Here is a 144,179-nt window from a genome sequence, read left to right as displayed (position 1 = left end):
GAGACACAGAAGAAGAGAAAGGAGCAGGCAGAGAGGAGGAGGAAACACAAATTCTCTGAGAAGGAGTTGAAGGACCTAATTGAGGAGGTGGTAAAGGACCACGACCAGTTGTTTGGCAAGAACTCATTGCATGTTCTGGAATCGCAGAAACAGAAGATATGGCTCGTAATACCAGCAAAAATTAATACCAATTACACGAAAAGCTAGTAGTGTCCCAAATTGGGAAATCCGCACAACCAAAAAGAATAACAAATATCCTTAGAAACCAGTCAATGGCGTGATAAGTAAACAGTTGCTGTATATACAGCGGGGTGCTAGGAAAGCTGGAAGAACTCTCTACCCAGAAGTGCCGTTAGCAAGTTGAAAAATCAGCCTGCATATACAATTGACAAGAAAATCAGCTAATGCAGCACACCAATAATCAGTGTAAATATGTCCTAAACACAACACAATATATAAGGACCAATGTTGATGACAATTCAATAAGCAATTTCAAAAAGTCTTTAGGTAACATAGGGCATTCCAAAATTCCACAGGATAAGATGAACAGTCCACGAAACTTCAGTATAAAACATTCCTTTTATTATTCTTCAGACCCATATCCAATATAAAGAACAGCCAAACGTATCTTTATATTGGAAATGTGTCTGAAGATTAATAAAAGGAACGTTTTACACTGAAGTTGGTTACTTTCACCACTGCTTTGGAAGAGCTCCAGACAACACACATTGCTGCCACAGGGTTTGGAATGGTGGTGAAAGTGAGGAGGTAACAATCCACAGCAGCATCACTCCACCAATACCAGAGTCAAGGAGGTGCAGTGCAAAGCCCGGTCCAGTAGCAGGACAGTCATCTGGTGAGGGCAGTGTGCAGGGCGAGCAGAGCAGTGCTGTGCGTGGGCGCAGGAAGTGAAGCCATGCTTCAGCTGACTTTGGATGATGGGTGAGGTAACCCATGTGTCCAAATTATGATGGATGATAATGAGCATGCAGTGTATCTATGCCATGCTGAGATTGTTGAGGGACTGAGGGGCCAATATGGTGATGCGGTGGGAATTCTTATTGCCTGATGTAAGGTCAATAAAACACGGTTACACATTTGAAATTACTCGCTTTGTCTCATTACTTACTCGGACATAGTTGCATGTGATCTCAACCCGTCTGTATCTCCCATCTGGCGCTGCTGCAACACCTGCTGCGCGGTGCAGTGGCTGTGGACATTCCTCATCATCATCCACTGATTCAGTGAGTTCCACTGGTGTTCTCTTTTGTGTGGCCAGGTTATGTAGCATGGCACATGTTGCTATTTTCTTGCAGCAGATCAGAGGGCGGTACTGCCGTGCGCCTCCCCTTTTGTGGAGGCAGCAGAACCTGCTTTTCAGGAGTCCAAATGTACGCTCCACCACATTCCGCGTTGATTTATGCACCACATTGAATCTCCTCTCACTTGCGGAAGAAACATCATTCATAGTCAGCAACAGATACATTCAAGGTATACATCAGGGTGTGTCACATTGATTTACCTAGCTGGTATCCTGCTCCAAATTCACCCCCAGCAAGACGTGTATAGATCCCACTGTTCCTGAAGATGTAGGAGTCATGACCTGTATGTTGATTGAAATGTGTTGATTAGCTGTTCCGATATATGTACTCAGTAGCAGAGGGGGTGGCAGATTGGTATATTTGTCCCATCGATACACCCTTTGGCATGTGGGAACTGGGCCTTCTGATAAAAATCCGTCTTTGTCTTATGCAGTCTGTCTGTGTGCTGGGGAACCGGATGTAATGGTGCATTCTTTGCATCATGGCATCCAGGAATGAGATGAAGAAACGTGACAGGCTACTTTGTGAGACACCACCAGCCACAGCTATGACCCCCTGGTAACAATCTGATGCAAGTAGGTGCAAGAAACAAAGTACCTGTACATGTGGTGGTATAGCGTGCACCCTTGGTGTCTGGTGCTCCAGGATTGGGTCCAGGTCAAGTATCAGGTCTAGGAGGGTAGTGGGGTGAAGCCTGTACCTCCCATGGATTTCTACCTCTGTGAGTTGGAATAGTGTGATGCACAATCTGTATACGCGTTCCTGTTGTCTCCAGATCCTCATTGCTGTAGCTTGCATCCGCCTTCCAATGACATAGAGGGCTGCCATTGTGTTCACGCAGATGCATTCTGGGGCTGTTTATATGCAGTGCACCTGGTTACCACCTGCTTTGAGTCAGTGTTAATTTGCAACTCAAAATTAGCGATTTTTCAAAAAAACGGTATTTGCGATTTTATGTACATTAGTTTGCGACTTGATTTTGCAATTTCTTATTTAGCGACTCGCAAAATAGTGAGTCGGTGTGGCATATTCGCTAAGTAAAGAATCGATAACTTTTTTCCTTTATTTTTATCGATTCTTTATTTAGTGATTCGGTCTTTCCGGCTCTACATTTCACATGGGTTTTTTGCGATCGCAAACGTGGAAATTCTTTGAAGTTCTGCGTTTACGATCGCTATTTGTCTACCTACATCTGGCCCTAAGAATGAACTCTGAAGTCTAATTTGCCAGAAGTTAACACAAATTATTTGTAAGCATTGCAGTCTCTTAACTAATATGCTGAAACATTAAATATGCAAAAAACACAAATAAAGCAATAAATGTTTATAGTGTTTTCCCTCTCCTGGAGCCTAGTCTCTTCACCATCCTGTTGATTGGATGACTTGTACTCCTCCACTGTTCACAAGTAAGTATTTATTTATTTTTCTTTAATCGCTCCAAGAGAGTGCTTGTGTTTTTAGGATCTATGACCGGTGTGCATCTTCCTTCTCACCAAATCCTCGCACCGGCCCACTGAGTGCTTCACATTGCTCTCTCCTCCCCCACTGTTCTCTCACTTGTGTGCCGCTTCCATCCCATCAAATCCCTGCACCTTCTTGCAAGACGCTCTCTGTTGCTTGTTCTTCCCTCCTCCCTGTGTATTGCTTCCTCTTCCATGGCCCTTTTATATTGCTTTATAATTTGATCTTCTCTCATCTGTTTCTCCCCCTGCCCTTTGCTTTCCCACCCTCTCTCTCTTTTTTATGGAGGGCTACACAACTGCTATTTGTCGGCAGGCCACAACACTTTTAATAGGAAGCTTTAGGACTGATAAATGGAAAAAGTTAAGAAAATGGTGCCCATGTCAAACAAGTAGGCATGTGCAAGCGTGGTGATGCATAGACATTGATATGCCATTCATGCATGTGCGTCCTGAGTGACAAAGCACTGATAGCATCATGATGTTTACTCACTATATGGGCATCAATATACATTTTTCTTTTCTGCACAGCCTCAGAATTTTTTTTTTTTTAGCTTTTTCTGATACTGTAAGCGTCACCAAAAAGCATTGGCAAAACCAATATGTCACATGGGAGACAGGTATTGTCTTTGTAAGTGCTTGTTTGCTTACAGCCGATCCCTGATTCAAGTTCAGTGAAACGTGTATTGCCGATCTTTTGATTGCTGTTTCACAGTTTTGTTCCCTGGTGTTATCCTGATAGGAAGGGGCTAGTTACATCTAGGGGTGAATGGCAAACTCCGCTTTGCTGGTGTAGTTCACAAAGCTTTTGACACTTCGTGCTCCACTTGGAGTGCACAGTTTGTCAAAACTCAACCAACCACCATCAGAGCAGAGGTTACTGGTGAGCTCACCCCTGGCTGCTGTATCCCAGGATGTGCGATGGTCTGACAATTGCCTGGCTCAGTCAATCTGGTGCAGGCGTTGTGTTGTGTAGCTGCATTCTCAGCCAATCCTGTGCAGCCAGTGCATGATTGCAGCTGGCTGCTCAGCCAATCCAGTGCAGCTGGTGTGTGGTTGAGGCAGCTGCCTTCTCAGCCAATCCAGTGAAGCTGGTGCGTGGTTTAACTGCCTTCTCAGCTACTTCAGTGTAGTCGGTGCATGGGGCGTGGTTGTAGCTGGTTCCTCCTTCAGCCAATCCAGTGCTCCCCCCTTGTCCAGGTGACGTGACATCTCCCTCGGCCTCAGCCCCAGGATGTCCCTGGGCTCTGGCCTCATTGGTGCTCTCCGTGCAGAGAGACCTCAGGGAGGCTCTGCCACGACCCTCACCCCACCTGCTCTCCCACTGCACAGTCCCGCAGACAGAGACCCCAGAAGCCTTGGTGTGAGTTGTGTTCTAGCACTGACCCAGCCTTCAAGGAGCTACTGTGGACTCAGCACTGGGAGGAACATAGTTCCTCCCAGTGAAGAAGCGCTACTTCCGTTACAGCAGTTGATTGAAAACACTGCCTTCCAGTGGTTGCCTGAGAACCATAAAATAGGGTGCAGGGATAAAAGTGTGGGGCATCACTTTACCCCTGGTAATGTTGTGCCATCTTGCATGTTTAGGTCTGATGATGAGGGTACTGTGTTCAATATTGAGGGCTTATGATGGGCGATGAGGATTCCAGAGATGTCATTTGGGGTGCTTCGCCTAACATATGGGGCTGTATGAAATGACCAGTAGGGGTGTTTGCTGTTTGCCATGTAGAATCACGATTGAATCCCAAAAGAAAATCCCTCCACGCAAGAAGGTGGCTCTGGGTAGCCGCTGGTCGTTTTCAGAGAAACCTGTCAGATTATTTTATACATTTGCCCTATTGCTGAGGGTAAAAGTACCCCAATAAATTACACTCTAATAGCTGCAGTAATACATTTCAGAATCATTGCCTAATTTTCCTGTTTGGGATAATCTAGCATCGAGAATCGGTGCTTCAGGGCTAAATCGCGGCTATGTCACGGCGAGAGTCCACGTCTTGAACGGGGTGGTATGGCTGGGTACCGAGTGCAAGTTGCACTTCTGCATTGCATCTGTGTAGTGATAACACCGGGAGCCATGATGCAAAGGGGTGAAAAGTGTGTTTATTTCTCTTTCTCACTCTCTCTCACTGCTCTGTGCCTGCTTCATGAGATAATGGCCAGAATGTGAATGTTAAAATACGGAAATACAGCACTTTAAATAAAAGATTAATGTGAGGTATGCAAGTGAAGTGAAGTAAGACCATTTAAAATATTCTTTATTGTTTTAGGTTGAGGATGGGCAGATTTTATCTAGGGTATCTTAATAGGTCTGACTACTGTGTATGTTGAGTAGTTGTATTTTCTAATGTTCTCGAGTTGTCTTTTTAAAGGCATTGAAAATGACCCCAAATAAAGAAATAAATATCCATGCAGTTCCTATCCCAACATACTTGACCATTTGCTCTAATTTCCAGTCTCACCTGTATATTTTTCTTCAAAGATGCAGAAGTTTCAAGTTGCATCTTTACTATAGTAGAAAAAAATGTATTCAAGTCTAGCTTGAAAGCCTTTACAGTTAATATACAAAGAGTCGATTTGGTGTCACCCCTCTTCATGAAGTGGCTAGGTTGTGTCCTGACCCTTCAGCCATTGTGCTGTCAGTATCAATCACATTAGCTCAGTCAAATGGTCAAACTTTTGGTGTGTTATCCTGCATCCTACAGAGAGCATTCTTAGCAATGCATACATTGTTTTGTTTTCAGAATCTGGCAGGGATTAATTGGTGAAACAAGAAGCCACCTTGAAAGGGTGACATTTTCTGCCAAAAACAACACATTTTGCCTGATAGCAACATGCTTGATAATACTGAATCCTAAATATAATGCGATTGATGGAACAGGAGAAGCATTATTCCCTTTCTCTTCTTCCTCTATCTTGCTTTTGCTTCTTGTCTATACCAACTTGTAAGATCTTCATCACAGATCATCTTTCTCCAAAACAGCAAGCACTGTGTAGGGTCCTGCAGCAGTATTTTTACTAAATGAGAAACCAAAGGACAAAGAATGCAGGAAGGCGAGAAGAATTGCTGCTCTGTGCAAGTGGTATGCAATTGACAAAATTACATTAAGTCAAATCACCTGTGGTGCGTGATCTGACTTTACTGTTGTGTGATGTTCTGAATACATAAAGTCAGCTCTGGTGAGCACAGTTTCTTCTACCATGCACCCCTATTATGGTACCAGCTACCTTTACATCTATGACTGAAGGTTGTGTGATGGAACAACACATGCCTCAACAACTCATGCCTTAACCACAACCGTGTCATTAACATGCATGCCTTTACCACCCATGCCTTTGCCACGCAATTTCGTGGTAAAGACATGATTGGTAGAAGGATGTGTGTGGTAAAGATCACAATCCTCCATCTCTGCCCTGAGCCCTCAAATTCGGCCCTCCTGCAGTCTATGCTACTTGCCCCAACCCTGTAAACTACCCCGAACCCCTACCCTGATCCTTAAAAGCCAAACCCCTAGCCTCAAAAAACTACTCTGAGCCCAGGCCGCCTCTCTGAGCCATAAACCCAGCCCCCATTCCCTAAAACCTCCCTCCAGTTCCCTCTTGCCACAGCCCGACTGCCCGCTTGGCCTGACAACTGCCCCTTTCCTGTTCTCTGCCATGAGCCCTAAATCTCAGCCCCCTAAAAACGTCTCCGACTTTATATCCCTCCCTGAGCCCTAAAACTAGTCCCCATCCGCTAAACCCCCCCATACCTTCCCCATGCCCTAGCCCAACTGCCCTCTTAGCCTGAAAACTACCCATTTCCTGTCCCCTGCCCTGAGCCCTAAAATGCCCAACCCCAACCCTGAAAACTACCCAGACCCCCAGCACTGAAAAGTACCCCAACCCATACAAACTACCCCCACCTCTCCTAAAACCCTACTTACCTCACTGCGTCACGTTCTCTCGCGAACCTTCCTCTTCCTGCTTCCACCAGCCAGCCAACAACTAGGATTTGCCTTAAACACGCACGTGGGTGGCTAAGGCAAGCATGGTTAGGCTTGCGATGTCAGAACACGCGTGGCTGAGCCCGCAGGGTTCTGACTGTTTCCCATAAATACACCATCTCTTATGAAGTTTAACGTGGCCTTAAAACCTATCTGTTATGTCAAGCTTTTTCTCATCCCTAGTGTACAGTATCTCTTACTTACACACCTAGAGACCCATTGTGATTGTGTATGCTATAAGTGTCAAAAACGAATAAATACTTATGAAAAAGGGGAGATAACTTGCCAGGATACAGAATAGTTGGGGAGAATTCAGTGGCCATTTTGCACTAGCAAACATTTATGAAAATATAGCGTCTCTGCTTTGCACACTGGCATATTCAACAAATACGCTGGTGTGTTCAATGCTCTCTCTGTATCAATAGACATGAGTTTGTCACCTCTGTCTTGGGTTCAAACTGGTACATATTTGCTCAGCACAGTCTTTCCTTCGAATTTAGAGTTAATACACACTCTGGCCCCACTAATGTCAGGCTCACTGTGTATAACTGAGACTAATCAGGGAAACATTTTCATATCGTTAGTACCAATGTGTTCCTGTGTACTCTGAATATTGAAATCAACAGCTGAAAGTGAATATGTAACATTTGCAACGTGTTTGCCATATGTAACTTTAAAACCTTTTGAACTAGTTGAGCTATAAACTTTTATGATGTTGAAATCTGCAAATTACGCAGTGAAAGGTGGATTGCATTGCATCGTCAATGCTAAACATTTCTAATTACTCCAAAAATAAAATGTCCATAAAATCTTATCATTTATGTGGCACAGAATATAGCTCGGTGATATAGTAATACATCTGCTGCACATCTGTGCTCAACAAATAGATCACAAATTCCAATTCGAGTAGGAAAGGCCAGTGGAGTTATATATCTCCTAGATTATAAAAAACAACAAGGGCACCCAATCGAGTCAGCACAGGACCTCGGGGAACATATGAGAAAAGACAACAGGGGTCCTATGCAAGGAGGGATATAGTCAATAGGTAAATATAGACACAATGGAAACTATATTGTAAATTGACTTGCCCAGCCGGGCAGAGGTCTAATATTTAATTTAGAACCACAATATTAGGAGATACCTTCAACAATTTCTTGGAGATGGGCACAAGCCTGTGCCCAGACGTTTACAAATTGTTATGGTTAGCGGAGTGGATAGAAGGTAGAGAAAGGTTTTTAGGCAAAAGCTATTGTTTTCTGTGCATATAGCAATAACAGAATTCACATTTACACCATTACTTGAAATATAGTAACAGATACACAACAGAGTATATGGTGTAGAAGTTGTCGACGGCGTTTCGATCCCATGACATAGTTACAGGGATCATCATCAGGACTGAGTAAAGCCTAATCATTCCTAGCCATGATAGCCTAAAGGAAAGGGGGGAGAAAAATAAGGACGTTTGTCCAAGAGAGGACACATTTTAGTTATCGCTACACACTTACATTTGCAATTTAAACATAAGTGACATTCAGTGTTGCCTTAAGGGCCTATAACAAAGCTTTGTGTACGAGAAGTGAAGTAAAAGAATTTAAAAACTTTGCTTTAAAGCTAATGCATTCATTCAACGTCCGTGTTTTTTATTGTGCCTGACAGAGAATAATGACCTTCATACTGCCGTGTGCCTAGTTGGTGCCCAGGCCGTGTGCTAAACACCAGAGTTTTGGCGAGATCCTGCAGTAGTGATGGGTGCGTGTCCTAAGGCGTGCATAACATGCATGTGACGCATAGGGACTTCTACTTCAGCGAAGAAAGAGCGGCACGTACTCGGTACTAAAGAAGTAACTAGGTTATCGGTGAGAAGTGAGGGGTCGCGATCGCCTACCAAGCAATCTACAAGCTTACCGCATTGGGCGAGGTGCACACAGTGGGTGCCGGCCGGTGGCAGGGAGTAGGGGGCAGGGGTATATGCCATCTTGTGCCCATGCAATTTGATCTACGTAGGACAGACCAAGCAAAAGATTAAACTGAGAATTTCGCAACATCGCAGTAGGATCAGATTCAAAACTGAAAAAGCCCCTCTCGTTGAACATTTTATTGACAAAGGACACACTGAGAATGATTTAAGATGGACTGTGATCAGCCAAATCATTCTTCCACCCAGAGGGGGAGATTTGTCTAAGCTTCTCAACAAGGAAGAACTAAAATGGATTTTAAGGACTAATAGCTTGAATTCCGGACTCAATCAGCAGGAGGATTGGACTAACCTTGCATAGATTGTGCTAGTTGGGCTCTGAATAATGAATTGCTAAGTCGAATATGTGGAACTTTGAACTGTGCATGTTTAAATTGTCCTTCACTGGTTTTAGCGTCACGTTATGCTATCACACTCTCACTTTATTCACTTTCACTGTAATCCTAGGAACCCTTCTCTCACCCTTTATGGCCGCCTCCATGTCCTTCTTTTATTTCTATTTTGACCATGTGACTGCCCTTCCCAATCAGTGTGCATCCACTATCGCCACTCCCATCATGTGACCGTTCCCTCCAATCACCAAGGTATAAATTTACTTCCTGGTTGCTCGCCTGTGCACCGGCCAGGGAAGCACTTGCAGTCGTCTGTCAAGGTAAGCGCATGGCTACCCTCCACCCCCCTCTCCAATCCCTTGAGGCATTTTGTACCCCTTTGCTTACTAAGCCTAAATTCCCCCTTGTTTGATTCCCTCAGGCTCGTGAGGAATCAGCCCATTGTTGGCGCCTCAACCACTCCACGGGGTAGGCTCTTTTCTTACCCGCTTCACCACGAACGACCTGGACTCTCATTTCCTTGTTAATGTTCCATCTCGTAATTTTAGGAGATTGATCTCCATGGCTTACCTGCCTGAAACCCAACCCTGCCAGAAGCGTAATCACTGTTTAAGCTGCCCGTTTAAACTGGGACTATCCGGTTCCTCCGCGGGTGAGTTATTTAGCCAGCGCCCAATTTTTGATTCCTGTTTTCAGTACTAATTGATTACTTATAGACCCTCCGGTCCCTTTGCAGATAACGACTGCCCCCTACTCCCTGCCACCGGCCGGCACCCACTGTGTGCGCCTCGCCCAATGCGGTAAGCTTGTAGATTGCTTGGTAGGCGATCGCGACCCCTCACCGATAACCTAGTTACTTCTTTAGTACCGAGTATGTGCCGCTCTTTCTTCGCCGAAGTAAAAGTCCCTGTGCGTCACATGCATGTTATGCACGCCTTAGGACACGCACCCATCACTACTGCAGGATCTCGCCAAAACTCTGGTGTTTAGCACACGGCCTGGGCACCAACTAGGCACACGGCAGTATGAAGGTCATTATTCTCTGTCAGGCACAATAAAAAACACGGACGTTGAATGAATGCATTAGCTTTAAAGCAAAGTTTTTAAATTGTTTTACTTCACTTCTTGTACACAAAGCCTTGTTATAGGCCCTTAAGGCAACACTGAATGTCACTTATTTTTAAATTGCAAATGTAAGTGTGTAGCGATAACTAAAATGTGTCCTCTCTTGGACAAACTCCCTTATTTTTCTCCCCCCTTTCCTTTAGGCTATCATGGCTAGGAATGATTAGGCTTTACTCAGTCCTGATGATGATCCCTGTAACTATGTAATGGGATCGAAACGCCGTCAACAACTTCTACACCATATACTCTGTTGTGTATCTGTTACTATATTTCAAGTAATGGTGTAAATGTGAATTCTGTTATTGCTATATGCACCGAAAACAATAGCTTTTGCCTAAAAACCTTTCTCTACCTTCGATCCACTCCGCTAACCATGACAATTTGTATATGTCTGGGCACAGGCTTGTGCCCATCTCCAAGAAATTGTTGAAGGTATCTCCTAATATTGTGGTTCTAAATTAAATATTAGACCTCTGCCCGGCTGGGCAAGTCAATTTACAATATAGTTTCCATTGTGTCTATATTTACCTATTGACTATATCCCTCCTTGCATAGGACCGCTGTTGTCTTTTCTCATATATCTCCTAGAGCCACAGCTTCCAGTCCCAGGGACATAGCTCAGTGCTTTGATTTATACAGCCAACAGGTCATATCTTTCAATCTAAGTAAGATCGTTTAGTGGATTCAAACATCAGCAGAGGAGTTCTTTGTTCAACATCTAACCAGCAGTTTCCAACACCAGTCAGACATCTCAGTAGGTTAATGGTTCTGCTGCAGAGCTCTGTCTGAAACCTGCAGTACAAAGCTTCCATTCTATGTAGGATAGCTCAATGGATAATTTATCTGCTTCAGAGCTCCATTTGCAATCTGCAGACCACAGCTTATAGTAGAGCATGATAATTAAATAACTCTTGTGGCACGAGAAGGATTTAATCTTGCCCAGAGGGGTTTCTTTTGGTCTACTTGCTCGCTCGTTTTTGCCTAAATGTGTTTAAAATTATTGTGCATGCATGTTTGCTTGAGAGGGTTGTATTTCGGGCATGTGTGTGAGAGGCAACTTGTATGTGTTTAAAATGTATCCATGTGTGAAAGAATGTGTACCTTTTTTGTGCTTGGTGTTGCGAGTACTGGCTGTGTGTGAATGAGAAAATATGAGCTGCATGCCTCTGTTTATGTGAGATAAGTGCATTTGAGAAATTCTCCTGAATTAACATACACATAACTTATAAAAAATAATGATTGAAAATGTGCACAAGTAATCAAGGTGAAATACAATCAATTCAAATACAAGATCATAGTTAATTGTAAAGGGCATTAAGTAGAGGCTTGAGGAACATAGAACTGATATTCTCCTTGAACCCAGTAAGTGGAACCCCTTTCAACTAACTTTCTGCAAACCCTCCCTTTATATCCTCAAACACTTTAAGTTTCTGGTCTGTTGTGTTTATGCTGAAGCCAGCAGGAATGTTGGCTGTGCCATTGGTGGCCATGCTCTGGTGGAATGCTGAGACTGGCATTTGGAAAGTCGCCGTCAGCTTTAACAGACTTTCTGAACTTTCTAGGATAAAGCTTAAGAATAAAGCAGGTTATTCTACTACATTTGTCCGGAAAATACTTAACAATTTTGGCGATGACCGGAGAACGGATCTACTATGCGTGTAGTTATGGATTTATCCTGTGGTCTACTTTGCTTTATATTTGGGACCTTTCACTGTGAATTGTGAAGAATTGAACTAGAGGAACTGTGAGAATCACCCATGCTGGTCTTTCAGGAGGTCAACACATAGGGTGTTTGTCCTGCTGCCAGTGCTCATTGGATTGGAGGTGTAGGTGCCTTAGCAAGTATTCGTCATGTAGTGCGTGGAGTTTTGACTGCTAGCGTGCCATTCACAGTGTGACATTTTTATTTGTTACCTATTTGTTTGGATAGCAATTCACGCGTATTTCAGTCAACTCTCTGGATGAGCATGAGAAGCTGTTGTGTTGCAGGGTGAATAAAGTAAAGCACAATCTAGGCAGTGACAGGCACACATTTACAGTGTGATTATTCTATTTATTAAGCCTGCTTGTTACAATTTACAGTGACAAGCACACATTGCCATATTGTATGTCAGACTATAATTGTTTACGGTGACAGGCACACCTTCAACAAAGTTTGGTGAGTTATTTTACGGTGACATGCACACCAAAGTAGCTGCTTGTCATTGCTTTCAGCGCACACTTATTTTTTTATGCAAGTTGAGGCTGTTATTATGTGTGCTTTTCAAACATTCTCCTTGCCACCTGTCGTGCCCAGATGGTGGGCATTAGGACCCTGGGGTCAGTAGTGTGGGAAGGGGGACACCGGACACCACATCTGGTCAGGGGAGCAGGGGCGGAACAGAACTGGATGAAGAGGGCAAGGGGACGGCGCAACGAGAAGCTGTGTCCAAGATATACAATAAAGGTACCTTACATCAAACTAACGTGTTGCGTGGTCTTTGGGGCTCCTCGACACCACAACTGGCGACGAAGGCGACGAGCACACGTGTGTCGAGCAGGAATACAGAAGTGAGACCAGGATCCCACCCTGGGTCGCGTCGAGTGCCAAGCGAGACCAGGAGCCCACCCGGGTTCACGAATAACTGAAGAGAAGCGGCGCGGGAGCCCACCCCGACCGCTGCAGAGGAAAGGAAGAAACAGCGCTACTCACCGGTAAGCCCCGACTGAATAAACGGTGTGAGCGCGAACATTGAAATTTAAGTGCGAGCTCTCGGAGAATGAGAGCGGCCATTTTGAGGTCAGGCAGACTGGCCAATCAGCGCAAGAGAAGATCGGGTGGCAATTTTGAAGTCAGGCAACGCTCGGATTGGTCCAGAAGTCTCGCGAGAGTCTCGGCGGCCATTTTGAAGTCAGACAAAACAAACCAATCAGGAAGCAGAAAAGACCGGTGGCCATTTTGAGGCCAGCCGAAATAGAAAAGCCACGAGAGTGCCAAGAAGAGCACCAAAGAGGGCGAATGAAGAAGCACAAGGCAGTGTAAATGAAGAAATAAGTGACAGAAGTAGAAAATAAAAAGAGGAAAAGGGCTAACGGGATGAAATAAAAGAGAGAAAGCTAATGAAAAAAATATCACAGAAGAATAGTGCAAATATGTGCAGAAACAAGAAAGCACAAGTGCCACCAAGAGCACAAAGAACCAAAAGATGGCAGAACAAAAGGGGGAAAGGCAGAGCGCCCAGTATCGCAGACCTCTCCAGTTCAACCTTTCAGAACCACAAGTGGGAAGAAGATGGGAGCGATGAGTGAGGAGATTTGAGAGGTACACGGAGGCCACAGATGTGACAGATGCCAAACAACTGGGTCTGTTCCTCAATCTAGTGGGTGATGAAGTAGAGTCTAAATGGCTTTCCTGTCTTGGTAGGAGTGGGAGGTGGGGCGGACACACAAGGCACACTCTTCACCAAAGCTGCATCAGGTGCAGCCGGTGGCCCTCCCTCTGGGGACATGCTGGATCCAGCAGTACGCTTGGCCGGGCCTTGCCTTTGCCCCTCCATCCCCTGTTTACCAGGTGTACTCCCTACAGTTCCCTCCTTTCCCTACTTCACAGGGGAGTGGATGGGAGTTGAGGTTGTAGGTGAATCTGCCTTGAAGCTCTTTTTATGTGGACTCCTAGCAGGCACCAGCTTCTCAGCAGGCACGGCAACTGTCTGCTTGTCTTTGCAAGACACTTTTGGGAAAGAAGAGTCCTTGGCTGGGGATGCCTCTAAGGCATGTGAGCCTGAAGCCTGCTTCTTGGCTTTATGCCCCTGGGTGTCGCCTGAAGGGCCTTTGCCTTTGCGCTCTGGGGTAGCATTGTTTTTTTGGGGGGATGGTGTCTGCGCTCTGGCCTGCTTGGGCTGCTGCTGTTGTGTGCGTGCATGTGCTGTATCTTGAGCCTGAGGTCTTTGGTGTATGGTCACTATCATCAGATGTAACCACTGGCAGAGGGCGTGGCCAAAGGGACTGGAGCTGGCCTCTGAGACTGTGCCAGTTGAATGGCTGCCGTCACTGCAGAGGACAAAGACAGGACAATCCGGTGTAGCCCATCCATGTCTGAATGAATGCCCTCCATGAAAGCAACGACCTGTGCCAACTTTTTGTGATGGTCTAGGAAGGCGTTGATGAGAGTTGTCTGGACCACACACAGCTTGCGCAAAAGGTCCACAGACTCAATACTGATGGGAGCAGGGGAGACAGGGGCAGTGTCAGTAGTGTATGGGGTGAAGGACACTCTTCTCTTCTTACTGGAGCGAACACGGGCAATACTAGTGGAAGTAAGTGGGAGGGTGGGCACTGGACGCAGTGTGGTGGAAGAGGAGGCAGAGTTCCCACTCCCTGTGCCTGCCAACATAGATGTGTCACATCTGGCGTCAGATGACGTTGAGGTTGGCGTCTCTGGCTGTGATTCTTCAAGCAGACTCCTGTCCCCCTCTGAGGCGCTGGTCACATCAGTGTCACTGTACTCATGTGTAGCAGTTGTGCTTGATGTTTCACCACTTGTGTCCATCCCTTGTCCTTCTGTGCCCACGATAGATGCTGCATGAGACAGAGATGTAGGGTCATGTCAGTGGCATTAACACAAACATCATGTGCAAGCAAAGCACGAAAAAAGATGATGATATCCCCATGTTTCACACCACCCTGTGCAGTAACATTGTGCAACCTCAATTCTAAACTTGTTTTTTGTGTGTTATCATGCAAACTTGACATAAATGACCCATGTGATGACCACACAGCCAAATAGCCTGCCCGTAGCTCTGGGAAACCAGACCCACAGATCTCTCTGAGAACACCTAGGGCACTGAGGGGGGAAAAGCTGTACCTCCCAACATGTTGCCACTGTCACATCTGGAGGCAGCAGAAGTGGACAACACAGATACAGACTCCAACATATCAGTCCAGAATGGCCATGAGCTCATGCTATACACCATGTCATACTTTGGGGCACAACTACAGTTGCAAATTGGTGTCAGATGTGTAGTCCTCACAATTCTGACGTCAGGCAATGCACACATTAATGAAAGCACACTCAGATGATGCCGTTCCCTTCCATGGGATGTCCCTGACTACCCCAATGCAGATGATGCCAGAAGGCCACAACTCAGAATGCAATGTCAAGGGCCATTACTCCAATGACATGAGAAAGTACAGGTAGGGAAAAAGCATGACAGCTGCACCCAACACAGTGGCAACTTACAAGCCATTGCATCACACTAGCAACATCACAGAGCCCAGCGCTGGTCCAGGCTTGTAACACATGCAGCCGCTTACAACCAAAGTCACCCGTCCCAGGATACTCACCCCCAGCTTGCTGCTGATGCTCCTTCAAACGTGCATCTAGCTCAGGCTATGTCACAGCTAAGATGTGGGCCATTAGTGGTGTCATGCTACTGCACGTCAACCTGCCAGTCCGAGGGAGCAGCCCCAGCGTCATCTCTGCCACATTTTTGCCCAGCCGGCAGATGTCATCCCAGTGGAGTGGTGTGGCTCACTGGTTAGAGGCGGCAGACCCAGGAGCAGAGGACGGCCCGGGACCAGGGTTCAATTCCTGACACGGCAGGGTCGTGGACCAGGGTCAGCGGACTCGATAATTCTCACCTCGGTGCCTACTCTAACTAGGGATCACACTCGGCAACTCTGGGCATTAGCTTGCCTCATCTCCACAACGGCCCTCCACATACGCCGGGGATGCCTGGTTTCACCTTGGAGATACCCAATAGGGACCATCTCACAGGGAAAGCCAGGACGGGTTCCCCAGCGGTCTATTGCGCAGAGATACTCCTTCGGGAGCCGATTCTAGCGCGTTAGAAACCCGCAATTAAATTAATCTCTTGTGACAGTGTGTGCACCGTTGGTTGGAGACACCCAGAGCCTGCACCTTGCGTGCAACGGACCTCCACATGGCCTTACGCTGGTGGCATGGGAGACAAGAGGGGGAAAAATCAGTTACACAGTGTTATGTACCACTATCTCTCAGTACAGGAGCATGATACTAACTCAGCACAACTTCACAAATACATCTAGCAGAGACAATACAGCATCTCACATTGTACATTAGCAGGGGAGAATCACACAAAAATGCATGCAGGTATGATGGTGGACACAGTACCTGCCCATCTCATACACATGCAGGATGCCAGCCCAGAAAGCCATGGGTAGGCTGCCCGCATCTACTATCCAGTTTGTGGGTGAGCAAGACATACATTACATTTGAAAATATGTTTAGGGGCAGACTCACTGTGTCCAACACTGCACAGCCCTCAATGTCCTTGACCTGTGAATGGCTCACTGTGTCATGGAGGTCCTATTTAGGGATATGATCTTACAATCTCACACCTTTCTCACAAGGCCTGTCATGCGCAATCTACAGGGCTGTGATGGCTCTTTGATGGATAGTCTAGCAAACAACCCATATGTTTCACTCTGTACATTCAGTGATGCGTCCTTGTCAGATTGGGCAGTGACTGTGTAGGCCAGGTGGGCTCACACTGAGGTCCAAAGTGGGGCATCAGAAATGTCACATGAAGGGACAAATTGAGAGCGCAAACACTGCCTACAGATGTGAGTCAGTACACATGCTGGTGGAAATGGAAGGGGCTCTCTACAAAAGTACAACAATCTGCTGTGTCATAGGTAAATTACCACCAAGTGTGTCACCTTCTGGTATAAAGTCCTAAGCATAGTGCTGACCTATACATGATGCCAATTTTGAGTCAGACACACTTCCATCAGTACCCTCTGGACGTAGACCCTTGCTAAGGCCACAGATGAGCCTGTGAAGAACATCAGGGACCCACACTTCCATTCACACAGGCAATTTCTTAAGGGACACCTAAGCCAACGCTTGACCAGCCCCACAGTGGAGCCCATGCTGAAGGTCCTCAAGGCAAAACTAATCCCGGCCATCAACTATGGTCATCCGGCATTCCCAGGCGATTTAGACAAACTCATATCAGCAGCGCTGGTCAAAGCCCATAAAATCGTCCTGCAAACACCCAGGTATGCAAGGAGCATCAGGCTACGGCTGGAATTGGGGCTCAGCAGACCCGAACTGGCCCTCCAGGTGGACCTAATTAAGTATTATATCAGAGTCCTGAAAGCACCCAGGAAGGAAAGGAAGGAAATGTAATCTTTATTGTTCAGTTAATTAAAACCATAACAATTTGATTTACATCACACAATTATTAAAATATTTAAGATTCTCATTAAAAAAAGAAGAAAGAAAAACAATTTATAAAAACAGGGGTTTTAAACTAGATTATTATCCTTCTAATCAATATCAACACTCAGGCAAAGAGAAGTTCATTAACAGTTAAAATCTTCCAGTTTCATTTTTTGTTTAGAGGTTTCTCGAATGCCTGCAAAAATTTTACCAACTTGCAATGTATTTGAGGGTCAGTCGTATTCAGACCTCCAATAATGGCAGATCTGCATGTTCGTAGTTTCTCAGTCCGGAAAATGTGCTTTAAAAAGTATATCCATTCCTTAGTCATCATCCTGCAATGACAAATTATGTGTATTAGATACAAATTATGTGTATTAGAAAGCACCCTATGACTCTCTTAAACATCAATTGGTAACAATTTTTAGAGAAGAGGACTCCACCTGGTACATCAAGCTGGGCACAGCAATGGAGACCCTCAACATTAAACCACAAAGTCTGCACCTAACAGACATCCCCACAAGACCTGGTCAAACATCATAGATGGCAGGTCCGCTCCATATCGTACGAACGGGATCTAATCGCACTTCGCCATAACACCCTCACCAAGGCATTGAATGAATCTTACAATATGGGGAAAGCTCAACCATACCTAAATGAAGCATTAGACGCCCAGGTCCGCAGGAAAATCCTTTTATGAGACTAGTGGCCCTAAGAACTCCGGACTTCAATCCAAAATGGGCACGCGCAGATGGTGCTACCTCTTGCCATCTATGCAACTACCAAAAGGAATCCTGGCTCCACTTACTATGTTGCTGCCCCAAACTAACCAGTGAGCGACAAAGGATGCTCCGCCCCATCTTAAGAGACCATTGCATCAGAACATGCAGGGAGGCATCAGATTGGTGCTTCTCGGAAACAATAACCCACTTCCTCGCAAGAGCGGCAAAATTTACCCACCATATTAGACTGGCCTTAGACGCAAGCGCTCTACTATAAGCACGTAAAACACAGAGACTGATAACAGGCAAACAATGTGCTTCAGTAACAATTTATGGTCAATGAAGAGCCAGCCCGATTAAACCATTGCCGAAGCACATTTAAGTTCCCGGACTTGACGGCAAAAGGGACTTTGCAACACAGGATTTGACTGTCGGAAACAGGGCTCTAAAGACTCCCAGTTCGGCGGGGGAGGGGTGCGGCAGGGGTGGGCGAGAAGGGGAGATGGGATTCAATTTTAGCTTCCTTTTTTTTGTAAATTATTTTTTTATTTTTTTATTTTATGTTTTACTGTAATGATTTTAAATATTGGAACGGTCAACAATAAAAACCTACAAAACCTTTCCTGACTCTTGCATAACCAACTTGCACTGTCACTGTATGGCTGACAAAACAATGCATGTCCCTCCAATTTTGATGTGCAGACAGGGAAATATGTGAAATAGGCTACACACCCCTTTTCCCTGGAGACAGCATGCTAGGCAGTGCATGACACAACCCACCCTCTCAGGCACATACTGCAGCAGATCAACTTCATGTGTGCACTCCCTGCCCTCTCACTTCCACTCTGAAACACTTACCATGACATCTGGAGCACCATTTAGCCTCACATACTGCGTGAGTACCTCGTCCACCAGGACCTCCAGCTCCTCGGTGGTGAAGGGACTGTCCTGGATCTTCTCAGACGTCAACATCAATGGTTCTAGGAGACAGGAGCAGCAGCAGTTGGTGGTGAGGGATGTCAGGCAGCAGGCTCTGGAGACAGAAGCAGCAGGAGTTGGTAGTGAGGGGTGTCAGGCAGCAAGCTCTGGTGACAGGAGCAGCAGCAGTTTGTGGTGAAGGGTGTCAGGTAGCAGGCTCTGGAGACAGGAACAGCAGCAGTTCGTGGTGAGGAGTGTTAGGCAGTATGCTCTGGAGACAGGAGCAGCAGCAGTTGGTGGTTAGGAGTGTCAGGCAGCAGCCTCTGGAAGCAGTAGAAATGTGAGGCTCTCTCCCACACGTATATAGCCCCCTGGGGTAGTTTCAGTGGTTCTGAGCTGCAGCAATTGGTGCTCCAGGCCAGCTTTTTTCAGATGCATCCAATGACCTGCCCTGTGGCGGGGGAGCACACTGACCTCGATTTTCAAAATTGGATTAGGCTACTACAATTGCAGTTCCCATTGGCTGTAAGGGTTTGGGAATTAGCGGTGAAACGCCGCAGGGGCCAGGCGGTCGCTAACGTGATCATGCATCTTTCAATTGCATCCAATGACCGGCCTGCAGTGGCAGAGCAGGCCTGCCGCAATTTTCAAAATTGCATTAGTCCACCACGATTGTTGTTTCCATTGGCTGTAAGGGCTTGGGCATTGGCGATGACACACTGCAGGGGCCAGGCGGTAGCAACCACAATGTGGCTGCCATACATTTGAGCAAGTGTCTGTGATTTGGGTGGCAGAGCATGCCAACCGCCATTTGGCAATACACATATAATTATCACTACAGCGAGCGTGGCTTTGGCATTGCAGTGACCCACCTCAGGGGCCAAGCAGTAGCTACCGCAATATGGCTGCCATACTTTTGAGCCCTGTCGCGGGTTACTTCATGAATTTAAACTTTTTTTAATATCCATTGTGGTAAGAAGAAGTAATCATTCCAGGTACTTTGTAATCGTTTCAGAATATTTTAATCCGTAAAACACAATTAATCTCGGTATTACAATAATTATGTGACTGTCCTTCAGAGTTCCAATACATTCCAATACATTTCGGGCGTGTACCGTTTGTTGGGTAATAGGGGTGTAATTTATTGAAAAAATGTAATACTATGAGGAGACTTTTCTTAATGAAAACCTGCAATGATCTGTACATTGCTTCATGTGCAGTTCATGCTAACTTGGACACGAAATGGTGCTCATATTAGATGTGGTTGTTGAGTTGTTAACACTAGGGTATGGTGAAATCATGCTCTATTAAAAGGTTAAAGGTGGGTTATATTGGTGCAGGGGTGTTTAATGGTGATATGCAGTTGTGTTGGGAACAAGATTGCCGATGATGCTGTAAGTGTAGCGCCGGTGCATGACAGCCATTCCTGCTGGAGGTGTATGTGCACTTGTGTCTGTAAAAAAATCATATTATTGGGAGGTGAGCGGGGAAGATAAACAAATGCCACACAATGCATTATCAATATTGTGGGTGATTACAAGCATTATGGTGCCACTGCTTAATGGAGGATGATATCATGCTTTATAAATCTGTGGTTAGTTATTAGCCGTAAAACTAAGTTAATGCCCCGCGATGCGTTAATCTAATTCCTAAATGCACTCAAGTATGATTCCCAAGGTTTACTTGTGGAGAGTCTGGGTAATAGCATGTGCTGACGAAGTAATGGCCAAAACATGCAGAAGCTCACTTACAAGTATGAGTCGCTCTGTGCAATTCTAACCAGTCCAGTGCTGTGTTAGTTAAGTCACTGCGTAAAGATGATTGACATGAAAATAGGACTGCTCCAGTTCAAGAAAGTTGGCGGCCATATTATAACGGGGTTTAAGCCTGCAGTGTTACATAAAACGGGTGAAATACATCATAAAAAAGTCAAAGAGAGATAACCTAGCTAAGATACTGAATGCTAAGAGGAAAAAATGATGAATAAACAGTGCAATATACGGTTGTGTGTGTACAAAATTCAATTAGTTTGCCATAAATTTGAGCCAGTGACCGTGAGGAGCATGCCAACTGCCATTAGGCAGTACACATATCACTATCACTACTGCGAGTGTGGCTTTGCCATTGGCAGTGACACACCGCAGGGGCCAGGAGGTAGCTACCGCAATGTGGCTGCCATAGTTTTGAGCCAGTGACCGTGATTTGGTTGGCGGAGCATGCCAACCACCATTTGGCAATACACATATCACTATCACTACCGCAAGTGTGGCTTTGCCATTGGCAGTGACACACTGCAGGGGCCAGGCAGGAGCTACTGCGATATGGCTGCCATACATTTGAGCCAGGGACCGTGATTTGGGTGGCGGAGCATGCCAACCGCCATTTGGCAATACACATATCATTATCACTACTGCAAGTGTGGCTTTGCCATTGGCAGTGACACACCGCCGGGGCCAGGTGGTAGCTACCGCGATATGGCTGCCATACATTTGAGCCAGTGACCGTGCTTTGTGTTGTAGGTCTTTTTGACAGCACCGATGGACATGTCATGATGTGTGAATGGCCAATGGCCAGTCCTCAACAGTGCAGAGTAGACACATGATTCATGTCACAAGATTGTTCACACAATGCTAATGTAAAATTTAACCCTCTGCTGACTACACATGCCATATTGTTGTATATGATTGAAAACATTGACATGTACTCCCTCAGATGTCACTCTGGCTATTGCTGGGCATGTACACAAAGCAGTGTTGTGATGGACTCGCCAATGGGTACACATGTTAATGTGTTAAAGGGCAGAGCAACTCACAGTGATGAATGTCTGACTACCCAATGTGCATATTTGACTGTCTACTTTTCGTGGCTCATGCACAGACATGTTGTTTACGCAGACTGGGCTCATTGTGTGATTTATGTGTGCCCAGTTTGACTTATGCAAGATGGTGTGGCAGGTACAGCAGCTAAGTAGGAGACAGTAGTGTTGCTGTTTCACACGTATGCTGTCTGAACTACTCTCAGGGCTGCTCATGCAAGATGTGGACATATCCCTTTGGGCATTCACATAGTCAGATATTGTTTGGGAGCGGAAGGTGTCCCTATATTTAAGTTGGGCTGTGAGCTTAACTGTGGTGACAGCCATTGTTGGTGTTGTGTCAGTCAAAACGTAAGATGTCGGACACATCTCCTGGTGGATTGCATCAACATTTGTACTCTTTCATCTCACCTAGGAGGAGGTTGAATGTGCATCGTCCCTACACAGTGCTGGCAGGCATGGAGGATGAGGAGGTCATACGGAAATTCCATCTGGGTCGACCCACCCTTCAAGACCTATGTGCTATGTTATAGCCCCACCTGCAGCCTCGCAGGACATACCCGAGTGCTTTCACAACAACGTCTAAGGTGATGGCGGCCCTGTATTTTTTTTATTCTGGATCATTCCAGTACACGGTGTCCAGCGCAGGTGGGATGTTGCAACCTATGTTCAACATGGTGCTACGTGATGTCCTGTCAGCTATGATGATCTACAAGGACAGATATATCCATTTCCCCAGGAGGCATGAATTGGTGGCTGAGAAGCGAGAAGGGTATGCACTTGGGCACATCCCCAATGTTGTTGGTGCCAATGACTGCACACATGTTGGCCTGGTTCCACCACAGGCACATGAGCACATCTACAGGAACAGGAAGCATTTCCGTTCCATTAATGTGCAAGTGGTGTGCCAGGCGGACATGATCATCTCACAGGTCTGTGTCAAATTACCTGGCTCAGCCCATGACTCGTACATCATGCATAACCGCATTGTGCCTCAGCGGATGGATAGTCAGCTTCCAGAGCACGCATGGATTGTGGGTGTGTACGAAGAGTCAGGTAGCGTGCTGTGTGTGTGACATGCTGTCCTCTGCCACAATCATTTACAAAGTTGGGCTGTGTATCTCACACCTAGGTGATTCTGTATATCTCTACCATCCTTGGTTGCTGACCCCAATGCAGAATCCCAGGACCCCGGCTGAAATCCGCTACAATGATGCCCTAACCTGGCCTTGCGCAAGATCACCCAGCTGCTGGATGCTGATGAGAAGCCAAGGCAAACCAACTCATGTCCAGTGACGAGGATAGTGGAGTGGAGGAAGGTGTCGACCTGCGTCAACAGCTCATCAACCGCTACTTCACTTGAAGGTGCCATTGTCTACTTCTGTCGTTGTTGGTGGAAAGGTGTGTGTGAGCTTTGTGACTGCAGCCTGTTGTTGACTCAGTGCTGGCTGACAATGTTTCTGGGACTGGATAGTTTGGCACAGATACAGGATGTTTGTCGGTACTGTTGCTCATTGTAATGTTTGCAGATTGGAGTATCCTGATGACAAGTGTTGTGTGATGGCTGTGATGCCACCACCTGACCAGTGAATATTGTTTGGTTGTGTTTTCCTTGGTCCCTTCAGCCTCTCCTTGCCTACAAACAATCCGAACTCCAGGTACATTGTAATCATGGTGAAGAATTCACATCCTGTAATACACACGGAGCAGACACAATGACATAGATGTGTAAGAGTGTTTATTTTCAATGGGTACATGTGACAGGGGAGTGAATATTTACAAATAGGTGAATAGTGATGCAATGAGTTGTCAGTGATGGTAGATGAGATAATTGAGCAGTCACCACATTGATGTGGTGACCCAGACCAACAGACGGATGCCATTGACAAGGCAGTGAGGGGAAGAACAGTCAACAAAATCAATGGCAAGGTGAAAGGGTTGACATCATGGCTGGCTCCTTGACTGGAGTTTGGTAGGTGCTTTGCTATGGGATCCTCCCGGGAATTTCTTTGGACGGCCCCTTGGTCATTTTGTAGGGGGGCCTCTGTTGAGGGCCAGTGGGGTCTGAGGAGTCCTCCTTCTCCTTGGCCACAGGGGAGGATGTGTCACTGACATCCTGCGGCCCACCAGAGGGAGGTGGAGGTGTTGTTTGTGCCGCATGTCTGTCCCTCAGAACCACCACTAGCTGGCCCAAGAGGTCCACGATTTGGCCTATGTGGGTGTCGATGGACCTCAGCAGCAGGTGGAGCTCACGGGCCAGGCTGAGGAATCTTCCTCAGCCTGGCCCGTTCATCCCTGAGCCCATTCATAGGCCTCAAGGACTCTGTTGATGTTGTCCAGGGCTTCGGTCCTAGTGTCCTGTTGGCTTCGACTCCCCCTTGCTCCCACCTGCCCTGCTGTCATGAACCTGTTGCCTTACCACTGTAGGTACCCGCCTCCTCTCCCTGCCCTCCTCAGTTGGTGGGGTGGGGTGGTCATCCTCTGGGGCAGGGAGAGTGTTGCAGGCAGCACTGGTGGTGATGGAGGCCACACAAGTCGTTCCAGCAGGGGTCAGTGTAGTTGTTGTTGTTGCTGCTGAGGTGGTGGTGGGGACAGTGAGGTCCTGGGACCTATTGTGCCGTGGCACACCAGATGGGCCGACTTCGAGCTCCGCATCCTCGAAATCCAGGGAGTACTCATCCGAGAGTCCATCTTCCGGGGGTGGAGAAAGGCTTTGCAGGTTGATGTTGTCGTCCTCTGCAGTCAGTTGTTGGTCACCTGTGGGACAGAGAAGATATGGTCATTGATGTACACCCTTCAAGCTTTGTGTTCGATGTATCTTATTTAGTGGTTATGGAACACACAGTTAACTATTTCACACATTGTATGTCAGCACAGTAATGTGCATCATGATATGTTAGAGGTATATACATTAAATTTCCATGGTGTTACATGTCACTGGACACCATGCCCTACGTGTAGATTCTGTGATTCCGAGAAAAGGTTGTCATCTGACAACCCGAGGCAATACAACTTGATGTGAAGCATCTTTGCTGATGACTCTGCCTGCCATCTGCGCATGTACTAGGCAGTGTCATCTCATCCATACCTTTGTCATGTCCTGGGCTTAGATATATTTCTTTGACAGACCATGCTTGTTTTGTTTTCATATGGTCCTTCAAGTTCAGCCCCCATGTAACTTACAGATAGAATTCATTGCTGTGCATGTTTGTGCCCTGATTTTCTTTTTTTCATGGGATTTAGTGAGTCGCACTTCTGTTTCTGTGACAGTTACATATGCTTAGCTGTCTGCACACTGTAATTTGTTATTGTATCTGTGTCCATTTTGGTGAGATGTAAGGGCTGGTGTTGTCATATGGCTCCATGCATTTTGAGTGGAATGGTGGGGTACATGCACTGTCTCCTTATCTGTTCTGTTCATGCATTGGAGTGGACTTTCAGACACATCTCTCTGGGTGTGTGTTTAAGTGGTCCATCCTGCTCAGGGGTGGCACAGGGGTGCCTGGTTGGAGTTGTAGTGCAGGCCTCCCACCCCCAGACGGCCCAACCTGGGAAGATGGCTACCTACCTGTTAGATGAGGGGGAGCAATACAATTGCTGACACATGCTTCTGGGTGTGGTGGAGTGTTCCATCCAGCTCAGCTGTGGGACAAGGAGGCATGGTGGGAGTTGTAGGGCAGCCTGCCACACCCAAACAGCCCTCCCTGTAAAGATGGCTACCTACCTGTAAGTTTGTTTGTTATAATCCAATGGCTGACACATGCTTCAGGGTGGGGGGAGTGCTCCATCCAGCTCAAGCGTGGGACAGGGGTGCCTGAGGGTAGTTGTAGTGCAGGCCTCCTACCCCCAAACAGTCCTTCCTATAAAGATGTCTACCTACCTGTAAGTTTGTTTGTTGTAATCCAATGGCTGACACATGTTTCTGGGTGTCGTGGAATGTTCTACCTTGCTCAGCTGTGGAACAAGGGGGCATGGTGGGATAGTAGTACAGCCTATCACCCCCAAACAGCCCTCCCTGGGAAGATGGCTACCTACCTGTTGAATGAAGGTGAACAATGCAATGTCTGACACATGCTTTCATGGTGGGGTGTGGGGTGTGCTCCATCCTGCTCAGGGGTGGCACAGGGCTGCCTGGTGGGAGTTGTAGTGCAGGCCTACCACACCCAGACAGCCAAACCTGGGAAGATGGCTACCTACCTGTTAGATGAGGGTGAGCGATGCAATGGCTGACACATGCTTCTGGGTGTGATGGAGTGCTCCATCTTGCTCATCTATGGGACAAGGGGGCATGGTGGGAGTAGTAGTTCAGGCCTCCCACCCCGATATCCCTCCCTGGGAAGATGGATACCTACCTGTTGGATAAAGGTAAACAATTCAATGGCTGCCACATGCTTCTGGGTGGGTTTGAGTGCTAAGTCCTGCTCAGGGGTAGGACAGGGGTGCCTGTTGTGAGTTGTAGTGCAGGCCTCCCACCCCCAAACAGCCCTCCATGTAAAGATGGCCACCTACCTGTGAGTTTGTTTGTTGTAATCCAATGGCTGGCACATGTCACGAGTGGTGTGGCTCACTGGTTAGAGGCGGCAGACCCGAGAGCAGAGAACGGCCCGGGACCAGGGTACGATTCCCGACGCGGCAGGGTCTTGGACCAGGATCAGCAGACTCGATAATTCTCGCATCGGTGCCTACTCCAACCAGAGATCACACTCGGCAACTCTGGGCATTAGCTTGCCTCATCTCCACAACGGCCCCTCACAAACGCCGGGATGCCTGGTTTCACCTTGGAGACTCCCAGGAGGGACTATCTCACAGGGAAAGCCAGGACGGGTTCCCCAGCGGTCTATAGCGCTACGAGGCCTGCGGTGCGGGTAGAAGTGCGCTTTACAAGACACACACAATTTCAATTGCTTCTGGGTGGGGGCAGTGCTCCATCCTGCTCAGGGGTGGGGCAGGTGTGACTGGGGGAGTTGTAGTGCTGGCTGCCTGTACACATGCAAACCTGGAAATGTTGCAGGCAACCTTTGGGGTAATTTAGATTGAATGGATCTTACATCTGTGAGACGTGTTGGGTATTGTGGTGCATATGAATGGAATTGAGCCTAGGAGGTATATCTTTGAAGTAGTGCAAGACAGTACATGGCAGTGTAATGGTTTACATTTGTTTGTCCTTACCAGCCTGCACTCACCCGGCTATTCCTGTGGGACTCTCTGGATGCAGTATGGCAGGCATCTTCTCCTCCCATGCAGTGAATGTTTTTGGTGGGATGGCAGGGTCATCACCAGTCCTCTGAGCCAGCTCAGGGTTCTTGTTCCTCTTTTTTTGCCACAACCCTCTTCAGGTCATGCCACCGCTACATGATTTCATTTCTGGGGCACGAGGTATTCCCTACTGCATTGACCTTGTCAACTATCCTTACCCATATGTGTTCTCTTGTAGCTAATGGTGCCTGTTGGACCAGGATACCAAATACTTATGGTTCTACTCTGATTATCTCATCTAACATGACTGACAACTCACTCTCTGTGAATTTGGGCATTTCCTGTGGTGCCATGGTGTGTGTTGTGCTAATGTTTTGAGTTGCAGTTGTGAGGGTGGTGGTGTGTGTGTGTGTTGTGCTGTTGAGATGTGTGGTGTTTTTCCTATCCAATGTGCTACAGGGTTTGGTTCCTTCAGTGCTCGAGTAGTGCAAAAGATTCTGGTCAGGGAAGGGGTTGGTTTTATACTCAGCTATGTGGGTGGGTCAAAATGTATTGCTGTCAGATAAGTTGTGTGGGTTGTCCTGGGATTTGTATTTTTGAAGTTGCCATGGGGATGTGTCATTGGGGTGTGTTAGGTGGTATTGGGGGCAGGGCTAGTTTGCTGTGTGCACTTAGTGGCCTTGTTGTGAGTTTTTTTGTCGACCACCATACTTGTCACGGAGAGTCCGCAGCGATTATACTGACTTTTGCCGGCTTTCCCATTTATCACTGTTTTAGACAGCGGCGGTCGGAAACAGCAGAACGTCCCGCTGTCACATCGGGGGAATGCTAATTTTCCGTGCTGTCTCTCCACTGGCCTGGTGGTGGTTTAGTGTGTTTCTGCTGCAAATCGGACCACCGTGGACCGACTTTCACCAGCTACGCCCGCTGCGGGCGGTCTTTCGTGGCCTAGTTCCGCCTCGGCCTCATGTTTCGGGCGGGTAATCCTAATCAGACCGCCGGTTTTGCCACGGTACCGGCGACGGTTGATTTACGCTACCATGGCGGTCGTGGGTGGTTTTCCGATCGCCATCCTAATAGGGCCCTAAGTGCAGAACTAAAGCACTGTTGGGAGGTGCGTAAATGAATTACCTGTGATGGAGGATATTGAATTAAGAGTTGAGAGAGTTGTTTTTCCCAAGCGTCTTTGAGAGAAGTTAATAAACTTATGTCATGAGCAAAAGGAGAGTGAAAGAAGTTTATTGGTGGCCGGGGTTGTATGTTGAGTTAGAGAGGGTTGTGAGACATTGCAATTTGTGTTTGAATGCTGACAAATCACAGTCATCTGTTAATCCCCCTATTTCACCTGTTCCGTGTCCTGATATGGCGTGGGAAACTTTGGGCTTTGGTATAATGGGTTCCATTATTGATCAGCAGGAGAATTGGTTAATTTGGTAGCATTTGCCTATTTTTCTAAATGACCCGAAGTTACATTTGTGGAGAGATCTGACTCTGAAAGTGTTATTTTATTCATGCATGATTTGCTCCAAAGGGAAGGGTTACCTAAAAAGGTTATTACTGACAATGGTGTTCAGTGTAAGAGTAATAGTATGGATCAATTTTCTAAATGAAATGGGATTGAACACCAGGTGGCATCAGTTTATCATCCCAGTGGCAATGGTGAAGTGGAACGCTTTAATCATGTGAATAAATATTTGTTGCAGTTAGCCGAACTTAAAAATCTGAATTGGAAACTAGTAATTTTTATAAATAGTGTGGATTGATTGCACTACACCCACTGTGACAGGTTACTGCCCGTTTACCATAATGAGGGATAGAGTTCCCTTTAAAAAGATTACCAGTGTTGGTTGAAAAAATCCAAACTTAGGCCCCATTATGATGCCGGCGGACTTTGTCCGACCCGCCACTGTAACGGAAAAAGGGACCAACCGACAGAGGTGCAGCGGTACCATGGGGCCAATTAGAATGTGACTGCCACCCTGGCGGTCGCATCCCACATCTTTTACACTGCGGCAGGCGGTGCTTTATGAGGCACCCACCGCAATGTAAAAGTAGCATGTTGTTCATTGATATGCACAACATGACAGGCACCACACAGTGCCTGCCACCTTGTGCATGCCAATAGATGGGGGTACCATGGGTAGCCCTCAAGTGCATCCCACACTCCCAACACCCTGGGGGCCTAAAATGGACCCCCAAAGCCAAAGAATGCATGCCTTTCCATGGCGGCATCACCGCCATTGAAAGGCCTAAACCTGCACACATCATAATAACGCAGGCGGTACCTGCTAGGCACCTCCACCATATTATGGCCCAGGTCCGCACAGCAGGGAATCATAACAATTGCCTGCGAAAAAGTGGCAGATGCACTTTATATCCACCACGATACCCCCGCCATTATAATATGGCGGGGGTAAATCAGGTTGGGATGGCGGGCGGATTGTCACCACCGGGCCAGTGGTGAATGACCCCCCTAGTCTTGTTTTCAGTTTGTCCAAGTTGGAGGAGGAAAGCATTCCACAGTTATAGAGTAGACTTAAGAAATATCTTCCAGTAATGTGCATTTTTCGAAAGTGTCAAGTTTTAGGTCAAGCCTGGGCAGCTCATGTGATTCTCTGTGAGTCATGCTACATTGTAGTATGTACTTGAAGCCCCGTCCACTCTCCACTCATATTTGTCAATGGCTTGTGCCATTGTACTTCGTAAATGCTAGCTTCTGATTCTTATTAGGCTTGTTAGTACCTCCTTAGTATCGCCTTGTCTTCATTTGTAACCTCCTATGAGGACTGGCCCTTTTACTTAGGTTGCTACATGGTACGTCTTCTTTAGTCTGTAAGCAGTATTTTCTTTAATGAGTTTCTCTTACTGCAGGAGGGTCTCTTGTGCGCAGTTGTGTCCATCGGCTTGTTCATTTAACTCATAGGAAACAGGGAGCTCTTCAGTGGCCATGGAAGACAGAAGGGGGCAACTCAGCAATGCCTTCAGCATTTGGAATGCAATAGGTCTCGCATTTGCAAGAGTTTACGCTATTGGCATTGTAAATGAAAATGCCTTTTAGTTATGTTTTAAAAACTAAAACATAAATATAAGGCATTGTCATTTACAATATCAATAGCTCAAACTCGCTTAAATGTGAGACCTACAGCATTGTAAATGCTTGTTTATAGCAGGGCATCAAATATCTTGTGACAAGACATGTGTATTTGTACATGAAGGGGGGTGTGTGCTTACAGAATGTCTCATGAGCCATAGTTAGAATTTTAACCTCAATCCGCGTAGCCACTAGAAACTATTAAAAAGCTCGAAAGGCAGCTATCTCATGGTTCTGTTTTTATGAAAGGCCAGTGGTTCTCGTTGGTATCATTCTGTATGCTTTTGGAATATGCTGGCACAAGTTTCAGTTCACAATTATGTTAGAGGTGGAATATGACCGTTACTCCTCTCTGTCAGAGAATTATACTTTATCATGTCTTACAGCAGTAATTACAAACACACACAAATGTTAAGTGCAGTGGACCACAAGTGAGCAAACTAAACCTATAACATAACATAATACAAACAGTGAAAGATTTAGACTGTGTTTTTACAACAAACAACTGTCAATGTAAGTTAAGTCATAGGCAATGTATATCTGTGCCTGATATTAAACTCAGGTCGCGTTAATTTGTTTTTTGATACTATGTCAACGGCGTTTCAACCCTTCCTTTTAATAGTAGGGTCTCATCAGGACTGGAGGGAATGAAGTGAAGTATTGACATTGATAAATGTTTCTGTTAATGGCAAACCCAGTTTAGCAAATATTTGAAAGTAATGGTGCTGATCCTATAAGTATAGGGCTAATCACACAAAGGTGTACAACATGTGGAAACAACATAGTTTTCACTACTCATTCTGAGGCAAATGTACCTGTAGGCGAATCATGGAAAATATTATACATGAAAAGTGTTGGACTTATGCCTTTCAACAGTCATCCCAGATGTTTGATTTTCTCTCCCTTCATTTTAATGAATTAGTTTTTGTTGACATTTAGGACTCTGTGCACTTTTCTCTGCTAAGCAGTGGTACAGTGTGTGTGCTCTTTCCTTAAAATGAAGTAAATTTGGCTTGCACTCAATTGGTACATTTAATTTACTCATATGACCCTTCTGAATGGTACTGCATGTATCCATGGTGAGTACAATAAATGCTACTGATGGGCTACAACACTCATTGTGCCACCTGCTAAAGTAGCCTTTTAAAATCTGTCTCAGTCCTGCTACCATAGCCTGTAGTGCAGTTTTAAACTGCCATTTCGAAATGGCAAAATAAACCTCTTGCCAGCCCTAAATCTTACTTTCTAAAACTTTACCCCTAAGGTAGTCTCTAACCCCCCTGAAAGGCAGAGTGCATGTTATATAAAAAAAGGGTGTATTTGTTTAAGTTTTACTTGATCTTATAGGGAACAATTCCTAAAGTCGTTTTTCACTGTTGTAAGACGAGTTTCTCCCATATAACACTGGAGTACTGTAACAAAGTACAGGTGTAGGCAGTAGATATGTTAGAAGATGAAGTTTATTCTGAGGAGGTAGATATCACCCTATCCAGCTCCTTAAGCTTCATCTAACAATCTCCTTTACAAACACCAACATTCTCAGAACTTTCAGGTCCAATAAAGAGAATACTGTCCAGCTGAATAGAATTCCATGCACATGTGTAGAATCCCACACCAAGATAACACACACCTTCCCTTCTGTTCTTAACACCAACACAATCAATTTGTAGTAAAATATTTCAGGTAAGTAGGTATGACGACTGATCCTAAACTCCTCCTCCATCCATCATTGACTCCCACACTCTTCGGATTTATGAGACACTTCTCTTGTTTAAAGTCCTCACTCTCCATGTGAGTCTTGAGATATGGCACCCCTCTATTCAAGTTCCACACCCTGTGGTTCTCCGTTTTGACAGCATTCCTGAACATGTTAATCACTCTCATAGGTTTGAAAAATTTGGATGCTCCTGATGGATCACTGATACAACATCGACTCTCATAACATCGAACTACAGAATTAACGAGTCAACAATACTGTTAACAAAAATATTAACACACAATACACAAAATAAAAATAACACTAATATCGCTAAAAAAATATAATTGAAGTAAATCTCGATTACAAAAACATCAGTGACAAAAATAAAGAACAAAAAAATATTGATAACATTAAAATAAAATGAAACAAATATCGATACAAACAGTCTCTGCAACACAAACATTGATAACATACATATTAAATATATCGAAAAAACAATGAATCTAAATAAAGAGTAACATTAATTATGAATTAACCACATTAATGTAAACAAATACATTAAATATTCAAAATCAAATTAATAAACAAACAATATAACATACAAATGCATCAAAAACAACAAAAATAAACAAAGATATGTATGTAAAATATATAAAACATTAATAAACATATAAAATTAAATAACAGCAATAAACAAAATAAAACCAAACAATAAATAAACAGAACAAACATTATAAAAATTACAAGGTAACAGCAAAAATGTTTTTTAAAAAAAGCTATCTACATTTAAAACACACAATACAAACCAATAGAAAACTCTAACTAATTTAACAAACACTATAAAAAATCTAATTATTAACATAAAATTTAGCGTATAACAGATGACCAAGGAGGAAGAGCAAACGTTTGAGAGAGAGAAAACAAAACAAAAAACAACTACACCAAAAACTATTCAAAACATCCCGCAATAAAGGTAAGCACAAAACTTTATAACTAAATAAATTTAAAAAACTTGTAAAATATTATAACATAATTTCCTTAATATATAACAGATTGATTATCACTAAAATTGCTTCTTCAATATTCAACAAAAAGATTTGCGCACACAACAAGAATAAAGTATAACAACAAGTAAGTATATGAGTTCACCTGCAACTAACATAAATTATTTAAAATAACTAAACTGAATAAAATAGCAAAACATAGCTAACAAATGTTCTTTTATTTTTAACAGCTGCTACAAAAATCGACAAAACCAGAACATCTACCAAGGACACTCCATCAACTAAAAAGAGTAAGTATATTTATTTAATCACAAATAAATAAAAATAAACACTCAATAATATAAATACTCAAATTAACCTAAATCACAACAAAGGGGCCGATTCTGATCTCGCTGGGGAAAGGCTCCGAACGCAATCCGGCTGGAAAAAGTAAGAGCCGTATGCGTGTTTTCCAACTGTCTCGTACAGCTGTACGAGCGAGCAAGTACGATGCGAGAAACGCAAAATCGCCGACTGAATCATTTCCGAGTCCGAACCACTCCGTATGTCTCGTCCATAAGGAAACCGCCGTGCAATGGAGGCGATTTCCGAACAAGCCAGTACGATGCACAAGTTGCAAAGCCAGATCGAGTTGGAGCCTCCGACACATAAAGGCTCCGGGAAGCGGACTTTGGGGGTCTGCGCCAGACCCCACTTTACCCGTAGTCATACGAGTCGATCTTAGAGGGAGCCAAGGGTACCCCCCTTACACATGCATGTATAGTGCGAGTGGCACAGACACATCCCCACTACAGTGTAGGCCCTTGTGCGCAACGTACCCTTTTCATCAATGGGAGCCTATGTACGTGTCATACAACAGGCTCCCATTGACTTCAATGGTTCTCCGAGCGACCCGTGTCTGTCAGCGCTTGTTCGCATCATACTCAGGCGCTCAGAGCTCTGGAGCACGAGTCGGTCGGAAAGCCCTCTGAATCCGAGTCAGATGGAGCCTTCACCCAGCGAGATCGGAATCGGCTCTAATAATGTTTTATTTTTCACAGATTAGGATTCACAACTCCACCTAAAAACCCCAAATCAAACATTACGTTTGAAAAAAATACTTTCCTCTTAAAAGCTTGTATAAAATTCAACAAAAAACAACATCAATGAAAGAAACTTCACCAACTGCATTCAGTAAGTATTTTTATTTCTTCAATAAAATAAATAGACTAAAAAAGTGAAACAAACAAATAAACTAAAACTATAACCTTCTATTTTATATTTTACAGATTACACTTCAATAAAAGTCTACCATAAAACAAATAAGCAAGAATTAACTTTGAAAACAGAGACAAAAGCAACATTATCCAAAAAGATAAAATTAAGTAAGTATATAAATTAACCAACAAGTACCACAAACTAATTTACAAAATTAAATCAATTAAATAACTAACAAATATTTTTCTCTTTCCATCTTCTACAAATTACAACCTACAACAAAATCATGGAAAGAAATATCAACAATGAAAAATAGTAAGTATTTTTGTTTCTCAACTAAACAAAAATAGAAGTCAAATAAATAAAATACCACAATAAATTGTACCACTTTAAAAACAATAACATTTTGCTTTTATGCCAACAGAAAAGAAAACAAGTGGATAAACATCAACAATAGAAACAAAGTCCATCAAGAAAATAAAAACATAGTACATGTAAGTTTCTTTCAAACATATTAACTATATAAAATGTCTATTTTTTAAAAATAGTATAATATATATATATATATATATATATATATTAGTCCAAAGATTACCTCAATGGGGCATCCATCGTCTCATGGGGGTGGCGCGCTGCCGGTGAGGTATCCGGTATTCAATATGAAGTGCAAAACGGCGTCCCAAGCGCGCACTCAGGCACAGCAATAACCACACCAGAAATCAGGTCTGCCAAACAGGTAGGGTTTATTCACGCCATAAGCCCTACGTGACGCGTTTCGCACTCCGTGAGTGCTTGTTCACACAATAGTCCTCATGACATTTGCTGTATTTACCGTGTGTACATACTAAACATCAAAGATGGACTCACACGGCTTACCTTAGTGTTAAAGGCGCCATCTTTCAGTGGGTCTGCCTGAATAGTATTCACGACAATTATACAGATTCTCACTTGTATTCATAACATAAAACAATTGCCTGATATATGTAACTAAATTAATATACATGTGCAAAAATTCACATTATAATGTCGTCTACCATTACGATATTGTTCACGAGTAAATATACATTGGCCTGGACTTATATTATAACTTATGCATATAGTCCATATTTACGAGGGGTATATTACAAACAGTACAAATATTGAGCCCACTCGTGCTGGCAAAGAATGCGGGCCCTGTGATTGGGTCATCCAATCACGTGCTTATTCTGTTAGCGCGTGATTGGCCAATGGAACACCCTGTGGTTCCCTTGGTGACTGACTCGCTTGACTGTAAACAATACTAATGTAAAATACATTGTAGCCCCGTAGGTTCACTGGGCCACCTGGGTGAAATCTCACAGATATCTAAATATCCCCTGATTAGTGGGTATGTGAGAACAATTGTAGAAGTCTAGTCAAGATCCGTACTTCCAGTTCCCTTGTTAGTGGGGATGCCACCGGACACCAATAGTCTAGAGTGTCCTGGTCAAAAAGGACTGGCACAATGTATGAGTGTACACACAAAAACAGCAGAATTGAGAACTACGTTGAGGATCTGCATTGAAAAAACCCAGTTCCAACTACCAAAAAGTGATAAAGTGCACTGTGATTCAACAAAATAGGAAACATACTTGAACTGAAGAATGGAGAAGGCCAGCGTTGAAAGGACTGGGGTGCTGATTTCATGGACCTGAGACATAGTCCCACCCTTTCAACCTGTAGAAGGAAGCATTGAGGACTAATGTACTATTGAAGTCAAATCATCACAATAACCATAACAATCAATCATTCAGCCACGCGTCCCATACTTTTACTGTATTCCAAAAATACATAAAAACATAACCAAACCACCAGGAAGACCGATTGTATCGGGTATTGGTTCCATATTAGAACCACTATCCAAGTTCGCTGATGCCTTTTTACGCCCTCTAGTACAAGCCACAAGCACGTACCTGAAGGACACAAAGGCGGTCCTACAACTGTTGCAAGAGACAACCTTCGACCCACAAACACAACTTCTGATGTCCCTTGATGTGGAAAGCCTATATACCAGCCTTCCCCATGATGAAACATTGATGATCATAGAGGAAGTCCTTTTCTCGACACCTTGGAGATACCAAACGCCACGTGGGTTGGTAATGGAATGCATCTCTTTGGCCTTACAAAGAAATTTTTTCCAATACAAAACAACGCTGTACCAACAATGCCATGGGACTAGCATGGGGAGCACCTTTGCTCCGAGCCTAGCAGGTCTCTATGTACACCATCTCGAGACTAACAAGATCCTCCATGATCAAAACCCATATAGGGCCAACATAAAATGCTGGAGGAGGTACATAGATGACATCCTAGTCATCTGGGAAGGTGATCAACAGTCAGCAACTAACTTTCTGGAATGGCTCAATAACCAAAACACCTTTCTGAAATTCACGAGCACAGTTTCCAATAAAACATTGGTTTTCCTTGATTTGAACATTTATGCTGAGTCGGGAATATTAAAGACCACCACTCACTTCAAACCTACGTCCCGGAATTGCCTGTTGAGATTTGACAGTTTTCACCCGAGACATCTCCGAGAAAATCTGCCATATGGACAGTTTTTACGCCTTAGGCGCAACTGCACAGATCTCTCTGAATTCAGACAACAAGCAAACGATCTGAAAAAGAAACTCAAACAACGAGAGTACCCTGAAAAAATCATTAACAAGGCTATGAAAAGGGCAAAAAACAATAACAGAGAGGCCTTACTCGAGGAAAAAGTAAAAGAACCTACAGAAAACAAACGGCCAATCTGTGTGACAACATTTAATGCTTTGTCAAATGATGTATCTAAGATTGTAAACAAACACTGGCGCATACTAACTTGTGGCGAACTGAGCTTTGAGAAACCAATGTTTGCACATCGCAGGGGACGTAATCTTAGAGACATATTGGTACACACAAGGCCGAAACCAACTACAACAGCCCTCCAACCCACAATTGGCATCCAGGGCCATTTCCCTTGCGGCAATTGCAGCAGCTGCCACCTGACCGAAAAAAGCACAAGACTTATTTTTCGTAATGGCTCGACATGGGAACAAAGGAGATTCACAAATTGCAACTCAAAAAACGTCATCTACATGATCAAATGCCCATGCAATCTGGAATATGTGGGAATGACCACAAGAGCCATAAAAACACGCATGAGTGAACATAAAAGTAATGTGAGATGCAAAAAGAGCACGACCAAAATGGCTACTCATTTTTTGACCCAACAACACTGTGTCACTGATTTAAAGTGGACGGTTATAGAACAACTGCCCTCTGAGACCGGCCTCTTTCAGAAGGAACAGCGTTGGGTGTTCAGATTGGGGACCCATCTGAACGGACTTAATGATGATGTACCCTGGAGTCAATTATCATCATAAGGAACCAACAGTTCTGAGTAACAACAATGTGTGATTTTTTGGACACGACGCATGCGCCGAAAACACTCACTACCGTCAGGCATGTACACATGTGTTAACCCAACTGCACATGCGCCGTCGACATTGGATCCCTGATGTAACGCCAATTTCGGGCCGTCACCGGCCATAATAGACACATGAGCCCTGTTTGGTTAGAAAGCGGATGCTCCATACATGGGCATACTTTCAGTGGTAGGTAACACCCTCATTCAACACACCCTTACGAGCACCAATCAAGATGGGAAGGTATAAATACTCTGAACCGCACCTAAACTCCACAACAGCGGAGCAGCGTGCGGGGTAAGACGGTGACGAAGGAGTCCTGTGCTTGTGAGTATGATACGGAACATACGACCTATAGAAAATCGTCCACGAACGTAAGTGTGTTAGACTGAATGGTTACAGCTATATTATTACCTACCACAGATAGCCATTGAAGCAACACCCCGGCGTCCTGACTATGCTCATGAAGCCCACAAGAAAGCTTCACAAGTAGGACAACCTCTTACAGTACATCCTAGTACTATGTGTGTTATATGTTGTATATGTTGTGAGTCCATTTTTTTACAGCTTATAAAATAAGCATATGGTACGGTTCCTGGTGACTGCACCAGTTTGAACTACCCGCTACATGGGTAACCATTAGTTGTAAGTATTTTTCTTTTGTCTTTCTACAGGTCATTGTGCTTGTAGCAGACCGCTGTAGGCACACTTAGCCTTAAATTAATTTTTTCACTTTTTTGTAAATACACAATTTTTTAAAAATAGACGTGAGTAGGGAGGGGAGGTTGTGCCCCCGTCCTGAGGAAGGAGCTTGTCTCCGAAACATGTCGACAACAATGCACACCAGAGGTCTTGTTCATTATACAACTTAGACCTCAACCTGCACTTCTTTTTAACAGTACCAGCCAGAGCCCAGAATAAATTTTTCTTTCACACTCTAGTGCCAGGTACTTTTTAATATTTTTTTTCACTACACACCCCCCACTCACTCTGTATATACCCCACACACTGGACACCACACATAGCCAACATTGCAAGTGCTCCCGCGTAGTCGTAGGTCGCAGCACGCCGCATCCCGATAGAGGGGTGCGAAGACCCCGATGATGAAGCATGACACCAAGGGGCCTTTTGGTGTGTGAGGGGTATTTTTCAACACTCTGAGTGGTTATTGCTGTGCCTGAGTGCGCGCTTGGGACGCCGTTTTGCACTTCATATATATATATATATATATATATATATATATATATATATATATATCCTACTGGCGGTCGCCAGTAGGTGGTTATAGTTAGGACCTACTTTCCATAGGAAATCCACAACATTCTATTCGGGATAACTTTGGCGCCGGTGGACAAATCTTCACGAATTTCTCCAAGAAAATGACCTGCTCGGTTCCGCTACTTCCCTGTAAGTTTGGGAGTGATTTGTCAAGTGGGGGCCGAGAAAAAAGGGGGTCCCAAAATGTGTTTTCCCCATTCAATTTTCCATAGGGACCTTTAGCCAGGGCTACAGCCCGAACGGCTGAATGTAATTGCACCAAATTTGGCAGAGAGGTAGAGTTCGATTCGTAGATTGTGCTTTTTGTTAAATGGTCTATATCCGTTCAGTAGTTTCTGAGAAAATTATAAGTAAAATCATAGCGATATCTAGAGACAGATTTCTACATGCGGACGGAGATCCGTTCAAGTACGAGCGTGAGCTGCATGCTGATTGGCTGTGAACTGTCTGTCAACACTCGAAACCAGGAAGAGTTGGCAGCCATCTTGTGCCTCGGTAGAACCAAGTCACAAGAAAATAGTAAAACAAAGTTGAGAAATAAGGAAAGGGGGCAGGATAGAAACATTCTGACCCTTTAGGCTTGCTCAGGGGGTCGTACATAGATGTTTAGACTCTATTTAAAATTAAAAAAAAGTGGCGTTCGAGTACCGAAATTCGTACAATTATGAGCTGCATGCTGATTGGCTGTCAACACTCCAAACCAGGAAGTGTTGGAAGCCATCTTATAATAAGGAAAGGGGCAGGGTAGAAACAACCTGACCCTATAGGCTTGCTCAGGGGGTGGTACATGGATCGTTAGGCTCAATTTCTATTTTTGTATTAAATAAAAAATTGCGGGGTACTCATGTGGTACTCGTACGTGGTGGAAAAGGTGAAAAAAAAATAGAAGTCTGTTTTATTCATTAGGTCCCGGGGGGGGGGGGTAAATTACGGAGTGAATTTTTTTCCATAACGGGGGGCTTGTAAGATGCCCCGAGTACTGGGGAACGCCCCTCCTCTGGTTTTATTTTGAAGTATGCAGGGGGTTTACGGTCCTCCTCCCTGCAGTCTCTGGGAGCGGCACCCCTCGGGGCTTTTAAAAAAAATATATGTTTTGAGCTCTCCCTCCCTCTCTCCCTGTACACGTCACAGGGAATGCCAACTTTCTGGGACAGTAATATATAAAATGACCTTCCAGCTCCGGGTACCTGCACTGTCTGGGTTTTTTTTATTAATGTTGGGAGGGCATTGCGCGGCCCCCTTAGTGGAACCATTGATGGTCCTGGGGAGCACCATTTCCCAGGGCCGGCTCTTGCAGTGTGTCGGGGAGCGTACTCCGGGGGACACTGCTGTTTGCTATGGTAGGGCGGTACCGTCGCCACGATGCCACTCCCAGTTTACCATAGCAAACCGTTTTTTTCTATGTGAAAGAGAAAGCAAGTTAATCTGTTCTCTCTTTGAAGTAGGAAAGCAGATTGGTAGGGCGCGGGGAGCCACCTGGGATCGTGGGGGCATTGGGGCTAAAAGAAAAAAACAGAGTTCTTTTTGAGAACCAGGGGGCATATTATCAAGGACCGGTGATAAAATTATCGCTGTTTTATCGGCATGAAACTGCAGATAAAACGGCGATAATGGGCTTGATAATACACCCTTGTTAATTCCCACGGAAGCCGATGTTCTGGTGTTAACATGGGCTTCTATGGGAAATAACAAGGCTGTCACTTTCCCCATGTTAAAAGTGACACAAAAGTGGCATAATAAGCTTGTAGATCTGTTTGTCAGACTGCTGTAACATATCTGTTGTCACTGCTCGGAGGAAATTATTGATTTTACACAGAGAAGCTGCTGCACACTACGCATTCTCTCCTTTCAGAAATAAAGGAAACACTACGGTTTTACGAGTGCAGTGTGCCTGGTACATTTCAATTGTTATAGTGGCGCGTTCAAGTGGTGTCTATATGGAAGTGCCAACTGCGTTACTGATGTAAAAGCGGCACAACGGGATTGTAAATATGCCGACTTATTTCTAATGGTTTGCAATGAAGGCTTTGTAGATCTAGGCCTCTGTGCTTACCGTTGTGTAAACACTGCGGCCAAACACTACAGACAGTTGAATTCACAACTTCTTTTCAACAATTCTTCTACACATCCAAGCAGATAGCAGTGTCTATAAGTTTAAGAGAGAAAGAGAAATTATGTCACAGAGAGTGAGATAGAGAAAGAGAGAGAAAACAACATTAAAACTGTCTTGCAGAGTCTGGAGTTGAGATTTTTTCTTGAAAAGTCAGACGTAGATTTACAAGCTCCTTGCGTCACTTTCCCCATGTTAAAAGTTACACAAAAGTGGCGTAATAAGCTTGCAGAGCTGTTTGTCCGACTGTTGTAACCTATCTGTTGTCACTGCTCGGAGGAAATTATTGATTTTACACAGAGAAGCTGCTGCACACTACGCATTCTCTCCTTTCAGAAATAAAGGTAACACTACGGTTTTACAAGTGCAGTGTGCCTGGTACATTCCACTTGTTATAGTGGCGCATTCAAGTGGTGTCTATATGGAAGTGCCAACTGCATTACTGACGCAAAAGTGTCACAACGGGATTGTAAATATGCCGACTTATTTCTAATGATTTGCAATGAAGGCTTTGTAGATCTAGGCCTCTGTGCTTACCGTTGTATAAACACTGCGGCCAAACACTTCAGATAGTTGAGTTCACAACTTTAGTTTGGCTGATCTTCTACACGTCCAAGCAGACAGCAGTGTCTATAAGTTTAAGAGAGAAAGAGAAATGATGTGACAGAGAGTGAGAGAGAGAAAATAACATTAAAACTGTCTCGCAGAGTCTGGAGTTGAGATTTTTTCATGAAAGTCAGACGTAGATTTACAAGCCTCTTGCGTCACTTTCCCCCTTGTTAAAAGTGACACAAAAGTGGCGTAATAAGCTTGTAGATCTGTTTTTCAGACTGTTGTAACATATCTGTTGTCACTGCTCCGAGGAAATTATTGATTTTACACAGAGATGCTGCTGCACACTGCGCATTCTCCCCTTTCAGAAATAAAGGTAACACTACAGTTTTACGAGTGCAGTGTGCCTGGTACATTTCACTTGTTATAGTGGCGCGTTCAAGTGGTGTCTATATGGAAGTGCCTACTGTGTTACTGACGCAAAAGTGGCACAACAGGATTGTAAAGATGCAGACTTATTCCTAATGGTTTGCAATGAAGGCATTGTATATGTAGGCTTCTGTGCTTACCTTGTATAAACAGTGCGGCCATCGCAGTTCACTACTTGACTTCAACTCTGCTTCTATATGTCAAAGTATATTGAATACGTTGCAGACAATTCCTTTGCTGTTGCTCGATAGGCCGTGATTGCTTCTGAAGGATGTTTGGTAAAGGAAACAAAAGGACATTTTGATTAATCATCGTAAACTGAGTTGGGAAACTAATGTCAAAAGTGAATTTTAATGTGGGTTCTTAATATTCTGTACTTAGACTGTTGCAGCCCATTGAGTCGCAGAGTTTGGAGTTGAGAGTTTTTCTTGAAAAGTCAGACGCAGTTTTACAAGCTCTTTGCGTCACTTTCCCCATGTTAAAAGTGACAGAAAAGTGGCGTAATAAGCTTGTAGATCTGTTTGTCAGACTGTTGTAACCTATCTATTCTCAGTGCTCAGAGGTAATTATACATTTCTACACAGTGAAGGTGCTGCAGACTACCTAGTCTCTCCTTTCACAAATAATTTGTTGTTGTTTTGGAAACAAAAGGGCATATTATCAAGGACCGGTGATAGAATTATTGCCGTTTTATGAGCAGGAAACGGACGATAAAACTGCGACAATGAGCTTGATAATACGCCCTTGTTAATTCCCATAGAAGCCCATGTTCTTGTGTTAAAATGGTGTTCTATTGGAATTAACAAGGGCGAATTATCAAGCCCATTATCGCCGTTTTATCGGCAGTTTCCTGCTGATAAAACGGCGATAATTTTAACACCGGTCCTTGATAATGTGCCCCAAAATTCTTTGTCACCTAGTGCCTTTGGGGTGATTGAAAAATGGGTCTCTACGTGTGGAAGAAGCCTTCACTGTAATCAAGACAGTTAACTACTTCAATTCAGATAAGGGTGTGTACAGCAGAGTGGAGATAGTAGCATCCAAAACTTTAAAAAAGAAAGAGAAACGATGTGAGAGAGTAAGAAAGAGAAAAAAGGACATTAAAACGTGGGAGACATACACAACAGGGCGGTGGTTACTTGAAGGCAGACGCGCAACCACATTCAAAATTATTTTGGTTGGAGGGGTTTAAAGTTCAATGAAAAAGAAGAGTGGAGCCTCAGGGGCTGTAAGCGGGGTGGGGGGGACATCAAAGCCTCATTAATAAGCAAAATGTCTTTAAAAGACTTGTGACGTACTCGGGTGCTGCTGTGTGTGGGTGCAGGAAGGTGTGTCATCTTAGCTGAAGCCTCGTTAGGCCAATGTGTGTTTTGCGTGCCTGCTGCCTACTATAGATTGTCTCCTTTTACAGATAACTTGTCGTTGTTTTAGGGACAAGGTTCTTTGCTCACCTTGTGCTATTGCCGTCGACCTTGTTACATAATCCATCGTAAAGTTGTACATCTAAAAGAAATTAAAAGAAAGATGTTATGATTTGTAATTGTTGCTATATTAATTTGCAGTTAGATAACATCGCACTTTTATAGTCGTTCATTGTCATATTTCTACGAACCAGGGGGCATATTATAAAGGACCGGTGATGAAATATTCGTCGTTTTGTCTGCATGAAAGTGCCGATAAAGCGGCAAAAATGGGCTTGATAATACGTCCTTGTTAATTCGCATAGAAGCCCATGTTATGGTGTTAACATGGGCTTCTATGGGAAATAACAAGGCTGTATTATCAAGTCCATTCTCAATGTTTTATCAGCAGTTTCCTGCCAAAAAAGCGGTGATAATTTTAACAGTGGTCTTTGATAATATGTCCCTGTTTGTATTGTGAATATATTCTGGACATTTCAGCGATTATAAAAACGTTACTGCTATTGGGAAAAAAATTAAACATGTAAATGAATACATTATATTGGAGTGTGTTCGTCTAAAATATTAAGTCGCATTTTTGTATGTAGTCAGCTTTAACCCTTTGACTCCTTCTGATGCGTACTCAAGTCTCACTGCTCACCTTTTGTGGAAACAACACTTTCTTGATGATATAGTCACGATCTCCAACAAAGAAGTCTCATATAGGGTGCCGAGTCATAATATATGTATGGCTAACGATATACTTGTGCTCCCATCATCATCATCAATGCAGGTTCTTCACCCTCTCAGTGCTTTGGGCACCACTAACTCAGTGACCAAAGAGGCCACGCATGTAGAAATGGGCCCCTTGTTCGGTTGTTTGGGAACAACTCTAAAATGGCGTACACCACGTGCGCGCCGTCTTTTTTTTAGATAGGGTCACGTGTGTAGTGATGGATGCGCTGAATGGGTGTGGTGTGGGTGTATACCAGCTATGAGGGAGTGTGTGTGTCGATCTGACAACTAGACCTGCAACTAAGAAATCACTACAAATGGAAATGTGGGCTATATACTGTTGTGTTTTCCTGGTAGTGTAAGAGTGGCTTTCTTTTTTCTATGTGACGTTACGACAGCCGCAGGCCGTGGAGGGAGTTGCAGTGGGACAGGCAGTCGGGGAGGGGGAGGGGCAGGGTGGGGGGTGATAAACAACGGAATATGGATGATTGCAGGTAAGTAAACAATTCAATTAATAAAACAAATTTCGAAGCGCGCCCTGCATCGCAAAATGCGATGCAGGGCACGGAACAAAATTTGTTTTATTAATGTAATTGTTTACTTACCTGCAATCTTCCAGATTCCGTTGTTTATCACCCCCCACCCAGCCCCTCTCCTCCCCGCCTGCTTGTCCCACTGCAACTCCCTCCACGGGCCGCGGCTGCGTTACTATAGAGTCACCATGTATGTAGCCTATTTTGTGACGCATTTTATTGTACAATACGTTTCAAAAACTAGTTGTGGTAGGGTGCTTTTAAATTAAACTGTGTACTCTGCTTACGAGTTTGTTGAGTGTAGAGGTATATATATTTTTTTCTATTTTCTATTCTATCATAATTATGCTGACTTTTCTGCTTTAGCATGTAGTGCTGTTTTATTTTATAAAATGTATAACTGTTGGAATCATGTTTGAAAGTAGAATGGAAGCATGTAAGCTGCTCTCTGTGAGGAATAGCAATGCCGGCTCCCGCAGGAAGCGGGGAGCCGACTGGGACCGTGGAGGACTTGGGGCTGTTCCCACGGTCCGGAACGTTAGATTTGACCCCCGGGGGATGGGGTCCTCGGGGATTATAGAAAATGAGTGATAAAGGCTATTTTTTTTCATGGTATATTTATCGTACGCGTACCAAGCATGTATGGACGACGTACAGCTGGAAGATTGGAAATCGTCCCTTAAGCGTAGCTAAGCACAAGAGATTAAAATAATTTTCGATATTTATGAATTGTATTTGTTTATGTGTTGTGTGGCTCTTAAAAGAGTCCTTGTGTTTATTGGGAGATTTTAGTACCTACAAGTAAGTACCGATGCAGAGTCTTAAGTTTATAAGGAAGACTCTGGGGCATATTACCAACAACTAGCGATAATTTTTGTCTCTAACTTGTTTAGAGACAAAAATTATCGCCGCACATCGGCGATTTTTATCGCAGATAAACCTTGCTATTAACAAGGTTTATCGCAAATGCGATAAAAAACGGCCGAAATGCATGAATATCTCTGAAAAGTCAGCGATATTCATGCATTATCGAGCAAATGCTCTTAGCCATGTTATCCACCTCCCATTGGATAACATGGCTAAGAACTGCTCAGGGCAGGTGTTAGCTTTTGGAGATATTCCCGCTTAGCGCGAATATCTCCAAAAGTTGGTAATAGGAGATAGCGATGTTAGCGACTGTTTTCAGTCTCTAACATCTTGGCACGCCCACTTTGCATCTCATTAGTGATAAATATCACTGACATGCAAAGTGGGGCCCAAGATGGTCGCTATCTCCTACTAGCTGTCGCTAACTGGTGTTAGCGACAGCTTGGTAATAGGGAGATAATTTTATCTCCGCTTTCTTGGCTTTTAAAGCCAAAAAAGCGGAGATAAACCCCCTTGATAATATGCCCCTCTGTTCCCTTCATCTGTAAAATGAACACCATCTCTCCTATAGATGCCATGCATATTGAAATGCAGATTGTTGTTGTAAATGGAGCCCATTCTATAGTCTAGTTTCCTAGCTTTTTCAATCTGTTGACAATAGTGGTTGGGCCAGTTCCATTTCTGCCTTTGGCATATATTAGAATAGACAAAGGCAGTTTAGGGGAGAAGTGCCATCAATTCTCTAAAGGTGTCCTTCATAAGCATTTCCAGACCTACTCCTGTCAAAGTGCCTAGGTCATTGCCACCACAGTGCACAATTATGACGTCAGGGTGTTGGAGATGCAAAAATGATTGATTAGTTGTTCGAAAACATTCTGCAGTAAGCTAGGATGAATGTTTCTGTGTTTTAAAAGGCTGATTTTTATTGGTTATGAAAAAGTGATAGAAAAGAACGTTCCATAAGATGAGCTGGTATATTCTGGACTCAAGCACACTTGCTGTTTTAATTTGCAATAATGTATGATGAACTTTTCACCTTTGTGCTGAGTTAGGTGTTCTGTGAAGTGTTTCTACGGTAACTGGCAGATTGTGAAATGGGGGAACGGCTGAAACTTTTGTCAGTTGGAAAGGGTACAAAAGTTCAAGCAATATGAAAGTGTGTTTCGTTTTGATTTAATGTGGGAAAAAATTAGATTTTTTTATTTATGTATTACCTATTGGTAGTCGCCAGTAGGAAGTTATAGTTAGGACCTAGTTTCCATAGGAAATCCACAACATTCTGTTTGGAAGAACTTTGACGCCGGTGGACGAATCTTTGCGAATTTCTCCAAGAAAATGGGCTGCTCGGTTCCGCTGCTTCCCTGAAAGTTTGGGGGTGATTTGTCAAGTGGGGGCCAAGAAAAAAGGGGGGGTCCCAAAACGTGTTTTCCCCATGCAATTTTCCATAGGGACTTTTAGTCAGGGCTACAGCCCGAACGGCTGAACGGAATTACACTAAATTTGTCAGAGAGGTAGAGTTCAGTTCACAGATTGTGCTTTTTGTTAAATGGTGTAAATACGTTCAGTAGTTTCTGAGAAATTTACAAGTAAAATCATAGTGATATCTAAAGACAGAGTTCTACACATATACGGAGATCGGTTCAATTACGAGCGCGACCTGCATGCTGATTGGCTATCAACTGTCTCTGAACACTGCAAACCAGGAAGTGTAGGCAGCCATTTTGTTCATCGCTAGAAGTGAGTCACAAGAAAACAGTAAAACAAAGTTGAGAAATAAGGAAAGGGGGCGGGGTAGAAACATTCTAACACTATAGGCCTGCTTAGGGGGTCGTACATGGATTTTTAGGGGCAATTTTTTTTTTTTAAATAAAAAATTGCGACGTATGGGACTCGTACGCGGTGGAAAAGGGAAAAAAAAACTGGAAGTCCATTTTATTTATTAGCTCTCGGGGGGCAAATTCCAGGGGCAATTTTTAGAGCTATATTTCTATGACAGTATGTAAAACTTTCCGCTTTTTTTTCCTGCATCAGTTGTACTCTCTACGCATGCGCAGCCTTGTTTGCAAGTGCACTTTTTTTCTTTTTCTTCAAGTTCTCCAAGCAAACCTCTCCTGATTTTAGGTATTAAATTTGCCACTTTCTTTTCCCGGGTCGTGTGTGTCATCCGGTGCTATACTTTTGTAATATATTATTAAACTTATTGTATGTATATTTATTTGAAATGTAGTGTCGAGGTGCCAAACGCTGATTACATACTCCATTCAACCGCCATTTTAGTAGTTTTCCTCCATTATTTTTTTTATACCTGTTACTTTCATTTTATCCTGCGCATATTTTCTCTGTGATCGATGAGATTTCCTGCCGCAGACACCATGGTGTTTGTCCTTGGCCTCGATCTTATCAGACTTGGTCACACATATACCTAGAAACTAATTTGAAGGACGTAAGGCGCAGCCATTAGAACTCGTGTTCGTCAAGAAAAAAATATTATTAAGATTATGCGTTTATTATGCGTGGTAAATGCATACTAGTTGTAAAAGCATGTGTGGTAAAACGATATGCGTAGTAATGGTTTTGTGGTGACGATCACGCGTGCTTATGAACCAGGACTGGGCGTGGTGGAGTCTAGGGCAGCAGGCGGAGGGCCACGCAGCTCCAGTCATACAATATAGAAGTAATATAGGATTTTTAAAAGTAAATGATTTCATAATTATCCTAGATTAGGTCTTTTGGTAGGATGTTCATTAAATACATAAATATATTTTTTTAAACCATTAAAAACATTTGCATGTTTTGCGTACGGGGCGCCGTACAAGACGTCACACGGAAACTTTGACGCGACGCGTAACGTCAAACCGTATTCGTAGTGTATGCTGAGAATGATTAGCAGTACAAACTATGGTACAATCAATCACTCTCTCACTGTCAAATCAGAGCACAGGGCGTGCTATGAGAATGGTTAGAAGTGGTCAGTCATTGGAGATCCAATTCAAGTGTGTGGCTTATCCACAGTATCATAACGTTATTTTTTAACCTGTTTAAGTTTGAGGTTTGCATGAAATACTATGCTATAGGCAGATTTGGATGTTTAGGCAGCTCTTATGTCCATGAAGCTTGGTAATTACCATTCACATATAGGTGCCTGACGGAGGGAAAAGAAGTCTATGTGAATGGCGAGGATTGCGCAATAGTGCCAGATCACTCCTTAATTTGTAGACACATACAATTGCATTGCTCTTGTAAACAAGATGCGCCTAATTTGGACTGAGTTTTGAAAGGTAGTCTGACAACTGCTATCATAACAACGTTCAGTTTACTGGAAACAGGAGTTATTTACTTTGAAATAATGTAGATTGTTGTGCAATGTTAGCATGCAACGCTTACATGATTAAGGTAACTGAGCGTGTGGTTTGATAAAAAAAAGTTGTGTTAACTCCTCTGCATGGGAAGCTGGATGTTTCCATCTGGCTGTTGATTTCGACCTTGAAAGCAGAGTCAACCAAATGAGTCGTATAAGAGCGCTATTGTCTCAAAAAGAGGTCGCTCTTATATCTGCTACAGAAACATTTGTCCTTCATGTAGCAAACACCCGCACAGAAGTGTATGCTTTATTAAATACAGATGTGCTCTTGAATTTTGGGGAGTTAATTTAGAGTACCTTTAATGTGTCCTTGACTACGGGGTTACCTTACTTTTTTAAAGTTAGAAGCAGTGGCCTTGTGACTTCTGTATAAAATATATTTGGTGTCTTTTCGGGATTTTTTTCATTCGATTTTTTTCCAGTATCTTTGTTGGATTGTGCTTAATACGCGCATTAGTTGCTGGTGTGCTTTTATTAATTTCTTTACATAAATATGGATGCACATCCTGTAGCAGACGAGAATATGTCCCGGCTGTTGATGGTTCGCAACCGAATGATAAGTTATTACGGAGCGCTGCCTCTGGCTACATTGAGTGCAGCTTAAGGATTATTGTTTCGATTCTCCTTTTTCACATGCGTTCAACCTGTGTTCCATTGCCTGAGCTGCAATTTCAACTGGGCCCTGGATTTGGGTCTCTGCAGTACGTGTCTCCTAACGCGGATTATGACCAGCTGATGAGCCCCTTAGTGGTTCATGACTTGCTCTGTTCTGGCGGCGGGATTATGGCAGTAGCAGCGATACATGTAGTAATGGGACATTGGAATGTTTTTACAGCGGTGCATGACTTCTTGGCATGCAGTTACATTGAAGATAACCCGAGGTTTCCTCTGATGGTGATAGAGGCTCCGGTTGTTGAGGAACATGTATGTTCATTCCCACTATTGAATTTGATGGCTGAAATGTTTTCAGATGAGAACAATGACTTCCTGTTGGAGGCTGTTGGATTAAGACTCTTTGGGGGCATATTATCAAGGGATTTATCTCCGCTTTTTTGGCTTTAAAAGCCAAGAAAGCAGAGATAAAATTATCTCCCTATCAGCAACAGGGTGCTAACACGCAAATTAGCATGTTAGCACCCTTCTTCTCTACGCTTCCCCTTGCATCTCTAATGAGATGCAAAGGGGGCGTTCCAGAGAAAAATAATAGGAGAAATGTTGTTAAGCGACATTTCTCCTATTATCAAGGATTTCACTAACCCTGTTAGTGATAAACAAAGCAGCGCTAACCGCGTTTAGCACTGCTTGTTTTACACCTGGTATTTTCCTGACTTAGCCGTGATATCCTATGGAAGGTGGATATCATGGCTAAGTTTGTGAGCCCCTATCATCAAGCTAACGTCAAACTTCGAGAGATGATCGTTGGTTTTCCAGCGATAATCTCTCAATTGGCAGTTAGCGTGAGGATTTGTATCACTTCTGAGATAAACCTTGCTAATAGCAAGTTATCTCTGCGATAATTTCCGGCAATGCTTAGCGTTAAAAAATTCGTTGCTAAGCATCGTTAGCGGTAAATATAGCTAAACGTTGGTAATATGCCCCCTAGATTTTTCTACGTATTCTTTATTATTTAGCTACTGCTTTCTATCAAAGAGCGAATTACTTTTTTTGGGAATTGTGAACTTGACTCTGCTTTTTAGGCTTGGACTCTGCCTTCCTAATTCGCCCACGCTTATATCACGTGCTTCGATCAAGGAAGGGTGCCGCGAGGCTGAGCCTTGCACTCACACCCTGTTAAGTTAGCATGGGTTTATTAGAAGCTAACACGCTATTTTTGCTTTCCTGCTCTGCTTTGCACACGACACGTACTTGTGATATTGTTTAGAGAATGCTGAGTATTTTGGTTTATATGAGAATAATTTGGATGCTAGATTTGTAAACTGCCTCACTAGTTTTGTGTGTATAGTGAGAGTATGGAACATCAAGGTTATCTTGAATACTGTGTCTGTTATTCAGAATGATCCTCGCACGTTCGAGCCGTAACACATATACAGCTGTGGCCACCTCTGATAGTGGCGCGTTTCATAATGTATTGTGGAGGCAAAGTTACACACAGTTGGAGAACATTCGTATCTTGTCAGTTTGTGGAGCACTGAATGTGATCCACTACTGCTGACTACCAGAGGTATGGGTCTGCCCATGTAATCCTATGAGACTTTTTTGTAGTTCTAAACTAATCTGCTAGGTAGGGAGGGTGAAATGTAGGTATATTTTAAATTTGTTTACCTTTAACATTATAGGACGCTTTTTCCGTTTGTATTTGATAGAATAGTAACAATGCTGACAACCTTGTTTCTGATAATATGTTTGGTTGTATAATATAAAGTACTGTGCATGAGATTATGGCATTAGAAATAAACATTTCAAAGTTGCAAGTGTCTTTATTTACATCTTGTTTTGGACTGGTGTAAGACTATAATGAAAGAGTGCTCTTGTTATCCACTTTACTTCATGTAATTTAAGTTGCATGTTCTGAGTTGACTAGTCATTGGTGTTTTTGCTCTAGGGCGAAGAACCAATGAGTCACTGATTGCTAATCTGGTAGGGGGATTGTGTAGTAAGGTGGGTTTTGGTACACCGTAATTCACTGAGGTCCTAAGTCTTTATGCATAGTTCTGTGTATGAGCAGAATTCCTGGAACAGTAGTTACAACAAAAAGGCTCGATAAAGGGCTTGCACTTTGAATATGAGTATAAAATAGAAGAACAGTTGATAATCACAGATAAGGAATGTAGCAATTAGATGTGTGTATGTGTGGATGATGTGTAGATTGAGTGGAAGATGAAAAATGTGAAAAATAAGAAAGGCTGGAGAGACGCAAACTACCCACTGCATTGTCAGTGAAGAGAATCTTTGGATTTCCAACTCATTACACAGATAGGGTCTTGGATTCCGCAGTGGCAGCAAGAGAAACTAGTACCACATCTAAGGAATAAAGCTATTGCATAAAGTACACACAGTTCGGTAGATCTACAAGCTCGTGGGAAAAATGATGCAAAAGTGGGGCAAGGGGCTTGTAAACCTGCCCCAGTGTGTGGTAGAAAAGACGCAAGAAAGGACGGAAGTGTGCAAATTACTCACTGCTATTCATGGGTAGTAGTTACCAAGAAGGCTGAATAAAGGGCCTGCACTTTGAATTTGAATTAAAGAAGAATAATTGATAAGCTCAGTCAAGAATGATAGCAAGTAGGTGTGTGTATGTGTGGTTGTTGTGTTAATTGAGCGGAAGATGACTATGGTGAAAAATTAGAGAGGTTGCAGAGATGCAAACTTTCCATTTCTTTGTAAAGGAAGTGGGTGTTTAGTTTTTCAGTGCATTTATATATTTACTGAAAAAACCATAGGTTTATTGCCACGTTATAGTTAGGAATTAGTATTTAAAAAACCTTGGAAATTCACTAAAAAAACATAGGTTTCATACATGTTATAGTTAACTGGACATTTCACTCATACAAAACCTTTGAAATTCCCCCGTTATAGTTAGTTCAGCTAACTATAACTTGCGTGCCTACAATGCACTGCTGATGACGTCACATATAACATCACTCATGACATGGTCAGTGACGTCACTCATGACATCTCAAATGACATCACTGATGACATCATCCTTGTGAAAGAGTGGCAGACCTCCTCTCAGCGTAATATAACCTTTGATACACCCATTCAAAAATAGAAACTAAAAATGTTTTAAAAACGGAGATACCGATACCACTTACCAACAAGCTATTCAGTAATTCCACCATCTACATACACATCCACTCATTCACCAACAGTTCTATATAGACACTTATACATGTATTCACTCATATGTACTCATACACTTATACATCCTGTTACGCACCGACACTCATCCATAGACTTACTCACACACATACTCAGAATGCAAATAAACTATCAAACATCCATTTATTTGCATATACAGCATATACATACAGCACTACACTTACTTTTACAGAAACGTACATATACTTACTCTGTTAAACAATCACTTACAGAAACACATACTTATTTATACAGGAACTCTTCCAATCTCTCACTCTCACATATAATCACTTATATACATCAATACTCATATATAGTAGATTAAAACATATGTAGTTACTCATAAAGATACTATTGAGACAGTGAATCTCTCCCTAACACACCCATACACACACTCATACACCCATACAGTCCTGCATATATGCTGTCTTCAAAACACATACATACAGTGAGTCACTAATTCATGCATCTATGCGCTAAGTAATACTCCCACCAAACAATACAGACACTCATACTGATACTCAAAAATCCAACTAAACTTATATAGACACTCATGCAGCTACTCACCAACCCATGCAGCCAATAATAGACAAAGTGAGACACTGATACAGATATTTACATATTTAAACATTACTCGCTAATACATGTATTCACTAAGATACACTTAATAAGTCAGTTATGCAATCATTTTTACAAAAAAAATCCATTGAGACATTTATTTATCTATTTATTCTTCCATCGACCTTGTGATACACATATAGAAAACATATTTAAATTTCAGAAAATAATCATTCACTGGATGATGTCATCAGTTATGTCATCAGTGATGTCATTTAAGATGTCATGAGTGATGTCATGAGTGATGTCACTGACCACATCCTGAGTGATGTTATATGTGACGTCATCAGCAGTGCATCGTAGGCACGCAAGTTATAGTTAGCTGAACTAACTATAACGGGGGAATTTCAAAGGTATTGTATGAGTGAAATGTCCAGCTAACTATAACATGTATGAAACCTATGTTTTTTTCAGTGAATTTCCTAGGTTTTTTAAATGCTAATTCCTAACTATAAAGTGTGTGAAACCTATGGTTTTTTTAGTAAATATATATATATATATATATTCACAGATTAACCAAAAAATGGCAGAGGGAGCAAATGTCATTACTTCACAAAAGGGAAAACTATTTCTCTGCTACATGTGAAACACATACCCAAGAGAAAATGAGTGGAAACAAAACACATTGGAAATGCAGTAAATATTACTCTAACTCTTGTTATGGTAGAGCCACTGCAATAGAAACCAATGTACAATATGTCAAAGAACATAACCATACCCCAATGTAACTGAAATTGAGGATAGAGATGTTCTCGAGGCAATAAGAGAAGCAAGTACTAGCTCACAACAAACAAGCACCCAAATACCTCAAAATGCATTAACTAGGGTACCTGAGCATGTTACAGGACAACTACCTTCCATCCCTACTCTGAAGAGAATAATTTACCTAACTAAAAGAGCTACAGCTCATACACCACCCAGCCCTCAAACTTTTGCTGAAATACAAATATTACCTGCATATACCATCAATCACAAGATGGAAAATTCTTTCCCCGTGATAATGAAAGTCAATGAAAACGAATTCTCATCTTTGCAACAAAGAACTACTTACATGAACTTAAAAACTGCGAAACAAGGATGATGGATGGCACATTCAAAGTTTGCCCCAAGGCTTTTTATCAATTATACACAATCAAAATGAATATGAAGATACTAACATATACGCAATACTCCCTAATAAACAGAAACCACATACATAGAGCTCCTAGCAATACTAAAACAATACTCCGACAACAACATTTTGCAAAAAATCATCATTGATTTTGAACAAGCAACGATTTAATCAATTTAAAAATTATACCCGCACACTGCAATACAAGGTTGTGACTACCACTTTAATTAATGGGACCCATTAGGATGGCGGGCGGATTGCCCCAGCCAGGCCAGCGGTGGTCACCGTCGACCTGGCGGGGGCAATCCTCCACCATCCGCTCTGGAATGACCCCCCGCCATATTAGTATGGCTGGGGGGTCTCCGCTTTTCCACCCCAGTTGCTTTGCGATGGGGACGCAAAAGGGTTTATATGGTGGCGGTGTCTATCAGACACCGCCAGCCATATTAGCATGGGCTTTAAACAATCAGCCACAGAAAGGCATGCGGAGACTCCCTTCAGGGGCCCGTTGCGGGTCCCCAGGGACTCCGGGGGTTGGGGGTGCACATGGGGGGTACCTATGGTACCCCCCAGCAGATCCATGCACAGCATGGGAGGCACCGCGCTGTGCCTGCCATGCTGTGCATGGAAGTGCACAGCAGGCCTTCCTGCGATTCTACCGCCCTCCACAATGGTAGGAATGCAGTATGCGCCCACCACTGTGGCGGGCGCATCCTAATGCTTCCCACTGGACCCTCCCCCCATTATGGCGGGCTGTCCCTTTCACCGGCAGGATGGTGGGCGGGCAAAGTCCAGCCGCCATCCTAATGGGCCCCTAAGTATCTGGCGGCACCTACAAAAATCTACTTTAAATATAGATTATGCCACCAATAGCAACTTACCCTATCAAATAAAAAAATTAATAGCCCTGGCCTATGTACCAACAACTGAAGTAGCAAACCATTAAAACATACTTCTTAAAAGCCTCTTCTATTAGGCCAAAGAAACAAAACTAACTCCCTTCCTAGACTACTTTGAAGATACTTGGGTGGGCAGGTTACATAGGTCAGGGCACCTAAGGCAAACCAATACCTTGGTGGAACGTATATGACAGTACTCTAGCTCAAAGAAGCAAAAATAAACAATGCAGTGGAAGGATGGCCCAATGCCTTCCAAGCCACAATTTTGAGGACAACCAACCCGACATAAACTTATAGAAGCTACTAAGAAAAGAACAAAGCTATCATAAGCTCAGCCTAGAGCAATCGTTAACAAAAATTGGCCCTAAACTAAGTAAACAAACTTAAATGATGTATGAATATCTACATCATAAAACTAGACTATTTGCAAACACCAAAGGTCTAGAACAGTGGTTCCCAAACATTTGACTCCTGAGGAACCCCATTGAGTCACCACTGGAAGCCGGGGACCCCCAAGCAATTTGTATGAGTTAAATTTCAAAATTAAACAGTAATTCGAAAAAAATACACAGGTGTGCACACAAAACAAATACTCAAAGTAGTAAGGATTTTGGGGCCAGATGTACGACCATTTAATTTAGCGCCTCGCAATTGGCGACACATTGGGCTAAGTTTGCGCACGACAAGACTCCTTTCATTTCATTTCATTCATTGCGAGTCGCAAATTGAAGTGTACAACAGTGTGTTTAACACTGTTTGGGATTCCCAATGGGGTCGCAAATTGCGAGGTTCATTAATATTAATGAGCCTCTCGCAATTTTCAAACCCATTGGGAATGCCAGCTCTCCCAGGGATGGTGGCCGGCTGGGCTCAGCAGGCCACCACGTCTCGGACTGCTTTCAAATAAAGCAGTTTAAAAAAAAATGCAGCCTGTTTACCATGCATTTAAAAAACAAAAAAAATGAAACATTTTAGTTTCATTTTCTAAGGGCAGGCAGAGGTCCCTGGGACCACTGCCTGCCCTTGAAAAATTATTTTGCATGCATTTGCAAAGGGGAAGGGATCCCCTGGGGACCCCTTCCCATTTGCGAATGCATTACCATCTACTTGAACTAGGTGGTAATTGCGACTGGTTTGCGACCGCAAAACATTTGTACATGGTTTTGAGACTCCCTAATTGAAAGGGAATGCCCCTTAAATTTAGCAAGTTGAGGTAATAGAAATTTTCAGGTAGCTAATGTATCCCCCACTCACACCCCATCCAAACACACGTGTCCCATGTATGTCATGTAATTCCTTTTCCATGCCTGCTAGAAAGACGCATATGCATTTGCGTCCAACGTTAACATGTCAGTTATACAGTCCCCCAAGAAAATCCCGTTAATAAGGCTTCTAGACCTATGGTGCCAACGTCTTTACATGGTACACTTTTGAATAAAACACACGTTTTCTCCATGTTTCCTGGCCCAGTCGAGCCAAGCCCTTAATCGAGGCTCCAAGTTCTTCTTTGTCTCCGAAAGCTACAGTTTAGGTATGCATCCCTGACCTCTACCTTACATCCTGCCCAGATGAGCGGTGCCCGGCTCGGCCTGGCCTGCCTGCCAAGACAATATTTTGCCTACAGTTATCTGCTCAGCCTCCGCGAAAACACATTCCAGTCTAGTGAAATAGGTAAACATATTCCCGGCTGCAGAGCAAAGGGCCCTGCCTCCCTGCCTTCCTGTCTCCATGCAAGTAATTTACTGCACCCATTACCATGGTAGGCCCATGGCCCCCGCACTTTACATGAAGATACATATGCACGCACTAGCATTCAGTGATGAACGACCTCTGCCCGAGAGACCTTTTACTTCAGACACTACATCCTCCAAACACGAGATACCAGATATGCTATAGGTGCAGGTCGTTCTGACATCCCAGACATTAGTCTCCTCTACTAGTGCTAAAGTCAAAGCCCCCAGCTCTCCCCAGTTGCGCGCCATGCTCAGTTGCGCACGCATCTAAACCAAAGGTTTCTGCTGATTCTGCAAACTTTTCCTAAGCATCCACCCACTTGTGATGTTTCTTGTGACGTTTCTCTGACATGCCCAGTACACGCCTACGTGTACGCCTTCTTACACGCCTCCTGTTACGCACATGTGTTCTTATCTCTCTCTTTTCACCTGTTACGCCTACTGTATTTGATTCAAGTTTATGCTTTTACTATATATATTGTGTGATGTTAATAAAATGTTGAATGTCCCTTCCTGAACCTTAGTGGTGATGGAACCCGATGTCCCATGCCTCGAGGCATTTCATTAAAGCCCGTATGACTCAGATACCACGGACTCTGCCTCTCATTTGTTTGAGCTATCCTTATTGTCATTTAATGTATAGGAAAATAGTCCGGTAATTTTATTTACCACATAAACTGGTGCCCGAATATGGACTCCCCCCCTTCCCCACTCGCCGGCGATGTACCGCAGGCCTTGACCCCTACTACAGCCGTGACGGACTCCTGGGCACACCTGCGGGTTTTCCTGCTATCTCCCTCAGGCCCACGGAGGAGACGGAGACTGCGACCCGGCATCCAGACGAGGCGGTGAGGAATACGGAGGATCCCGACCAGAGCCCCAAGTCGAGAGAGCAAGATCCGAGGTATCCGGAGGCCCACCTGTTCCGAAGCGCATGCGTAGGAGAAACCGTAGCCCGACGCAGTCCAGTCCAGTCCAGTTTCCGAGGCCTTCAGTTTCTGCTTCCCGGTGAGTACCGTTGTTGGGAACGCATCTAGACGGGTTCATTGATTTGTGCCCGGTCAAGACAGGTCTGGGTACACAGACCTGGTCCAGACGTGTTCACTTAGGTGAATACGGTATGACGTGTCTCTTTATGGGACCGGTATGTCTGTACTGTTCTAGCAGTGCATCAAGTAATCCAGTATTCTAGATCACGAGAATTTTCCAGAATTGTGTTTTAATGTACTAGGTAACATCTGTTCGAAAATGTTTTAATGTCTTAATGTGTTTCATGTCGTGGTATGAGTGATTGTTTGCAATTCATTACTGTGTTTAATGTGTTCACGTTCAAGTCAGTCCAAATATGCCACTGTTCTCGAAATTACGTCAGATAGGAACCAGGAAAGGGATACTCGAAGAAGCAGTTCCCGTCCCACCTAGGGACACTCCCGGACATTTTATGTACCATAAACATGGCTTAGATGCCATACTGTACCTAGATTTGTGGGTGGATTACACAAAAGATCTGGAAGAAAAGTTTAGATGGCCTGTCTCAGGGACATGGGATGCTGATTGCATCATGAGAGTAGAAGAAGCATTATGGAAAAAGAAAGCCAGAAAGATGCCATAGAATTATGGCGTAAAGAAGCGCATAGAAGAACAGAGAAAGAAATCAGGAAAGCAGAGAGAAGTAGAGAAGAATCCGAAAAAGCTAGAGAAAAAGAGTTACTAGAAGAAGGAGAACGAGTCAGAATAGAACAACAAGACAGACAAAGAAATGCCCTTATTACAGGTCTGTATCCTGTTCTTGCCGAGGGCCTGCCCAAGGCGACCCCGGAAGTAACCCGTAACTTGCCACCACCATTGGTCCCGACTAAACTCCGTCATAAACAGACCGCAGCGGACATTTTCCTTTCTTCCTATTTAGATGATGTAGCTCCAGAATATACTAATGTACGCGTACCACCACCTGCTAATAATATACATCAGCCTATTCAGTCTATTCATGACACGACTTCCCCACCTCCTCAAGACTCGACTCCCGCACCCATTGTCACTTCCCCTCCTGTCACTACTACTGCTACTGTCCCTCCTGCTATTGGTCCTACCAATCCTTTTTCTACAGCTGCAGCCCAGAGTCTGCCTACATTACCTACACCTACTTTTCAAGCTATGACACCAGTAGTTACAACACAGCCAGTTGATGGTTACGCTTCCGCTTCAGGAGGCGCAGTAGGAGGTCAGCCTGTCACCCCGCCTCAAGTAAAACAGATGACGCTTAGAGAGGTAGCGTTACAACGTACACCCAAAGCTGCGACATTCGCAGCCCTTAAACAGTACCTTACAGATTGCAGATATGACCCAGTACCAGGCGAAGACGAGATGATGCTATACTCAATACGTTTACGACGAGTTACAAACTATTTGACTATTCTACCAAATATGAGACATCATTTAGATAACATATATGATTTCATTAGAACAGGGGAGAGACCAGAATGCATTCACGAAGCCATGGCACTCAATAAGGTTGAGACACAAAGAATGATCTTACTGTTTTTGATAAATTGTTTGATAAGGGAACGAGATCGGCCAGGTACAAGCAAAGAAGAAATGGATATCCTGATAAATTGGAGTAACAATATAGCTGATGGTAAACATAATAAACAAGGTTGTATAGAATCCATGTACAGAAAGATCCGTAAAGAAATTGTAGTAATACAAGAAAAAGAAAAAGCAGCTAGGGAAGCCGAGAAAGAGGAGAATGAAACTACAGAGGATGACGATATAGATGATACAGAAGACCCAGATAGAATAGCGTACGTAGGTAGAGCAAGACCCTTTGACAGACCCATTCGCCTAGAAAACAAGAAACGTTTTCTTTCTCCCATACCAGAACAATGTTCTCTTGAGCATTTATTCCAAGCCACTGATAAAGTACTGAAACAACGAATAGGTTACAGTGAACTTAGTACCATGCATGAACAAGAACTAGCACGATCAGCAGTGCAGTGGGCTGGAATTAACAGTGTATACAAAGATGATTCAGTAGCACAAACATTTTTTAATCTTTCCCCAAACGAACAACGATTAGCTGGTATGTACATGATCCAGCATCTCATTACACTATATGAGAGTCAGCATTCTGATCCAGGTCCCCTATATAATATATTGGAAGAATTACTCCTAAAAAGATGGAGAGGCCTAGGTACTGATTTGATTAATGTCATCCTAGAACAACGACACAAATACAGAACTTTCCTGACTCCACATTTCGTTCTTGTTCCACACCCGGTAAGGAAAACATTTTACATTGACAGACAGAATCCTTTACGAGAAGTTCATCCCGTCCAGACAACAGGGGGTGAGCTTCAACGAGTATTCGTATACACACCCTTGACTAAAATGGAATTATTGGAAATGAAAAAGTTAGTACCCTGTCATGATAAAGATCCAGCAGGGTTCCACCGTGAATTAAAGGACATGCTCTTAATGGGGGATTATACATATCCCGATATTCTTAAAATGTTAAAGGTATTGTTGCCCGCCGGCATTTACGAAAAACTTAAAGAAAAAGAATGGGAGGTGGGAGATAAAAAGATTATCTGGACTGAATTAGAAAACGAAGAAAATACACGATTTCTAGGTACTGGTCTTGGGGACAAAGTTAAAGCATTACCAGAATTATTAGTACAGGTCTTGCCGAGGTTATTAGCAATTAAAAAGGAAGACTGGGATGCAATCTCAGCCTGCAAACAGAAACAAGACGAAGACACTAGTGATTTTTATTCCAGATTCGAGAAATGTTTCATTATTAATAGCGGCCTGAAAACAAATAGTGAAGCATATCAACATCTATTTGTGACCAAATTAGTCGAGAATTCCTTACCACAGGTCAAAAATAGAGTTCTGAAAGCCGAGAGTACATGGAAAGCAAATACCCCTTCTCAAATGTTACAAATGTTACAGTACCACCAGAACAGAATTAGAGAGGAACATGATCATGAACAGAGGCGTATGAAAGATACGAAAATGAAAGTACTAGTAGCTCAGTCTGTTCCAGCAGACGGTCAGAAAAAGGGTACAGCACCGCCAGGTCATTCTGCAGCTCCCGTTAAAGGGAATTGCAACTATTGTAAACAGCCAGGTCACTATATCAACGAATGTACTGTTCTGAAATACAATATTGCTACAGGCAGGACGAAAGAAAGACCGCGTCCTCCTAGACAAGAACATGTTCCACAGCATATTCCACAGAATACGCGACCACCACAGAATACACAACAGACAGTAGCTGTGCCCCAACCCCAACCCATCGCTGCCACGCAACATGTCACGCAACAAATGTACCAGTATGCACAGTCAGATTATCCCGATTACCAGCAGTACTCATGAAACAGCCTAGAGAGGGAGGTTGGCTTGCCTCTTATTGAGGTTCCTGTAGATCAAGAGGGTCCCTATGTACATAGTCAGGTATTAGGGAAAGACAGAAAATTTTTGATTGACACAGGGGCGAGCAGAACTACCATCAGTCATGACGAGGTTCCAGGGGCACCCCTCTCAGGCTCACAGAATGTTTCCCTGGGTTTTTCAGGAAAGCCTATTGTTAACGAAGTGTCAAAGCCAGTTTCCCTAGAAGTTGGTCCATTGTCTCGTACCACAGACTTGTTACTTACGAAAGCATGTCCTGAAAATCTACTTGGTATTAAAACATTGAAAGCACTAGGAGCAGTAATATGTTGTTCTCCGGAAGGAGTGAGATTGTTTTTACGCGATTTTAAGGGTCATTATGTGTTGAGAGATTTTGATCCAAGATTGCAAAATGTACCACAGCATTTATGGGCACAAGGTCCAACTGATGTAGGTTGTATGCACATTACACCATATCGTGTTACACTCAAGCAAGGAGTTGTACTACCCAGAATCCGACAATACAAATTGCCCCCCGAGGCTGTAGCAGCCTTACTGAAAATTATTGACGAACTGATTGCCCAAGGAGTAGTTATTGAAACTGACTCCAATGTATGTAATTCTCCAATCATTCCGATTCTTAAACGAACTGACCCAAATGCACCACCAGTCTACAGATTGGTGATCGACCTTCGAGAATTAAATAAATGCATCATTCCCCAGTACCCAGTAGTGCCAGACATATCTTCCTTATTGACTGCTATTGATTCCGAAGCAGCGTTCTTTACTGTAATCGATCTCAAGAACGCCTTCTTTAGTGTCCCCATTCATCCGGAAAGCCAGTATCTCTTCGGATTCTCTTTAAATGGCCGAAGCTTCAAATTTGCACGTGCACCTCAAGGGTTCACGGAAAGTCCTAGTATTTACAGTCAAGCCCTGAAACGACAACTAGACTGTATTCACATACCTGCTGACACTGCTCTGCTCCAATATGTTGATGACTTGTTAATAACTGCACGGACCGAACGTGGCTGCGAGCGCGCGTCACTGACTGTCTTGTATTTCTTGGCCGAAAAGGGGCATAAAGTGTCCCCTTCGAAGCTACAATTCTGTGCCCAGCAAGTGGTATACCTTGGGCACTTGCTGTCCAAGTGGGGGAGACAGTTCACACCAGACCGCATCCAGTTAATTGCACATCTGCCACAACCTAAGACACAAAAGGAGGTACAGGCCTTTATTGGCCTTTCCTCGTACTGCAGACAATGGATCCCTCAGTATGCATATCTAGCCAAACCACTCATACAGTTGACAACACAGGAGGCAGCGACTTCGACTGTCCTCCCTTGGACTCAGGAACATACACAAGCTTTTGACGAATTAAAGAAAGCCCTATGTCAAGCACCTGTTTTAGTGACACCATGTTACAGCAAGCCTTTTACACTTTTTGTTACTGAACGCGATGGCACAGCATTATCTGTGCTTACACAAGATCAAGCAGGAAAACACAAGCCTTGCGCTTATTTCTCTAGTACATTAGATCCAGTGGCCCAGGCTCTGCCTGCGTGCCTCAAATCAGTTGCAGCAACAGCTCTAGCAATCAGACAAAGCAACTCAATAGTGTTAGGACATCCCCTGACAGTACAAGTTCCACACTCCGTGGAAGTTCTTCTGAACCGAACCCAGACACAACACTTGACCATAGCAAGACTGACGGGATATGAATTGACATTGTTTCAGCCACACATAGAGATCAGACGTTGCAATACCCTAAACCCTGCCACATTGTTACCCTCGAGCACAACTGACCCGACACCACATGACTGCGTAGAAGTCATTAATACTGTAACGAAGCCCAGACAAGACTTGACAGACATTGCATTACCTGACCCAGACCTGACACTTTACGTGGATGGTTCATGTATGAGAGCAAGCACAGGAGAGTTAGTGGCCGCCTATGCAGTGACCACTGAAACTGAAGTCATAGAAACACATCGTATTGACACATTTTCAGCCCAAGCAGCAGAGCTCATCGCTCTGACCCAAGCCTGCATCCGAGCCAAGAACCTGAAAGTAAACATATATACAGATTCACAGTATGCATTCGGAGTTGTTCACGACTTCGGTATCCTCTGGCAAGAAAGAGGTTTTTTAACTTCTCATGGCGCCAAGATACAGCATAGTCCCCTCATTCAAGCTCTGTTAGAGGCAATACACTTACCTGCATCCATTGCTATCATGAAGTGCAAGGCACATACGAAAGTCACTGATACTATTTCCCAGGGTAACGACCTGGCAGACCGAACAGCTAAACTCACAGCACAGACTCAAACAGACATACCGACAGATACGACAAAGACTGAAGTACCAACACAGACACATTGTATGGCAGTGAAGGATCCCACTCTAGATGTACTCGACATACAGACACATGCCACTCCAGACGAAATCAAGAAATGGACTGAACAAGGAGGGATCCAAACAGATCAGGGATGGATGACGAAGGGAAGAGCCACATGGTTCCTCCCCGACTCTATGGTTCAAGTTATCATTAATACAGCACATAGTCCAGCACACTTAGGAGGAAAAGCCATGTTAGACAGCATTCAGAATCTATGGTTCAATAAACATTTATGTGCAGCAGCAAAACAGAAAGTGCGTACCTGCATGATCTGTTGTCAGTTCAATCCAGGCAAAGGCATTCCCGTGGAACAAGGTGGATTCCATCCTCCTGACCATCCTTTTGAAGTTCTCCAGATGGATTATATCCAGATGGACAGATGTAGAGGATTTAAATATGTCCTCGTAGTTGTATGTGCCCTTTCCAGATGGACAGAAGCATATCCAGTCCCAGATTACACTGCCGCGACCACTGCCAAGCAGTTGGTTCGTGAATTCTTCCCGCGATACGGCTTGCCCCGTGTCGTGTACTCAGATAATGGACAGCCATTCTCGTCCGAACTTATGAAACAGGTATTACTCCTGTTAGGTTACCAATGGAAATTCCACTGTGTACGACACCCCGAAGCAGCTGGTTTGGTCGAACGACACAACCAGACTCTGAAAACACGATTAGCAAAGGTATGTGCAGAAAAAGGTGTAGATTGGATAGTAGCCCTGCCAGTTGCACTCTTTTATATGCGCATGGTAGCTCATTCTAGAACCGGACTATCTCCCTATGAGGTAGTCTTTGGCAGACCTCCCAATATGTGGGGTACGCCTATGCCTCGTAAGATTACAGATGTCGACAGTAATATGCTGACAGATTACCTATCTTCCTTGATGTCTGCACTACTATCTTGTCGTTCACAGGTCGCGGCTGCCTTCCCGGACAACACCCAAGTAAAACCGCATGAAATCGTTCCAGGGAATTATGTCTACGTCCGCAACTTCGACCGCTCAAGCCCTCTGGAACCCAGATGGAAGCAGCCAAAGCTGGTGTTGATGATCACGAGGACCGCGGTAAAGCTGGAAGGTCGTAAAGGGTGGCTCCATTCCAGCCACATAAAACGTTTTCATGGACCGTGTCCAGAGACTGTAATAAAGGACTGCCCCCTTTCAGACACTGACTCTAAACTCCCCCTGCTAGAAAAAACTCCGCAACAGGAGTACAGAGCCAAGCTGAGGTCTAGTAAGTCAGACAGCGTTTAATTGTTTAAGTCCCCCTCGGGTGAAGCGGTTAGACAGGTTTCTGACATGTATAAGATAGACCCAAGTAGTCAGAGAGATAGGCGAATTGAAAAGAGAGAAAAATATTGCAAAAACTTGCACAGCAGATGCATCATAACGTTAATTTTCATGTTTATTCTGAGCATTACGATTATATGTATGAGTTTCATGTTACATGTTTTCTTTCCTCCTTTTAATTCACATGTACTTACTTTTTCCAATGACTCTGTAGAGCACACTTTCAGCGACCTGCCCCCTCATGAGCTGTCCTATCGATTAGCAATGCGCAACAATACATTCATTCGTATGTTACACCATACTCACCAGACCAGCAATGCCACCAATTGCTGGGTATGTGGCCGACTCCCACCTTATCAGAAATACAAGGGAGCTCTGCCCCTCTTTCCCTACCCGTTTACACATAATGGTTCATGTGGAGCATGGTTTGCTCTAATGTCTTCCTTAGACAGTAAGTCTCACGTTTCCCAAGGCAATTGGATATGGGGGAACCTGAATACAGTCATGAACAAAGCATGTTTCCCAGACGCAGACGGTCTTCCCCAAAGGAGAGGGACCGATCTAGAAAATGAAGTGTATGAATTAGGTAACTTTTCCCTCAATCTCATGATCCTGAACGTCCAGTCCGAGACTAATTCGAACTTGCCGTTTATAACAGTGCTACCAGTGAAAGGTGAATTATGCGTTAGAAAGAATGGTTCAGTACATCTAGGACACAGTGACTGTAATACTGTGGTCGAATTCAGCGATAAAGGAAAGTCTACTTTCAAAGCCTCTCGCCATTCTTATTTTATTTGTGGTCAGACAGCTTATGTACATCTGCCCCCTGATTGGGATGGGACGTGTTATATTGCGTTCCTATTACCACCTGTTTTCCTAGCCCCGCCTGAATATCATCGAAATTCACGTCTTGTACATGTAAGACATAGAAGGGAGATCAAGTCCCCAATTGTCGATCAGACTGAGACAACGTGGGAACAATATACAGATTTCAATAAAGGATTCTTTTTCTTTGTAGGTCCTGTCCAGAACAGTAAATTAATACGCAAATTAACTAGAACTTTGGAAGCAGTAGTGAACGAAACTACTTCTGCTTTAGGTAACTTGACCGAAGAGCAATCTGCTATGAGACTTGTTGTTCTTCAAAATCGCCTTGTCCTTGACGTCATCCTGGCCGATAGGGGCGGGGCTTGTAGAGTGATCGGATCCATTTGTTGCGTTTTTATTCCTAATAACGCGCCATCCGTGTATAAGGCTATAACACGGCTTCATGAAATAGCTCACCTGAAACACCAGAATCCAGGCACCTGGACTTGGTCCGGTTGGCTCTGGAGTGTGATGTCTGCCTGGGGATGGAAATTGTTATCATTCCTAGGAATAATACTACTTATTCTATTCAGTTGTTGTCTCTTTCTGCAATGTGGGCCAGCGATTTGCGGCTTGTGCGCCACAGCTTGTATTCCCCGTCCAAGTTCACGTTCCCATTCCCGAATGAAGAAAGAAGAGCAAATGATGTTATATGAACAGATAGATGGTCTCATGAATATAGACATATCGTAAAGGGTGAAGTAGGGGCCAAGGAGGGAATGAGGTAATAGAAATTTTCAGGTAGCTAATGTATCCCCCACTCGCACCCCATCCAAACACACGTGTCCCATGTATGACATGTAATTCCTTTTCCATGCCTGCTAGAAAGACGCATATGCATTTGTGTCCAACGTTAACATGTCAGTTATACAGTCCCCCAAGAAAATCCAGTTAATAAGGCTTCTAGACCTATGGTGCCAACGTCTTTACATGGTACACTTTTGAATAAAGCACACGTTTTCTCCATGTTTCCTGGCCCAGTCGAGCCAAGCCCTTAATCGAGGCTCCAAGTTCTTCTTTGTCTCTGAAAGCTACAGTTTAGGTATGCATCCCTGACCTCTACCTTACATCCTGCCCAGATGAGCGGTGCCCGGCTCGGCCTGGCCTGCCTGCCAAGACGATATTTTGCCTACAGTTATCTGTTCAATCTCCGCGAAAACACATTCCAGTCTAGTGAAATAGGTAAACATATTCCCGGCTGCAGAGCAAAGGGCCCTGCCTCCCTGCCTTCCTGTCTCCATGCAAGTAATTTACTGCACCCGTTACCATGGTAGGCCCATGGCCCCCGCACTTTACATGAAGATACATATGCACGCACTAGCATTCAGTGATGAACGACCTCTGCCCGAGAGACCTTTTACTTCAGACACTACATCCTCCAAACACGAGATACCAGATATGCTATAGGTGCAGGTCGTTCTGACATCCCAGACATTAGTCTCCTCTACTAGTGCTAAAGTCAAAGCCCCCAGCTCTCCCCAGTTGCGCGTCATGCTCAGTTGCGCACGCATCTAAACCAAAGGTTTCTGCTGATTCTGCAAACTTTTCCTAAGCATCCACCCACTTGTGATGTTTCTTGTGACGTTTCTCTGACATGCCCAGTACACGCCTACGTGTACGCCTTCTTACACACCTCCTGTTACGCACATGTGTTCTTATCTCTCTATTTTCACCTGTTACGCCTACTGTATTCGATTCAAGTTTATGCTTTTACTATATATATTGTGTGATGTTAATAAAATGTTGAATGTCCCTTCCTGAACCTTAGTGGTGATGGAACCCGATGTCCCATGCCTCGAGGCATTTCATTAAAGCCCGTATGACTCAGATACCACAGACTCTGCCTCTCATTTGTTTGAGCTATCCTTATTGTCATTTAATGTATAGAAAAATAGTCCGGTAATTTTATTTACCACATAATCGCAAAACCTAATTAGCGAGTCGCAAACAAATTGCAACTCACGAAATAGGCTATGTACATGGCTCAATAGGTTTTTGCATGCATAAACGGGTTCGCGAACCCGTTCGCGCATATAAAAACAGATCATACATCTGGCGCTTAGTATTTTATATTGAAGTAATAGCCCCTCTGTCACATGTATTTCATTTGTTTTATAGCATCTCTCATACCATTGTAGGATGTCAGAGCACTTTACATCACACTCATATAGAGACATTGAATCATACATGTAAATCAGTGTGTATGCAAAATGTTTAAAGAGTGCCCGTTCTGGAAAAGCACAAACTCAGGATTCAGAACATAACACAGTGGCTAGCACTAACTTTAACATTAAAAATGTATTTCCACCCAAATAAATCTTTTTAGCAGTATCAGGATAATGAATACCTGGGAAAAAATATAAGTTACTAACTGGTACTATGCAGTTTGCAAGCAGCTCTTTGATGACAGTTTATAGGTTCCTCTGCTAGATTACGATTGTCACTTATGAAGTACACAGTAACAAAATAATCTCTGTGACAAAAGCAGTAACCACGAACCTATGCACAAAAAATAAGGCTTTTTAAGATGCATGATACACGTTCTTTGCTGTAGGCACATAAACCCTCTGTGCTACATTAGTTCAATCAAAGCTGCAACTGAACAAAACTCTCCTCCGCTCCAGCAGGTACATTAATCACTGGCATTCTCTTGACACTTTCATTGTTGCTGGAAAGCTGCTAATTATACAAGAAATGTTTCTGTGCTTTAAAAACTGTTGCCTACGGACCCCCTGGCAATGTATCACGGACCCCTGGGGGTCTGCGGACCACAGTTTGGGAAACACTGGTCTAGAATGCTTAAAAATGATAGCTAAATCTAAACTATAAAAAAAATAATGCTAAACACCATAAACATTTGAAACGTCAAAACATTTAAACATCATGATTCTACTCATTTTTAAATTAATAATTATAAAAATGTAATGTAAAACATAAAAATAACACAAATATATATGACATCATAATTATTCAATAAAAAAAATAGAAATAAATCAACGTAACCCCAAAAAATTCACACCCATAATAATTACAAATAACTTTGAGCTTTGTATCAGTAGACGATCCGGAAAATCCAATAAATCCACAGAAGATAAATCAAAAAACAAATCCATTCAAAAAGGGAACCCCAAAAAACTGCAAAAATACAACTGTAGAAAAAATTATCCAACTACGCAATCCTGTCAATAACGAATCCCTCAAAAACCCAAAAATGTGTGTAAAAAAAGCGCAAAAATTAAACTGTGGAAAAAAGGATCTAAGGGGCCTATTAGGATGGCGGGCGGATTGCCTCCGCCAGGGTAGCGGTGGCCACCGCCACCCTGGCGGAGGCAATCCGCCCGCCATCCTTCCCTGCATTCCCCCCGCCATATTACGATGGCGGAGGGGACCGCAGCAGTCGGAAACACCGCCCGCCTGTTTTCCGCCCCGGTCGCCTAGCGGCCGGGGCGGAAAACCTGTAACATGGTGGTGGTGTCTTGTAGACACAGCCCGCCATATTACAATGTGCATTACACAGTGCATTTCCGTGGCGGTAATGCCGCCACAGAAAGGCATGCGGAGACTCCCTGCGGGGGCCCCTTGCGGGCCCCCTGGGAGTCCGTGGCTTGGGGGGTGCACATGGGGGGTACCTATGGTACCCCCCCGCATGTCAGAGTGCAACATGGCAGGCACCGCGCGGTGCCTGTCGTGTTGCGCGTTGCCCAGCAAAACGTGCACTTTTACCATTGCGGCGGGCGGAGATTCCTGCTCCGCCCGCCGCAATGGTAGACATACAGGATGCGCCCGCCTGTGTGGCGGGCGCATCCTAATACAAATGTCGGGACCCCGCACTGTTAGCGGGCGGTCCTCTTCTCCGCCCGCCATCCTAATAGACCCCTAAGTGTGGAATCCTCTCAATAACAAACCCTCAAAAACCTGAAAAGTAGCTTTAAATAAATGCTCCAATAAACCTGAAAAACTAAAGCAAATATAAAAAATTCTTGTTTTTACTAAACAAAAAACAACAAAGGGTTGAGACCAGCATATCCGTTCACGATCATGAGAACCTTTGAAAAAAATAAAACAACACCCACCCACAATAACATGTAAAAACCTACAAAAATTGACATTAACAATAAACACTACATAAGACAATTAAAAAACACATATCTAACACTACATAACACTCTACTCTAATCCAACACTACAACAAACATAAAAAACACTAAACTACCAAAACATCAGCTAACTACACAAAAAATGAACAAACACGGTTCTCACAAACCTAACTACACTACTACTGCCTCACCCATACCCTAAAACTACCTTAAGAGTTAATTAAAACAAACTTACCTTAAGCAACGAAGTGCAGCTCCCAGCCATGAGGTTCCGTCTCCCAAAATGACCTAGAAACGAAACAGATAGATAGAAAAGTGAGGAAACTAGAAAAAAATGGCTGTGTAATGAAACTGAAAAAAAGGCTTACTTCCATTGAAAAGAATGGGGAAGTAATATTCAAATACAAAAAAATGTATATTTTTGTATATATTGTAAAAAAAATGACAAATGTTCCAAAAATATACAAACAATTGTAATATATCAAATAAATATTATATTATCAAAAAACTAAAATATGTAATATATATTAAAATGTGTGTTTATTTCATGTACTGTATATTTCCCAAACATGTGAAAATATATATTTGTAAATTATTTAATTTATTAAATATTACTTCAATAAAAATTATATTCAATATACTAAATAATAAAATATACAACAAATATGTGATATACATTTTATATAATTGTATTAAAAAATAAAAGTATAGTCCAATGATGTACCTCCATGCCTGCTATTGATCGTACTTCTTGCGTTATTGACTTCTTTTCCCATCTTTCAGTTCTATTTTTTTATCTAATTGCAAAAAAGAACAGAAATTATTAGAAAAAAGAAAAAATTATAAATATATTTTTTAATTGTCTTAAAAAATCAATACAACTGTTTACTTTTTGTCATACAAAAACATAAACGAGTTTCAAATTGTTTTAAATAAATACACTATTAATATATTCACTTTACTATTACATGGCTAATCATGATTTTTGTTTTAACTTTTTTTCAATTCTGTTTTAAAAATATTTGTTAATTTTCCAAATTCAACATTAAAAATGTACGTTAAAAAAACATTCTTAATTTTCCAATTCTACATGAAAAATGTAAGTTAAAAAATATTGTTAATTTTCCAATTCTACATGAAAAATTTCTGTTAAAAATATATTAATATTTGCAATAATTTTGAACAACTTAAAAATACCTGGATCATGTTTTTAATATTGGGAAAAATGTATAGCAAAGGAAAATGAGAACAAATGAACTGTAAAATAAAACGATCATGTGTAATCAATAAAAATATTTACAAGAATAACTAACAAACATCTCCTTTCTTATATAAATACAAAATAAAAAAATTAAATAACAATCAAACAATAAAAATGTACAAGGTCTAACTCCAAAATCAACAATACTCAGGGAAAATAATGGATAATAAACCAAATTAAGGGGTCGATTATGATGGCGGTGAATCCGCATCCTCCGGGCCAGGGGAAGCCACCGCCGAACGATCTGAAATGGGTTGTCTTGGAATGTGTAAAAAATAGAGAAAATCTTGAGAAAGTCCTCCACGAACGTGAACAGCGCTGGGTTTTCAAACTCCAGACGGATACCAGGGGATTGAACGATGACATACCATGGGGTGTCTTGAATAGATGACCTTTCTAAACCATTAAAAATCCAGAACCAGAACTCCTTGAGAAGTCCCACACGTAACTGTAAGAAACCCCATGTAAACAATGAATCTAGTGACTAGGCCTATTGTAGAATAGGAATAGTAAAAAGACCCAAACTAGGTCAATTTACATCCTCCAAAGATGGCCGCTACAACATTCTAGTCTCTTTTAACCGGAAGTCAAGACCTATAAAACCCAGACCCACGGACCATTCCTTAAGATGCGGTCCAAGGGGAAGCAGCTAGGTAAAACCATGCGGCATTGCTGATCAGGAAGTAAGTTCTACCCACCCAGACCTAAGGACTCTTTTGGGCACATGAGACACGTACTCTGAAGAGTAGAAACTTTAGAATACTAACTCTGTTTTTACACCTTTAATAACTTTTTAGCATTGTTTCCACCGAGGCGATACCGCCCCCCATGAGACCATGATGTGCCATTTTGCACCAACAAATGTAATTATTGGCAAGACTTTTTCTCCTTTTGTGTGTCTGATTCGTGTGTTCACTGATATCTGTAAAGTCACTTTCTGTATGTCTGACACGATTTCTCACGGTAGTTTCACTTCCAGTGTCAATCGCCGACAGACAACAGACTCCAAAGCATGCACGTCCTTGTATGGAAAAACTCACACCATATAAACCACGTGCATGAACGAACGTGCATGGACAATTGCACGTCCTGAGGGACTAGAAGACCCCGATCTCGGTTGAGAAAGGGGCAAAGTAACTTTTAACATTGTTCTGTTCATATCTTTTACAGGTTCACCACTGAACAAAAACAACACGTGTACCAAGTTGGAACAGCGTCAGTCACTGTAAATATATTTTTTCGCACTAATTATATCTTTGATTCCTAAGTCTAGGTTTTTTAGGAGTGGTATTATACAGGGCTGGTCCCTGTATGGTCCTGACGAAACGCTAGGGGTAGCGTGAAACATGTTGACCAGATACTGAACCAACCCACATCACAGGTTGGTCCACAGTACAAACCCCATTTTTAACATACCGGTCTAGGAGCAGAATAAAACATTGAGGCCCACTAGCACGGTATTTTTAACACTCACACACACATCCACTCCACTTACTCTCACCACACATAGTCCTTCACTTCATAGTGCTCCTTCGTAGCTCGAGAGTCGCAGCACGCCCCTTTTCGTAGAGAACTGGGATGACCCCGATGATGAAGCATGTCACCGTGAGGAAACTCCGGTGAGTGAGGGGATAACAAAAAAGAAAAATTATTTTCTTTCTGAACGGCTACACCCACACACTGCTGGTAGATAGCCCACACACAAGACAGGTCCCTGAACCCAGACACTGGCTTCATTTTTTCAATTGTACTTAGGAGGACGACCTGGTCTTTAGAAAACCTCCTTTTCCCTCTACTCTGGTGCGGTTTAAGCAGCCTCTGGCTGCGGGAATATAACCTACTCCGGGACAGGTTTTCCGATACCTGGTCCCATAGAACAGTGAAGCACACCTTTCCTGGACACACTCTAGAGTAAAGACTACCCTGTTTTTACAAAAATGGCAGAGATCACCGGCCTCTCGTTTTCGGAGGAGGAGATCGAGAGAGTTATGGCCTCCATCTTACCACACACCGGGGCGCCTAATAAACAAAGTGGGGATTCCAACCAAGATTGGGATGAACTAACAGAACTCAAGAGACTACAAATTAAGACCCTGATACATGGCGTAATGATGGCAGAATACCTAAAAGTCAGCACTGCACCAAGAGGCTTAATAGTCCGCAATGAACCTTTCATTTTCCAAAACGACAAACAATTCAAAAAAGACTGGTCATTAATATCATGGCACTGCACCAGGGACTGGCTAGTCCTGATTATAAAAACAGCGGCTCGCCTATCGGAAACACTAAAGGAAGAAATACAAACATTGGAGGTCCACCTGAAGACATACATAGCTCCAGCTGAACTCAAAAAAAGATTAGACGAGTTGAACAAAACAATGACTGAATTTGAGATCAGTCTAAAAGATTCCAAATACACAAAATTGGACAAAGACAAGAAAATTTTTTCACATGAAGTAGTCTATCCATACATACGAGACGACTACAAACCAAGCAATAGAAACCCCGGATACAATACAGATAGTGACGGATCCGATAGTGGCTCAGAATCTGCAAACTCACCAAAAGTTTATAATTACCCTCCAAATAGAAAACAAAGGAGAGGTAGAGGAAATGCAGGGAGATACCGAGGTAATCAACCACGAATGTGGCCCACCTACCAATCACTGTTCGGTCCTCCACCACCATTCTTCTATGGACCACAACAGTTCCCGCCGATGTACCCCCAACAACCATTCCAGAATTGGAATAGTAACCAAAGCAACCAATCTCGCCCTTTTTTAGGAAGAGGCCAAACGACTCAGAGAGCGAAGAACAAAACCGGCCAGCAGGTACAATGGGCAGAGCCCGTGGAAGTTTCGAAACGCCACACACGGAGCAAGGGGCCACCAGAACCGTCAACGAGTAACCCCCAGATCTAGTAGTAAACCTATCAACTCTAGCGTTGACGGAAATCCAGAAACAAGTACTAAACAAAGGACTAGGTTTCATACCAACACCTACTACGGACAAGTTCAGATTGTGTGCAGAGCTAAAAGAGTTTCTGAGAAAACTAAAATTACAGGTCTTCTTCAAAGACAACGAACAAACACAAACCTCAAAGTCGGACACTGGCCTGAAGAGGAAATCAACTTTTGTTCCACCACCTCAAAACCTACCAGTTGAACTACTGGCCTTTGAAAAAGCCGTGATGAAGGATGTAAGAGAATTGGATCCGAACACCATAAGAGTCTTCAAGAACACAAGCAATTTGGAGTTCGAAGCGATCCGGGAACTATCAAATAACAACGCAATAACAATAAAACCGGCGGACAAGGGAGGAGCAATAGTCGTACAAGACACCGAAAAATACAGACAGGAATGTCTTCGACTCCTGGCCGATACAAGGAATTACATCATCATTAAAGAAGATCCTACAGAGAAAATAAGAATCAACATAGCACACCTTATTGAGGAAAGTCTAGTGAATGACTGGATGGATAAGAAAGAATCCGAATTCTTAGTCAACACTAAACCAGTCATCCCATACTTCTATACAATCCCGAAGATCCATAAACGTATGGATAACCCCCCAGGGAGGCCAATAGTCTCTGGTATAGGGTCTGTTTTGGAACCGATATCAAGGTATGCGGACGCCTTTCTCTGTCCCATTGTTCAGAAAACAGACACGTATCTGAAAGATACTAAAGACGTACTATGCCTTTTGAAAGAAACATCCTTTGACCCCACATCTAGCATTTTAATAAGTCTAGATGTGGAGAGTCTTTACACGAGCTTACCGCACAAGGAAACATTGGAAATCTTGGAGGAAGTCCTGTTTGAGGAGGAGTGGACATATCACGCACCCAGACATGTGGTACTAGAATGCTGCAGGCTAGCTCTCACAGAAAATTTCTTCCGATTTGAAGAAACCCTATATCGTCAACAACATGGGACCAGCATGGGCAGCACCTTTGCGCCGAGCATAGCGGGACTATATGTCCATCAACTAGAGAAAAAGAAAATCCTAACTGCCACCAACCCCCATATGGACCACATAAAACTATGGAAGCGTTATATCGACGACATTCTGTTGATATGGAATGGCAATGAGGAAGAGGCATTGAGATTCTGCGAGTGGCTAAATGATCAAGATCCATTCTTAAAATTCACCAACACCATGAGCAGGAGCCATCTGGTGTTTCTGGATCTGAACATCTGGGCAAGAGACGGAATGTTGATAACTACAACACATCACAAACCTACCTCCAGAAACTGTCTCCTTACCTTTAACAGCTTCCATCCAAGACACCTCAAACAAAACCTCCCTTTCGGACAATTTCTCTGACTAAGAAGAAATTGCTCTTACAAATCAGATTATCTATCCCAAGCAGATGAACTAAGCATAAAATTACAACAAAGAAACTATCCGAAGAGAATGGTACAAAAAGCATGCAAAAGAGCGAGCAACAAAAACAGGGAAGCTCTCTTGGAACCGAAAACAGTACAACCTTCAAACAGTGACAGACCAATCTGCATCACGACTTTCGACAAAGTATCTGACCAAGTGAGCAAGATCGTGAATAAACATTGGACAATTCTGAATAGTGGAGAACTAAACATCCCTAAACCGATGTTTAGTCACAGAAGAGGAAGAAATCTGAAGGACTATTTGGTACACACGAGACCAAAACCAACAGAAAACACAAACAGACTGCAACCACTTCCGAACGGACACTACCCGTGCAACAACTGTAGCGTATGTCATCTAACCTCAGTAACCAAAAAAATCACTTTCAACAACAACACCACATGGCAACTCAAAGAATTCTCCAACTGCAACACGAGTGGAGTGGTGTATTTGATCACATGCACATGCAACCTGCACTATGTTGGCATGACAACAAGGAAAGTAAGCACCAGGATTGTGGAGCACAGAAGCAATATCCGCTGTAAGAAGTCAACAACACGAATGACCAACCACTTCATCGAGAGGAATCACACCCCGAACGATCTGAAATGGGTTGTCTTGGAATGTGTAAAAAACAGAGAAAATCTTGAGAAAGTCCTCCACGAACGTGAACAGCGCTGGGTTTTCAAACTCCAGACGGATACCAGGGGATTGAACGATGACATACCATGGGGTGTCTTGAATAGATGACCTTTCTAAACCATTAAAAATCCAGAACCAGAACTCCTTGAGAAGTCCCACACATAACTGTAAGAATCCCCATGTAAACAATGGAATCTAGTGACTAGGCCTATTGTAGAATAGGAATAGTAAAAAGACCCAAACTAGGTCAATTTACATCCTCCAAAGATGGCCGCTACAACATTCTAGTCTCTTTTAACCGGAAGTCAAGACCTATAAAACCCAGACCCACGGACCATTCCTTAAGATGCGGTCCAAGGGGAAGCAGCTAGGTAAAACCATGCGGCATTGCTGATCAGGAAGTAAGTTCTACCCACCCAGACCTAAGGACTCTTTTGGGCACATGAGACACGTACTCTGAAGAGTAGAAACTTTAGAATACTAACTCTGTTTTTACACCTTTAATAACTTTTTAGCATTGTTTCCACCGAGGCGATACCGCCCCCCATGAGACCATGATGTGCCATTTTGCACCAACAAATGTAATTATTGGCAAGACTTTTTCTCCTTTTGTGTGTCTGATTCGTGTGTTCACTGATATCTGTAAAGTCACTTTCTGTATGTCTGACACGATTTCTCACGGTAGTTTCACTTCCAGTGTCAATCGCCGACAGACAACAGACTCCAAAGCATGCACGTCCTTGTATGGAAAAACTCACACCATATAAACCACGTGCATGAACGAACGTGCATGGACAATTGCACGTCCTGAGGGACTAGAAGACCCCGATCTCGGTTGAGAAAGGGGCAAAGTAACTTTTAACATTGTTCTGTTCATATCTTTTACAGGTTCACCACTGAACAAAAACAACGCGTGTACCAAGTTGGAACAGCGTCAGTCACTGTAAATATATTTTTTCGCACTAATTATATCTTTGATTCCTAAGTCTAGGTTTTTTAGGAGTGGTATTATACAGGGCTGGTCCCTGTATGGTCCTGACGAAACGCTAGGGGTAGCGTGAAACATGTTGACCAGATACTGAACCAACCCACATCACAGGTTGGTCCACAGTACAAACCCCATTTTTAACATACCGGTCTAGGAGCAGAATAAAACATTGAGGCCCACTAGCACGGTATTTTTAACACTCACACACACATCCACTCCACTTACTCTCACCACACATAGTCCTTCACTTCATAGTGCTCCTTCGTAGCTCGAGAGTCGCAGCACGCCCCTTTTCGTAGAGAACTGGGATGACCCCGATGATGAAGCATGTCACCGTGAGGAAACTCCGGTGAGTGAGGGGATAACAAAAAAGAAAAATTATTTTCTTTCTGAACGGCTACACCCACACACTGCTGGTAGATAGCCCACACACAAGACAGGTCCCTGAACCCAGACACTGGCTTCATTTTTTCAATTGTACTTAGGAGGACGACCTGGTCTTTAGAAAACCTCCTTTTCCCTCTACTCTGGTGCGTAATAGACACCACCACCATATTAAACCTTTTCCGCCCCGGCCGCAAGGCGACCGGGGCGGAAAAGCAGCGGACGGTCTTTACGTCCGCCGCGGTCACCCCCGCCATGCTAATATGGCGGGGGTGATTAAGGGTAGGATGGCGCTCAGATCGCCCCTGCCAGGCCGGCGGTGGGGGGGCGATCCTTATCCCCTATAAACCAAACATCCCACTCCTAAAACTTAACAACTTTATTTTAGATATTTAAATTTTATACCAAAATGTTTACATTACTGCTCACCCTTATCCCCTATAAACCCAACATCCCACTTCTAAAATGTAACAAAAATATAAAAAACATAAAAAATGTAATCCTAAATTTTTAAATTACTCTCCACCCTTATCCCCTATAAACCAAACAGCCCACTCCTAAATCTTAATTTAAAAAAAACATTTTAATACATATTTTTTTATATATAAAACATATAATAACCAATACTAAATTAATAATACTAAAATACTAACATTAAAGAAAGAAAATCTATGTAATTTACAATATTTTTTATATAAAAATTTAGAAGATTGATTTTTTTGCATTACATAAAATTTGATATTTTTAACTACAAAAAAGTACCTCGATATTTTACACCATCGATATTCTTGATCCGATATTATTGCAATTCGATATTTCCATGTCTATATTCTGTCTCTGCACCCTCCTGGTCCCCTATAGGGAAGTCTGATCTTCACCCAATCACCAACCACCACACTGGTCTTTTTCCATTATCAAAATCTTCTTTCTTTTCCGTTTTCTCCTCCACCCTTTCTTTCCATGCATCATCCTCCATTTTTTTTTATGCCACCATTTTTCGTTTTCTTCATCCAACTTGGGCACACAGAACAATTGGGACTCCTGCCCTTAAATACCTCAAAATGTTTAACCTCTTGGTGGAATGAGGGTGAACCTCTACACCTTCACCTTATCACACACTTCATCCTTCCATGATTTATCACTTGCCCTTGAGCACTGTATAGCTTCCTTCATTGTTTATTGAACCTCTCAATTACACCAATGCATTCAGAATGACACAATGCAAATTTTCTATGCATTAAACCCCTTTCCTTAAGAAAGTTTTCCATCTCTCTTGAACTTATTTGGCCTCTATCATCCATAAGAAGAACTGAAGGATACCCCTTCCCAATCAAATAAAGACTTAAGAAATGTAATTACCACATGTGACTCAATTGACATCACTATCACAACTTCTGGCCATCTTGAGAAAATAATCATGTAGCTTATTAAATAATGATCAATATTCAATAAGCAAATTGAACCCACAATATCTAGGGTCATTTCTTCCCCCCAAGGACCAGCAGGTAACTTTTTGATAACCATGCACTGTGTTCTACACTTCAAAATCTTGTCTTTTTCCAGGCACTCATATCCACCCCTGGCCACCAGAAATCAGCCCAAATTCTCATTTTTGTTTTAGAAATTTTTAGGTGACTCTCATGTGACACTCCTCTTAGAATTTGACCATCTATGACCAATAATTATTCTCTCACCTTCCAGTAGCTCCTCATTACCTGATCACGCCCATGCATCCTTGATCAGCCAGATGACACCAATTCAATCACATGCTGCAACTCTTGGTTCTTCTCCACTTCTTGCATGCACTCACCTTCTAATATGGCCCCACCAGTAACCTCACACACTTTAAGCTCCTCCTTGTAGAGTTCCCTACCAAAAGTATCACCTTCTTCTTCACAATGGTCAGTTTCTTTACACAAGCGAAAGACACAATTGGCCACAATTTTCTCAGACCAGGAAATATTAATCACCTTATACTCAAATTCTTGCAATGAAATGACCTACTAGCATATTCAGCTGGAAATAGCATCAATCCCTCTTGATATGAAAACTTCTCTCAGGGGTTTGTGATCCATCTTGATTGCAAAACTGGATCTCTGCAAAAGCTTCCTCAACTCTCTCACTGCCCTAAGAACACCCAACCTCTCCTTTTCGATAACTGAGTATTTAACTTCAGCACCTCTTAGATTTCTGGAAAAAGCAGAATAGCTCTTTCCTGTCCTGCATAAGGACCGCCCCTAACTCTCCAAACTAGCGTCTGTCATCAACACCGTCTCCTGACCGTCTCCAAACTCAATAATCTAAGGCTTTCTCTCATTCTGCCGTCAACGTCCTTTTCACACTTGCTCTTCCATGAAAACTCTACCTCCTTTTTCAGCGAACTTGCATGCATTTATTCTTCTCAGCCAAGTTTGCTATAAATTTTCCATAGTGCTCAGCCATTCAAAGGAACATCATTCATTCTTGTTGGTAGGAGATGACATCTCACTGATTGCAGTCGCCAACCATTCTGTAATAAGATTAAATCAGTCCTGCAGACCCCATCAAACCTGAACAATTCAGAGAAGCAGGCGAGATAATACTAGGCCCCCTTTGAGACATTATAAACCTGTCTTTTCTTACGTCCAGTATTCCCGCCAGTTGGAAGCAAGCATGGGTCTCCCCATCATAAAAAAAACCCAAGCTTGACCCTAGCCTACCTGAAAACTTGAGGCCCATTTCTCTACTTCCTTGGCCAGCCAAAGTGGCGGAAGCCCATGTCAATTCCACCTTGACCAACTTTCCGGTGTCTAATTCCATTCTAGACAGGTCATAACATGGCTTCCGGGCCGGGCACAGCACCGAAACAGCCCTCCTGAGTGTTATTGAACATCTTTGAACTATACTGGACTCAGGAGGAACGGCAGCACTGATCCTTTTAGATCTCAGTGCTGCCTTCGACACGGTTTCACACAAGGTGCTGATGTCCAGACTGGAGGAAGCAGGGGAAGCTGGCCAGGCCCTTAGCTGGATCAAGGCCTTTCTGTCAGATAGATCCTTCAGGGTCTCCATCCTGCCGTACCTCTCCAGAGAATGTCCCATTGAACAAGGAGTGCCCCAAGGGTCTACCCTCAGCCCTACCTTGTTTAATGTTTACGTTCAACCTCTGGTAGAGGTAGCCAGGAAGCGTGGGTTGTCATAAGTGTCCTACGCCGACGATACCCAGCTGGTGGTAGCATTGAAAGATGAGAGCGGCCTGAGTGCGCAGAATTTCAAACAGACTCTTGCTGACATCACCAGCTGGATGACATCTAACTACCTTCAATTCAACGCCGGCAAGACGGAGGTCTTGCTGGTAGTCAAAGATACAACGGCTTGGGGGAACAACTGTTGGCCTGAGACTATGGGACAACCACCTGTGCCCAAAAATGTTGTAAAAATCTTAGGAGTATGGGTGGACTCTGCCTTAAACTTTACCCATCACTCGAAAAAAGTGGCGGCCACCTGCTTCGGGATTTTACGAAACCTAAGGCCTATTTTAAAATATTTTGATCACCTTACCCGCCAATTGGTGGTACAATTAGCCATTCTCTCACGGCTGGACTAAACTAGCTCCTTGCTGCTAGGAAATAACGTAACTGAGAAAGCCAGAACGCAGCGAGTCCAAAATGCCGCCGTGAGAGCTCTGACGGGTGTCCCTCGCCACAAGTCTGTTACAAATAACCTTATGAAAGCTCGCCACCCGAATACACCACCAACTGATCCACACCACCAAGAAAACTGCATTCAAGGAACGACTGGACAACAACGCACACAACAGCAAGGAATTCTTCAACATCGTTAAATAGCTCTCCAACCCCAAAGCCGGAAACAACAACATCACCCCTTCGCAAGACCTCTGCAACTCCCTCGCCTCCTACTTCCACAACAAGATCGCAGACATACACAACAGCTTCAGCACCCAACCGACGCACGCCACGACCGAACCACCGCCCCCCACCACCACCTTCCGCGCTTGGACCCCGATCAGCACCAAAGACACCATCAGCACGATGAACTCCATCCACTCCGGATCTCCGACCGACCCTTGCCCTCACCACGTCTTCAACAAGGTCGACGCTGTCATCGCACCCCACCTGCGGGACATCATCAACACCTCCTTCAACACCGCCACCTTCCCGGAGAACTGGAAGCATGCCGAACTCAGCGCCCTACTAAAGAAGCCATCAGCCTACCCCTCCGACCTCAAGAACTAGCGACCCATCTCGCTGCTCCCGTTCCCCGCAAAAGTCATCGAGAAGACCGTCAACAAGCAGCTGGCCGCCTTCCTCGAGACGAACGGATCCGTCGACCTCTCGCAGTCTGGCTTCAGGGCCAACCACAGCACCGAGACCGCCCTGATCGCAGCCACCGATGACATCCGAGCTCTGCTCGACAACGGAGAAACAGCGGCCCTCATCCTCCTAGACCTCTCCGCGGCCTTCGACACCGTCTGCCACCGTACCCTAGTACAGCGCCTCAGCATTGTCAGAATCCAGGAGAAGGCACTGGAGTGGGCCATCTCCTTCCTCGCCAGAAGGACACAGAGAGTCCGCCTCCCCCCGTTCAGATCAGAAGCCACCGAAGTCATCTGTGGCGTTCCTCAAGGCTCCTCGCTCAGCCCTACCCTCGCAGCCATCGCACGACAGCACAACCTCAACATCATCTCCTACGCCGACGACACCCAGCTGATCCTCTTCCTCACCAACGACCCCGCCACCGCCAGAGCCAACCTACACGAAGGGATGAAGGAAGTAACCGAATGGATGAAGAACAGCCGCCTGAAACTGAACAAGACGGAAGTCCTCATCCTGGGATCCTCACCCTCTGCCTGGGACGACTCCTGGTGGCCCCTCGCCCTAGGCAGCGCACCCAAACCAACAGACCACGCACGCAACCTGGGCTTCATCCTGGACTCCTCCCTCTCCATGACCAGACAAGTCGACGCCGCCTCCTCTTTGTGCTTCAACATCCTACGCATGATACGCAAGATCTTCCAGTGGATCCCCACTGAGACCAGGAAGACGGTCACCCAGGCCCTCGTCAGCAGCCGACTGGACTACGGCAACTCCCTCTACGCCGGAATCACCGCCAAACTCCAGAAGAGACTCCAGCGGATCCAGAACGCCTCAGCAAGACTCATCCTGGACATCCCCCGCCGCAACCACATCTCCGGACACCTGCGAGGCCTGCACTGGCTCCCGGTCAACAAGAGAATCACCTTCCGTCTCCTCACCCATGCACACAAAGCCCTGCACAACCAAGGACCAGGATACCTCAACAGCCGCCTCAACTTCTACGCTCCAAAACGCCAGCTCCGATCGACCGGCCACGCCCTCGCCGCCGTCCCCCGCATCCGAAGAGCTACCACAGGGGGAAGGTCCTTCTCCTACCTCGCCGCCAAGACCTGGAACTCCCTCCCGACCCACCTCCGCCTGACCCAGGACCACCTCGCCTTCAGGACGCAGCTCAAGACCTGGCTGTTCGAGCAGTAGCGGACCCCCCTCCCCAAGCGCCTTGAGACCCTCCGGGTGAGTAGCGTGCTATACAAATGCTTTGATTGATTGATTGATTGATTGATTGAAACTTCACTGGCTTCCGGTAGAAAAGAGGATTCATTTTAAAACTCTCTGCCTCGCTTTTAAAATCCTGAAAACTGCCACCCCCCCCATGCTGTGCCCACTCCTCTCTTCTTATGTCCCTTGACGCTCTCTACGGTCGGAGGGACAGAACCTGGCCATTGTACCCCGCGTTAAATTAGCTCGTATGGGCGGTCGCTCATTCAGATACCTAGCAGCAAGGCTCTGGAATGAACTTCCAGCCCAGATTCGTGGGCTGAAGTATCTTCTATCCTTCAGAAAAGCCATAAAAACTCACCTCTTCCGTTAGTTCTGTTATGTCACCTGCAGTTTCCATCAGCAGCAGTCTCCCCTGGATATGAACAGCTAGCGCCAGGACTCCCCTTGGCTGGGGCAGCCGTGCGCTTTACAAGCATATATAACATAACATATCTTCCAACGACACCTGTCTACCTTGAACTTACACCTGTTAAACTTCAATGTGAGGCCAATCAAATCTGGTTTTCAAAGAACAGTACACACCCATTCATCATGGTTCTTTGACTTTGCTCCCAAACACCAACACGTTCCCTTGATATATCTTGACCATAGGGACACCTTCCATCATCCTCTGCAATACTGAAGAAGCCAATATCAGGCCAAACTGCATCCTAACTTATTTAACTGTACCAAATAGCACCCACGGCCCGTGCAGGGAGTTCCGTGGGGCAGGCAGGCGGGGCGGGGGAGGGGCAGGGTGGAGGGTGGTAAATACCAGAATATGGATGATTGCAGGTAAGTAAACAATTAAATTTAAAAAAACGAATTTCGTTGCGCGCCCTACATCGCAAAATGCGATGCAGGGCGCGCTACAAAATTCGTTTTATTAATTTAATTGTTTACTTACCTGCAATCATCCATATTCCAGTGTTTACCACCCCACACCCTGCCCCTCCCCCACCCCACCTGCCTTCCCCCACCCCACCTGCCTTCCCCATGGAACTCCCTCCACAGGCCGCGGCTGCCAATAGAGTGATGAACGATGGTAGTTCTTGCAATAATGGACGTAACCTGATCTGATCATATGTGGATGTCAAGTTTAGCGACAAAAAATACTTAACATCCCTTAACGAGGACAACATTTCCATCTTGTTGGGTAACGGGTATGCATCCACAATGGCACAATGATTCAATTCCCTCAAGTCCACAGATAGCCTCATGTCCCTACTCGCCTTCTTTGCCATACTTACTACGGACAACCACTTTGATCATTCAACTTTCTCAATTATGCCCTCAGATTCCATCAACTCAGGTGCCATCTCATACCTCACCCGTAAAGGAACACGCCTCACTTTGCATGCCTTGAGGGTTTACCTCAGTTTCATTTTAATGAAATTAGTTTAATGCTTCAAACATCCCAGTTCTTTTCTAAAATCATTGAGAATTTCTCCTCACGTTTGCTACTTTTTACATCGAAATTCAGATAATTCTGTCACACTTCCAAACCTGTAGAATCACTCAGAGTTCTCATGCATCAGTGAGACACCCATTTTAACTTCTCCAACCATCTCTCTCAACCTGACAGTGGGAGATTCTTTAGGGTCAAGTTATAGCCTCAACTCTCTCTGATGGATACAGCTGTTAAGAGAGTCCCCCCCTGGTGGATACTTATATCTTGCCAGACGTAAACCTCACTTGAATCTCAATCTCACCCACCTAATAACATGAATGTTTTCCCCAGTATCCTCTTGGTCGTATGTTAGTCTTCAAAAGATTTACATTTCCTTTTAATTCCCTGTCATAAAATGGTTTAGGTATAACAGTGATCTTGGCCCCTGAATCGAATAGCATTTTTACCTTTGCACCCTCTACTTGTACCTCATCCATGGGTCTATCTTCACATTTGGCCTTCACTTGTAGGATGCTTATGTCACAATCATGCTCCTGGCTGTGCTCCACTTCCCTTACTTTCTGTACTTTTCTTTTATCTCCATTTGATCTGCAATTTGTCGTGAAATTACACTTTCTACCACATTTTTTACATGGAGCTTCCCATCTCGGAAGTGTGAAGTACAGCTTTGCCACTGTTGCCAAGGAGCTATGATCAGCAGCTTGGAGTGCATGCCATTGTTGGCCACCAGTAGATAATGGACTGTTCTTAAGCCGCTCTGACAGCAGCTTGACACGTGTTGTTGCTGGGCAACCAGCAGACACAGCGCTTCAACGTGTCATCATCACATTGTGCAGAACGCCACTCCCATTGCTACGGAGATGGTAGGGTGTTGATTCTGCGCATTTAGTATGAGAGAATGCCACTTTTAGGAGCATGAGCAGGCAGGGTAAAGCAGCCACAACAAAGCCATAATAAAAAATAAATGTATAAAAAACAAAAAAATTATCACAAGGTTTGTGAGTCAGTGAGAGTCTACTAAGCGCATCCTGTTTAAGGTCCTAACTATTACTTATAGGGCCTTTCATCATCAGGGTCCGCTATATCTGCGCAAACACTTCACGCAATACCATCCATCTCGGGAATTCAGGTCATCCACAGCCAACCTGCTCATTGTCCCCAAATTCAAGATGGTAACAAAGGGAGGTAAATCCCTAGCAGTGATTGGCGCAAAAGCCTGGAACAAGCTACCCCACTAGCTTCATGAGGCCACTACTGAGCAAAGCTTCAGAAAATTGCTGAAAACGTGGATTTATACACAGTCAGACACAAGATGCAAAGCACTGATATGAATTTCATCGACAGCTAAGGATAGTCCCGCTGTACTCATCTGCTGGTAGGCGGGTAGTCAAAGAGCCAAGATGATCCCTGGAGTGGTGGTGCGCTATATAAATTTGTTCTCACTTCACTTCACTCACTTCTAAGTGAAAGTAAACAATAGCGCTGTAAGCTTGTAACACGACTGTCATTGATGAAAATAGGATTGGGCTCTGGGAATAGCTCCAGAATTATGCTGTCAAAGTTTTCATATGAAAGGTACTCACATAGTCTTGAGTTTAGCTCAGGGTTATCAGAGTACCCACAAAATCATCAGTGCTTGATCGAACAGGGACAGGAGGAGCTAATCACCAGGCGGTTGAGGTGAATCCCTGAGTGATTTCTGGGTTGCTTCCACTTGTTGCCAGTGTAGGACAGTACAAGTGTAGGAAGCAAATATGTTATAAGATAAAGTTTCTTTCTCAGGAGGTTGATATCACCCCATCCAGCTCTTTCAGCCTTATCGCACAGTATTATTTGCAAACACCAATATTCTCAGAACCTTCAGGTCCCATGCAGAGAATGCTGTCCAGCTGGCATAGAATCATCCTATGCACATGCATAGAATCCCACACCAAGATACCACAGGTACCTTATTACATTTAGTAAGTGCTAACTTCCAAATGGGAACATATGGAGGCATTATGTTGCCACTCAAATTAATTGCAATTTACATTCATCTTTAATGGTGAAGTCAGATTTTCAATTACTTTTAGAATGTTTGCATTTTTTTGTCCTAGACCAGTTGTTCCTTTCTGCCAGTGTCCTGGGTCACATGACTGTGAAAGTCTCTGCTGCTGGGGTTTGAGCATTGCTACAGTGAGATAAAGGAAACCTAAGTGTGAGGGAGGAAGTATGGCTAGGAAGGATCTGCCCCCTCGCCTGGTTACACAGGCCTTCCAGGAACACCGAAAAAGGAAGCTGGCACCAGGTCTGCTCTGCCTTTTGTTACCTGAGACAGTTTAGAGCCAAGACTTGGGGGTAGGTCAAGGAATTGTCCTACACAAACGCTGACACCAGGTATAAAAATGGGGCCTTCTGAACCTCTTTTCTGAACACTTCTGGACCTGTGGATGATTCAGAAGAAAGATTACTATCTGTTGAGGGACTGCATTGCTGTCTGAAAGAGGAAGATTGGACCTATTTACCTTTATCCCACGCTACCTAAAGTGATTACAAGGGTGGTTGCCTGATCTCCTGTGTGATCTACTGAGATACAACAGGCTTCCAGAGGCCTACCTGCAACTGCCCAGCCAACCAGCACCAACTGGACCTGCACAGACCCGCCTGATTCCTATTGCTGGCCTCTTCTGAAGTGAATCCTGATCCCCAAGAGGTGCCATCTCAAGTCATGGACACAAGGTTGGCATTAGTGAGAGCTCCTCCATAAGAGAAAGGTGAAAATCTTGAAGTTTGGGCTCTTAGAAACTGTGGATAGGTCTGTGTGCGCCAAAACTTTGCCGCCTTTGACGACCACCAGCGCAAAGCTCCGATGAGACCTGCTCTTCGAGCCCACAGTGGCGGTCCATGACGACTGGCATTGCAAGACCATCACTTCATGGCAACAGTGACCATTTGTGCCAATCAACTAACGCAAAGCTTTAGCGACAACCAGCTCTTCACACTACAACAACGACAGTCTGCTTTATTATTACATCTACTTTAGGTATACGCTCTGTTTTGTTTTTGATTGACCTCCACCCGAGACTTTAAATGAAAAATGCATGGGGGGCTCCGACCCTGCCACACTGCCCCGGTACCACCACTTCCCCAGGGTATTGTTTCTAATGGGTGGGAGCCTCAAGTGCCCCCCAAGCCCCAGGGACCGCCACCTCCCTGGGGCTTAATTTTTTATAAAGAAGTTTGGGGAGTCTCCTGCCCCACTCCTACACTGCCCCGGGGACCACCACCTCCCTGCGGCAAACCTAAATTAAGGGTGAGGTCCGTTGCAGACCACCACCTCCCCGGAACTTTAATCAACCCCCGTCCTGGGGCCTTCTATGGCTCTAGGGACCGCCATCTTCCAGGGCCGGCGCCAGCAATGTTCAGGACGGTTCACCCCCAGGACATTACAGTTTGTTATGGCGGGACGGGAGCACAGCTCCCGCCCTGCCCATAGCAACCACTCCTTTGCTTCATGGAAGGGAGAGCAGGAAACCTGATCTCGCTTCGATGAAGCAAAGCAGAATTGCTTTTGGGCAAAGGGAGCTGCATGTTTACAGCTCCCTTTGTCCTAAAGCAATGCCGGCTCCCGTAGTGGGATTTCTGAGAGGTGGTCCAAGGCCTCGTCCCTTTTTGCACCACTCTGCAAACTCGCCTCTTGGCGCACGGCTGTTGGGGCGATGAGACCCTCATGTGTCCTGAGGACTAAAGTGGACTTCATCGTCCAAGCGATATATGCTTCACCATATTTAATTGACTGTGACCTATCTTTAAATGAGCAACTTAAGGGCTTTTTGGAATACCTCACATGTTATATTAGTTTGATTTCTACAGCGCGACCACCAGACTAAGCACCAGGAGGCATATGTATCAAGCCCTTTTCCCGTTCGCAAACGGGACGATTCTCAGAATCGACCCATTTGCGAACAGGAAAAGGCCTTTTGGGATGTATCATCCCAAAAGTGTATCGCAAATAAGAGAATCGCAAAATTTGCATTTTTCTATTTTGCAATTACATTTAAATGAAATGTATGAAGCACCGAAGTTGTGCGATTTCTCCTTAAGAAATCGCAAATTACCACCAACTTCAAGTTGGTGGTAATTCGTGATTTCATTGAAAAATGCACTTTTTGGCATTTTTCAATGTGCCATGTGGTGCACATACATGTATGTGCGCCACATGCACACAAATGCTCATTTCAGGGGTGCATCAGGGTGTCCTTTGGACACCCTTTAAATTGCATTCTCTATTTGTGATTCCCAAATTGCGAATCGCAAATTGAGAATATCTTCCCATTCATTCCTATGGGCCTCCTGACCCATAGGAATGAATGAAAAAGTATTCCTTAATTGTGATTCGCAATTTGCTAATCGCAATTAAGGAATGCCAAGAAATCTCTAACTATTTGCGAATTTTTAAATATATCTTGTTTGCGATTCTCAAATAGCGATTCTCAAAAAATCGCTATTTGAGACTCGCAAATAGAGTATTTGATACATATGCCCCTAAATAGATTTCTGAAACACTGATAAAGACTATTTAGCCAGGTCCTAAGTTGAATTCAGAACCTCAGATAGTGATGTTCATAGAAACTATTTAAAAAAACAACAATCAGAATGCAAGAAAAAGCGGGAACACGTATTTTTAAGCTAGGGATTTGTAGGAAATCTTTGATCAGCAACTAACAACTTTGTATATTTTTAAGAACGTTCAAATTTCGTGAAATTCAAAGCTGGTGGGTTTAAAAGGAAAGTGGGGAAAAGGCAGACGTGTTGAACGCGTTTTAGAACGATCTTATTGCCAAATGGCTGCAAGCATCACAATTTCCATATTCTGGGTTTACAAGCTATGTACATCAGATCACATTCACTTGTGGTGGTCGAGAATGGTAAGTACATAACTCTTCTGGATCAAGTAAGGCTTGCCTGGAGAATATCCCACTCGTGACCCTGAGCAGAGTCGGGTACCTTCCTGTTGTTTATTTTGACAGTTTTGTTAGACTCTCCACTTGAGATTTAAAATACAAAGTTGCAAAGTGCAAACGTTTGCATCTTTCTCCCCGAATGCATATTGTTTATTACAAATTCTGCATTAAATATATCTAAGCACGCTGATTGAGATGCCACATTGCACAGAAAAAAAGAAAACTGCTAAAACAAACAATGTTACAGTTTGTGTTAAGCAACAGCTGTGAGCGTGCGAAGAATAACATTAAAACTGGGCCCCTGCTATCAGTGGCAGGATTTTATTGGCTGCCCACTTAAGATGGATTGGTGACTCTGAGCAATAGTCTCTTTGAACTGTGCCTAAGTAGTTGTTCTGTTTACTTGTAGGTAGGGCACTGGCAGCTTTATTTGTTCCCAGTAAGCCAATCACAACACCTGATGGCTTTGGACCACAACAGGAGCAGGCCATCATGCATGGGAAATGACAATCCTGTCCTAAAGCGCGCTGCTAATGAGACACGTGACCGATTTTTGTTGTCTGGTAAACGGAACAACTGTGGTGTTGTACTGAGGTGAGGGAAAGGTGGCATCCTTCAGCGTTTGAGGCTGGGGGCGATGGAGCTGGTGAACCTCCCCGCTGCTTCCTCGGACGTCTTCAGGTAGAGGGGAGGCTGACAGGTTGGGGGAATATCAGGTTTCCATTCCGCCCGACTACAAATCCCTGTTGCATTTTTCGCGAGGATAATTGCATTCCTGAAAAAGGTCACGAACTTTCAGTTACGCAATCCCAGAAATATAATTCAAAGCTACAGCTCCCGAGTTATGGATCATGTTCTTTACATACGATGACAAGTCTTCGTTTCAACAGGAACACAATGCCGGTTTCAGTCGAAAGTCGAAAAACTAGGGGTAAATAAAACTGTGAAAGAGCGCCATGTTAGAAGGGACTGTAGTTTTACTTCGTCCCCCGAAAACAGGGAAATTAATCTAGAAACAATGTTTATTGTATGAAATAATTGTATGTATTTCCAGTGGCTCTTAGGCTTGGCATCTCCAGTCACTCTTCCTTTTGCCCTAGAGTTGCCTCTTGGAGCCTAAAAACGAAGCTTCTTTGCTCTGGCATGTGTTGCAACTTGCCTAAAATGCCGGTGTCACGTCCTCAGTGTTACTCAAGTGTTACGCCTTGTCTCGAGGTACAAGAACAGGCCGCAGCGTCACGTTACATCTGGCGCCCATGCCCACGACTCGTCTGCTCGGGGTTTAATTAATATTATTATTATTATTATTATTATTATTATTATTATTATTATTAATGAGAAGAAGAAGAAGAACAACAACAATAATACGAATTATAATTGTTGGTTATTATGGTTATGATTATTATCATTACTATCATCATTAATATTATTGATATAAATAATAATTATAATACGTTATTATTATTCTCCTTATTGTTTTTCTTATTATTCATTAAAACCAATATATGATGTGCTTATTATTTGTATCATCATTCAATATTAACATCAGTAGTATTAGTGATATTAATAATACGTTTGTATTGTTATTATTGTTGACATTATAATTATGATTTTATGATTATTATTGTGATGATTATTATTATTATTATTATTATTATTTGTATTAGTACTAGTACTACTACTAGTACTACTACTACTACTACTACTAATAATAATAATAATAATAATAATGGCTATAGTAATAATTGTCCTGCAAAGCATTCCAATGGGGCGTAATACAAATGCCAAAATCATGCCATAACTTAACATAAAATAACGTAACACAACATAGCACAACAGATATCAACAGATCATAACTCTCTTGCAAACTTAAACGCTGCTTCAGAGCTCTAGAATCCTGAGTTGTGTATGGGGTGAGTGCAAGGTGTGGCAAGCAACACGATTGATGCAATCAGATAAGCAGTCAGCCATTCGGTGTCAGAGAAGAGTTTTCAGAAGAAGTTGTTTGTTCCTCCAATAGCATGCTAAGTTAGACGGTTTCATTCTATTTTTTTCTTTAAACAGGGGTAGCTTATACCAAGGAACATACTTCCTTTATTGGGAGATCTTCATTTCCTCTACACCACAGCTTTCCAAACTGTGTGGCGCGACACGTTACTGTGTTGCGCCCCATGCGTAGGTGTGTCGCGCGATGTGATGTGATGACTTCAGGGGCGGCCGATATAGGGGAATGCGACTCCAGCCTCGCTCAGTGTTTACATCTTGCAAGGCGGAGTAGCAGCGGAGCAGCAGCGGAGCCTCGTGGTCAGGAGCTCCATTCAGCTATACCGAGGCTCAGAGGGGGCATTGTCAGAGTCTCAGCGGCTGTCTCAGTAAACTGTGTCCCAAAGGTAAGAAGGGGGCAGTGTGGTTTAACGGCTAGGGTAGCTGACTTTGAAGCAGATAAACCAGGTTCGAGTCAGGCAGGAGACTGATACATCTTGTGATTCTGGGTAAATAGCATAAACTCCCGTGTCTAAAAATGGATGTGTCTGTGTGTAATGCAAGTGGTGCTCGTGTAAAGTGCTCTGAGACCTTCCAGTGGAGTTCGTGCTACAGAAAACCGCACACACACAAAACAAGGTAGAAGAAGGAGGAAGAAATGGAGATGAGAGGGGTGTAAAGGGAGGGCGATTAAGGTACGGTAGTGCACTCCCGACAAAGGCAGGGCACAAGAGAGGAGAGAGGTGAACATATGAGAAAGGTGGGCAGCACAGCCCGGGCTAGAAAGAGGTGGATGTGGAAAAGAAGGGAGCAGCATTATAGACGTGCACAGGGGAATCATGGGTAAAGGAACAGTGGTAAGATCCGGGGCCTGCGGTTGGGGAGGGACAGTGCAACCAGGTGTACGTGGACACAAGTGTACCATTATAGCAGGATGCAGGGGAATCAGAGGTGAGCGTGGGTGCAAGTGCACCAGGACAAAGGAATGATCTGTAACTTTTGATTTTAATTCCAGCTCTGGCACTTGACTTTAAAATGTGTGATTCTGGGCAAATTAGTTGACCTCACTGTGCATAGAATTGTAAATATGTGTTGAATGTAACGTGATTGTAAATATATAAAATGTAATATCACAAATGTGCAAATCTCCTGTTCATGCTCTGTTACCAACCATGTGGGTTTTCTTCAGATCCATACAAAACATACGCACATTATCTGGGGGGGTTGGGGGTGGGGTGTGGGGGTGTGTGTGTGGGATTGTGTGTGTGTGTGTGTGTGTGGGGTTGTGTGTGTGTGGGGGGTGTGTGGGTGGGTGTGGGGGTGTGTGGGGTAGTGTATGTGGGGCGGTGTGAGGGGGGTGGGGGTGTTTGTGTGTGGGGGTGGGTGTGTGGGGGTGTGTGTGTGGGGGTGTGGGGTATGTGTGTGTGTGGGGCTGTGTGTGTGGGGTTGTGTGTGTGGGGGTGGGGGTGTGTGTGGGGGGGGGTTGTGGGTGTGGGGGTGTGTGTGTGGGCATGTGTGGAGTTGTGTATGTGGGGTTGTGTGTGGGGTTGTGGGTGGTTCGGGCTAGCTCGCTACGCTCGCTCGCGTTACCGTGTCCCTGAAAATTTTTTCACAAAAAGGTGTGTCACCAACATGAAAAGTTTGGAAAGCTGTGCTCTACACCCTGTAAATATTAGGGGTCCGACCTACATGCAAAGATAGATATATCTGTAACAGGGCGTTACAATCTTATTTTATTTTGGCCTGGGAGTTATATGGAGACACGTCTAACGTGCAGTTCTAGTTAATAGCTTGTATTTTTACTAAAGTATTTGATATTTAATAAATGAGCTTAACATAACATAACATAACAACTAAAGTATTTGAATCATCTAAGTCTAGGCTCCTTTTTGATGCAAATTTAAGGATATTTTAATATGGAAAGGGATGGGCTCTATTCACAGTTTTATCTTTGGGGTGGGATGTGACCATGAGTTTTGCAAGCTCCTGACCAGCATCCAATTTGGTTAAGTCCATGGGGCATATTTACAAGCCCCTATCGCCACCACAACGTCACTTTTCTCAACGTTGTGGTGGCCTAACACCGCCTTGTGAATAAGGCCTCCTTTCACGCTATACTTAGCGTGAAAGGGGCAGGCAAAGGGTGTTATGGTGGTTGTTTGACCACAACACCTATTGATTTTGATGCTGCCCCATATTCACTAGGGTGGCATAAATATGGGACAGCCCCAAAATTAAGGACAGGAAAAACCTGGTCTTACCTTGGTGCAACAAGAAGAAATCGTTAATTTATCCTTGTATTTCTGTTTTCCAGTGTGCTGCGTTGTGCAGCAACCATAGAAAACGAAAATCGCCATTGATTGTTTATGTGCAGGAAGGTGTCCCTTCCTGTACATAAACAATCATTAAAAAACAAGCATTTGCAATGCAATTGGTCTCGCATTTACGCAAGTTTGAGCTATTGGCATTATAAATGACAATTACTTTTATTTATTTTTTGTTTTTAAAAACGTAACTAAAAGGCCTTGTCATTTACAGTGCCAATAGCTTAAACTTGTGGTAATGAAAATCTGCACAAAGGCATATCTGTGGGTACACTTTTGTGCCTTTCTTTAAGAACTGGGCACGTATATTATTTACATGTTTCCCATAATAGTTTTACACTGATTTGCCCTCAATTAATTTCTGTATATTTTTAAACACATTTTACCAAAAGATGTATTGTAGAAACTGTATCTAAAGTTTTGGTGCACATTTTATTTTTAAATTAAAAAATAAACACCAGTCTTACATTCAGGCTTCTGCATGTAATTAGAAAGCATTTTGGGAGCATTCTACGTAGCCTCAAATTGTTAACTTTTACAAATATGTACGTTTTTGTACTAGAATCACTGAAAGTAAGTGAGGCTGGTCTCACTGCCATTCCTTACAGCACTGGCCGTAATAATAAAGCCATTGTATCAGTGACTCAAAGACCATATACACATCTTGGTTTAGTAGCCGGCAATCCTTATACAGATTGGTAATGTAAACCTGCAGCCAAGAGGTTTGCACTTCAGAGAATTGGGCCTGCTAGTCCGCTGAACAATGTAAACGTGAAAATGTGTTGCCCCTACCACTAAACAATATGTCCTGGGCATCAGGTGATAAGAATTCATCAGCCCTGTAAGATTCGGGTGTAATTAGTGTGGTAGGCCTTTTATTTGGGGTTCTGTGGTGTCAGGACAGTAGCCTGTGTCAATTTTGTTGTTCCGGAACCAGAACCCTTACCTGACACCGACCTACTTTCTACCTGTGGGAAACAGATCAATGCATTCTCAATCTCAGATCCCAATTTAACACACTGAAATTGCTGAGCCTTCAATGCTTATGGGAGGACCACAGAACCTTAACCTAAGTATCTATGGGTTTCTTCTATGGTTGCATCATCAGGGCATCTATGCATACACAATAACCAAATATAAAGCTGCATTACTATACTCACTCATGGACTCTCGACTAACATGAGAGCTACATAACACACCAATCATGCCCTAGCCCCGTCAACAGGTAGACAGAACAATTTCTGCATGAAGCACTCTTTAACCCCTTCGATGCTGATGACGAGCTCAGCTCGTCATCAGCTACGGCGCTCGTATGCTGATGACGAGCTGAGCTCGTCATGTAACGCGGGTTTTCGAAAAACCCAGCACACAGCGGGAAAACCGCTAGCGCGCAAAGGGTTAATTCGCTCACATACTGCTATGCAACACTGCACCTACTAAAATCAATCTTCCGTGCAAGTCCAGTATTCACATGCCTAGTCTAAATCTTCTCATACAGACCATATTAAAAATAACAAAGAACAATAATAGTTTGAATAGTTCTAAGCATTGTAGATAACAGGCCCTAGTAAAACCCAATATAACAGTACTCAATTTACTGACATCGGAAGGATGGAAGGCTGAGTCGGCCATGTCAGGATTCAAACTTTTGAGGCGCGGATTATCATATATTTCAGCAATTAACCTTGATCTCAATGAGCTGCCCAGCAGTACAAGGACACAGCACTCCAACCAAAAATATAGGTCTGTCTGTATTTGCTCCAAACAGTTAAGAGCATCACAATGCCGTACTATTGGCAGATGTGCACTATACAAGTGCCAAATAATATAACATTGAGAAGTGAAGTTAATAGAAAATGTCTCATGTTTGGAAGGTTGATGCATAATTTAAGGAGGGTGTGCCAATACAAATGTTTGAAAGGCATTTGGTTGGAGTAACATCCTCCAAGTGAGGATATACTGAGATGCAGGAGAAAGGAAGGACATGAAAAGCATGCGGGTAGCTCATTCAGCGAGGAGGCAGTTCCGTCCTCACTCCAGGGGGCGTAACTCAGGTTCTTACAGTCTAGGGGGCCCCCACGCTCCAGGGGCCCTCATTGAGCTTCAAGCAAGTCTAGGAATGCCTGTGACATCTCAGGGGCCCATCAAAACAGTATGGAGGTAGATCCCATAATTTTGCGCTGCCCCTGCCACAGCTACACATCTCCCCTCCCCTCTCGAGCGGTCTCCTGCCCCACCAGCCCCGCGGCGGCAGGCTTGGCCAGGCCACTGTCCGAGTCCAGCCCCAGACCCTTCACGTGGCTGTGCGCAGCGAAGTGCTGGGTCTTCGAGATGCTCTTCACCTCCTTGATCTTCATGGCTGAGGCCCACGGAGCTGTCCCGAAAAGGGGCGCGGCAGGGAACGGGCGGCTTCTTGGTGCGAGTGCCTCCTCTGAGCCCGGGACTGTCACAAGCTGAGAGCATGGAGGAGCGGGAGACGGGCTCTGTGTGGCGGGAAGAGGACATCCACCGCAGCCAGCACTGGGCATAGAAGACGGACATCCACAGCAGCAGCAGCAGCGCTGGATCCGAGCGGCCGTTGTTGAGTTCTAGCCCGAGAAACCAATGCAACCATTTTTAAACAAGACAAGCATTTGCAATGCAATAGGACTCATATGTACACGAGACCGATTGCATTGCAAACGGAAGTGCAGGTAGGCGTGCGTTAATAAGGCATGAACAATGGAAGTGGTGGGGGCGGGAGAGAAGTCTTTGACAGCGCGAAGCCTGGCAGGGGAACAAAGTAGTGCTCTGGAAACACGCTGTAAAGGGGCCAATAGCCGTGGAAGGAGACATGACTGTCATAAGGCAGGACTAGCAGCCGCTAAACCAATCAGAAGGCAGCATTTAGAAAGGAAAAACCCACAAGCCAATGAAAAAATGGGCTGGGGAGTGGGCGGGGCTTCCCTCACTTATAGTGTATACTGCATGCCTTCCAAAGCGAGCAGCGCATGCGCTGCACCACTAGGCGAGACCTAATGACATTTCGCAACTTCTATGTGTGCTGCATTAAGCAGCACACATAGAAGTTTCAATACGCCATTTCAGATTGTTTATGTGCAGTAGGGACATCTTCCTGCACATAAAAAATCATTCCCTTCAACATAGACACCCTTGCACTATGGTGGACCTGTGACTGCATTGGCACTAGATAGTTAAATTAGTGCCAGAGCAGGGGGAAACGCAAGTCTGCACCGTATTCTTGTAAATACAGTGCAGCCCTGCTTTTCAGCAGTGGCGGAGCATGGCGTTAAGCCAAGGTGGAAACTGCGGTGCTCAGCCTCTTCCTTGTAAATATGCCCCCAAGTGTCTAGAGGGGCTACTGTGTTACTCCTCAGTTGTGAGAAGGAGAGTGGAATGCTGCATTTCTCCCCTGCTTTCCAACATTGGATCTTGGGTGTGGGGTGATGGTTTATTCCTCTGCTGATGCGGGCCTGGTGCTTTCTGTATTGGTGCAGGAGTCTGGGGGTTATTGTTCTATTAAGAGTTGATGTGTACTTTATTCTGCTATCCCTCTATGTCCTCCTCTTTCTCTCAGACTCACTCAAGTCTCTGGGGAATTATTTTGAATAGCAGATAGATCATAGTAATCATTGATGTCCATTTTCCTTTCTTTGTGTGTACTCTTTCTGATTGAAAGATGTTCTGTGGTTTGAGGTACTTTATAACAGAGCAACATATGTCTGTGGATAAGGTGGCTTTTTACCATAAACCCACTAGTTGTGGGTGGATGATTTTCACAAATTTAATAAATAGAGTTATTTGATTATGTCTTATTTTTTGTTCTATCTGGCAGGCAGCATGTGATTTAATACAACTGTTTAGAGTTATTCAGCACCCACATTGTTTAAACACCTTTTTCTGCGTGAAACATGAATGGCTTGTATGGGAAATCCCCATGCAAACCACATGACTAGTGGTAACAGTAGAAGGAACACTGTCTTCCTTAACATATTGCACTTGGGCAAGGCACATGCAGGGAAACAGTACTGTGGACCTATGTATATTTTTGGAAGCACAGACTCTAGCCAGCTTGCATAGGAGACAAGTGTCTTGATCAAGGGACATAGTTCAGCCTCCTATAGGAGAAAGCAAATATAAAGCATTGAGTACAAGGTGTTTTTCATTAGAATTGTGTTCATGCTATCAATGAAGCTCTGTGTCCTGGTTCTTCTGCCCACCTTTCTTTCCTGATATTTGTCTCTGTGATCTTTCTCTCTAGTCCTTCCTCCAGCTTTGATCTTGCTTCTCCTTACCTAGTGGTTCTAGTCCTTGTCTCAACTCATTAGCTCTGACTTCAGTAATATTACAAGTGAGTCTTCCCTGCTCCTGTGTACCATCTTGTGTGCCTCTCAGCCAACATTCTGCAGCCAGCTAGTCCTCGTCAAGAAGAAGAACACCTACCAAATCTACGTTTGGTTACAATTGGTTTGGGTCTCTGAGCACTCCAATGTATTTAAAACTGAGGAGTCTTACCTTCTAGATAACCATATACCATTTCAGATCTACTTGCCCAGATAGTACTGCAGTCCTCCAAGAGATAATAGTCTTGTGGGTTAGTGATTGTATTGCCTTATGCCCAGTTGTATTCTGATAGTTGGACTTCAGGTAGTTCTCAGAACTTGGGTAGGAATTCAGAAATCATGCATACAGAAGATCACCAAAATGGCACTTTGTCATTGAAGGAGTATTCATCACAGGGACTTCTAGTCTTTCTGTTTGATTTTGTGTATTTCTCTGTTTAAACTTCTACAACAAGAATTTCCATCTACTTACAATAAGTGATATTATTGACGAGTTCAAGTCAAAGCTAAAATGGCTATTCAAATTCAAAAGAGACTTTATTCGGTGTGTTTCAACCATAAAAGTGCATAAACATACAGTACATACATAAAATGACATTAGATAAAATATGATTGCAGATATTAAAAGGACTGTCTACATTAGATCCGTAGAGCTCCAGTTCATTGTAATCACTTCAGTCATTGGTCCAAACAGATTCGCAATTTAAGAGACAGTTTTAAAAATTCAAGAACTTGGAGGACACTATCACTGTGCAGCAATTGTAAATATAAAAAGGCTGGTCGTATCTGATTAAAATTTAGTTTCTTTAACCTCTTGGCTGCTAGAGGTTTTCCCCCCCGGTGCTGAAATCACAGAGTTCTCATTGTTCATGACGAGCTCAGCTCGTCATCAGCACAGCTCAACCGTGCCTCATGACGAGCTGAGCTCGTCATGAGCATGGAAGGGGTTAAAAGAGCAATAAAAAGGCGTTTACGTGGGAATTCATAAAATCTGCATAAAAACATAAAATGCAACATATCCTGTGGAGACTTTCCGTCGCAGCCACAGGATATTGGCTATTCTTCAACTAATTGTCACTTATGCTGCTTTCTGTTTTGGATACTGTAAACACCTATATCATCTTAAAAACAATAGTTCTCAATAGGACCAGATTAGGAACCACAAGCAGCCATGACAAAAGTGTTCAAACCAACCCTTCCTCACCTGTCTCTTTATTTCATGAAGCTTTCTTTCCCATTCAACTTAGGGCCTGATTCTGATGCAGTTAGGAAGGCCTCCTAATGGCATTTTCTCTTTCCAAATCGGATCGGGAATGACCCAGGACCCAATTATGATGCGGTTAGGAACATATGCTCCCATTGAAGTCAATGGGAGTCCAACCAAATTGTATCGGGAAGCATCCGGATGCATTGTACTCCGTCGGTCGGACTGTCCCGATCCGAGTGGGTTGGAAACCATTTCCAACCCGATTCAGTCGGGAAGCATTTCCAAACTGCATCAGAATCATCCCCTTTGCTTCTCTCTCATTCTCCCTGTTCCTCCCTCTGTTTCTATCACTCTCCACAACTGCTGTGCCTGCCCCCATTTACCCCAGAGAGAAGAGACAGAGGCAGCGGCCGTCAACCTTGCCAAAAACTGAATCCAATTTCTCTAACCACCCAATGAAATGCCTGATCCAATAAATAGACAATCTGGCCCTGTCTCTCAACAATATGCAGATCTGGCATAGAGAAGCAGTTTCTCTATGGTGCTGCACTGCTGGAAGTCATCCAGAACATGTATCCATCTGAATATCATCATTCACCTCTTCTTAGGGAGGGTTGTGTTCACCAATAAAAATATTCAAAGTGGCATTGACTCACATGTTTTTGGGATATACTCACATTGTAAGATGAGATAGATATTTCCTATATATATTACACACTGGTGGTCACCACTGTGTAGTTATAGTTAGGTTCCATGAGAAATCTGGGTTTGCCCCCTGCAGGGGTTTAGGTGAAGGGTCTGATCAAAGACCAGGCTGAGTGGCAAAACACATGCCACTCATGGTTGAAGGAGATGTGGGATGAGGGGTTGGCCACCCACAGGGTTTGGCCACAGGCCCTGCGTCCAACCCCACACTGCGCACAGCCAAAGTCCGACCAGAGCAGTGGGTTAGCTGCCCTTGGATCGTTGGGCACATGGTCAACATGTATACTCAATGAGGGAATTGGGTAAATATGATCAAAAGCCCAGAAATTCCTTGAAAAACCAAATGTTAAAAAGGTGTTATAGTTATGTATGGTAATAAGATCTTTCTTTACATTATAACATAACTAGAAATTCACTGCAAAAGCCAAAGGTTAAAGTGGCATAGTAGGGTCTGGTAATATTATCTTACTGTAGGGTACAAATACATCAGGAATTTAGTGAAAATAAACCAAAGGTAAAGTGACATTATAGTTAGGTAAGGTACTACAATTTAAGCTTACATTAAAAAACCCTTAGCAATTCACTGAAAAAAACAAAGGTTGAAATTACTTTATACTTAGGTCGTGTAATAATATAAAAACGAGTTATACTAAAACAAAACAAACAGAGAAAATTCACTAGTTATAGTTTACAGAGCTAACTATGACTTGCCTCACCATGCACTGCTTATGACCTCACATATTACATTGCTCATGACTTGTTAAGTGACGTCATTAATTGAAAGTCCCCCAAGGTGGGCCAGGGCCTAGGTGGTCAGCGCATCAATTATTTGGGGAGAGGGGACATGTGCCCCCCCTCTCAACCCATTTAAAGGCCTCAGAGCCCCCACCTCCTTGGACCAATATAATGTTTTTAGGATGAGGGCCTGTGGCCACTCTCCCTGAGCCATACATTGCCCCTGATATTTCATCCCATGGGTTGATATAATTTATTTGGGGAGTGGGCATTGGGCGCCCCTCCCTGAACCATAGAAGGACAAAGGCGCAAGCTATAGTTACTTCACTTATTGCTATCTGGGCAGAGCATGTCCAGATATGCTCTGATTGGTCTTTTTAAAGACTACTAGTCAATCCTGATTGGTTGGTTTCAATCTGAACAATACATTGTGACAGCCATTACAGGAAACAGAGTCATTGTCACTGTATCCTGAAAATGAAAAAAAAAAAATATATATATAAGGGTTTAAGATGAGCACACCCTTATATGTGAGTGGGTGAGTGGGAAAAATCCTCAAGGGACCCCTCCTTGTTTGACCGGCCACAACATGGGCAAAATGTTGTGGCAGCCTTTACAGGGCTGTGAGACGTGGTTCCTATTTAAGTGGATTGTAGAGAAAGCCTGTTGTTGAGGGTCACTAAAGCAATCAATCAATCAATCAATCAGGAGTTTATAGAGCACACTACTCACCGGTGCGGATCTCAAGGCGCTGGGGGGAGGGGGCAGCGGCTCCGGGTCAGCTGAAGAGCCAGGTCTTGAGGTCTCTCCTGAACGTGTGCAGGGTCGGGGAGCATCTAATGTTCCCTGGGAGCTCGTTCCAGGTTCGCGCTGCGATATAGGAGAAAGCTCTCTCTCCAGTTCTGTTTTTGCGGACGCGGGGGACCTCAGCCAGGGAAAGGTCGGCAGAGAAGAGGTTCCGCTTGGGTACGTGGAATGATTATCTCTCATTTAGGTATTTGGGTCCGAAGTTGTTGAGGGATTTATAGGCGTGGGTGAGGAGTTTGAAGGTGATCCTGTTTTCAACAGGGAGCCAGTGGAGGCCTTGTAGGTATAAGGTCATGTACTCGTGGCGCAGTGTGCCTAGGACGAGTCTGGCTGCGGTGTTCTGGATGGTTTGGAGTTTGCGTAGAAGGGTTTTGTTGATTCCAGAGTAAAGGGCATTTCTGTAGTCCAGTCTGCTGGCTATGAGTGCGTGGGTGACGGTCCTTCTGCAGTCGGGGGGGATCTATTTGAAGGTCTTACGGAGGATGCAAAGGCAGTTGAAGCTGGTAGAAGCCACAGCGTTGATCTGGCGGTTGATGGAGAGGGAGGAGTCAAGGATGATGCTGAGGTTATGAGCTTGGTCCATAGGGGTGGGTTGGTGCCCAAGGGCAGAGGACCTCATTCTCTGACCCTGCACCTCCACCTGCGATGTGTTGTCGCAGATGGAGGTGCAGGGTCAGAGAATGAGGACCTCGGTTTTCTCAGCGTTTAGCTTCAGGCACTGTCCTTCATCCAGGCTGTCACATTCTTCATCCCTTCCTGAAAGCAGAGTCTGGTGTCTTTGGGATTCTTCATGAGCAAGAGGATGAACTGAGTGTCGTCCACGTAGGATACAATGCTGAGCCCATGCTGTCTGGCGATGGCGGTGAGGGGGACCATGTAGATGTTGAAGTTCGTGGGGCTGAGTGATGATCCCTGGGGCACTCTGCAGCTGATCTCCCTGGGTCTGGAGAGAAAGGGAGGGAGTCGAATCCTCTGGATTCTGCCAGAGAGAAAGTATTGGATCCAGTCGAGGGCAGCTCCTTGTACTCCTGCGTTGTGAAGTCTGGCTGTGAGCTTGCGATGTGAGACAGTGTCGAAGGCTGCGGAGAGGTCTAGAAGGATGAGGGCCGCGGTGTGTCCCTGATCCAGTAGCATGCGGATGTCGTCATTGGCGGCGAGGAGGGCGGTCTCGGTGCTGTGTTTGCTGCGGAATCCAGACTTGGAAGTGTCTAGGATGGAGTTCTCTTCTATGAAGGCGGTCAGCTGGGTGTTTACGAGTCTCTCTGTGACTTTGGCCACAGAGGGGAGGAGAGAGATGGTCCAGTAGTTTTTCATGTCCGTAGGGTCAGACATTGGTTTCTTGAGGAAGGGTTTAACCTTTTCCCGTTTCCAGTCATCCGGGCAGATGCCTGATCTTAGGGAGGTGTTGATGGTGCATCCTAGTTCGGGTGCGATGACGGCAGTGACCCTGTGGAAAATATGCGGTGGGCAGGGGTCTGTTGGGGCTCCTGAGTGGGTTTTCTTCATGGTCGCAGTGATGAGTTCGATGGTAGAGGAATCCCAGAAAGTGATGGTAGGCTTATCGGCGGCAGTGGGGGGGGGGGTGTTGTTCATCATTGGTTTGCTGAAGTTGTCGTAGAGGGTCTTGATCTTCAGATGGAAGTAGGAACTGAGCTTGTCGCAAAGTTCCTGGGAAGGTGCGACATCCGTGGCTTCGCAGGTGGGTTTCGTGAAAGGCGTAAATAGTGATAACAGATTTTAATCACAATATAAACATTTGCTAGCGATATCATACACATTTTAGCAATTGCAGTTTATGCTAAGGTCATTTTACCCTGTGTAAAATTCTGATTCTTTGTTAAGATTTGAAGAATCATGTTAGAGAGAAAACTGTTTTCTTTCATGATTGTCTTGTAGAGGTTATAACTTTAATCTTTTGTCTTCAGAGCCACAGTAGTAATTTTTGTTTGCAAAGTTTTGACCAAACATGATTTAGTTTTATGATTGCTGTGACTTTGTCCACCGGGTCTTTATGTAATTCAGGTCATTTTTGCGCCAAGCACAGTAGCACTAGAAGTGTTTTCAATGCCATACAAGTGTTAATATAGGTTTCGAACCTGCCGTTTGATGCAATGTTCATTATTATTTACCATCATATATATATATATATGCCTGATATATTTATAAAAAGGTGTTTAAGGTGTATCGGCAGACGGGCTTTCTCGAATATGCAAAGCATAGAACTCAACAAAGGAAATGTACAACATTACCATTGTTGAGTTCTATGCCTTGTATTTGAAAGTGAAGAGGGTTTGGAATAACCACTTCCCTATTCAAGAAAGCCCTTCTGCCGATACACCTTACACACCCTTTGTACATGCCTATATTATCATCGCACCCGAAATGTACCCCATTTATACAAGTATAGAAATATAGAAATAGAAATAGAATATAGAAATTCTAATCCCTGCTCAAACAGTTTATGAATAAGTGGGTCATAGTTCCAAACTTCAGAATCAGAGCCACAGACAAAATACCACGAGGCCCTATTTATAACTGTACTGTTAAATGTAACGGTGCACCATTTTGTCTATATACACACAGTAAAAACATGATATTTTGCTCCAGTAAATAGCACTAAAAGTAGCACCCGATGCAAATTAACAACAATCAGGCATTTTTTATTTACAGGACTTAAGCTCTCTAAGTGACCTTAAACTTAGAGACACAAACTTGAAGCCAATTGCATGATTTCTGCATTAAAACTAAGTAGTTGAAACTTTGACAGCTTTAATCAGGAGCGATAACATCATTATAATCTCCAATTGCCAACATTACTTAATTCCTGCTGTTATTCCTCACGAAAGACATCAGGCCTTTCTTTCACTCTGCATCCAGAAACACAAAATAAAACAATAAACTGGAGACAAAATTCCTACCGTGCACTCGAGCCAAATACAGCCAGCTCTTTCTATGACCCAAATAGAATTTGAGGAAACACTAATATTTCCTGCCATTCTAATAGAATTGGTAATCACATCTTAATTGCACAAATAACTATCAACATTTAAATGAGCTTTTTCGGTGCCATTAGTCAGGTCCTCGTAGGACTGTTGTGAACATGATTTTCTCCGTATCAGATTCCAGAAAGATCGCCAAGAAGTGGAGGAAGTCCCTGATGAAATTTGCAGAAATGGCATGTAGTTTCAAGGAGACCTCCCATTGTGCGCGAGACATGCTGTTAGCCGTGATTTAAAATGACTCATTTTCCTAAATCATTTATTGGAATATCCGACCTGGCCCTATGTTGAGATAATTTCCTGGTAACCAAATTAAATACTGAAAGGTGAAGGCCACAGCCAATGTTAATTTTAATAGGTTTGGAATTAGCCTCAAAAGCTGAAGGGAACTGAGGGGAAAATGGAAAAAGCATAGTAGAAATAGCCTTACATGACCATACATACATACTATTGTCGTGCTAGCTCAGCACTTCCACGTGTGAAAGTGTACATAGTTTCCTAAGCACTAGTCTTAGCAAACAAATGGTTTTCTGAATATTTATAATTTAAAACAAGTTTTCACTTTTAATATTTAACATCTGATTGCATTGTTTTGTAGATTTTGTGCAGCCCTTAGTACCCTTATGTGTGGGCATTACACCATAAGGGCACTACAGGTGACAGTATGCAGATGCATAGCTGGACCTATCTTAAATGTACTTTGAGCCTGTGTGGGAAGTGTTACCATGTTGTGCTTGACCACAGTGGTGCAGTTATCGTGTTATGTAAGACAGCACTTGTGTGAAAGATAAACATGTTTATTTGTATAGTTTGTGGTATGCTGGCAGCTCTGATTAACTCTGCATGTACCTCTGTTGTGTTGGTCATTCATTATGTTCTGGCTTGACAGTGTAGCTGTAGCTGTCACCAGACAATGCTGTGAGCATCACTAGAGTGGGGCTTTGTCTCCGCCCACATGTTGGGTAGCAGGAGTACATGTTTTGATTGGGCAGAAGTTGCGTGCTTGTACAAAAAAGTGCTCGTACTCCAACAGCTGTGATCATTTTGTTTATTTATCCATCTGCCTCGGCTTCAAATTTCGGGGGCACATGGTATTCGAATGCGAATAAAGTATCTTAGATAACTCGACAATTTATGTTGTTATTCTTTGGCAGCAGCACATGTGGGAGGAGGTCAGTCATTAACCTACATGGATTTTTAGGTCTACCTTGCCAGTACAACTATCACCTGACTTTTTAACCTACACCAAAATTATTATTCAGTTCTTTGCTTTCACGCATATATGTATCTATTCTTATGCTATTTACTTGCAATGCTTTACATTACCCGAAATGCATTGGATTTGATCAGACATAATGACATTGCCTGTGTTTTGAAAATATCAAGAAGTTCAAAAAAATATGGAAAACTAATGAAATTATGCCAACAACTAATAAATTGGTTCAATGAATAATAAACCGGATGAATGGAAATCTTTTTCTCTGTTAGAAAGATAAAAAGCGAGTGTGCCCATCAAGGGATGTCCCTAGAGACCCTCTAGGTCCACAACTTTACATTACCATGTAACATTTCTTTAAAGCCAGACGATTTGTGCTGTCAATCCAGTTTCCTATACTGGCTGTGACAGGAGGTCGTCCTCTATGAGATTCTATTAATCTGGTGAGGTAACAGGTGTAGCAGGTAACAGATGAGCGATCACCCCGCTGTCTACGAGATCTAAGTTAGATCCCGCTGTGGGGACATGGATGTTGCATAACTGTTTTTCCTCTCCTGAACCCTTTATTAGTGACCTTGGTTGTAGTAATCATCACCTTGATTTACTTTAATTTAATATCTACTGTATTTAGTTATTACTCTTTAGTAATTTTTCACCTTAGTTGTGTTTACTGCATTCCAGCTGCTGCTGCTGTCTCTCCCGCCAGATTTTCCTACTACTGCTCCGGCCTCCCTGCTAGCCCATCCCACATTCCAGGAGTAAATATAGAGCCGCTGTGAGACCCTTGTGAGCAGCCCTTGACTTCTGTGGTCTTGTCAGCCGCTCCCATGGTGGATTTGCTCCTCTGCCGTAGCTCCCTTGGATAAGCGATCTCACTGCAGTCCATGCGACCTCAGTTGGATCCCACTGTGGGGACCTGCCTGTCACATAATTGTTTTTCATCTCCTGACTTCTTTATTAGTCACCTTGGTTGTTGTAATCGTCACCTTAATTGCATTTAATTTTAATAGCCACATTGTTTTAGTAAGTACTCTTTAGTAATTGTTCACCTTGAGTTGTGTTTACACGTTGTGTTTACTGCTTTATCACTGTTCCCACCGTTCTCCCGCCAGATTTTCCTGCTAATGCCCCTGCCATCTTGCCTCCTTGCTGCCCCCACCTTCCAGGACTACATTTGGGGGCCGCCCTGTCGATGCACTGCCGGCGCACCAAAGGCAAGTCCGTTTGCACCCGTCTACACCTCCAGGAGCCCTGGCTCTTTCATCCCAGGGTCAGCGGCTGATGTCATTATCTCTGAAACTATCAGGTTTTCACCTCTCATCTGAACTTTAAATATTCCTTAATGCTTTGGCTTAGCTGACAATGAGTTGCAGAGCATGGTGGCTTGTACCAAGAAAGCAGACCCTCCTATGGATTTCTTATTGTAAGGTGATATGACGATCCATTGTGCTAACGTGTTGCGCAGTGTCCTATTTTATTTGTATTGCCCAACCTTCATTTTAAGGTATTGTGGTCTTTTTTTCTAGGAAGGCACTGTGAAGGATGCAAAGTGCATTGAACATTACTAGTTAACCTACACATATTCAGTGGAGTGCTTGAAGGACTGACATCATGTGAAGACAGTGCAGGAATGTTTCTGTAGAGTTCTATAGTGTTTTATATTTGTTTCTTTTATGTATAATGAAGCAAGGGGCACCAAGGTGTTGGCTGTTGGCATAGTTGAGTTTGGAGAGCACATGTGCAATAATTTTACAGAAAATGCTCCTGGATAGGGTATTAGTGATAGATCTAAGTCCATGGTCACCTCTCTTGATATAACTGGAAGGGCCTAACATTTCTTTGACCCTATTTGTGGCATTGTAGACAGGTCATGAACTCAGAGTCTTTTGCAGCATTGAGCTTTAAGGTGGTCATTTATCCCTGCATGTATGGCACGAACGCAATCATCAAGGCTTGACTTGCAGAGATCGTCAGGGCCATCCATTCTTTTAATGATTTTTATATCAGCTACATAGTTGTAACTAGGTTGAATGGTTCGATCACACCTGATAGGGGGTTGTTAGTTGTGAGGGGCGGGTATGAAACATGGTAAAATTATTAAACTCTGTATTTCTTTGAGGTAGGAAGCAATCGATTTTGGATTGTTTTCTGATATCCCAACATGAAATAATGTGTGTAGTTGAGTCTAATGGTGCTTAGTGTTTGTCACAAGCTGCAGGTAGATCCAGAAGGAAAGTTGCACCACACTCAAATCAGTGATATCAATTAGTCAAAACTCTATCTAATCAAGATTTCCAATCCAACCAAGGCATCCACGCCAGCTATCATTGCACCATTCACACACCGTCGGGATTAAAAAAAAAGGTTGTGATGAGGCTGAAATTTCGGCGGCAAAAGGTCTACTCCTCTGACCACTTTTAATATCAGTGGTGTACCAAGGATAGAAACTTGATCACTGCAACCTACATAAGAGTAAAAAGCCACCAAGTTTGATTTAATCAAATGATTCGAAACACGGGTGGACGACAAGATGTTTATCTTCCTTATGGAAAAAATATTTTAACCAAGAGTTGAGGAGGGGAGAAAAGAGACCCCTTTAGCGACCGTCATAGAAGCAGGAGGAACTGGAGTGTTAAGAAGCCCAGGGAAGATTCATTAAAGCTAAACATAATCCTTTATGAACTGCCCCATAGTTATCAAGAGGACTCTTTCGGGGGTTACTATTGAGAGAGAACGGTTGATTAATTTTTGTCCTGAAGAAGGTGGCGTAGAATAATACAAGAGCCATAGAAACGCGTTGACGTATTGTTTGATGTTACATCCAAGGAATTGTCTGAGTGTTCAATAGACAAATTGATTTATGGGCACCCAAAATATTCTGTTATGAATTCGATATGGAGTAACGCACCTAATGATGTTTCTATGACTACACACAGTTTTTGTTGTTGTTCTCTCGTTTTTAATTGTTTTTTCATTGACCTACAGAATCGCTTTTGCCCAATGAATATGTTATGAGTTCACTTATATGAATCTTTTTAAACTTGTTGTATACCACATGTAACTTAATTAAAATTTTGTTTGTTTCTTGCACATTAGTTTTCTATCTGTGTTGCTCTATATAATCGATTGTGGGGATCCCGACGGTGTGTGAATGGTGCAATTATAACTGGGGTGGATGCCTTGGTTGGATTGGAAATCTTGATTAGATAGAGTTTTGACTAATTGATATCACTGATTTCAGTGTGGTGCAACTTTCCCCAGGAGAAATCTGATTTCTTTAATACCTGTGGTACCCCTTCTCTTGGGTGTGGGGTCGCTCCCATCCTCTCTTTTTAAGTTCCAGAAGGAGTCAGGCATGCACTCTGTTGTTGATCCCTGTGAGTTCTAGGTAAACCCATATGGATACAAGCAGCTTGTGATGGACGTTTACAACAAATCTTTTACAAAGCATGGAATCATAACGACCGCGTTGTGATTCCGCATACCTTTACTCCGCAAGTCAGAACAATGACTTGCGGGGGGGGGGGGTTATATTTAAAATCCAACACCTTCCCTAGTGTCTGCACTGGCTGGAGTTAGAATAGTAAATTAGACTATTCCAACTTCCAGCACCCCCCCTCCGCAAGTCATTGTTCCGACTTGCGGAGTAAAGGTATGCGGAATCATAACGCGGTCATTGTAACGACCGCGTTGTGAATCCCTGCGGTGTAGAAGAATGCTGGATATTGAGGTATATTCCAAGCAGCTACCTATGTCTCTGATGATCTGGATCCAGGTTGTTGATCCAACATCAAGTTATTTTCTTAAGCAAAATTGCAAAAATGAGTAATACCCAGGCCTAGGTGACATTTTATTTAAGCTGGCATAATTAGTGCAATTTCAGGAATTCTGTGTTATGCTTTTCACCTGAAAATCCTGAAATGATGCCAGATTGCATAATTACGTGCCATTTGCAGCACAATCTTACTGCTAGAGCTTGGAAACAAAGCAAATAGTCAGTTTACCAATAACTAACCTCCACTTGCACTTTTCACACTATATCGTGACTGTGAAATGGAAAGGGAAGACCACTCGGTCCCCCCGAACGTATGAATGGGTGCCCCAATCCCCCGGGAACCATTGTGGGCGGGGGGCGTGTCCCGGCTGGTATGCCCGAAGCGGCGTAGCCGGAGCACGCCCCTCCCGCCCAGAAGAGATTGTCCTAAACACCCGCCCGGAAGTCCGCGCACGGATGGGCGTACCTGAGGCGGGCCCCCGCCCTCCCGCAGATGGATAAATAGAGCGGGAATCCAACAAAGCTTTCTCTTGTTCCAGTGCTCTGAAGGCTGCACCACTCGTCGCTCGTGAGCCCTCTAGGGAACAAGCTGCAATTTTTGAGAACTTGTAATCTTTGTTTTTCTCTTTCAGTATCAGGCGTGTGGAAGATCGAGTCACCCTTGCGGGTCATGTCGGACGGAGTGATCGAAGTCATGCCTGGCAAGAAAGCGGGAAAGAGCTCCGAGATGGAGAGGATGCTTCGCACCTTGGTGAACCAAGTGGCGGTGATGGACCGAAGGTTGGGTAAAGTGGATCAGCTCGGTCGTGGCTTAGCGGCCATCAGGAAACAGGTGGCGGCCCAGAATGCCCCCTCGGGGCGGCCTAAAAGGGTCATAGTACCGGCCTTGCCGAACGTCGCCCTGGGGGATAAGGGTAAGAAGAAAAAGGGGAGGGCAGGTTCCGGTGAGGTCCCAGTCCCAGGGGTAACTCCATCGAGCCCAGGCGTGGACATCCCCGTCGCGCCGGTAGATAGCCCGGTACCAGGACCGGATGGGGGTTTGCCAATTCCCGTGGTGATCACGCCAATTGGGGATGACCAAATGCCCCCTGAACTGGCACTTCAGTTAGCGGCAGTATTACCATGGCTAAAGAAAGGAGCAGGGGGATCAGTGGCTCCAGGAGACCCGGCTGAAGAAGCCAGATTAATTATTGAGCAGTTGAGGCAGTCAAGGGATGCCGGGACGGTGAATGTACCTTCTATTCCCCCGCAGGTAGCGATGGGGGTCACGACGGACGGTCGGGCGAAGACAACGAACAAGGCTGGGAAGACGGCTGAAGCCGGTAAGAGAGTGTTGCCATTGGTGGGGGAGGGTCCAGTGCCTTCAAGGCGGGAAAGTTTATCGCAGCACATTCCCATGGCTACGAAAGAGATGGTATGGGGAGATAAGTACATTAACATGTTTTCACTTTTGACTGACCATCGTGAGTTAGAATATGCAAAGACCCAGAAAGATTTGTGGCACCCCAGCGTATGGCGGGCCAAGATGGCAGAATTCAGGGTCGATGAGACCATGGTGAACTGGGTCAGGGCCTTTTCTATTTTTATGGCAATTATTGGGGAGCGTAAACCAGAAGTGTTGACTGACTTAGCATGTTATCAGAACAGGATCATGAATTTCCATGCAATGTACGGGGAAAATGAATGGAAGGGTTATGATGTTACCTTTAGAGAAGCGAAGGAGTTTAACGAGGCCTTGACATGGGATTGTTTGGACACAGTGTCATGGCATGCTCAGCTCTTGCCGGGACCGGCGGGTACGTCGGTACCAAGCACGAGTGGCTCTGGGACATTCCATCAGAAGCCATCACAGCCCTTTCGGGCGAGTGCCGGGGGGGATTCACATCCCAGGTCTGGCGGGAATGGAGGCAAGCGGGGGGATTGTTGGGGATTCAACAAAGGAACCTGTACCAGGCCTCAAGGAACGTGTAGGTTCCGGCATGCTTGTTCGGGCTGTGGGAACTCCTCACACCCGGAAGCCAGTTGCCGATCCAAGACCAATGGTGCGGGAGGAAAGGGGGGATTCAAGCAGGATTGATGTGGTGCCTTGGAAGCAAACATCTTCGCCCATTGATATCTTGGCTTTGACCCCCTGGCTGAAGCGATACCCAGATCATGCGTCCGCTGGGACTTTGAGGAATGGCTTTCTATATGGCTTCAAGATCCCGGCAGGAAATTTTCGGGGGAGCCCCTCTTGTAAAAACCAGCTGTCTATTCAGCACAACCCGGCGGTGGCCGCCAGAAAGATAGCGAAAGAAGTCAGCTTGGGGCGAGTAGCAGGGCCATTTGTCTGCCCGCCAGTTGCGGAATTTGTGTGTTCTCCTTTAGGAGTGGTTCAGAAGAAAGACCCGGGGGAGTATAGACTCATCCACAATCTATCGGCCCCTAGGGGGGCCTCGGTAAATGAGGCTATTGACCCCGAGGTATGCTCAGTGAGGTATGCATCGTTCAATGATGCAGTCGTTCTGTTGAATCGACTGGGCCCCGGTGCATTGTTAGCGAAATCAGACATTGAATCTGCATTCAGGTTACTCCCGGTACACCCTCAGGACCAGCGCCTGCTGGGATTCACGTTTCAAGGGAAATATTACATGGATAAATGTAGGCCCATGGGTTGTTCAATTTCATGTGCCTATTTTGAAATGTTTAGCTCCTTTTTGGAATGGGCGTTCACCGAGGCCACAGGGCATAGACAGGTGATGCACTATTTGGATGATTTCCTTTTCCTAGGCCCGGCGGGCACTCGGGACTGTGCACAAGCGCTGCAGGACTTCTGCACACTCATGCGTGAGTTTGGGGTCCCATTGGCGCCAGGTAAGACGGTGGGGCCATCTACCTCACTGGAGTTTCTGGGGATTGAGCTAGACTCGGTGGAGGGGTGTTTCCGTCTGCCAGTTGAGAAGGTGGCCAAGTTCAGGGCTTCCTTGGTACAATGTCTCCAAAAAGATAAGGTGACCCTACACAAGTTGCAACAGACAGTGGGTCAGCTTAATTTTTCCTTAAGAGTGATGCCGATGGCTCGCCCTTTCTCACGTTCCATAGCACAGGCTATGGTGGGCCTTAAGGAAGGACACCACCGCACTAGACTGTCAGCAGAGGTTCGCCAGGACATGCGCATTTGGTTGTCATTCCTGGCGGATTTCAACGGTCGAGTGGTGTGGAACAAACCCCCAACCTCGTCGGACGAACTGGGATTGTAGACCGACTCGGCGGGGAGCGTGGGATTTGGCGCAATCTTTGGAAACCGGTGGTCGGCACAAACATTGCCGGCGTGGTGGCAATCAAATGGCCTAACAGGTAACATTGGATTCTTGGAGCTATTCCCCATTTGGGTGGCTCTGATGGCATGGCCGGAAGACTTTAGGGACCGCTCAGTGGTGTTTTGGCAGACAACATGACAGTGGTCGAGTGCATTAATCACCAGGCTGCACGCTGCAAGTGGATCTTAAGACTGTTGAAAGAAATTGTATTGCGATGCATGAGATTGAATGTACAATTCAGGGCAAGGCATGTGCCGGGTGTACGGAATAATGCAGCTGATGCACTCTCTCGTTCACACATGCAGGCTTTCAGGGGTTATCTACCCACAGCGGAACTAGTGGCGGCACCTTTCCCCGAAGCACTATGGCAGATCGGTGCCCCGGACTACAAGACCTCGTGGCAGCCAGTTTAGCGCCCAGGACGAGGAAAGCTTATGAAGGAGCGTTCCGTTCATACTGCGCCTTTTTAGGGCCGGTAGGGGGGCATAACTGGGAGCGGGAAAAGTCCTTCCTCCGGTTTCTGGTGGCACTTCACAAGGAAGGCCGATCGGCGGCAACCGCCAACAGGTATAGGGCTGTCATATCATTCACGGCGCAGCTCCACGGGATACGGGACCCGACGAGTTCATTCTTAGTCAGGAAGGTACTCCAGGGCTGGCAGCGCCTGGAGGATCGCAGACAGGATAAAAGGCACCCGATTGGGTTAGACAGATTGTCCTTGCTACTAGCGAAACTGGATGAGACATGCTCCTCGCCCAGTGAGGTAATTCTGTTCCGAGCGGCTTTCGCATTGGCATTTCATGGGGCTATGCGGGTAAGTGAACTCGTGGCGAGGAATAAGAAGGATATGGGGGGAGGTCTATGCAGGGATCACGTCCAAATAAGGGGCGATTCCCTGCTGATCTCGATAGCCAGGTCAAAGACAGACCAGGAGGCTTTGGGGAGTAGTGTGGTGCTGCAGTGCACCCGGGGGAACCCCGGTTGTCCGGTGAGGTATTTGGAGGCCTACATGGCACAGAGGTTGACAACTTGGGGGGGGACCCTGCTTAGACACAAGGATGGCACCCCGCTGACAAGATTTCAATTTCGGAGGGTGCTGGCAATTACGATTGCAGCGGCGGGCTTGAACCCGTGTGATTTTGGGACCCACTCATTCAGAATAGGGGTCTGTGTCCAGAAGAAGTGAAACAGTTAGGCCGTTGGTCCTCAAACTGTTTCAAGAGGTATGTGCGACTGCACATGTTGTAAAAGACTGATGAAATGCACTCACGCTTGTTGTCTTTTGTTTGGATTACAGTTTCGCAAGCCTGTAACGCGGGGCGAAAATTGGGATCGGCCCAACACCAGAGGACCAGCGGGAAAGGATCACCGACTGGAGATCAAGTGGTATGGGTCGTGGGCCACTCATACGTGAGGCGTGCTGGGGACATATTCAAGGCAGGTGACGCGACTCACGCATCTGAGGAATATGGGTTCAGAGTGACCTTCCATGGGATGGGAGGCCTCTGTTTTGACCAATTTCAGAGCTTTGTGGAGGAACTCTTAGGGCGGCACAGGTCACCGCCATCTGTAATCATAGTGCATCTGGGAGGCAATGACTTGGGAAGACGGGTGTTAGTAGAGCACATATTGTCAGCAGTCAGTTGGTTGGCCAAGAGGCTCCCGGGGTGTACGATTGCCTGGTCCCACATGATCCCCAGAAGAATTTGGCGGAGGGGGTTTGTCTGTGTCGGCGTTGAACCACTCGGTAAAGAGGGTCAACAACAAGATTGAGAAACTGTTTCGCTCCACTCATATACAAAGCATTCCCCATGGGTGTATTCGGGGTGATCACTATTATTTGAATGATGGGGTACACCTGTCCAGGGCTGGGAATGACTTACTCATAGGAGACTTCGTAGCATGGCTAGTGGCATTGAGGAGACATGACCTTTAGGAGGTGTGGGGGGGCCGGATAGTCGGTCAACTATCCGGCCTGTGGCGGTAAGGTCATGATCGGTGAGCAGTGATTTCAAGGTCCCTAGGGGGGGCGCCACCCAGTATGGATGGGAGCGCCCGTGGGAGGCAGCCATTGGCCCCTCCCACGTGGGCGGCACCCACTACGGATGGGTCACCCAGGGGGAGACGGCCATAGGCCCCTCCCAGGGGGAGACAGCTATATGCCCCTCCTACGAATTTCCCGGGGGCCGGATATCCGCTCCGGCGGAAGAGAGTGTGGGGAAGGGGGGGAGTCCACACTGTCCTTCTTACGGATACCTCGCACGAGAACTCGGACGACCTTAAGATGGCATCGAGTGAAAGGGGGCTCCTACGACAAGGGAAGTTACAGTTGGCTGCGAGGGTAAAGTCCTCTGCGCATGCGCCACTCACACCGTGAGGGCGGGAATTTGGTAGGGGGGATCTGACACCGGTTACGACCTTGCCGTTGGCCCTTAATGCTAGGTTGTACAATTTTATTTTAGAATGTTATGCATTTTCAGGATGCTAGACTCGGCTAGGAAACCTTTGTATTAGAGATTTGTTAAGGTTAGCCAAGAACTTGTCTTCATCAAAATGTAATGGAAGATAAAATTGTACATGATTCATGAAACGTTTTAATTTAAAGTTTTAAATTTTGTTTCATATTTTAATAAATACGGCCGGGGGGTAACTCCCCCCCGCCTTCCAAAAGTTCAAACCTGTGTCTGTCTCCTCCCATGGGGAATTGGTGTTGGGAGGGGTGGCGGGCATCCCGGCCCATATGTGCCCTTGTGTCAAAAAGTGACACAATGACACATTTCACACTGAAATGTAGCAATGAAAGGTAGATCTCCATTTCATATAATAATATGTCATTTTGCATACTTATCCCAAAGTTTCATATAGTTCCACTAAAGCAAATATCACAAATTTCACACATCCTTAATGAAAAATGCTCTTAAAACTAGTTTATCTAGGAATGGCCAATTAGATTTCGTCCTGTAGATTGCTGAATTAGTAAGATCAAGGTTCACTTTCTTGAGTGGCCTGATGTAAGATTCTTTTAACTGGAATGGGAAAGATCGCTGCTGCAAAGACATGTTCAGTATGCTTTCAGCAAGTTCCCCTGCTCATGTAGTCTGAAGAGTATGGTTGAGGAAGCACTGGATTTGATGGTGATCCTGGTCTGCGTGCATTATTAATGGCAAATAATTATTTTTCTAAAAGTGTTGAAAGTGATGAGAAATGGCAGATTGATGGTGTCACCTTTGTGGTGGTACTGTCATGTGTAATCAGAGTGTTAACTGTGTCTTCCTTAACGGAATTTTCCATATTTAAAATATTGAGCTTTGCTCCATGGAGATTTTGTCCAAGAAGGCTTGCCATCATGGGGTCTCTGCATCTTGCTACTTTGGATTGGAGAACTTTGTTAGACTCTTTTAGAGTTCATTTGATGAGCAGTCAGTATCAAGTAAATATGTGGAATTGTGATGTCGGTTTCTGGTTTAGATGGCCTCTTTATATGTGCTGTTATAGTGGTGCAATATGACGGTGTCTTCCTCCCTTGATTTCCTCCAATTGGTTTGCAGGATGCTGAACTGTATTTTAGTTTTTCTTAACTTGTCATTGACCCATGTAAATTTCTTTTTGTGGTTAGCCTTAGTTCTGCCTTTAGTGACTTCTGGTTGCCCAATCATGGGGAGATCCAGTTGGAGAAGGTGGGTTTGTCCTGAGGCTACATAATGATTGAGCTTCATTGCAATTGGAGTTAAGAATTAGGCGGTCCATTTTTTTTATTGCAGGTAGAGTTGTTGATGACGGCTGTTTGCCATAAATCGGGAAGATGATCTTGAAGCTAATGAAGTGGTGGTTGCTTCAGATGAATGGAGTGTTGTCAGTCACCTTGGTGAATATGATGTCCAACTTATGACTGATGGATAAACTGGAACATATGCAATTTGTTAGAGTTTGAAAGCCTGAGGCTTGACATGATAGCTCCAACTATATATTAAATCAATTTCGTAAAATCAGTTGTAGGAAAGTGCCTGTTTAGATATAGTAACTGTAGGAGAGTAGGGTCTGCTATCCTATGGTCACCCCAAATTTTTGCTTTTTGCTTCACTGGTTTCTGACTTAATGTGGCTGTGGGCCTGCTAATCAGACCCACAGCCTGCTGTTCTCTCTCTAAATTGATGCCAATGCACTTTAGGTGCATTACGAATTGGAACTGGTTCACCTTATGAGCCCCTGTATTAGTGCACCCTAGGTGCCCAGGGCATAGGTGTATCCAAGGCCTACCAGGGGCTGCAGCATGTATTATGCCACCCCTGGCCTGGCCTCCATATTTGACACAACTGGCTGATCACTCAGCTGGGGTAAGTCGGTGTAACCACCTCTTACTTAGGTACAGTATGTCTGTGCCTAACCCTAAACTGGACACATATGTTCCTATCAGCCACTCCTATGGAAGGCCTCATCAATCCTGGAGGCAGAGTGCTTGGAAATATGTGAGATGGTGCTCTAGCATGAGCTGAGCCGGTCTGCAGCTGTCGGGAACAACTCCCTAAGCTGTTCCGGGATATTGCCATACCATATACTCTTAAGTGCATTATAATCCTCGCGGTTAAATGCTATCTTTGGTTTGGCTTTATCAAAACATGTCGAGTAAGGTGTCATACGAATTGGAATACTATCCCCTCGCCAATTCTGGCGACGGGGATAGCATTCCACCCTTCTAGAGGGACACGACATGTGTGTAGCCTTAACCCCGGTTAAAGTTAAACAGAGCCTCAGCTTCACAAAATGGACGCTGCCACCACAGACACAAGTCTGGCCTCCTGCTGCTGACCGAAACTCGGCAGATGGTGGCCTGGACAAAGGGTTTCCTGCCTTGGGAGGTGCGAGCACCACCCCAGACAGGATTTTGTGTATTAGGTAGGACAGGGCTGAAAAGAATCAGACATGCCCGGGGCACACAAGGTGTCCCCGTGCATAGGCCAGTCCAAACCGGTTCTGGGGCCTTCCAGCCCAAGTCCTGGCGCGGAGCTGGACAAAGGAAAGGGGGTGTAACCGCCCCCCTTCCTGGTTCCTCCCAGAGGAGGGACCTAGTAGGTGATCCACCCCCAGTTTGGGAATAAGAGGGGGAGCAGTGCCATTGCACAGCAGATCATCCCGAAATCAACTTAAAACTAAGAAGAAGACTGGACTTCGACATTCTGCTGCACAGAAGACTGAAGAAGAATCTCCCTTGTGGCCAAGGAGTGACCACCCTGTGAACACAGGTACCAACCAGCAACTCGACGTCTGCTTTGCCGCCGCCTCCCGCCGGAGACCGAGCCAGAGCCCGACAAGAACCAGACTCCCAGACCTCTCAGAGCCCGATCCACAGTCCCTGCGAAGAAGGGACCCGTGGAGGCACCGAGTGACGTGGGACCGGACCTCTTGAAAGACACTCGAAAAGCTGACTGCGCAGCTTCTGAGGCATCCTCGACGTTGTGCTTTGGGGATTGAGAACCCCCACCACCGAGCAGCCCTTGCACCGAAGATCAGCCCTCCAGCATCTCCACGATCTGCGTGGGGCCCTTTTGCATTGTGCCACTCGACGCGCCATCCCGGCCACTAGCCACGCGGCCAGCGGCCATCTTGGCGACAAACCCGAAGATTTAAACAGCAGGTCTGGTTGCTCCAGACCTACCCAAGCTCCTGTGAAAAGGAGCCCTCGCTCTGACCTTGCTGGTCCGGGTGAACAGCATCTTTCAACTTCTGCGTGGCTTGCATTTGCCAAGGCCTGTTTGCTCCGATCAGGTCGCCGACACCGCCAACAGCGAGAAGCCTACGTGGGACAGCTCGTGACCGACTCCTGGACGTCCTCAACCCCGGGTATCCACGTGGCTGCAGAAAGAAGCTACCCGACAACGCCTGTTTGCACCCGACATCGCCTGGTTCCACTCTGGTTCCACGGTAGTCACTGGCTAGTGACTTTGAACACTGTCCCCTCTGCTTTCAGGTCTTCAACTCTTCAGATCCACCCTTGGATCCACCGGAACTCTTCTCATCGAGCCGCCTGCAGCATCTTCAGCTCCAAGCACCATCGACCAGCGTGACGAAACCCGACACATCTTCGACCCTGTGCACCCGCTTCCTGTGGGTGAGGTAACTCAGCTCCGCCGGTGCTCCTGCACTGGTACACATCCCAAGGGCCTGTGTTTTAAGTTTCAGCTCCGTAGGTCACTCGGAAGGTTCCTAACTTTCTAACTTTGTGCTTTTTACGCACCATAGACTTTGTATTGAGAAGTGCGTGCACTTTGAACACTGCACCCGAGTCCCGTGGGCCTTTCCCGACTTAGTCATTGCCAGTCTCGAATAGCTCCAGCGATTCCCAAGGCCCTAGGCCTCTTCACTTTCCTCTTGGTATCTCTTATACCACTTTCTTAGTATATGGTTTAGGTGGCCCCTAGGGCTCATCCATATTGTGCAACTTTTGTGTATTTTAAACTGTCTTGTGATTTAACGCTTGTGCTTCTGTGCTCATAAAGAGTCCAGGGGATTTTAATAGTTAATAAATCAATATATATTTTCAATATATATCTGTGTGGTGTCCCTTTCATTTGGTATTCAAGGGGGTTGTGTATGGTATAACAGCTGGCTTCACATGCCTTTCAGAGTTTAGCCTAAGACTGCTTTGTCCACGTTACCACTAGGATAACTGGTCTACAAGGTTGAATTACAACCATCATCATAAGGGTTGCTTGGCATGGTACAAAGTGATCACTAAGAATTAGTGAGCATTATATACCAGGCCAACTTCTCACATTGTTGGCAGCGGTGGGATCTGAGCTTGCTGTTGTTTTACCATTACAATCTTTGAGATTATCATTTGAAAGATCATACAGGTACCTGCTAGGTACATATAAAACAAGACTAGTATACATAAGTTCTACTGAACTTAGTTGTTGTAGAGCAAAGGGAGTAGCACACCCTAGCTACAACTACTAGATAGGTTTAGTAGGTAAACACCAGTGTAGGTAGATTGCAACACATCCACCCACACTAGAGCAATGTCTGGAGCAGAGGGGTCCAGTGGACTTACTCCTGTTGAGAGTGACCCTCCAAGGGCACCATCCAAATTTGCTATTTTTTCCTTTAAGGAATTAAGACAGCTTTGTGTCTTAAGGGGTCTGAAGACAGGGCCTTCCCCTACTACAGACCACCTAAGAGAGCTCTTAGACCAGTCTGAGACTCTAAAGCCCTCTAAGGCAAACCCCACAGGGGATGCTGAAGGAGGCCATCCTTCAGAGGATGACACTGTAGACACCCCTGCCCCTATCATCCTAGTAGATGAGGAAGCCTCCACCACTGGAGCTCCTCAAGTAGATGTAGAGGAAGAGGAAGAAGAAGAGGAGGAGGAGGTGGAAAGCAGTGAGTCAGATGATGACAGAGATAGTCAGGTGCTGGTCAGTAGACTGAACCAGGCTAACTTAAGTCAACTTGGGAATGAATCAGGTAACAACCCATTCAGACCCCCAGGTGGACTTAACCAGGAGCCTAGGAGGAGAAGGATTCACTCAGGTGACTCTGACAACTCCTATGCTTCTAGAGGTTCTCATGGTCACTCCAGAAGGAGGATGACTAGCCCTCAGAGAAGGGAACATGAGACCAAATTGAGAGAATCTCAAATTAGAGAGGCTGAATTGAGAGTCCAGAGACAAGAGTTAGAGATTGCCCTGGCCCAAGAGAAACTTGCTAGAGCAAGACAGCCTAGAGAGAGTGGGGTAATAGAACCCACTGGTGGCAGCAATATCCACAAGGATAAAGACAGGTCTTTTGATAATAGAAACCTGAGTAAGATTGTGCCCCCCTACAAAGCTGGGGATGATATCCATAAATGGATTACTGCAATGGAGAGAGCCTGCAGAGTACAGCAGATCCCTCAGGAGCAGTGGGCAGCAATCTTGTGGCTCTCCTTTGAAGGTAGAGGCCGAGACAGACTCCTCACAGTTAGTGATGGGGATTCTAGAAACTACCTGGTCCTGAAGAGTGCTCTGATTGATGGGTTAGGCTTAACCACTGAACAGTACAGGTTAATGTTCAGAGATACCCAGAAGACACAGACTCAGGACTGGTCTGAATTTGTTGAGTGTGCCACTAAGGCTCTGGAGGGATGGTTGCTGGGAAGCAAGGTTACAGACTATGAAGGATTGTATAATTTGCTGATGAGAGAACAAATTTTAAATAATTGTCAGAACCAGCAGTTGCATCAACATTTGGTTGACTCAGATTTGACCTCTCCCCAAGAATTGGGAAAGAGGGCAGATAAATGGGTAAGAACCAGAGTTAAGCAAAAGAACCAGAACCAGAACCAGGGTGGTGACCAGAAGAAAACAGACCAGAAGGGTGGGGAGCAGAAAGCTAAAGACCAGAAGTCTTCAACAGGGCCCCAAACTGAGACAGAGGGTGGGTCCCAAACTTCCAAGAAGAAGAAGAAAGAAGGTCAGAAGAAACCCTGGTGTAAAACTTGTAAAAACACCTCTCACTGGACAAGTGAGTGTAAAAAGGGTGGAGCCCCCAGCACTGCAGCCCCTAAGGCACCTGCACCCACTAGTACAGTTAGCAGTGCTGGTCCTCAAGCCAAGGGTTTAGTGGGAATCACTTTGGGAACTGAAGGAGATTCTGACCTAGTCAGAACCCTTACACAGGCTGTTCTGGTTTGTGAAGGGGACATAGATTTGACCCCTGACATAAGTCCCAGTAACCTGGGCAAATACAGACAGACACCTTTGATTAACAACAAAGTGGCTCAAGCTTACAGGGACACATGTGCCAGTGTCACTATGGTGACACCTAACTTTGTGGACCCTGGACAATACATGCCAGGCGATGATTACCTGGTGACCAATGCCAGCAATGTCACTACTACACATAGTGTGGCACTTGTTAACTTTTCCTGGGGAGGGGTAACTGGCCTAAAGAAAGTTGTGGTTAGTGCTGATCTCCCAGTAGAATGTTTGTTGGGCAATGACCTGGAGAACTCTCTATGGTCAGAAGTTGAGTACAGGACTCATGCAGAGATGTTAGGGATATCATCACATGTCCTTGCTGTGACCAGGTCACAGGCCAAAAAGTGCCTCTCTGAACCTCAGGTCTTGGATCCTGGAACAATGGACCAAGTACCTCCCAAGAAGAAGAACAGGAGGGTTAAGGCTGCGCCTTCCCAACTGCCTACAAGTGAGGATCAGGCTTCACAGGAAACTGATCTTGAGACCCCTGAAGGAACTGTCCCTGAAGAACTTGAACCTGATCAGGTTGAGTTTCTGGGGACAGGGGGACCTTCTAGGGCAGACTTGGGGCAGGCTCAGTTAACCTGTCCTTCTCTTGAACCCCTCAGACAGCAGGCTGCTGCTGAGGCTGCTGGGAATGCTCAAGGTGCCCATAAAGTATATTGGGACGATGGACTCCTTTATTCAGAGGCTAGAGACCCCAAGCCTGGTGCTACCAGGAGGTTGGTTATACCTCTGCAATTTAGGGGCTTCCTACTCACCTTGGCCCATGATATTCCTTTAGCAGGACACCTAGGCCAGAACAAGACTTGGGACAGGCTTGTCCCTCACTTTCACTGGCCTCACATGTCTGAAGACACCAAGGAGTTTTGTCGCTCCTGTGAAACCTGCCAAGCCAGTGGTAAAGCAGGTGGAACAACAAAGGCCCCCCTGATACCACTACCTGTGGTAGGGGTTCCCTTTGAGAGAGTGGGGATTGATATTGTTGGTCCAATGGATCCCCCTACAGCATCTGGGCACAGATTCATACTGGTGGTAGTGGATCATGCCACCAGGTACCCAGAGGCAATTCCCCTTAGGACCACAACAGCTCCTGTTGTGGCCAGGGCCTTACTTGGAGTTTTCTCCAGAGTGGGGTTTCCTAAGGAGGTAATATCAGATAGAGATACCAACTTCATGTCTGGATATTTGACAGCTATGTGGAAGGAATGTGGTGTAAACTACAAGTTCACCACTCCTTATCACCCACAATGCAATGGGCTTGTTGAGAGATTTAACAAGACCCTAAAGGGCATGATTAAAGGATTACCTGAAAAGCTCAGGCGAAGATGGGACATCCTTCTGCCCTGCCTTTTGTTCGCTTACAGAGAGGTCCCTCAAAAGGGGGTTGGCTTCAGCCCCTTTGAATTGTTGTTTGGGCACCCTGTAAGAGGACCCCTGTGTCTTGTGAAGGAAGGATGGGAGTTACCTCTCAAAAAGCCTAAACAGGACATAGTGGACTATGTACTTGGTCTCCGCTCCAGGATGGCAGAGTACATGGAAAAGGCATCCAAAAACCTTGAGGCTAGCCAAGAATTACAAAAAGCTTGGCATGACCAAAAGGCTGTCCTTGTTGAATTTCAGCCTGGGCAGAAGGTATGGGTGTTGGAGCCAGTGGCCCCAGCAGCACTCCAAGACAAATGGTCTGGACCCCATACAATTCTGGAAAAGAAGGGAGAGGTTACCTACTTGGTGGACCTAGGAACTCCCAGGAGCCCCCACAGGGTGCTCCATGTGAACAGATTGAAGGCATATGTCAGCAGGGCAGACATGGGCTTGCTCATGGCTACAGATGAGGGACAGGAGGAAGAGAGTGACCCTCTCCCAGACCTGCTCACTCAGAACCCTGAGGATGGCTCAGTTGATGGTGTGGCCTTAGGTGGCAGCCTCACTGAACATCAGCAACATGACTGCAGACAAGTTCTACAGGCATACAGGCATATGTTCTCCTTGACACCCAGTCAGACTAACTGGTGTACACATGTGGTGGACACTGGTGACAGTCTTCCTGTAAAGAGCAAAATTTACAGGCAACCTGACCACGTCAGGGACTGTATAAAGACTGAGGTGCAAAAGATGCTGGAATTAGGTGTCATTGAGCCTTCAGAGAGCCCCTGGGCTAGCCCAGTGGTTCTGGTCCCCAAACCTCACACCAAAGATGGCAAGAGAGAGATGAGGTTCTGTGTGGATTACAGAGGACTCAATGCTGTCACCAGGACAGATGCACACCCTATTCCAAGGGCAGATGAGCTCATTGACAAGTTGGCTTCTGCCAAATATTTGAGCACATTTGACTTGACAGCTGGCTACTGGCAAATCAGGTTAGCTGAGGAGTCTAAAGCCAAGACAGCATTTTCTACCCCTAGTGGGCATTATCAGTTTGTGGTGATGCCCTTTGGTTTGAAAAATGCACCTGCCACCTTCCAAAGGTTGGTGAACCAAGTCCTCACTGGGTTGGATGACTTTTGTGCAGCTTATCTGGACGATATTGCTGTCTTTAGCTCCACCTGGGAGGATCACCTGATCCACCTGAAGGAAGTGCTTGAGGCTCTGCAGAAGGCAGGCCTCACTATCAAGGCAACAAAGTGCCAGATAGGGCAGAGCAAGGTTGTATACCTGGGCCACCTTGTAGGTGGAGGCCAAGTTCAACCACTGGAGAGTAAGATCCAGACCATCAAGGACTGGTCCCCTCCAACTACCCAGACTCAGGTCAGAGCTTTCTTGGGCCTGACTGGGTACTACAGGAAGTTTGTTAAGAACTATGGGTCCATTGTGACTCCTCTTAATGATCTGACATCCAAGAAGATGCCCAAAAAGGTTCAGTGGACAGAAATCTGTCAAAAGGCATTTGATGACCTGAAGAAGGCCATGTGCTCTGCACCTATCCTGAAGAGTCCTGACTACTCAAGAGAGTTCATTGTCCAAACAGATGCTTCTGAGTTGGGAGTGGGAGCAGTGCTTTCACAGCTTAATGTAGATGGCCAGGACCAGCCCATTGCTTTCATTAGCAGAAGGCTGACCCCCAGAGAGAAACGTTGGTCAGCTATAGAGAGGGAGGCCTTTGCTGTGGTGTGGGCCCTGAAGAAGTTGAGACCATACTTATTTGGCACTCACTTCAAGATTCAGACCGACCATAAGCCCCTCCTATGGCTTAATCAGATGAAGGGTGAAAACCCCAAACTACTCAGGTGGTCCATTTCCCTACAGGGGATGGACTTTACAGTGGAGCACCGCCCAGGGACTGACCATGGCAACGCAGATGGTCTCTCCAGGTACTTCCACTTAGAACATGAAGACACAACTGGTCAAGGTTAGTCTAATGTCCCTGCGTTTGGGGGGGGGGGTTATGTAGGAGAGTAGGGTCTGCTATCCTATGGTCACCCCAAATTTTTGCTTTTTGCTTCACTGGTTTCTGACTTAATGTGGCTGTGGGCCTGCTAATCAGACCCACAGCCTGCTGTTCTCTCTCTAAATTGATGCCAATGCACTTTAGGTGCATTACGAATTGGAACTGGTTCACCTTATGAGCCCCTGTATTAGTGCACCCTAGGTGCCCAGGGCATAGGTGTATCCAAGGCCTACCAGGGGCTGCAGCATGTATTATGCCACCCCTGGCCTGGCCTCCATATTTGACACAACTGGCTGATCACTCAGCTGGGGTAAGTCGGTGTAACCACCTCTTACTTAGGTACAGTATGTCTGTGCCTAACCCTAAACTGGACACATATGTTCCTATCAGCCACTCCTATGGAAGGCCTCATCAATCCTGGAGGCAGAGTGCTTGGAAATATGTGAGATGGTGCTCTAGCATGAGCTGAGCCGGTCTGCAGCTGTCGGGAACAACTCCCTAAGCTGTTCCGGGATATTGCCATACCATATACTCTTAAGTGCATTATAATCCTCGCGGTTAAATGCTATCTTTGGTTTGGCTTTATCAAAACATGTCGAGTAAGGTGTCATACGAATTGGAATACTATCCCCTCGCCAATTCTGGCGACGGGGATAGCATTCCACCCTTCTAGAGGGACACGACATGTGTGTAGCCTTAACCCCGGTTAAAGTTAAACAGAGCCTCAGCTTCACAAAATGGACGCTGCCACCACAGACACAAGTCTGGCCTCCTGCTGCTGACCGAAACTCGGCAGATGGTGGCCTGGACAAAGGGTTTCCTGCCTTGGGAGGTGCGAGCACCACCCCAGACAGGATTTTGTGTATTAGGTAGGACAGGGCTGAAAAGAATCAGACATGCCCGGGGCACACAAGGTGTCCCCGTGCATAGGCCAGTCCAAACCGGTTCTGGGGCCTTCCAGCCCCAGTCCTGGCGCGGAGCTGGACAAAGGAAAGGGGGTGTAACCGCCCCCCTTCCTGGTTCCTCCCAGAGGAGGGACCTAGTAGGTGATCCACCCCCAGTTTGGGAATAAGAGGGGGAGCAGTGCCATTGCACAGCAGATCATCCCGAAATCAACTTAAAACTAAGAAGAAGACTGGACTTCGACATTCTGCTGCACAGAAGACTGAAGAAGAATCTCCCTTGTGGCCAAGGAGTGACCACCCTGTGAACACAGGTACCAACCAGCAACTCGACGTCTGCTTTGCCGCCGCCTCCCGCCGGAGACCGAGCCAGAGCCCGACAAGAACCAGACTCCCAGACCTCTCAGAGCCCGATCCACAGTCCCTGCGAAGAAGGGACCCGTGGAGGCACCGAGTGACGTGGGACCGGACCTCTTGAAAGACACTCGAAAAGCTGACTGCGCAGCTTCTGAGGCATCCTCGACGTTGTGCTTTGGGGATTGAGAACCCCCACCACCGAGCAGCCCTTGCACCGAAGATCAGCCCTCCAGCATCTCCACGATCTGCGTGGGGCCCTTTTGCATTGTGCCACTCGACGCGCCATCCCGGCCACTAGCCACGCGGCCAGCGGCCATCTTGGCGACAAACCCGAAGATTTAAACAGCAGGTCTGGTTGCTCCAGACCTACCCAAGCTCCTGTGAAAAGGAGCCCTCGCTCTGACCTTGCTGGTCCGGGTGAACAGCATCTTTCAACTTCTGCGTGGCTTGCATTTGCCAAGGCCTGTTTGCTCCGATCAGGTCGCCGACACCGCCAACAGCGAGAAGCCTACGTGGGACAGCTCGTGACCGACTCCTGGACGTCCTCGACCCCGGGTATCCACGTGGCTGCAGAAAGAAGCTACCCGACAACGCCTGTTTGCACCCGACATCGCCTGGTTCCACTCTGGTTCCACGGTAGTCACTGGCTAGTGACTTTGAACACTGTCCCCTCTGCTTTCAGGTCTTCAACTCTTCAGATCCACCCTTGGATCCACCGGAACTCTTCTCATCGAGCCGCCTGCAGCATCTTCAGCTCCAAGCACCATCGACCAGCGTGACGAAACCCGACACATCTTCGACCCTGTGCACCCGCTTCCTGTGGGTGAGGTAACTCAGCTCCGCCGGTGCTCCTGCACTGGTACACATCCCAAGGGCCTGTGTTTTAAGTTTCAGCTCCGTAGGTCACTCGGAAGGTTCCTAACTTTCTAACTTTGTGCTTTTTACGCACCATAGACTTTGTATTGAGAAGTGCGTGCACTTTGAACACTGCACCGTCCGGCTGATGATGTACTAAGGTTCATCCTGTGGCTCTAATGTTCTTAGAGAGGAGAGGGGTTACTGGCCAAAAAAAGGTGGTTGTGTCTTCTGCAATTCCTGTTGAAGGTCTGCTAGGGAATGATCTGGAGACCTCAGCATGGGCTGAGGTAGAGCTACGGTCCCATGCTGGGAATACCTGCATGGATGTGTGTAAAAACAAGAACTCAGAGCTAAGCCCAGGGTGAAAAAGATCCATTGGAGCCTGGAATAATGGCCCAATCCTCTCAGAGAAAAGGTAAGAAAGTGGAGAAACCAATCTCCGATCACCTCTTCTCAGGAAGAAGAAGTGTCAGCATTAGAGGGAACGTAGGGTCAGGTACACAAAGCATTTTACAGCTTGCAAATAGCCCATCAGGCTGCTTGCGACTGGTAAAATACATTTTGGCATGTACCAAGCCTATTTTGCGAGTCAGTAATTGTAGGACTTAGCCTTTTTGGCTAAAGTTCCCTAAACTTTTTGCTTTCCCCCAGACCGTTTTCCTGGCATAGAGTTGCCAATTTGGATGTACGACGGTACGACGCATGGTTTTACCACGTGTACTGTTACAACGCGTTTTTTACAACGCAAGTCGTTACCACGACTTGAGTTGTAGGGGTGCGGACTTAGGAATTTTTAAATTTACTATTCCAACACCAGCCTACGTACAGTAGGGAAGGTGTTGGATAGTAAATTAAATTATTCCTTGTCCTGTAGCGCCCTCCAGCGCAAGTCGTGGTTACGAATTGCGTTGTAAAAGACACGTTGAAAGGGTACTGCGGAGTAAAATCCGCGTGGTAAAGGATGTTCCCCTGCCAATTTGGATGCTTTGGGTACTTTGCCACTGCTGATCAGTGTCAAAGTACAAGTGTTCCCTGTGTAAAATGTAATGGCACTTGGTTGGCCATGATGTATACATTTGCATTACTAGTGAAGTCCCTAGTGATGTGCACTGTGTGTGCCAGGGCTAGTAATTCAAAGGCGCGCAGAAAAGGGAACTCAGGCCTGCATTGTAGTGCCTGCACACAGTTTGCTAAGTTAGCATGTTGTCCTGACAAGTGCAACCACATGTCAGGCCTTACTTTCCCTTTTGCATACACATTGGGCATCCCTGTGGTAAGTCCCGGGTAACCCTTGGGCAGGGTGCAGAGTAAGTAAAAGGCAGGACATATACTAAGGTGTGTGCTATGTCCTGACAGAGAAAAACACTCCTTTTTGTTTCCACTGGTGTAAGGCCATCCTGCCCATAGAACAGAATGGGGAGGCTGGATATTGTGTTTTGGTAGCCTAGTTTCCAAACAGTTTCTAATTGAGAAGTGAAGTTTAGTATGTATGAACTCACAGTGTCATACCACATCTTTCTATAAAAGTGGTTTTGTCACTGTGTGTTCAGAAACCACTCTTTGAGAAAGTGGCTGGGTTTTGTGCTTTAAGTATTTCTGTGTGTCTCTGCTGAATGTAGATTGACAGTCTGGATCTGAGAGGTGAGAGGAGCTGGGGGAGGTCTTGACCCAAGGGAGGGGTTGAGATGGCACCAGGCTGACCTGCATATGGAGAGTAGGCGAGGTGAAACCCCGGGAGGTGAAGAGGGCTGGGCTGCTGCTATAGAACAATTGACCCACTGCCTGCTGAGTATGTAAGGATCCAGACCCACAGTATCAAAGGGAGAAAGTGACATTGGGAGGGAGACACCCAGAGCTGGTTTAAGGAGGGGCAAGGAACCTCTGAGCACAACAAACGTCAAAGACATTAAGGGGAGAATTGAAATCCCTAAAAGTTGGAATGGAACATACATGGCTTGGAAAAGGCTTGGACCCATTGTGTGGTAAAGAGGAACCTCTGCTAAGGAAGGAACAACTGAAGGGACACCTGGGGAAGGACCACTCCTTGCTTCGTAATCTGGGGCTGGTCTGAAGTTTGCTGTTCTAACCAAGAAAGAGGCTGTTGAGGCTGTTGGGACTGTGCTTGGTGCGCTGGGTCCCCATGCTTGACAAAGACTGTGCTTTGTGCTGTGTCTTGTAACCCCAATGGCCCGAGGTGAGGTGGCTCCCTGTTTGGAAACACAGGAACATAAAAGTTCCTGGAGAAGTTTCATCCAACGCGTGGGTATTTGTTGTGGCAGCTTGATACCCTTGGAAGGTGTGCCCTGTGATCTTGGACACACAGAGGAGAAGTGAGACTCAGACGCACTTGGTGCGTGTTGTGGTGCACAGGAGTCAATAGTGAAGAGCGCCTGGTCAATGTGTGCACCCAAGCAGAAGTGAGTCTTGGACTTGCAGGGTCCTTGTCGTGGTGCACTTCAGGTGTTAGTAAAGAGTGCCTGGTCAGCGTGTGCACCGAAGCTGAAGTGAGACTCGGACATGCAGGATGCGTGTTGTGGTGCACCGCAGGCGCTGATGAAGAGCGCATGGTTGGCGTGTGCATCGGAGGTGGAGTGAGTATCAGACACACAGGCTGCATGTCGTGGTGCACAGGAGGCATTGTGAGGAGCGCCTGATCAACGTGTGCATCGGAAGTGGAGTGAGTCTCGAACATGCAGGGTGTGTGTCGGGGTGCACCGAAAGGGGTTGGTGAAGAGCACCAGGTCATCGAGTGCACTGGAGGAAAAGTGAGGCTCAGATACAGTGAGCGTGTCGAGGTGCAGCTGAAGGCATTGGTGAAGAGCACCTGGATATCGGGGCACCTGAGTTGGAGTAAGTCTCAGTAAAGCAGTGTGCGTGCTTTGGTGCAGCCTGGGACTGTGGAGGTGACCGGCTGATCATCGTGTGCACCGGAAGACAGTGAGTCTCTGCAGCACATTGTGCGGTTCTTGTTGCCAACTGCGACCGCTGAAAGGAGTGCCTGATGAGCGGGCACTCGGAGTCGATGTGAAGTCCCATCAGCGTTGTGTGTGTGGCTTCGTGCCAGAGGAGACCCGTAGAGTGCAGTGATGAATGTGCACCCAGAGTAAAGTAATCTCATGGGCGTGGGGTTTGTGTGCCCTGGGGCCATCTGAGACCTTCCTAAAAGTCGCAGCCCGGCAGCCCCGTAGGAGCTGAGCAGCCTGGCCGAGCCGCTGAGGCCCGTTGAGAGAGTTCTGCAGGTAAGGCCCAGTTCGTGGAAGGAGGAGAGGAGAGTGGGGTCGCGCCCCCAGGTAACGTGGATTACTACCTGGGCGGGGTTCGGGCTCGGAGGGACACTGTCTCGGCCTCTCAGTCCTTCTGACAAAATGAGCCTTTGCTTCGGCTCAGAGTGGGGCCCTGTACTGGCAAAACGAGTGGCAGTACAGGGGCCAGAGTAAGAAGTTGTACTTTGTGTCATCGTTGAATCGTGTTGGAGCAAATGCTATTGAAGAGGCTGATTCTCGTAATACACATTGCCAATATTACTGCTAACGAACTGCTGGACTATCTTATGACGCCTGACTTTATTACTGCATAATGAACTACACGATTGCAGCGCTACGCATTGCATTATTTCTCCCTTGCAAAGTTCAGGATTGTAGTGGCCCGCTTTGCATTATTTCTTCATGGCAAAGTACATGATTGTAGTTACGCATTGCATTATTCCTTAATTGCAAAGTACATAATTGTAGCAGCCCACATTGCATTATTTCTTCATTGCAAAGTACGGGATTGGGGTGTGACGCATTGAATTATTCCTTCATTGCGCAGGACATGAATGTAGCTGTACGCATTGCATTATTTCTCCCATTGCAGGTACCGAGGTGTATTGTTATGCATTGTATGATTTCTCCTTTGCCCAGCACAGGGTTGAATCATTACATTATTGTTTGTCCATTGCAACGTGTGTGATTCTAGCATTGTGACCAGCATAGAATTTTGAAAGCGGTGGTTTGGATTTGAACTTCCAGGCAGCCGGAACAAATATTACCCTTTATTATATATTGGCTTTTGGTCTGATTGTATATTTTTTATATAAAGTTTATACTCGTTTTTTAAACTTGTGCGGAGTCCATTTGAGGTGTCAAGACAGCAGACCCCCCCCACCCCCCTCTGAAGACATCTGCAACAACCTCGCCACCTTCTTCCACCACAAGATCAAGGTAATCTATGACAGTTTCCAAATCCAAGACCCACCCACCCCATCTGTGACCCCCGCACTCAATGGCTCCAGACCCCAGCAGACCTTGCCCAACAGGACCACCCTCACCTTTGAGGACACCCTCAGGATCATGAAGAGCATTCACTCCGGAACCCCCTCAGATCTTTATCCTCGCCACATCTACAACAGAGCTGGCACCTCCATCGCACCCGAACTCTGACGTACCATCAGCTGCTTTATTGAGTCCGCCACCTTCCGGGATGACTTAAAGCACGCAGAGATCAACCCTCTGCTGAAGAAACCATCTGGTGACCCGACGGACCTACATTCCCGTCTCTATTCTCCCCTTCCCAGCCAAAGTCCTCAAGAAATCCAGCAACGCCCAACTCTCCAAGTTTATCAAAACAAACCACATCCTGAACCTCTCCCAATCACACTTTAGAAGCAACCACATCACTCAGACTGCTCTCCTCGCCACTACAGACGACATCCCCACCCTCCTCAATCGAAGCAAGACTGCTGCCCTCATCCTCTTGAACCTCTCAGCCACCTTCAACACCATCTCCCACCTCACCATCGGCAGCAAGACTGCATGACCCGGGATCCGCGGCAAAGCCCTAGAATGGATCCACTTCTTCCTCACCAGTCCAACACAGAGAGTCAGACATCCAACGTTCAACTCAGAATCTACAGAGATCAGCTGCGGAGTGCCTCAGGGATCCTCCCGAAGCCCCACATCTTTAACATCTACATGGCCCCGCTTGCAGGCATCATCAGACGTTATGACTCAACACCATCTCATACGCAGATGACACCCAGCTGATTCTATCCTTCACAGAAGAACCAATCGCCACCAACAGCAACTTCCACTACAGGATAAAGGCAGACCCCAACTGGATGAAGGACAGCTGCATCAAGCTTAACTCAGACAAGACAATAGTCCTCATCCTGGGGTCCACCCCCTCGACCTGGGATGACTCCTGGTGACCTGCAGGGCTCAGAATCCCCCCACACCCACAGATCACGTACAAAACCTCAGTATCATCCTGGACTCCTAACTCTCAATGAACTGTCAAATCAACACTATTTCGTCCTCCTGCATCCACACGCTTCACCTGCTTTGTAAGATCTTCATGTGGATCCCCACCGAGTCAAGGAAAATGGTCACCCATGCGCTCGTCAGGAGCAGACTTGACTACAGCACACACTCTATGCCAGCACTAACCAGAAGCTCCAAAAGAAACTGTGAAACATCCTGAACATCCCATGCCACAGCCACATCACCGGCTTCCTGAGAAACCATCACCAGCTACCTATCAACAAAATAATTACCTTCAAGCTCCTCATGCACATTTACAAAGCGCTACACAATGCCGGACCTTCTACACTGCCACCAGACATTTCCTCTCCACCTAACTGGCCCTGGCCCCATCCCACGGACCCACAAGACTACAGTTGGAGGAAGATCCTTCTCCTATCTCAGTGCTAAGACCTGGAACTCCTTGCCTCTGCACTTCAGGCAATCACCATTGCTGTGCAATTCAAGAATGACTTCAAGACTTGGCTCTTTGACTGAACCACAGATCAACATGGGCCCCTACCCCCCCAGTGCCTTGAGACCCTCAGGGGTGAGTAGTTCCGCTTTGTAAAAACACTGATTGATTGATTAAAGATTTCTTAGGAAAACTGGTAGGTCTCTTCCATCCTTGCCAACACAATTTCTGTTGATATTCCCATACTCAGGCAGAATGGCATCATGGCAGGTAGGCACAGAATTCTGCTGAGCATTGCTTCTGTGATGAAAGTTAGGTCCACTGCTGTTTCTGAGAGTAGATCAAGCATTTTGAAATGGTCCTTCTGTATGGATATCACATTGTATTGCAAGCTGAGTAGCTGTATGGCCTCTGTCCTCTTTATGTGATGTTGCTGTGAGGAGGCAGCATCTGGTGTAGAAGGGGGTCATGGGACATATGGGTGTGGTTAATGAGGGGGGCACATAGGTGAGGTCAATGAGGGGGCACAATGACAGTGACCTGTTTGAGAGTTGTAGGGTGGACCGAGGAGCTAGACTGATGGCTGTGGAAGCAATTTGTTGAAAATGGCTGTGCTGCAGCCACAGGCCTGCAAAGTTCTCTCAAATGAATAACCCTCTTTAAAGGAGAAACCAGCCTACTGTTTGCCCCTAATCCATTTAAGGGTTTTAATGCTTGGACAGAAAACATCACGTTACAAAACAATGCTGATGTGTTTTGGATAGTGTGCTCATCCTGTAATGAACTCCCAAATGCAAATACATATTTCCCTTCACATTTGCTCACATGACCTCTTCTAATTTTTGATGCAGTGAAAGTAATCAAGCCCCTAAAAAGGCATCCCTGTATGCAAATGTAACATACTAGGGCTCTAGCCCTGTTTCCTTGTGTAGTTTAAAAAGTGCACGTTGTTCAAAAAAACTTTTCATATAGATTTGACCAAACACAGGTTTTTAACTGCCCACATATTCCAAACCACCCCTTGTATACTCACATGCACTAAACTGTCGGGTTAATTTCAGGACACGGGGAAAAAATTCGGGAGCAAATTCCGTGCTGTATTTTCACCAGGAAGTGTATCTCAGGATTGCAAGCCAAACCCAGAAATGGATGTACAGAGCATATATTTTCGCAATAATATGAGGATATAGGCCACCACCCCTCAAAAACCCACCCCCACCAATATAATACAAATCACACTTATTTCTCTATAACCTCGCCAATGTTCCAATGGTTTACAATGATTGGTTTAACTTCTGTACAAAAAAGCTGATGGCGCCAATTGAGTCTACCCTAAAGTAAAGCAATGTGATATTTTATTCTAGATATTTATATAAGTTAACTTGAGGTCAAATCTGTAGGGCAAAAGTAATATCAGGTGGATTGATGTAATGTCAAGCAATTATGTATTTTGGATATAGGAAGGACGAGGTCAAGAGATACTAATCATTCTGGTTCATCATCTGTTAAGGTGGTGGTGCATGAAATGTTATGCCTAATTGTGATGTACATGATACTGATTTCTCTGTCTTCATAATGCCTTCCTTTTCATTTAAACTTCCCTTTATGGTATGCCACATCATATTTAAGCCTCTTTACTTGAGTAAATTCTTTGTTGATAAGGCTGGAATTCCTTTGGTGCTCTAGACAAATTGGGAGCAATGATCTCCAGGGAATGATAACCACTAGGTTTAGATGAGCTGAGTTATCATATCAGTCCTACCCTTATTTGCTGATGCTCTATGGCAACAGAACTCTCTTCCAGCAGAAATCCTTTTGTTGCCTAATTCTGCTTTCTATATGGCTAGCAGTACTGTTTTGCACACTATGCTGTAGGTTGTCAAAGCTTGTGGGGCACAATTTAAGTTAAGTTGTTAGATTTGCATCCTCTGTGTTGCAACCTAGCATTTTTAGATCTCGCACACAGACAGCTTTAAGTTCATGTATGGTGAACTTGCTGAGCTCGCAAATAAGTATCCATATGCACTGGAGTTTGCAAACACAGTTACTGAATGTTTTGCCTCTAACTGGTCTCTTTTCTCCATGCATAATTCATTGACCGGAGAATATCCGACCACACTCATATCTAGTAGAACTATACCTTCCTCACCTAACAAAAACACACTGCCAATTATAAAAGCTCCACAATATCTAAATGTATAAATTGGTCTCAGTAGAATATACAATACCTACTTTTGGTTTGTTTTAACATCTCTAAACAAGGGTAAACTGCGCTTGGCCAATCAAGTCAACAATGTTATTTTGGTGGTAGAGCAACTGCCAATTCAGGGGGAGAATCGGGCACATTTATTCTCTGCCCTTCACCAAGGACATCATGTAATGGCTAAGGAGAAGTTTGGTATTAAATATTGGTCAATTTGGGTCTAATCAGTGGTGATGGAGCAAAAAAGGCAATGGACTGTTGGGTCCATGGAGACTTCTTTTCAGTTGTCTATTTAACTCCTGTATCACTTACTGAAGAGACCAGACTTAGTTTCCCTGGATGTGCTGCTTCACTAAATATGCTGGGGTCTCGGAGGATCATTGCATTTATGAAGCCTAGGTCCCAAAATCTACCTCTGCTGATGCCCCGGTGGCCTAAGCCATCAAGAATATTGCAGTAATGACTGTATAGCCTTTAGAGTCACTGCTCCATTTTAATGTCTTTATTTTTTTTATTTGAGTTTCTGATTATATATTACGATGATTATAGAGTTTCTTGAACTTTCACCAAAAAGCCCAATTGAGTAGGGTAGACTCACATTTAAAAATTTGAAAAAGAGCCATTGGAATGAGGCACAGAAAATGTTACTGCCTGTAGATATCCACCCAAAAAGTGCCTCAAGAAAACATTGTTATATAAAAGTGTTCCATATAGTCTTTTGGCAGTCTGATGTCCTTGGATGACAGACAGCTAGCAAACGTTAGTGCATCTTGGAACATTGTTTTATTTTCTTTGCAGTTTTCTATAGCACTAACTCGTCCCGAAGGTATTGCGTAGCTTTACACGAGCACCAGTCGCATTACTCAAGGACACGTACATTTTTTAAGTACAGGAAGATTTAGTGATTTGCCCAGAATCACTGGTGTTGGCCTGATGTCGAGATGCGATGCCAAGACATGAACCTGGTTCCACAGTTCGAAAGTCAGCAGCTCTGGCCGTAAGAACTAGTTTGCATTATGACAGGTCACACTTAAACAAAATGCACAATTGTAAGAATATGGAACACTCGGGTTAATTTGTTGTTTTCATATTATGTGCAGGTGCATTAGTCATAGTCACATACAGCATTTTCCTTGATATAATTTGATTTATTGCAAAACATAAATAAATTATAGGTGAAATAAATAAATGTGCTGATATGAATTGTTTGTCTAATCGTTATTGACTTTGTCAGCATTTTATAAAATTATCCTACATTTAGGAGAGAAGAGAAAAATGTCATTTTCTGTGTCACACAGCGTAGTTAAAGCATCAAAGCTTGTAGATAGCAGGGTGTAATTGTGTCATGATTTTGAACAGTTAGTGAGAGAACATTAGATCATGCATATGTTGCCTACTGGTGGTCGCCAGTAGGTAGTTATGGTTAAGTTTGCTTTGTCATAGACAGAGCGTTTTTTTGTTTGCTAATAACTTTGACCAAGTTTGACGAATCTTCACAAAACTCCCCAAAAACAAATTCATCAACCTCAGCTGCTTCCTGGAAAGTTTCGGGGTGACAATTGACACTAAATTTGGCAGGAAGCTAGATCTTCATCTGCAGTTTGTGCTTTGAGTGATTTGGTGTAAGTTGTTGAGTAGTTTGTGAAATATTAGGTGTCAAAAATAATTGTATATTTTGGAAGTTAGACTAGCGAGAGGCCCAGGAGCCTCCCTGGAGAGCACACATCAAAAATAGAGTCCTGTGATTGGTCAAGATGCCCTTTTTTCTGTGAGACTTCACTCTCTCAAGGGAGCAAGAGGCTGCCCCAAGTCTTGTGAGCGCGAGCACTCTGATTAGCTGGTAGTTTAAATTTCAGAGATGAAATGGTCGCCATTACTGTTTACTGTGAGAAATTGGAAGTGTTGCGAAAATGAAGTAAAAAAGGGTATATAAATGGGCAGCAGAATGGCATGCTGTCCTCCCAGATTTAGAGAAGAGGTGCCTAAGGGATAACTACTGTGAAGATAATAAATGCATATTGTGTTAAAATAATGTTTACGATCTTGCGGGTTCGTGAAAAGTAAAAAGGAGTAGATGAGCTAGAGACGCGCGAGCGCGTCAAACAAGATGGCCGCCATTACTGGAGCTCCGTAACTCCCTCAGCCCGACTTCTTTTCAAACGCCGATTTTTGTGTCAGGAAGTCGGCGGAAATGCTGGCGCTTACCTCACGAAGTGCTTGCCGACTTGGGGAGTGATTTTGGGGCGATTTCTTGTGGAGGAAGTACGATTTCTGGCTCCATGGTTCTGGACCCCGGTCTCTCCTTCAGGCACTGCCAAGTTTGAGTGCTTGGGGGCGGAGCAACTTCTGTGACAGAGCCTGGCTTGGGCCTAGCCACGCCTCCAGTCTGATTTAGCTGCTGCACCTGCTGCTTTTAAGAGTTTGTTGGTGTTTTTGGTGATATTTCCTCATTTTTCTTACATTTTGAGGCTGTTTTTCTTCTTTTTATCAATTTACACATATTACATAGCCTTTACTTCACCTCAGAATGGATTCTAAGAATTCCCATGCTAATAACCGTAAGCAGCAGGTTTCTCCTCCTCCAGCAAAGTCTAAGATGGTAGAGTCTTCAGACCCTGCTCTTGCTCTAATTTTGGAGGAAATTAAAGCACTACGCTTGAATACTGATAAAATTGCTTCAGAAGTAAAAAATATCCGCAAAGATATGGCCTCTATGTCAATGAAAATTTCTGACAATGCCATTAAAATTCAGGATAATAAGAATAAAATTTACACTTTTACACCTTTACTGGCCAAAATCTTTCCAATGCATACTCAACTGTTGGACATGGAAAATCGTAATAGGCAATACAACCTGCGTATTTTTAATTTGCCTGAGGAAGTTGAAGGGACAAGCTGTCGTCTATATCTTGAATCTCTTCTACCGGGCCTTTTGAATATAAAATTCGCTGTAAAATTTGAGATTGGTAAAGCCCACAGAGTCCCTTCCCATCGGAATCCTAGACATACTAAACCCAGGCAAATGATTTTCAAGGTTCTGCGTCATCATCATTTGGTCCTCATTCGCAAGGCTGCAAGAGAAATTCCTTCCTTATTAGTGAATGGGACCAAAATTTTTATTCACCAGGACTTTGCCAAAGAAACTGTTGCTATTCGCAAAGAGTTTTCTGCCTATCATCCACAGCTGCGACACCTTGGATTTAAATATGGTCTTTTCGATCCTTCAACGATTCGTGTCTGGAAAGACAATGTCTCCAAATCTTTTCAACGTCCTGAAGATCTTCATTTGTTTCTTGATCAGCAAGCTCCTCCATCTATGGATACTCAGGATCCTAATACTTGACTTCGAGTAGCCTGACTTTTCTGGTCACATCTTTGCATATTCTTATACTTATGGGCTTAAACGGTTTCTGGCCATTCTTGTGGAACGGGTGTGCGTTTCCTTGTCCTTATTTATGTTCCTTGTTTGTCTCCTTTCCTTTTTTGCTTTTTTCCTATTGTGTCTTTCCTTTTCTTACTCTCTGCATAGAGTCACTCCTTTCCCATGGCTGTTTCTCCATTCCTCTTTTTCTGTGTCATTCTTTTGTCCTTTTCTCTTTTTTTTTTTAAATATATTTTTATTGCAGAATTAGAAACAAGACCTCAAAATAGACCAACCATTACACTTATGGCATCACGAAGATTAAAGTGACATAAATACACTACACAGCCATTTAGCCCACATCCCGGAGGCTGGGCGGCGCGCCAAATTTCCGTTCCCCGGAAGATGCCTCAGTGTGTGCCCTTCTCGGGCGTCAGGTCAGTTGCACCATGTAGTATCTGCTTTTACCCCCCGAAAGCCCGCCCCCCCTTGCACCATCGAGACCCAGATTGCACCCTGGGTTGTTTTCAACAGTTCTTGTCCACATCATTCCAGGCCCATCTGGTTCTTCTAAACTATGTCGCAGTGCTTAACTACCATTCTCAAGAACACCCCCCCTCCACCCCCCCCTCAACTGCTGCTAATGCGGGCACCCATAATCCGTCCTAGCGCCGAGGCACGCCACCCATCAGGATCCGCACTCAATCATTTGATCTACATGGAGCACTGTCCTATCTCTTCTCTCCCTCTTCATCGTCCGTCATATAATCACGCAGCGCTTGGACCACCATCTCCCAGGCCCTCGCCAGCTCCAGGCATTTCTCATTGCCAGTCCTAGTGACCTATCGCATCCTGATTACACTTTCGCAGGCCGACCACTTCAACAGCTCATTCATCCATCTCCTCACTGATGGGCCTTCTTTAGACTTCCAATGCCAAGTTATCTCTCGTTGTGCCAGTATGATTCCCAGATCAATAAATTTACTCGTTATTTTTGTCTTCTTGGTATGAGGGAACCAGAGGAGCAGACACGCCGCCATATCAAAGTCTACCTCCCTATCCGTTACAGCATTCAGGAGTTCCCCTACTTCCGGCCAGTACGCCCCCAACTTCGGGCATCCCCACAACAGATGATCCAGATCAACCTCGGGTGCCAAGCATCTCGGGCACATGGCATCGAGCACCTGGAAATACCGTTTCAACCTCTCCGGGTCAGGTACGCCCTATGGACAATGAAAAAGTGCACCTGTTGAAATCGTGCGTTCCTCGTTCCCTTCCACGTCCGACGCAACACCTGGTTCCAGATAGTGTCCGGTATGGGCTTGCCTATGCTGACCTCCCATCGCGACTTCAGCGCCAGCAGGGGAGCCAGTCCCTCATTCAGCATTCTATTATGGAGGCAAGTCACTGCTTTGACGGTGCCCGCTGCCATCACCACATATTGGCATGCCATGGTCACCTCCGGCTCTGCCAACCCTCCCCTCCAATGTCGCTGCATCGCTGCTACCACCGCCGCGTGCAGTAGGAAAGTACCGTCCGGCAAGCCAAATTGCTCCTGTAGCGTCTGATATGGGACTAACATCGAGATATAGATCCCCCACCACCTGCAAGCCCAGCTCCTCCCATGCCAATAGTTGGGACCAATCGCCCCCATGAGGCAGCGCGGTCAGCATTCCCAGCGGTATCTCCGGTGCATACGGCCGGTCTCTTTTTGCTCTTTTTAAGCTCCTATTCCAACATAATTTAAGCGTCCTTTCCTCTATCGTAAGCTCCCTCATATCCAGTTTCTGTTGCATTATTATATATGACAAAACATACCTCTGGATGCCAATCCCCCGTTCATACTCAGGACCCCTGAATTCTCTCGCCACATTTTGTGTTAGTACCTGGAGTTGTGCCGCCAGATAGTATAATTCAAAGTCGGGAACAGCCATCCCCCCCTCGGACTTGGGTCTAGTCAGAGTATTCAGTGCCACCCTGCGCCGCCCATGACCCCAGACGAAGCTGGTCACCAACGTCTTCAGTTCTTTAAAGATCCTCTGCGGGATCCATACCGGTAGCATCCGGAAATAATACAGCAGTCGCGGGAGTGCCACCATCTTCAACAATGCCACTCGACCCAACACAGACAGAGGGAGGGAGGCCCAGAAATCCATGCAACCCTTTAGCACGCAAATACAACGCTCCACGTTCCCCTCCAAGAGGTCCACGGCCTCATGATAAATGCGCATCCCCATGTAGGTGAAGCAGGTGGGCTCCCACACCACCTCTCTTGTCAGCTGTGGACAGAGCGTACTCTTCCGCAATGGGAATACACAGGTCTTAGTCCAATTCACCCTAAGGCCTGACAGCTGCCCGAATCTACCCAGCATATCCACTGCACCCTCTAGTGACCGCCCAGGATCCGCTAGATACAGTAACAGATCATCAGCGTATAGTGATATATAATGCGACTCTGGCCCTTGCGCGATCCCATTATACATGGCGCCTGATCGTGCCTGTGCCGCCAACGGCTCCATCGCCAAAGCAAACAGCAGAGGGGACAGTGAACAGCCCTGTCTCCTTCCCCTACAAACCGGATAATCCGAAGATACAATAGGCCCCAGTCGTACTCGCGCCTGTGCCGACGAATAAAGCACCCTCGTCCATCTCCGAAAGCCGTCCCCGACCCCAAACTTCAACAGCACCCCATCCAGGTATTCCCATCCGCGGCTATCGAAAGCCTTTACAATATCAACTGCCAATACCACGGGATCAAGAGCCGATGCTTCAGCGCCATCTATGACTCGGATCACACGACGTATGCTCATCGAAGTGCTCCTAGTCGGGATAAATCCCGCTTGATTCCTATGCACCAGAGTGGTCATGTGCGGCAGTAACCTGGTAGCCAGGATGCGACTCAAGATCTTATAGTCCACCGTTAACATAGACAATGGTCGGTAAGAAGTCACATCCAACGCATCTCTGCCCGGCTTCAGAAGCGGCACCACTAGTGCCTCCCTCATGGATTCAGGTAAGCACCCCACCTGTTTTGCTTCCGTGTACACCACCAGCAGTCTGGGCGCCAGTGTATCAACAAATTTGGCGTAAAATTCTATCGGTAACCCGTCTACCCCTGGGGTTTTTTCTGTGCCATGTGTTTAATTGCCCCCCTTATCTCTGCTAAGGTTATGGGGCCCCCCAGTTCTTTCGCCTCTCCGCTATCCATCACCAGTAGTGGGATCGGATCCAGGTATTCGCCTATCTCCGAGATCTCCGCCTCTAGGTGGCATTCATACAGTCCCATGTAATAGGACTGAAAGCGCGCCAGGACCGCTGATTGAGAGTAGACTACTTCCCCATCCTCTTGTCTTATACTCATGACCGGGCACCCCCTAGGTTCTGGATCAGCTAGCTTGGCAAGGAGCGTGCCCACTTTATCTCGTTCCTCATGTACCTTAACAACATACAACTTATAATCATAGCACCGCAGCCGTTCCGTCTCAGTCGCCGCCACTTCTTTAGCCTGCATCAGTTGCTCCTGTAAATCCGGCCGCTCAGGCCTTCGCTGCTCCAACCCCCTCAACGCCTCTTCCGCTTTCGCAAGGTCACTCAAAACTGTCTTTCTCGCATTCGAAAACCTACCCATGCACACCCCTCTCACCACTACTTTCATCGCATCCCATTCTATTGACCTGGTCGTGGCTGAGCCTCCGTTTTCCTCAAAGTAGCAGTCAATGCCCTGTCGAACCGTGTCGCTAAACACCGGATCTTCCAGTGTATCCAGCCGCAGTCGCCATGATGGAACCGCCGATCTCGCCTGTTGCCACTGCATTGAGATCAGCAAGGGGTTATGATCCGAAATGGTCCTAGTCAAATATTCAGAATGAGTCACCACAGCCACCAGGGGGCCACTACAAAACACCGAGTCTAGTCTAACATGTAAGTCGTGAAGTGTGGAAAAGTAGGAGTAATCCCTGATCTCAGGATGCTGTTCCCTCCACACATCTACCAATCCCCACCTCTGCTGCCATTCCTTCCTGTGGGTTGCTAGCCTGCGCACCGGGGAATCTACCAGTGGCGGGTGCGACCTATCCAGCTGCACATCAGAAATTGAATTGAAATCTCCCGCCAGTAAGATCGGGCCCGCCAAGAAATAGGCCAGCGAGCGCGTTAAACCCTCAAAGAAATGGGCCTGATTGGAGTTGGGGGCATATATATTACACAGGACCACCTCCCTGCCATAGAGTCGCCCCTCAACCGCTACATATCTACCATCAGGATCCACCCGCTGACTCGTAGCCTGGAATGGCGTACCCGCCCGTCTCCACATTAGCACCCCTCTGGCAAATGCTGAGTATGTCGTGCCAAATACCTGACCCCTCCACCTCTTCTGTAAAGCCCCGCACTCTTTCTTGGTCAAATGAGTTTCCTGAAGCATTGCAATCTGTACGCCCCGCCTCACCAGATAGGCATGCACCTTATGACGTTTCACCATCGTACGAATACCTCGGACATTCCATGTAACACATTTCAAATTAGGTAACGTCCCCATGAAGTACTTTACTGCACAGTGGCACTAGCCAGCAACTGACCCCCGCATTGCAGCAATTGTATACCCCCTTCAAAACATTCCCCACAACTCCCCAAACCCCTCTCCCCAGGACAGGACCTAATAACCCAGCTCCAGCCCCATTCCAAAGCTCCAACACCCCACACATTATTCTAACCTGTGGTCGTCACCACAGAAGGCCTTAAGGGCCTCAGGAGGTCGATGGAGCACCGATCCAGGGTAGGCAGAGCTCCCGCCCCGTGCCCACAGTCCCATACTGCTTGTACAGCCCCATACCTGGTAGTCCAATAAAGATCTGGAGAGTCTGTACCAACAGATACTTCGGAATTGTTCAATGTTCTCAAGCCTTACTCATTAAACAAGCCATCCGCAGTTTGCGTAGTGACCGGCGGTCCCCTCGCATTCCCCGTGTCTGAGTCGTCGCCTCCGGATTTCTCTCCCTCCTCCTCCGATTCCGATCCTCCGGATGTTTTCTTCTGCTGCGACCCTGTGATGGTCGCCGTTGCAGCCAGCTCTCCCCTCCTGTCAGCTGGCATTTGTGCTTCTCGCTCGGCCCTTTTGAGCTTATTCCGGGAGCGGATGCTCTGTGATTTTCTGATCCTGACTGGCTTCTGCCGTTCCCTTCCGCTTTTGTGCGCACGATCCGTCCCTGCACGATACAGTTCAAGCCACGACCATACCTCGTCAGGAGTCTGAAAGAAGTGGGTCCTGTCCTGTCATCAAGGATCACTCTCAGTTTGGCAGGAAAGAGCAAGGAGTATTGGATCCCCTCCTCTCTCAGTTCCTTCTTCACTGATAAGAAGGATGCTCTGCTTTTCTGAACGTCCTGCGTATAATCCGGGAAGACCTTGACTTTGTTGTTGTCCACCTGGAAGGGGCCCTGGGATCGTGCCCTCTGTATCAACAAATCGCGGTCCTTATAGTGCAGCAATTTGACCACCATTGGCCGAGGCGGTCGGCCCTCCAGGGGCGGTTTGGCAGGGACCCTATGCGCTCTTTCCAGGGAGAAGAAGGGAGACAAACCCTCCGGCGCCACAACCGTTTTAAACCAGTTCTCCATATAGAACACAGCATCCCCTTTCTCAATTTTTTCTGGAAGGCCCACTACCCTCACGTTATTCCTCCGGTTACGACTTTCCGCATCCTCCGCTCGTCGCTCCAGAATCGCCAGATGGCCGAGGATGTCCGTCAGTTTATGTTCTGCGGT

The sequence above is a fragment of the Lissotriton vulgaris genome, chromosome 1_1 (genome assembly GCF_964263255.1).
Source record: "Lissotriton vulgaris chromosome 1_1, aLisVul1.2, whole genome shotgun sequence".
NCBI lineage: Eukaryota > Metazoa > Chordata > Amphibia > Caudata > Salamandridae > Lissotriton > Lissotriton vulgaris.
Note: the sequence above shows the minus strand (reverse complement) of the source record.